At 40.7% G+C, this 144,179-nt stretch overlaps 1 protein-coding gene across 9 annotated transcripts; it reads left to right on the top strand.

Annotated features, from left to right (window-relative positions):
• The first annotated feature begins 27,313 nt into the window (after positions 1-27,313).
• Positions 27,314-133,854, top strand: MBNL2 (muscleblind like splicing regulator 2). Of its 9 annotated transcripts, XM_032201874.1 has the most exons (10): positions 43,594-43,871; positions 65,059-65,870; positions 101,640-101,804; positions 104,848-105,048; positions 106,003-106,266; positions 112,477-112,530; positions 113,185-113,338; positions 116,569-116,604; positions 118,019-118,113; positions 133,114-133,197. In XM_032201874.1, exons 2-10 carry the CDS (start codon positions 65,697-65,699, stop codon positions 133,126-133,128), a joined length of 1,158 nt encoding a protein of 385 aa, XP_032057765.1. In that variant the 5' UTR covers positions 43,594-43,871; positions 65,059-65,696; the 3' UTR covers positions 133,129-133,197. The 9 variants fall into 9 exon arrangements, with proteins under 9 accessions (XP_032057756.1, XP_032057765.1, XP_032057748.1 ...); XM_032201865.1 differs by lacking the exons at positions 43,594-43,871; positions 118,019-118,113 and adding an exon at positions 27,314-27,416 and having other exon boundaries at positions 133,114-133,854; XM_032201857.1 differs by lacking the exon at positions 118,019-118,113 and having other exon boundaries at positions 133,114-133,854.
• The last annotated feature ends 10,325 nt before the right edge of the window (positions 133,855-144,179 follow it).

Below are 144,179 nucleotides of genomic sequence, written 5' to 3'. Positions count from 1 at the left end.
GCTGTTTTGATGGTGACGTTGGTCTGATACTCTGCAAATTTTCACTGCATTCTGCTGTTCAAAAGCCCAAAGGTAAAATATCATGAAAGAGCATCATTTTCCGGAGCAGATGTGCTGAGTAGCGAGGGCACGTTCACTCACTCCTTTGCCCGTAGGTGAAAAAACATGACTGGCCAAGGAGTGTCAGTGGAAAAGTAAGGGGAAAGGGAAAGGACATGAATATTTTGATTGGGAAACAACATTTTGCATAGTATGGGGTTTTGGCAAATTTAGGATTCTGCTTCAAAAGTGCTTTGGATTTCAATGAGCTGGACAGCTGGAATAAGCAGGTGCAGAGAATGCCAGGCTGTGGGTAGCACAAGGTCTCCTTCCCATCCCATTGCTATCTCTGCAGGTCATGGGTAAGAGCTAATCTATCTGTTTTGGTTAGTGAATTTGTAGTTCTGTCTATATCTATCTGTTTGGTTAGTGAATTTTGACAAAGATGTAATATTGTTTCTCTCCCCCTTCTGTCCCTGACACCCTACAAAACACCTACGAAGGAGAAGGCAGAACAAAAAAAACTGAAATGGCAACAGCAGTGCAGTGAAAGCAGGGAAGTTCAGAGCTATAGAAGGGCAATGCAATACTCCCGGAGAAGAGAATACATTAATTATATGGACAGTTTTATTTATTTAGTCTCATGTTCTCATACAGTTTTTATTGATCACAGAACAGTTTAGCATACCAGCAGAAATGCTTTTCTGCATCCCAGTGGGTATTACTAAAACTCCAGCAATATTTTACATTCATTGAGGTCAAGAGAATCTGTTACATGTGCTTCCATTGCAATACCCAATTTTTAGCAGTACTAGTCAGCATTAGTTTCCACTGATGAATGCATGTGAAGGTTTAATAGCTGTAAATGGCAGATTACTAAATATTGATGGATTAGTTTAAATCTCAAATTCAATAAACCAAGGATGCCAAACATATCAAGACAGCTTTAATGTCTCTTCAGAAACAGATATTGATCATTGCATTGCTTATTTTTTACAAAGCCTTCAGTGAGACCAAAATATCTATACATTCACTGATAGTTTAAATATTTATTGCAAATTTTATGCTGAAGAAAATGCCACATAAAAGTAATCTTTCATTCCATAATATTTCTTTCAGAGGGTCAGGGTGACAGTACTGTACTGTCTCTTTCCTCCAAATAAAATCAACAGCCAGCATTTTCTTTTCACAAAAAGCGGTGTCAGGGTTGGAGTCTCAATCATATGCGTGGAACTTGTGCGTGTTATGCCACCAGTCACAGCTGTATTCCTTGGCTTAGATGTAAGCCAAGGTTTGTATAACAAGCTGTTGGATTGCTGATAGCATGGATTATTTTCCATATTCTTGCAGCCCTGCTTGGGACTAAAGCAGCAGACTAAGAGGTTTCTAGATCCTCTAGACACTGGCTGGCCCCAGCCCTAGCAGATGTTTCCTCCTTCCCCCATTAACTGCCAGTGCTGGTCTTTTCCTTCCTTGGCCCTACTTGCAGTTTTCTAGACTTCTTGTCTTCTTCTCCCTCTTCCTATTTTTCTCTGTCCAAGGGAAGTTCGTTCCTACATTTTTATTTTTTTTTTCTTGCTTAATATAGACATGCTCCTAAATAAGCTTTTGGACCTAACTTCTGGTGCCCATTCTTGTCTCAAAACCTTGGGAATTACATTTGTTGGCTAAGATACTCATTACCTGAGAACAGCATCTTTATTTCCAATCAATGCTCTAGTGTTAGTGCTTCTAAACACAGCCTTGTTGTCTCCAGTCTTAACTGCATTCTTCCAGTGCTGTTACTAACTTGAGAACCACTAAACCTGAAATATGGCTATCACCTACCTCATTAGGTCAGTCTCATACTCGGTTATTGAATGCAAGTTGGTTTTGACATTAAAAAGCTAGGCAGTTTAACGTTTGTCTCTGCTTTGGTTCTCCTGGTCAATTCCAAACCTTGTCTTTCTGCTGACATAAGAAGCAGCATTTTTTTTATTTTTTTTTTCCAACTAGAGAACAGTGTTGGTCTATTTTAGCTATGTGGAGAAACACTGGATTTCTTTATATCTTTCTCACTTATACCCGGTATTTTCTGCTTGACTTCACTAGCTTATTGTAGCTCTCCTTCAAAACAGTGACAGGACATATATTGAGGTTAGGAGCCAAAAAGGTCTTCAACTTTCCTCAGAGACAAATATGTCCAGAAAAACGTCAATTTTGAGCACTTCTATATACCTAATATTACTTAACAAAAGCTGTTACTAAATGAATGAGATGACCTCTACATTTAAAAATAGGTCACTTGGATTTACTACCCTCTTGTTTTCTCTCTTGTCTCTTCACTCAGTAAATATAGAGGCACTGTTCAGTGTTACTGCCAACATTTCTGTGAACTCGAGGCAACTTAACAGTTCTTGGCACAGGTGCCATTAGTACCAAGTGAGCTGTCTCTTCTCCTCTCTCTGTCTCCTCAAGTGTGAGGTCTGATTAACTTTGAAGAGCAAAGTCTGCAATTCTCCTCTCACACTGTGTAACTAACATACTTGCAGTCTGGGTATAACTCTTCCCCTTAGTAGTCTGTAAACATGTGATCTTTTTACCAAAATATTGTTCAGAGATTACAGTAAAATTCAGCACTCAAGGCAAAGATTAAATTAAAAGGATTTGCCATTCCCCAAACACTGTAAAAACTGCACAGATAACTATTTTGGCAAAGCTTTGCCATCATAAAGCCCCCAGAACATATTCTTCCCATCTTCTGCAGCCTTCCAGGCAGATGCTTGTTCTGTGCAAACAGCTCCCCAGATCTCTGTAGCAAAAATGTCCTTGTCAATTTAGATTGTTATCTGGTTCATTTCCTAGAGTTTTTGACCTTGCTAGTCAAAAGTGATTTGGTTAGCTCTTCAATGAATAGGTCCTAACCTTCTATGGAGAGTTGTTGTGCACTGTACCAAATTGCAAAGACTTTGCTAAATGATTGTCTTGTCTTCTGCTTGTTTTCTGGCATCATGTCAACAAACTGTAACCAAACTAAAGTAATATAATCTGCTGTGACTATGCTAATAACCAAGCCCAGATCCTCAAATGTTCTCAGCCTTACTGAAGACCTCCCAAAAATAAAGATACTTAGACAATTAAAAAAGTTGGGGTCCACACTGTATGCCATACACATAAATCACCATAGACCCGCTGTATCCCTCACAAGAATGGGATGAAAAGGAGAAGTTGGAAAATAAATATTCAGAATTGTATCACAGGGAAACAAAAATCTGACCATAACTAAACTGAATAACTCTGCTCTTTCACCAAGCAAAAGAATAACATAATAGAAATAAAAAAGATGATTAGAAAGGAGGAAAAACTGGGTTAAGGGATAGAGGAGATATCAGTATATGTATGTTTAAGCTGAATAAAGATTTAGCAACAGACAACTCCAAAATGAAGCAAAGGAGCTGCTGCCATCATTTGGTTTTGTACAAGACAATGTGGGGGGTGGGAGGGGGAGGAATCTCTGTTGGATGGACTTAAGGAGGGGACTGAAGGAGGAGAACAAGGGCTGGTCTGACAGAACCTGCTGACTGAAGAAGAAAATAACTTCAGGAAAGTGGTGGGCAGAGCTGACAGGACAGAGAAGGATCTTCAAGTGGGAGAAACCAATGTAGTTGTTAGTGCTTCTCTGGGGTCCCCGTTTTCTCTTAAGGAAGTAAATTCATGACTAAAATTATGTCAACTGCTCACTTTTTCTTTCTTTCATAGGATCCAGTAGCTCCAAGAAACTGAAATAAGCCTATCCCTTGTTTTTATGTTGTACCCCAACTATCATATGGCTGCCTCTTCTCATCCTGTACTGTAAATACAGCATGACAATTTTATCCAGAGCTGTTGAGCGCTACACATTTCACACTAGAAAACCACACACCACATCATTATTTTCCTAATACCATCTGCAGGATTTTGTAACATTGCGCCAGAGCCTCAAAGCCCACAGTGCTGAGGAACATCCATGGCTCTGACTACAGTCACCACCCCGCCAGGAGCTCAGTGATGCCAGCCCACTGCGTGCCACTAATGTCCTCTCACATGAAACTGGCCAACACTGTTCTGGGGAAAGAGACAAAAATCCTGGCCCCACAGCCCGCCAGCCACACCGTGCCAAGGGCACCGTGTCACCTCAGGCACCAACCACCCACACTGCATGGCAGGCCCGAGGCAGCACGGCCTTTGGCAGGGAGTGGGCGAAGGCACCCAGTACAGGAATGTTGCTTTTTTCCCCCTCCAGAGAACTGTTTTATGTTTTTATTATATATACATATTTTTTAACTCTGACAAATGCAACCTTAGATCTTGTTTCCATATTAATTTATTTTGATGACTTTGTGTATTGGTCTTCACTGCTTGCCCGATGGTAGGAAAACAGGAGGGGTCACCTGTCTCCATGCATAGGGCCAGATGCATCGAGTTGGCCTATATCTTCAGATGTGATGGTTTCTCTCTTCTGAATCATAACAGACATTTCCTGTGGTAATGCATGTCTTCTTCATGCAGTGAAAGTCCCTTTGTAGACCATTATTTTTTAGGAAATCCCCTTTTACACAATTGTGTGTTTGTATATACTTAATCCCTTAAAGGGAATGCATTTGACTTCCTTTGAATAGACACCTCTCACACTATTCAAAATGTGGGAATCTTACTGTTTTTCTAATTAAGAACCCCTCAGCATGACAAGAGATGGATGGTTACAAGTCCAGACAGATAGCAAGCTAGTGCAGGTTAGCCGCTGGTGGCAATCGGTCGAACTGTAGTAGCTGCCTGAGTTCATGCTTTCTTACCTTATCCTGCATGCTTAGTAGCTTATTCTTTCACTGAGAAGTTAGCAACCTCAAATTACCCCATGCACCCTACATCTCAACCCCCCTGCCTCAGTACCACGTCCTCTAATTACACATTGTGCTAAAAAGTGGTGCTTTTTATCAGTGTTTAATTTGCTACCTTGCAATTTCACTGAATGTCTCGCTAGTCTTGTGTTGAGCCAAGGAACAAAGCTGTCTCAACACAGCTTTTTATCTACCTTTGCCTGTACCATTCCATACTTTAAATACAATTATCATTCTCTCTTTTAAACATCTGCTTTGTAAAGTGAAAAATCCCAATCATTTCAATCTAGTCGTGCTTATTTTTAATTTACTCCTAATCATTCTTGTTGTCTTCCTCTCAACACCATAATCTGTTTGCCATGGAACAATCACTTTTGCAACGAGGGGGCTAAGCTTCTGTCCAGATAATGATTCAATAGTATTTTTTGGTGCTTTTGTCTGCCCCATTCTCAGGCGTTAGAGTGTCTGGTTTTGCTTCTGAATATAGTTGTGTACTGAAGAAAGCCTTTCGTTTGACTCATCTCTGCTGGTGAGCGGGTGTCCTTCCTGAACAAGAATCACAAATAATTCAAAATTTCCTCTCACACATACATTATCTAGCAATGTCGAGTATAGCCTGCCATTCTGATATTTATTTACCTGGCTAGGTTAAGTCCTTTTAATGTTCCTGAGGGTATTTGTCAGGACTTCGCCAGCCTGAGTCGCCATCACCACGTGTGGCTCATAGCCAAGTCTGTAATTTGAGGAACTCTTTAAGCCAGAATAAGCTTCCACTAGTCCCCAGCTGCTCATTCTCTGCTTTATAGAGTCATGCATGTTTGTGTGGCTACGCCGAGAGCAGACTGAGCTGTAGGCTAATACACAGCCCGACCTGATCTCCTGTCTGGCTGAGCATGTAGCTGTGAGAACAGCTGTGTCCACAAAAGGGTGGCAGCAGTGCAGAGGTGGGAATGAGCTGTAGAGCATGTGGGAGACTGGGGAGCCCTTCTTTCTGCAGCAGTTCTACCTTATGCTGTTAAGAACCATTTAAGAAATTTTAAGAATGATAGGTTTGGGTAGAAAAGCTTTGGGCAGAAGTTTCTGTCTCTGTTACAACGAAGAGGTTGACAACACCTGAGCTGAGCACCTCATGGACTGCACCACACCAGTGCCTTTCTGTACATGCCTCTCCATGCCATTGGACTCTTCTTTCTGCAATCCAGCCAGAAAAGGGATTTCAAGAACTGTCATCCAAATTGATTTGGATCCAAGTTGACATTACATATTGTTGAAAAGCAGAGTCGGGGCACTGCATTAAAAGTTAAATTGAATTGGTTTGGTATATATCAAATGTCAGATACATAGCTGAGGCTATTAGAAGCTTCCAACAATAGGCATATGAAGAATCATTAGCCTTGAAAACCTAAGAGGGTGAGATCACAAACACACAATCCAATAAATCACATGGTCTGTTTTTGGAAAAGCTGATGTGGTATAGCAGCAATTTGTTTATACTGCAATGGGTCAATTGGATCAGTGTCAGATTTTTTGCAGGATAAAAGATTTTGCCTTTAATGCATGCTCTTTCTTGAATGGCTTCTATGCAGCTTTTTTATACCAAACACCTTTGGTCTACCTTGGGATTACAAATAGAATATCTAAAATAGATGAAACTGCTAAAACAGAATTATTGCAGGATTATTTCAAGATGCAGATTTGGCATTGAAAGATCTCCAGAGTAAAGTTGTATTACACAATTCAAATTCAGTTCTTTCCCAATTGCTTTTAAAAGTTTCTAGTGTATTCTTATAACCTCAGCTTTAATCACATCTCCTTTTGAGAGAGGATTCCCTAATCCATATCTTTCCGAGGGAGACTTTAGAACTAATACTATCTTCTTATTGCCTCTTCTTAAAGCTTGACTAAAAATGCCTAATCACAGACATAGTAATAAAGTTGGGAAGCATGATACAGATATAGAACATTACGCTTTTAATGACTGTAGCACTACTTCAACTGGTATGAATTTATTTGATACCAAAAATCTCTACCCATATGGAAGCCTTCCCTGCAATAATGTGTGAAATATTTGTAACATAAACATCAGATGTATTAATGCAATAATGAAAATTAGAAAATGCAATTAAGGTAAAGAAGAGTTGATGTCAGTCTACACCAAGCAAAAGATAATATGGCTACTTTCTTCTGGTGTTTTAGAAGAAATGGAAATGATACCTTATGCTTTGTGCCATCTATTCATTTGTCAAGTTTACCTGGGACTTGTCACTATTAATAGACAGTAAGACAACCTGAGTAAGTCCCTTCCTTTTTACTGGTAATCTTACTTGACCATCCCTTTTGTTCTCCACGTATTGTACACCAGAATTTCAAATGTACCCATCTTTCCATCTTTTTTTTTTTTTTTTTTTTTTTTTTTTCAGATTGCCTCTGTACTCCGTAAAAAATAAGTGCAGATAATCTCAACATTATTTCCTTCATTACATCACTTTTGGGTAGAAAATGAAGCTTTGATAGTGAAGAGTTTTTTTTTTTGTTGTTTGTTTTGTTTTGTTTTTGTGTGTGTGTGATTTTTGTTTGTTAGTTGTATTTTGTTGTCATTTTGTTTTTGTTTTTAGTGGTGGTCCCTGCAGTTGTAAACCAAGAGGGTTATAATTACTGTCTCCTGCTGTTTATGCATGCTACTGACTACAATAATAAGCTGCTATTATTCTGTCTGCTAATACCTGGAAAAGCTATCAGTTGGTCGACTAATCCAAAATACAGCAACTAAAGATCATTGTCAAATATGCCTGCTATGGAAATGTTGTTACAGATGCTAGAAGTGAAAGCTTTTCATTATATTGGATCATCCAATCCATCCCAAAAATTACTCTGCTGTGCACACTCTAACATCTTACACAAGTGCGAGGCCACTGTAAGTATTAAATACCTTATATTCCTTGAAATATATTGTGTTCTCTTGGAAAGCTATTCCTTAGTTATGTTGGTCTGATCTTGAAACATGGTCCAGTTTGGCAGGGCTTATCAACAGCTCACTGATCTTCCTGCGAAGACCCAGCTACTGGCCTGAAGTCAGTCGGAGGGAGCTGTTAGATTAGGCAGGCTTCCTGTGGAGAACTAGATGCAAAACAGCACAGAATAAAAAGCCACTCTCCTCTCTGCACCAGTAGGCTGAAAAAAGAGAGGAGAGAAAAGGCTAGGGAATGGGCTGTGAGTTTTGTTTGGTTTTTTTGTTCATTTTCTTCCTCTGTGTGTGTTGTTGTTGTTGCTGTTGTTGTTTCCTCTTTTCTCTCTCATTGTTTGAGGAGTTAAGATGTGTAAAAGAAGTCCCCACCTCTGTAAAAATTCTGTGAAGCCACAATTCTGAATCTCCTGATGGTTTCTTCACAGGGACATGTTTGCCAAACAAACATAATTTCACTATTCACTGTTTTTTCACTATTTTCATGTTTTCTGCTGGAAACTCAGACAACAAGGGTCGCTAGACAGCTCCTGACATCTGAACTTTTCTCTGCTCCTGAGAGCATCAAGGCAGAGATGCTGCCACTGGGATTTGGGAGAAGGGGTCTCCTAGCCACCTGGAGTGCTGCATGTATCACCCTGCTGACTGGCGTGATGCAGCTCTCCTCCTTGCAGATGAACACAAGTGGCATGAGATCCCCTGCATTCCTCTTTTCATCAGTTCTTCTCTCCTATGGTGTGCACGTGTCTCAGAAGCCATGCTGCTCCACACTAATGTTACAGCAGCCACCCCACCTGGCAGTCCTCCTGTTGCAGGTGGCACAGGACCATCTCCCATTCTCCTCACAAAAAGTTCTTTTCCCATTTCTTATTGCTTTCATCCCACCCAGAAAATCTGTCTGTATGCTTCACAACCCATTGCAATCAATGTCTAGTGCTAATTAAGCCCTGGCTACTAACAGAAAGTTGCACCAGTGGTTTTTTTTTTTTTAATTATTTTATTTTATTTTATTTTATTTTATTTTATTTTATTTTATTTTATTTTATTTTATTTTATTTTATTTTATTTTATTTTATTTTATTTTATTTTATTTTATTTTATTTTATTTTATTTTTATTTTTATTTTTATTTTATTATAAACCATAAGTAAAAGACAACAATGTTTGAGTATTTCGAATATAATTTAATTCTGGACTACAAGTCCTTCCACTCTGGTGGTCTGTGGAGTCTCCTGACTTTCTTCCTGGATATAAATGTCACAGAAAAAGAATTAAATTCCCTCCTGACATTCAAGGGAGGAAAAGACAGCAATTCCTTGTGCAAACCCATGAATGACAGCAGCTGAAAGTTAAATCTATTTGATCATTCTATAAACTTTCCGGGCCAACTTAACTAAATTAAAATGTAGCAGTGGGATGTTGAAGTGTTGAATGTATGTGGGAAGGATCTACACTTTACAATACAGGGGACCAGTAAACAATGTTGTTTACACCATACATTTTAAAAAGTAATGAAAGTAAGTGTTTTCTTGCAAACAGTAAGGTATTGATTCCAACCAAACCAAACCAAAACAACAGTAACAACAACAAAATGGAGTTTGAGAACATACCTCGCTGTAAGGATGATTTTCAATCCACGCCTCCTAAATATTTGATATTTACATCAATTTTAGATGCCTGTTGAGTCACCTCTCCCAAAGCAAGGGCTTAAATTCTTTAAGAAGTAAAGGGGTAGAAGTTTTCACAGACACCCATCTCTCTGTACAGATACCTTAGTGAACCACTCTTAAAATAAGTGTTTCAACATTAAAACATGATGCCTATAATTGCAGACTGTGTTGCAACCAGATTCACAACCAGATTGCTATTTTTTTTTCTTTTTTTTCTTTTTTTTTCTCATCACAGTTCCTTAAACTATGATTGTTGTAATTTAAGATAATGTTACAGTATGGTGTTTATTGTATTTTTTATGTAGTTGTTCCTACTTGCAGTCTGTACGTGTTAAATAGAGATGCCCAGAACATAATACAGTGCTAGCGCTGATCAAAGTAGCAAAAGAGCTGTTTTCTCTTTTGGCTTATTCAATGTATGCAAATATCTCTTGCTCTTCCCTTGACTGTCTGTCTCACCATTGTTATCTTGTTTAAGTAATGTTTACTGTCATTATACAGTTTTAATAAGGTTTCCACAGCTGTCATTTTTTGCCTGGTTTACTAAGAAACTATTGGTTCTGTCTATCTGCCTGTTGGTTAGTCCATTTCAGTCTGCTCTCACCTCAGTATCTTTTGACGACATTGCTCAGCTTCAGCTGGCTTTGACAGAGGGATTGCAAGTTGAGTTATTAAGTTTTTATGAGTTTTATGAAACTAGAAGTTTTGCTGGGTAGACAAGACAGGCCCACACCAGCAGGCCACCGTTGGAAAGGCTCCAGTATGACTTTGATCTGTTTGGCTTGCCCACTAGCCGGCTAACACATGTGTACTGACCAGCTGGTCGGAATTTACACAGTTTGGAACAAACCCAGACATATGACATGAATCATATTCCCTCATAGTCACCTTTTTGCTAGACTAAGCAATCCAAAGCCTTTTCGCTTCCTGTTGTGAAACACGTTCTACATTGCCTGGATTATCTGAATATCATTTGCAACTATTGAAACCTAAACTCCTCTCTCGTAACCATAGGTGGTCAGAACTACACAAATGAGTCCAGTTGAAGTCACATTAGGACTTGGTGTTATTAATTTTTGCTTGAATCCAGGCAGGACTATTTTGGCTGATTTAAGACTAGCTCTCAAAAGCAGAAAGGGAGTGCTTACATCTGCACATCAAGTGCGTTTGAAGAATTGTTGAGGGCAGATGTCCCTTTTATATCCACAACTAACTCTCTATCTCTCTCTCTTTTTCTTTTTTTTTCTTTTCTCCACCCATTGAGTTGTGCTGGAGCAAACTACATTGACAGTGACATTTCTGCTTCTGTACATCTTAAAATGCCTTAAGCCATATGATGGCTTTGAGTCTCTGGCTGGTGGCAACAGTTTCAGTGAACCTCTCTAGAACAATGAAGACAACTTTTCTCAGTCTAGGACAGTCAGGATTTACGAACTTCAGCTTTTCCTTTCTTTTCTTGTGTTCACTTGTTATAGCAGTAAGATCAATTCTATGTAGCATGAATACATTCAAGGTTACATTCAGAAAATATATTTAAAGAGAGATTAATAATTTCTTGACTTTTCTTTCATTTACTTTATTTTTATAAATCTTCTTGCAGAAGCAAATCTTGCTGCTTGGCCATCCAGTCGTCCCTACCCTGAGGGATAATACTACTTTTTGAACATGCTGTTACAGAAATTAGTCTTGTGTAGTTTCTAAGCCTGATAAGAGAGGGAAAGATGAGTACAGGCAAGCAACTGAACTAACTGGAAGAAGAAAAAGTGGAGCTCTTTTGCATGCTGTAGAGATGGCAGAACATTGAATGCTGGGCATTACAATTTAGGGCTTAAAAGTATGCTTGAACTGCCATTTCTGTCTACTAAAATGTTCTCTGACCAAGTGAGTGGATCTTCTCATAAGCGTTCTTCAAAGTTGTGTCAAGAGAGAAGAAAACTGTCTTTCTGCCTGTTTGAAGCCTGGCTTTTTCAAATACACTGGTGGATATTTAGCTGAAATGCTGAACATATGTTTGAAATTTGCTCATCTCCAGTTTGGTTGATAAAGTGAAAAGTTGAGATGCAAACAGAGTTTTTAACATGGAATGGTTTATTTTTCTATCTAGCAGAAAAGTATTGTGTTATACTGTTTCATATAAAAGCTGGTTCTCAGTAATAAAGGTGTTTTTCCTTTTATGTGATAAGATGGGTGGACTATAAAGCACCTATAAAAAGTGGAATAGGAAATATATTGTTATGAAAAGCTATACTGTGTGCTTCTTGTTAGGATTGTTTTGTAAAACTGAGTTGCTGAAAGTCCACAAACAGGCTTAAAAATAAGCTTCAGAAATGTATTCTGAGTATCTCGTCGAGAACAGTAAGGGAAACATTATGTATATTGGCAGAAGTGACTCTGTGTCAAGTATTCATTGTAGCTTCAGAGCTGCTACATTTTTAAATGTGCTTGCAAAACATCCTTGGACCTCCTGGACCCTCTGCAGTCACGATTATTTTAATCTCTTCTCTGAAGATTTCCCATGATTTCTGTTTACGAACGTGAAAAAAGCAATCAGCCGCCTACATTTAGATAACCAGAGCTATGAGGAGCATCTGTTTTCCAGACATCTCTGTGTAGTACGTGACCTATGGTCCTGATTTGGCTGAAATCTGATAGCGTTGTATAATTTTGCATGCCATCATTAGAACATTCCTCCGAGGGGCACCGGAACAGGCCCTGCGCCTGGGAGCAGCGTGTTTGGGTTATCTCCCCGGAGCGTCTTCCTGCTCCTAAGGAAGCTCTGTGCAGAATCACGCTCAGCACATGTGGAGCAGTGCCCCGAGGATGGGCGCGCGGCCTTTGGTGGGCAGGCAGGAGCTGGCCTGCATGCTGAGCCACACAAAAGCCATGCAGCGACGTTAGTGCAATGATCAGCACGTCTCGCAGCAAGGTTTAGTAGCTCTGTGGTTCACTCGGCCACAGCAATAGCTGCCTCAGCTCACAGGTTTGCACAATGGCTTGCAAAAAACGTGCAGACACATCCCTCCCAGCAGCACCAGGCCTACACACACACACAGGCAAAACTGAGGCAGAGAAAACCTGCATGTCAGCCAGTAATTTGATGCATTAGGAGTGGATCAATAGATCTTCTGTTAGATGTCTGGCCTTCTACATCTTCAATAAATGTGGTCAGGAGTTTTGACTCAGGCTAGGTCTAATCTAGTGTTCTGGACCAAACATCTCTGGCACACATGTGGTTAGAAACTGTCTGAAGTTTGTTTTGGGCACTGTGGTTTGGACCCCTCTTGGGGATGGAGCACATTTGGGGAGCAGCTGGTGTGATGCTTAGGATTTAGTTTTTCTGAAAGAAATCTAGTTTGTGTATACAAAACCCATTCCTTTTATGCAACAACATGCAGCAAGTGTGAACAACTGGGGAATTTGATTCAAAACTGCTTTAATAGCCCAAGTCAAAATGTCAATGTAGACACAGTCAAATTCATTTTCTAGTTATATTTGTTGACTTGGTCAGTGTTTCCTTTACATCAACAAGATGTATACAATTCATGTAACTTAAAACCAGTGTTATTAGTAAGCATTCTCTTTAAAGAGTACTTAGAAGTGTCTTGAAATTGATGAACGAGCTATCATGAGGTGGAAAAATCCTAAAGTTTTGTTTCAATGGCTTCTCCTGGAAAGATGCATGCATTCTGTCAATACGAATTTTACTTGCATTGTGTTGCTGCACACGTAATGGATTTAAAAGCCAGAGAACCAAGTTAATCTAACAGAAACCCTGAGATGGTGGTTACCACCGCAACATGATTGTTTACACAAACTTAATGTTATATTTTTGTGACATTTTCACTGCAGTGTATACAGGAGGTTGGACAAAGAAAGTGATTTGAATGCAAAGCCTGCCTAAATCCCCTGAATACTTAACTGCCTCTACCTTTACAAACGTGGGGAAAATGCAGCAGTAGAAAATTATAAAATATGTGTTTTAATTAAAATTATGGCTTCCAATCAACACAGAGTCATGCCAAGGATGAAAATAATATTACTTAAATCCACTGACATTCAGATATAAAAAGAACTAGTATAAATCAAGTTTAAAGCTAATCCTTTGATCTGTGATTCAAATTAAATCCAGGTCAACAGTGAATGAGATCTCTTATCATCAGGATCGCTATTTCCTAAAACAGTTGAGGCAATATCAGTCTGGTTTCCCTGAAAGCTTGTGTGTATCATAAAACTCTCCCATCATACGTCCACCAGACCTGACAAAGAACTTAAATACTTGGACAGTAAGCAAGTGGAAAGGTATAGAGATAGAAGTACCTTCTTAAGCTCATATTGCTTTTGTTTGAGATTTGGACTGAAAAGTGAGATAAAATAAGCAAAACTTCAGTACTGCACTTGTTCAATATTGTACTTTGTGAGTTAAGATCTCTGGCCCCAGGGCTCTCCCAGTCTATCACCTCTCACAGCTGTGTGATTCCTATATATTACTGCATTCAGGTTGCATGAAAATTCACTAATATTGTAATATTTTACAACATTTTATCAAGGTTTAGTACTATTCAGTGAATTTTGGAGATAGTAGTAATAAACACTTCTAATAAGTCTCTTCAGAAAAAGGGCATCTGTAAGGGTACCTTAAATGCTATCTTCAATGTAAAACCTTCAACAAAAACAAGAAAATAATAAAAAAAGTCTGTGTAACCTTATAATAAAATAAATTCCAACTTTTGACCTCATATTTTATTAATCAGGAGTGCATTTATGACCTGATATTGGACAAACCTAAGTTTACATCATTACACATGAAGATAAGTGGTATGAGAATCTTTAACCCATGCTGTCTGCAGAATGGATGCCAGAACTATTATGTTGAAGTTACCACTCCAGATGACAGCAATCTAATGTGTTATCAGCCAAATGAGCATAAAAAGAAAATATTAAAACAAATAAATATATAATTCATAAATAATCTTCTTTAGCAATATTGGAAGAGTTTTGAAGCAACAGTTCATTCCTTACTCAGAAAAGCTGGAGGCTGAAAAGGTCTCCTAGATTGCCATAGTAACTAAAAGAATAATTTAAATCTGCCTTTTAAAGAGTTGTAAATAATGCAAATGTAATATCAATCACAGCTCATTGCCAATTCACTTTCTCCAGGAGACAATTTGAAGAAGACTGAGAAATCATAGCTCCTCTTGTAAGGAATCCCAGCATCAAAAAATGATGTGTCCTAATCTATCCCCTTCTCTGGTGTTTTTCTCTGGATCTATCTGCTGAGAAATAAGAACTTGCACAGAAGGCTTCATTTATGTGTCTCTTTGGGACACTGAAATGCTCACAGCCATCCACTTCTGTTTGTGCAAAAAACATCATTATAAAGGATCAGCAATATTATTAAGGCTCTCTGTATGTGTTTGTTGAAGGATATGCTGGGAGCATTACAGTGTTGATACACAGCTGCAAAACTCATGTCAGGGTCTTCAACATTATCTGCAAGAGTGCAAATGTATGGATTTATGGGAGCTGCTTTCAATACTGTTAATAAGATTATCAGAGAATATCTTTTGGGTGGAGATAGAAATACAAAAACAAAATGGTACTGATGATTTTCCAGAGATTGCTGTAAGTCAAAAAGGGACATAAGATTTTCATCTTGTGTCTTGGAATAAAATAAGTAAATACATCAGATAAAAAAAAAATCCTGAAGAACCATATAAAAGGGGATTTTGTTTGTGGCTTGTTTTTGTTTGGTCATCTAGAAAATAGATAATAGATAAATAAATAAATAGATAAATAAATAGATAGATAAATAAATAAAAAGATAAGTAAATAGATAGATAAATACATAGATAGATAAATAAATAGATAAAAATAATTTGGAAGATATCCAAAATATATGCATGAATTTGAAAGACACAGCTGAGGATTGTATATAAACCTGGAATTCCGAGCCAGTTCCCATATGCTATTTTAATTCCATATGGTGTGCAACGATTTCATAAAATATAGTAAAACAGCAGAGAGTGATTTGGAAGAACAAATGAGTGTAGCCTTTTAAGCAGTAGGCCTTTGTCCCTTTCATGGATAGGTGTGGAATTTCATAGCATTCCTCCTCTTTGACTGGAATCAGATGGTACTGCATCTTCCAGGTCGATCTCTCACTGTCATTACAGTCTTTAAGTTTTTATCGATGCCACAGAGACTGGGACTAACTCTATTGGGAATGAGACAAGAGCCTTCTGAAAACAATTTGAAAACTATTAGCAAATTGAATAATATGTTGCTTTGAAATGATTTTCTTTAGCAAACAACCAAAACGCATTTTCTTTTCATCTAATCTTTGTGTGGCGTCCTTCTCTGGATACAAGAAAAGAACAGATCCAGTTCACATCCTTTAGACAGGAATCTGGGTAAGTCTGCTTTCCTTCCAGAGCCTCTGTCACCCACTTTCGTATTCCCTCTGGAGAAGCTGTGTTTTCTCAAAAACATCATTTCTGCATCTCTGGCTCTGAATTAGCATATTTCTTGTTAGCATTGTTGCAGGGCCTAGAAACAAAATCTTCCTTTTGCTTCAGACTGCTCTTAAGTCCAGGCAGGCTGATCTAAGTATATATACCTGGGATGTCTGCGCCGAGGCTGCTTGGCCTTCATCCAGACAGCCTTTATGTCTTGTCCCAAGGGGAATTGTGTTCCTGCGGCTTTTTCTTCCTGACATATGAGGCACCATCTCAAGAAACCTATGCACAACTTTAATTTCAAAAGCAGTAATATTCACCACTAACCTTTAATGTATTTGTTGTAGGTGCAATAGGAGCGAATAGGAAAATCTTCTAGTATAGAAAGGGTATATCCACAATTAAAAGACAGGAAAATATAAAAAGAATGTTGTGGCGGACAATAAGTTAATATATATTCCATACAAAGTACTAAGTTCAGTGCAAATTATGAAGACATGAGCCTTTGCCTCTCCAAAGGTATGGGGACTTCCTTTATATTGTGGTATTGGTACGAAGTATGCAAAGCAAAGATGACTCAGACAGGGTGAAAGCAAGAGAAATAAGGTGTTTTAGGACCGGTGTTAGTCTTGTGTTAAAGTAGATAGGACCCATGCAAATGGGCATAGCACTAAGCCTTAGAAGAAAACTTAGATAGTTCTAATCAATAACACAAGTAAGAGGACTTTAATGTAATTTCTGACTTGATAGCATTCCCTTAAATGAATATAATCCTTAGCCTATTAAACTTCAGTGTAACATTATATTGAATTCCTGGCACTTATGTTGGACTTTGAAGAGGCAAAGTGCTATAAAGTATTGATCATGCAGCAAAAAGCTGTTACAGAGTATTTAAAAAGACTGTGGTAGCCATGTGGTTTTACTTGGGGGTAGGAAAGACTGTATCCATTTCCCAGCTCTTGTTTCTGGCAATGAGGAATAGAAGCCCAAAGGTGAGATTTCCACTGAGTTAATTATTCTATGTAATTCCCTGTTTTTCCAAATTTATTAGAAAGATCAGTTCTGCAACAACCCCCTCAATTTTTACACAGAGCACTTTTTTATTATCCAGTGATTTCATAGGCACTTTGCCTGACTCGTTTTCTCTATGGTGCCATTCTTCCTTTGTGTTATTGTTCCACTGAGTTGAATTTGCTTTATGCAGGACTCAACTGCCCCAGAAACGATACTTTTAAAGGTAGATAATGGTAGGCAAAATAACAGAATAAGAAGGGCTAAGTCCTACTGACCTTTGTTATTACCTAGGAATTCACATGGTTGCAATTTGTAGCTGCAGATGGTTTTCCCAATGCAGCTTGAAATCCATCCAAAAGGAAAAGAAACGCTCATATAATCTGAACCCTACCCAGCTCCATTGAGATGTGCTGCCATAAAGTAACCGTACTTTCAAGTTCTGAAATGCCAACATGTAAAATCCGCAAACATACAAAGAACCCTATATACTGCAAACGCTCTGGACTCGTGCCTGGAGACATGAGGGTTTAGAATAGCAGAGACCAGCCTGTCCAGATAGCCTGGGTACAATTATGGATACAGAGAGCTGTTTACCTCCCAGTCTACCAACTTGTCACAGGGGCTTTGAACGCTCCTGTGCCCTCCCCATGAGATGTATAGCTTTTCCTACCCACGAAATGTATCGGTCTCATTCTAACTATGTTTCTAAGGTTAATTACTTAGAAATGCATTACAGTATTAAATTTAGCTAATTATTTTGCCACAGTTTTATTGCAAAGCAAACACTGTGCTAGTCCTGGAGAAGGGAGAGCACAGTCAGATAACACATCCCAGAAGGACAAAAAGGGCTGTTTTCAGCTCACCTAATTTCATATATCCATGATGCAGCTGTCTATGCATCAACTGTCTCGACTTCTTTTTCAGACAACAGAGGGGCATTATTCTAAGATGCCATTTGTCTCTTCCTAAAGTAGGAGTCTAAAATCGGTAAATTACCTCAAACAGATTTTTACAGTGTAGATATCAAGGGGGACTCAGCTGTCCAAGATCACAGCCTAGGTGTGTCTATGTGAACTTGCTGGGTGAGCTTGCATTGTAGTCAACGAATCTCTGGCTGACACAGTCAGCAGAGCTTTGAGCTCAGTAAGTAGCTCACATTAGGGTGAACTATGCAGCTGCCCAGGCTCCACTGGCAGTATTTACTCACTTTCTATAGATACCTGTCTTATTTATGGACACCCACATTTACTTATTTATAATCTGGTGTTCAGTCCCACACCCACATTGTAGACATATTAAGGTAAATGTTTTATCCATAAGGTGAATTGAGATAAATATATGTTACATATTTATATACTATCTATCATACCTTCTCCTAGCATCACAAACCACAGCAGAACTTTCACTGATGAAGTACCATGTTTCAGTAGTGCTTCCAGGTAAAATATGATTCACAGCTTCATTTTTAAGTTTTTCCCTTATATAAAGCTTTATTTTAGTTTTTAAAATAAAAAAGACTTTAAGCTGCGTAGGCAGAGGGCTTCCACTGTTAAGTTCTTTTGAGTTGCATTGTTTAAAAAAAGCAGGGCACTCAACAAATTGAAGGAGAGAAAAAACAAAGATAAAATACTGGGGGTTATACCTAACATATATATATAACTATTCAGACTTGTAAAACACAGTGTAGACATTTGTTTAAGTGTAGATATCCATTCAAGTGTAAAAAGCATATGTTTAGCATACTTAAGATACTATTTGTACCCCACATGCTCTAAATTTGGTCCAGAAAAGCAGGATCACAATTAAAAATAGCATGATGCCAAATCAATTTTATTCCATTTGTAACATATCAAGTACAGGATTTCCTCATTCAGTGCCAGATGCCCTATTAGTTAGCCTATAGATACATTGCTTCTTCATAGTGCACCCTTGGGTTTATCCACAACAAAACATTTATATGAATCATACATTAGTGGAAAATAATGTAGATGTGAAAGCATGTATCGTCTTCCCATCTGCAACGTTGCTTCATATTGCTATCTCTATTGATTTTGAAATAATAATAATAAAAAAACTTCTTTTTTTTTTTTTTTTTTTTTTTTTTTTTTTTTTTTTTTTTCCCTAATCAGTTGCTCAGTTCCAGTCCCATGTTCTGCCAGGGTTGCACAACTTTATCATGTCATCTGCAGCTACTAGCTGGCCTCTCCGAGCACTTGCTCCCCGATTGCCCTGTCTGTGCTAATTCACAATCCAGATGGTGCAGTCAGAACTGGGACACTCACTAGATATTGACTGGCTGTGAACCTGCTTCATTGGAGTTGGGAAAATTATATCATGCCCTTTTCCCAGGATTCTTTTTCATTTAAATGGATTAGCTGCCTCTTGTTTTCAGCTTGTGTCAGAATCTGCAGAACTGCACTCTTGGTTATGTTACTTTTGCACCTCTGTGTTTCCAGAAATGTTCAATTCTTTTTTTTTTACATCACAACTGAGGTTCAGCTAGATAGTAGGGCACCTGTGCTTATCAATGCATTGCATGTATAAGGAAATGAATTATTTAAGCTTTATCCATTTGCAGCAGTGCTGCATAAGTATAAAACTCTGACATGACTTCTGTGAAGTTGTGCCAGTAGCTTTAGGTATCTGTTAAGTATTCATTGAGTGTATCCCTATAAGAGTCATTTGCACATTTTAAAATTTTACTGCTGTCTATGAGCCATTGGATATTTCAGTGCTTTGTTCTGTATTTCAAAGGACAAATTCTAAAAAAATATTTGCATATTATTCCTAGGTAATTTTAAAATCAAAGCTCTTAAACAGCTATCATTCTAAGACATTTATTAGGAGAAACACTACCAGTATATATTATATGGGAGAACAAGTTTCTATTTCAGAAAAAAAATCCAAATATGTAAGTGTATACTTAAAATCATCTCTCTTCAGCAGGCCACTTAAACATACCAAGGCTCCACTGGAACCTCAAGACATACTGAAGTGGTCTGACAAATAGTGATAGACTTAAATAAATGCTTACTGTTAAGTGCTTTGTTGAAACTGAATTCGGCAACGTAATTCTCACCCTGTAAATCATTAAATAGACGTAGTTGAAGCTGTAAAGTATGAGCTTTAGAAACCTTAATAATGAATCTGAGGAAACTTCTCTGCTGGTGAGCTAGCAACAGTTAAACCATGTATGCTGACTGTATACAGTTACAGAGTATGATTGTGTTTACATACAAAAATGATATTAAAAAAAAAAAAAAAAAAAACGTGTAGAAATATAGAATCATAGAATCTTTAAGGTTAGAAAAGACCTCCAAGATCATCTGGTCCAACCATCTACCTACCACCAAATATTACCCACTAAACCATGTCCCTAAGGACCAGGTCCATCATTTCCTTAACTCCTCCTTGACTTCACCACCTCCCTGGACAACCAGTTCCAATGCCTAAAACAGATGCATAATGGAGATTTGTATAAAAACAGTAAGGATATAATTTTAAAAATATGTCTTCCCTAGTAGATGAGTATCTGTAGTATCAAATTTTGCACAGATTTAGCCAATGTTCAAGCAAATAGTAAAAATTTGAGCTCTTGATACTATGAGTTTAAGAGGATATGGCCTTGATGTAGATTCTATTTTAATGCAGGTCTGATTGGATTATTTCTATGGTCTTTACTAGCCTTAAAGAGCTATGGAGTAAAAGGTGTGAAAATAGGTTCTTCTGCATGTAAATTATTAAAACATTTGGATCTTACGCTATGACATGTTTTTTCATGGTAAATCTAATGAACTACATATAAAACATCACACAGAAAATACATAACATTAGTTAATCCCACGTAGGAAACATTTTCTGGACAGCACATATGGAAAAAAAAAAGTGACAAGCTTCAAGGAGAAGGGTTATTGTTTTCAAAGTTTCTTAGTGCAATAAGCCCTGCTCCCAAAGGGAATGACTCATTATCAGACCTCTTGACAGACAAAGAATAGTTAATTTTCACTCTGAACGTCGCTCTGTTGTTTATGTATTTCTGATTAGAATCTGATTACACTCCATTTGTGTAAACATGCAATGTTGCCACCAATATCCATCTATGAAACTCAAAAAGAGCTAATTACCCAAAGCTTAGAGTAATTGTCATCATAATGGACAGAAACATGGCTTTGAAGTAGGAAGTGTTAACAGAAGCTGCCAGTTGTTCAAAGATATCCAGTTGGATATGTAAAAGGCCATGATTTAATTAGCATGTAAAGCTGGGCAGAAAGCCATCCTGGTTAAAAAATGAAATGAGGAAATGAGAAAATATAAAATCAGTTTGTAAAGACTCAGGTGAGAAAAAAAATAATAATGACAGGGATTAAAAGTAACAAGATAGAAAAAAATAAGTTATTTGCTGGAACAGTGGTGGGCAACTGGATTAAATGCAGTAAAAGGGCTATTTTAATTAGTATTAGGTGGAAAAGGAAAGAAATATCCTACATTAAGTATTCATGAAGTATGGAGAGTAAAGAGTATGAAAAATGAAAAGAAAAGAAAAAAGTTCCATAGATTTCTGTTTGGCATTTGGAACAAAGAAATTATGTATCCACATGAGAAAGTGACAAATAGAATAAAAATCACCTGCAAGATAGCAAGCAGGGCAGGATCTGTTCAAACTAAATTTCAGCCTTTAATAGAGCTAGATGAGTACCTGTCTTCAGCCACTACCAATGTATTTCTTCAGGTCATGGGAAATTCCAGAGGAGTATTACGAAAACTTCCTCAGTTTTTGCAAGCTTGAAAGGACCTATTGAATAAATAACAGATGTCATTCATAACCATAGCAAATAGATTGCTAATTTGTGATCTTATCCAAAAAAATTAGAGGCTAAAATATAATTAAGTCACCATGGCATCACAGAAGGTACGTCTTACTGAAGTTGTGTTGCTGGGGGCTGTCTGTGCTCCTTAGCTTGCTTTGAGAAGTTTATAATTCTGTGTGCTGAGGACAACTGTGTTCACATAATAGCATTGATTTCTTCAAAGCATTTTAGTCAATACCACAGTAACACTTTGATTTAAGAGAACATCCATTATATGCAATTAACATTGCATGGATTAAAAACTGACTCACTGGTAGATCTCCAGATGTCACTGCTAATGAAAAGACATAAACAAAGACAGTTATTGTGCTGATTTTTTTTTTACCCAGAGATTGATTTTTTCCCAATACTTTTATCAACGGTCTAGACAACATAAAATATTGTGATAAAGTTTGCAGATAATGGCAAATATTGAAGAGCATGTATTACTTTTGCCAATGGGGCTGAATCATCTGATTGAGAGTTACAGTCCAACAAAAGGCAAATTAAAGGGGACAAATACGATTTATTACACATAGGCTCTGACGATACTAGCCATATCTATAGGGTAGGAGACTTGGAAAGGCATTTTACAATGCAAGGCTTGAGAAATGTGGTGCATGCAGCTTATCAGAGACTGAAGAGAATTAAACTGACTGGTAGGTATAGCAAAAAGGAAGTGGGAAATCTCAGTCCTGGCTGGCTTCCCAACATGGATGTCAGATGTATCACATTGTTTGGTGGCTGGAAGTTTGAAGAATAAAAGCAAGCCTAAAACGAGAGACATCCTGCTGCCAACAAGTGTAACTGTTGGAACAGGTTACTGGGGAAGGCAGAGGACCCATGCTTATTAGGTATGTGAAAACCTCACTGGAATTCTTCTCAACACACTCAACTTAGCCTTGTTTCAGAGTGGATGGTCATAGCACTGCCTGTTCCTTTTGGTTGAGGAGTTCATGAAGTTATGTGTATACAAGTAAACTGCACAGGGCAGTGGTTTGGGCTGAGCATTGACTGTTGGTGTTGGACCCCACTGTTCAATGATTACCTAGTACATGGTATAGTTATGCAGCAACTAATGCTCTTTCAGACAACACTGAGCAAGTGAACAGGCAACACCATCCCCTAAGCTCAGGGAATAATGGCACACACAAGGCAGTACAGATGTGGCCAGATTTACTGGGCACTGAAGGTTCGGCAGTGTGCATGCAATGCACACTGTGTCACTTGTCCATAGGATGCGAGTCAAGGCCTGTTGTATTTAGCAGTGTAAGGATGTCCCATTGCAGAAGAATACCAGCACTGTGTTGTCCTGAACATGTTCATTACATTTGTAGCTCTTCATTAAGACAATGAATGTATTAAAATCTTGTATGTCTGGACTTCAGCTGGTTGGCTGCCATAGTAAAGGGAAGGCTCCTCTCTGTTGCACAATAGCCCAGTTGTATTTTGGAAGTTATCTCCTTTGCATTTTCTGTTAGGATCATCTGGAGATATGGCACCACTGCAGATTAAAGAAGAAGCCAGCCTCTGCTAGGCTCTTGGTCAACCCTAGTTTCTCCTTTTTTTTTTCAAGTGTAGCATGCAAAGCTCAATCTGCTGCAGGATAAGACAGTTTCTGCTGAGACTGTTGAAAATGAGTAACAAAGTCATTGGGCTGGCTCTCTGTGGTTGTGTCTAGATAAAATTTAACAGCACATGGCATATGGTGTCCATAATCTATTTGTGCTCTATGGGCTTAAGAGCTGAAATATTGAAGGTCTGTGAAACTTCCTAATAAATATATTGCCAGAGTATTTGAAGTATTATTTCCAAAAGCAATCCAAACAGATGGGGCAGATGGTCCAATTGTCATACGAACAAATTTAACGTCACATGCATGAAAAAAGGCACCGCAAAACTTGTAAAGAAGAAATTTGCAGACATTTTTTCCTTGGATGATTGCTGTACACAAACTTTGGGTAAATTTTTTATGGAAATCTGATGCTCCAACATTAAGTAATAAGCAACTTAATCTGTTAACTTGAATAAGTTCATAGGTAATTTTCATGTGTTTTCTCATGAAGAAAAAGGAGAAAAGGAGAAAAGGAGAGAGAAAAGAAAGAGAAAGAAAGAGAAAGAGAGAAAGAGAGAAAGAAAGAGAGAAAGAGAGAAAGAGAGAAAGAGAGAAAGAGAGAAAGAGAGAGAGAGAGAGAGAGAGAGAGAGAGAGAAAGAAAGAAAGAAAGAAAGAAAGAAAGAAAGAAAGAAAGAAAGAAAGAAAGAAAGAAAGAAAGAAAGAAAGAAAGAAAGAAAGAAAGAAAGAAAGATAAAAAAGTATAGCACTGGCTATGCTTCTGTAAGTATGCTTCTGTATGTATATATAGATGTCCACATACAGTAAAACTTCATACTCGGGTAATTTTTTTGTGTTCTTTACAAAAAAAGTGTGACAGAGCTGAACTCACTAGACTGCCTTTAAAACATCCGTTTAATTTCAATTTGTATAGAGAGGAATAATTTCAGTGAAAGCATGCCAACTTTCCCTAGCTGCAGCATGTGAACATATAGATACTAAGAAGTTGTAATGTTTATTTAAACTGGTGGTCTTGGAAATCAATGAACAAGAGTTCATGCCTGAACTTACAAGTTTGCCAGAACAGGCTGTTGGATATTTATGGTTACCTACTGTATTTCAGCTAAAAGCATGGCTTATGTTAGTATAGGCTCAAGTTATTTCACTTCATACATCCTCCTTTGCATGAAATTCTTTAACTGTTTGGGGGCTCCAGAGAAAGGGGTTGCACAGCGTACAGACTGTGCACACCAGATTTCTAGTGTCACGTAACATTTGAGCAAATTACTGGAATCCCAATGTTTGAAATTCATCCGTGAAGACACATGGGGGCACCACTGGCTGCTGGTGGAAAATTAATGTCTTCTGGCACCTTCTGGGGGCCGGCTGTTTTGCCCTCCTGGGCTCTGGGGGTGAGGCATCCTTGTCACTGCAAGCACCAGAGGTGCCAGTGGTGCAGCAGGGCAGCATACGTAGGAGACCAAAAGAACTGCTCTGTTAAAAGAATTGAGAGATCTGTTTAAAGTGTACTCAAAATGTCTTGTTATGATTTTAGCATTCTGTAAAATATTAATGGCCCTACTCACATGCCTTGTTTGGTATGAGAGTCTTTGTGGTATGCCGTTAATAAAAAGCAATAAGGCAAATGAGATAAAAAAGCTGAAAATAGTAAAGAGTTAATGGTATTTAAATTTGCCTTATTTTCTCATAAATTTTCTAGACTGAGTCTCTCAAAGTAAGATAATATTGACTAAGCCTCATTAAACTGATTCAGAGTTTTTTTTTAAGAAACATGCAAAATTAATGAACCATGTTCCAATATCAATAAGCCACTTTAGAACGTACATTGTTAAACTATTGCTACTAAAAGATACTCTCAATTGGTGGAGGGATGATTCAAAATTAGCAAGATAAGGGCAAGCGCTAGGCAAGTGCTTAGAATGGCATGAAATTTATACAGGGAGTAGCTGGTTGAGAAAGGCTGCTATTGATGCTCACCCTGTGCAGGAAGAGTCAACGTGAAGTTGTCATCACCACAATGAAATGTCATTGAGGGATTATTAGCAAATACACTGTTCGTAACACACAGGTAATTGTTCTACTTTTTTCATTACTGATGAGGCTCAGATGATCCACAACATCTATTGTGGGCATCATATCCAAGTGTCTTGAGGAGACCAAAAAGAATGATAAATATTTGCAAAACATGAACGTTTACTTCATCATACCTTTAGATGTATATGCAAAACAGTGTTGTAAACAGGATAATATCAGTTGTCCTCCACAAGAGGAAGACGAAATTTAATTGGGTTAATTTGCAGAAAGAGAGGCCTAGGCAAAAACAGTTAATGGGCACAACAGGTTGCCTGGAGATAATATGCTCTTCAGTTGAGGTTTTTAAAAGCATGGCAAAATAAAACATGTTAGACCTGACCTGAAATACGTCTAATACTGCTTCACTCTGAGTAGATGCTTAATAGAAGGCCTCTTGAGATCCTGCATTTTATGATGTCAGCTGTGTACTAAAATGTTATTGATGGAACATCCTGTTGAGGCTTTTTGCATATTTAACATTGTCTTTCTCGGTTCTCTCTTCTCTCATGTGAGGAAGATTAAGAAGAAGAAAAAAAAAAAGTGCCATGAAAATGTTTTATAACCTTGGTTATTTTCCTCTGCAGAAGTGCCATTCACCAAGGCCAAAATTGTTCAAATGGAGGTAAAAAATGGGTAGAAGTTTTGCTGGTGCTGCTCCTGGGCACCTGAGGATGGCAATCCTCAGCGGTGGGATGAGCTGGAGCAGCAGCAGCAGATTTTTTTTAATTATTTTATTTTATTTTATTTTATTTTATTTTATTTTATTTTATTTTATTTTATTTTATTTTATTTTATTTTATTTTATTTTATTTTATTTTATTTTATTTTAATTGTTTTCCCCTTTTCAAAGCCATTCTCCCTCCTACCAACTAGGGCAGGGTGCATGTTGTACTGGGTTCTTCCCGGTGGCATCCCCAGCTCTGGCTGACCTTTGTATTTATTCTATGCATTGTATTTCCCTTTCAAAGCAGAGTGATATTAACATACTTTTCCTAATTGGTTTTACTCAAACACCTTTATTCACGGGGTCACCTTGAACAAACTGGTTAGAGCTGATCTCCAATTAGCCTTAAAATATTAATTCATCACTCTGCTCATTACTTTAAAAACAAAATACAATCTTTTTATTCTCTTTTCAGCCTCTGGAAAAAAAGGAGGTGGATGAATCTAAAGGTTTACTGACTTTCTTTCTCAAAATGTTACACATTGTGTATGAACAGAAGCCTGAAAGTTCAATAACCGATCCTTGCAAAAGAGCCCGGGGGTAGATTAAAGGAATTTAGTTGAAATGGAGTGCAGATGCTTTCTGGTTTTTTTTTTTTCGTTGTGATGCTACAACAGTTTAAATTCATCTAGAGAGGGGTTTCTGGCGGTGTATGACTATCCCCTTCTTGTCTGACTTTCCTGAGAGCCTCCTCAGCGACTGTGTAGGAACAGATCATGGGTCTCATGTGAGGCTCCCATCTGGAGCAGGGGGCAGTTGAGACAGCAGGGTAGTGAGAGGATCCCTAAACACCATGCTGCCATGGGAGGCTATGGGGTTTCCTCCTTGGGGATCTCCAGACACCACCTAGAAACGGGCCTAGGCAGCCCTGCCGGAGCAGGGGTTGACCAGGCGGCCGCGGAGCCCACACAGCCCCGGTCACCCTGCCCCGGGCGGCCCGTCCGGAGCAACGGGTTGACCAGGCGGCCGGGGAGCCCGTTCCTTCCCCGCACCGCCCCGCTCGGCCCGGGGGGGAAGCGCTGGGGCCGGGGGGCGGCGCGGGGCGGGCCGGGGCGGGCCGGGGCCGCCCCTCCGCCAGCAGCCGCCGCCGCCGCCGCGGCGGGAGAGGCGAGGAGAGGAGAGGAGAGGAGCGGAGCGGAGCCGCTGCAAGGAGGCGCCGCCGCCCGGCTGGGAGAAGCGGCCGCTCCCCGGCCCCGCTCCGAGGTAAGGCGGCTCCGCACCCCGCGGGTTTTCTCCCCCCATCCCGGAGCCTCCTGCACCGGGGACGTCGCCGGTGTCCCCGGGAGCGCTCGGCTCGGCCGCTGTCCGGCCTCTCTTCCTCCTTTTCCTCCTCCTCCTCTTCCTCTCCTTCCCCTCCCACGCCCGCAGTTTCCCCCCTGGCTCGTGTTCCTCGTGGGACCTGGCGCTCGGCAGCAAGTTTGGGGGACTTTGCAAAAGGGGGAGGGGGGCTCGGAGCCCCCTTCCCCGAGCGGCACCCGCCGCACACACACGCTCCCTTCCCCTCCAGGGTGCTGGGGTACGCACCCCAAACCTCCCACGCACCCACTCGTGTCGGTGAAGGAGACAGGGCGAGAGGCCAGCGTGCACCCCAAGGAGCTTGGCACGCATGCTGGATGTCCTCCCCGCAGCCAGCGACATGCAGAAAGCTCGCACACGCAAGGAACGGGCACGTATAGGCACACATGGCACCTATACGCGCACACGTATGTTTTCCGAGCAGTGACAACGTCGCCTACGGGCTTCTGTTTCCAGACGCTTTCCTTTCTGTTTCCCTCAGGCTGATTTGCATTTCTGCTCAGAGGTGAGCCCGGCAGCAGAAATGCGGGCTTCAAACAGGAGCAAGGAGCAACTCGGTCGCCTTTAATGCCCCCACGGAGGACAGCCACGTGGGGTTTGCGCGCTGTGAAGCGAGTGTGTCGTGCCGGTGTACCTTGTTCAGGCTTGTAGGTTTTTAAAGCAGTGTGGACTTGCAGGCAGGAGCGGAAGTGCGATTAATTTTAAGCATGTGACTTGGCCCAGTGCTTATCATTTTAACGTGGCGTTCGTACCTTGGTAAATACGCATAGATTTAGCCATCTGTCCTGCCTTTTCCCTTCTTGCGTGCACATACCAGTGTGTGCGTGCACACAAGTGAAAAATGTGCCTGTAGTAGGCTTTAGGGCCAAATACGTGTTTCGACTCTTCTGGGAAATACTCTAAAGTTACTGTGGAGGACTGATGGGAAGCTTCTTTGATACAGTCCTTCGACTGTGTGTTTGTTTTTATTTTAAAATTGCTTCAGCAATGCCAGTTTGTAACTTGCAATGCACTGGGTGTTAAGGCTGTTTGCATACACACACTACAGCTGGTACTGCTGCTGGAAAGCATGCCGTTCTTCCCACTGTGGACAAGGCCCTTTTGTGTAGTGTCAGCTTAGTAGGCTTTTATTGGGTACGTGAAGCCAGGGAAGAGCCCTGTAGCCTCTCCCTTCTGTGACGAGGAAGTTTGGGGGTGCCAACCGTTGCTGCTCATCAGATGCTGGCTGGAGCCCCGAGTTGGGATGTGCCAGTCTTTGGGTCTTGCCAGTGTTGCTGGCCTATGCTATGGCTCATCTATGTGCAGGTGAAATTCGGAATATATTTCCCTATGTCACCAGAGGAGTGGTCCCTCTGCAGATACATGGGTGGGCCACATGGCTTGTGTCACCCCAACATGCTTTCCCTCTGAATCTTATCTCTGTTATCATTTATGGCCCTCTCTGAAGGAACGGCCTATTTTTAGACCTCGGTAGACCTGCCAAAATCTCAAATCTTTGGCATTGGTCTGTTTGGGATTGTGATGCTGAAATCTTCATTTGAGCATCATTTTCTTAAATTTGGCTTTTGCAGAATAACAGTTGTCATAAGAAGATTAAAAATAAAGTCTACTTGCTGTTAACACTTGGTGGGTGAAATTTTCATCTTGTCTACTACATCTGGTCTGTAGCTTCTCTGCTAGTTGCATAGTCTCTAGAATTGTAGTATGCAGTACCAAATAGGCTGCCTGTTCTTCTAGCCTAGGGATTCTCAAACCGTAGTACATGTACCGTAGCAAAAGTGGTATGTGAGGTGGACCAGTGATGTGTGACTGCTCTGGGTTTAGGAACCTTCCTGGTCTTGCTTTTTCTTAGCTTGAAAGCTCAATTACAAGGCAGTGGAAAAAATTCTGTTAACAATTTATGGCAGGAAGAAGGAAAAGCATACAAAATTGGTATTCCTTTTGCTGCGTGATGGTGTTGGATGTTTTTGCATCCTCTGGGTAGCTCTTGGAATCTCAGCAATGCTTTATGATTATTTTTACTCCTTACACTGATGAGTAAAATTATAGAGCCTAATTTGTTTAGGTTTGGCATGTTCTTACTGAAACTGATGCTATGCTAGGTGAATGAACAGTCTGCTTGTTTATACTACCTTATATTTTTTTTTCCATTTTTAATAGGCCCCCATAGGTCTTACTGTGGTATTAGTAGAAGGTTTCAGAATTTGATTTAATCTGCCAACAAAAACAGAAACAAAGATCCACGAACCGTATTAAACTTGTTATTGAATAAGGTATTTTAATACTGTCCGTTATCAGGGTAGAAACCTCACTTCAAATTGCTCCATCCAGTGCTACAATCACAGTTACTGCTCTTTTACATATTTTTGTTTTGTTTTGGCCATTTATTCTTAGCTCTGTGGTGTTGGATTGAGTGCTCAAGACAGATGTGAACACGCTACCTTCATCTTTGAAGAGTTGTAAAGTAACCTAACTGGATTCCAGATCTCAGTGTATTTTTCCTCATGCCCCTCTATCATATTTCAAACTCTTTCTGTCTAGTCATGACTCCTTTCCAGATGTCTTTTACTTATCAGATCTTTGCTGGGTCACTTTTCCTCACATGAGTTACTATTCATTTTTTATAGGCATCCGATAAATTGAAATGCCTGATGAAATTTTCTTTCTTTTTTCTTTTTCTTTTCTTTTTCTCTATTACCTTTCATCAGTACTCTCCCACGTTCATTTGTAACTTTATGTAAGTAGAGGTAGCTAGAAAGTGTTCATTAAAATGTCACTGAAGTGAAAGTCAGGAAAAGTGTTGATCAAAATACTTTTCATTTTCTAGTCACTCATTTCTTGTGAATAATCCTTTAAAAACAAAAATAATCTCCCTTTTAGACTATTGATATTTCCCCTGTGCTTTTTGCACAGTCTTGATCATTATGGATGGATTATTTGTGATAACTGGGTTTGACACCTTCAAAGCTTCAGAGAAACGTGATACTGAAACACAACTAAATTTGGAATAGAAACGCAGTCGGGTATGGCTTAAACAAATATAGGTACGAGGGAAGAGCAGTCATCTTCAAAGAGCTGCAGGTAGTGGATAATGCAACAGTTTATCCCTGCCTTGCAGTTGCAGATCAACATTTTTAGCTCATGATTAGTGACTGAGGGAAATTATTGTCAGGGATTGTTTTTCTGTGGAGGCTGAGGTAGCCCTTTTGCTGTCCGGGGCCTAGGCCACAGAGTGCTTGAAGACTACAAGGCTGTTTTTGGTGCAGTTTGGAAGGTGGAAGGATGTGGTGGTCTGCAGCTGTATTCCTGGAGAAAGACACAGCATGTTCTGGAGTAATAAAATTTCCTAGAGTGGAAGGCTTCATGGCCTGCTACAGTGTATTGCAGGCACAGGTCACTCTTTGCCTAGATAGAGCTGAGACAGCAATGCTGTCATTGAGTAATGTTTCAGTATGAAAGTATAATGTCAGTGTAAAGTCCAGAAATACTTCTGACCTATGACCAGTTGGGATCATGTATCTTAAAGCAACAAAACCAGAGCCTGTAGGTGGCTGCAGCCTCTCAAGTGTTTTCCTTTGCTCGCTGGTGAATTCCAGGTTTAGATTTAACTTCAATTCAATTTAACTTCAACCGCTCCTCAGCAGCAGGTCGTTTTGACAGTGCCGCAGCTGTTTGTGCTGAAGGATAAATAGGTCTTGTTGTCTCCATATTGGAAGAATTAGAGACTGTTTCTGACCTGTTCACTTGCTGGTTTGATGCTGATGTTGGAAAGCAGCATGGAGAGAACTGAGCTTTGTAGGTCTCTACCAGGGAAGGCCGAAGGCTGGTGGAGCAGCTTCCCACTGCTACCGAATTATATTGCTGCTTGTTTTCAATTGCTCCTAGCTTAGTTAGGAAGGACCCAAGCTTTATCATATTTTGTGGGCTCTCGTGAGGTGTCTCCCCCCCCCCCCCCCGGTGACAAGTATTTCATGCCTGATGGAATCCAAAGGAGGTCTGGGAGGCTGAGTATATATGAACCTGTATCTCCTGTGATAGGAACTCATTAGATGTGCAGGAAGGTCCGTGCCCTCTCTTTAGTTTGGTGTCCCTTGTCCATAGCTTTAGGCCCAATTAGGTGAGCTGATAGTTGGCTTTGGTACTGACCTTTCTCAGGAAAGGGAGATTTGGCACTAGCTAAGGAGAGTGGCAAGTTTTTTACATTTTCGAGGAGGAAGGCAACTTCTGAGTATTTTGTTAATGGTTTAAGTCTGGAAAGAGTGTGGGTTGAATTCACAGGTCTTGGAAGAAAACATGTTTTGAAGAAGAGGGATGTCAAAATGTACTCAGCTTGGTTTGTGAGTGAGCTGTTAGTGGGTATGGGTGAAGTGTGTTCTTGTTAGCTGAAAGGGATTTCAAAGCATGCACAAGGTTTTTATGAAGTAGGACATTTCTCTGCAGTGCTCTAAGTTTATATGGACATTATAAGCTCTGAGCATCAATGGCCTTAGCATAAGCTTTGAGGAATTGGTTACTTGGCCATTGTTTGCTGTCCTAAAATCTGGAACTTCCGTCCTATGTGTGTAATTGATGAATAGCCTAAAAATATCACGACAATTTTTGATTTCTGGGTGTGTTACTGAAGCAGTGGTTGTTGAGTTTTGACTGTATTTATGATCAGTGCTAGTGGCACCAGTTAGCAGGTCCCTGAGCTCTCAGGCCCTTGCCATGCTTGCCTCCTGTGAACTGTACAAGATTTTGGAGTTTCCCAGCCTTTGCTCTACTATGGCTTTCTGTAGCTCCTGATTAACTGGGAGTTCTCCCACTTGCTTGAACGAGGAGGTGCTTTTTCCAAAACGGCAATAATGTTGTGACATCCTTAATCTCTGACTTCTCTGTCAGGTCCGCAATACAGCCAGCTCTGCTGGTTGGACCAGAGGTGACCTGTGAAGGTGCCAAGGGAACTATGAGGAAACTGGCTTTTCATACAAAACATGAAAAGATGAATATTGGAGTCTTAACATGTTTAGCCTTGTCAATATACTTGCTGAAATTCCCTAGATTTATCATTCTGGTACATTTTGCTACCTTCTATTACAAGGTATTAGCGTTAGCCTTCCTAAATCTGTTCTATTCCTTTAAGTGAATAAATGTTAACTTTAGCTTTCCAGGTTAGCGAAATATAATAAAAATGCCTTACTAGAAACACCTTAGATTTCATATTTGCAGAACAGGTGAGTAAAGTTCTTCCTGCCATCTGCTTGTGCCTGAGTCTTTGACTTAGCATCATGAGGGAGGAAGAAAAAGACGTAGGATTTAGATCTCCTGTAGACAGCTTTGGGTGATGCAATTCCGATCAGGTATTTCACTCCCGAGAATCTGTATTGCCTGTTGGCAGTTAGAGATAGGTCTCATGTTACTCAATTCATTCACTTAATTTCATAATGCTTTATGCTCTTTGCTTCCTGTTTGTGGTGGACTGTATTTCTCGTGCTACTTACAGCTTTTAGAAGATATCTGATTTCTCTGGCTCTTTTCCAAATTTCTTGAACCGTCTATTCCAGTTTATACTTTGGTAGTCCATGGTAGTGGACTCTGTCATATGGATTGCTAGATGCCCCAGGAGAAGCATGGTTACCCTGGTATTCCTTCTGGAGGTACAAGCTGTTGAATCTTGGACATGGTTAGACCTGGCAATGCATCCTGTGCAAGCAGTGGTGAGCATGGACGTGAAGGGTGAGGGCTTAATATCTGTGGTGGTATGATTAGGACACAATCCAGCAGAGCCGAGGTATTGTGAGTGGCTTCAGTCTGACATTTTCTTGACATAACCTGTCCTTACTGCCATGAATTAGAGGAAGAAAAATCAATATGCTTTCTGAGTTGTAAAGCAACCTCTTGACTAATAGCGTGGCAATAACTGGAGGCCAGAGCTGGGTGGAGCTCAGTACTCCTCCCTTGTGAGGCAGCAGGGTGGTTTGGTAGACTGAATTGTGGTGATGGCCCGAGGGCTGACAGGAGGATTAGCATGGCATTGTCCTCGCTTTCTAGAGAGCTTACCTCATGCTTCTTTAAAAATTTCAGAGATGATTGAAGCCCTTTTTCTTGCAGTGTTACCAGCAGTGCCAATCCTGCTAGGGCTGGTCCCTGCTGCTGCTGAGTCCCCAGTGGAGGAAGTCTGGAAACAAACTGGAAACGGGGATGATGTCAGTCTGTGGGATGCTGTGCACAAGGCTTTGGGGATTGAGACAAAGAGTTTTCTGAACTGGAGGAATGATTAAAACTGCTGTAGTTCTGCTTTGTTTACATCAGCAGAATTTTGTCAAGGGGTTGTAATTATTTGTTGCTTTCCACATAAAAGACTGAAAAAAGGAGTAGACTGAAAAAATGGGATATTCTAAAAGGATTTTTTTAGAGCTGTCAATACACTTCAGGTTGTGTTGCCTCAGAAAGAAATGTTTGGACATGGCCATTACTGGCAATGTCTGCATCAAATCTTGGTTTCTGAAGGATGAATAAAGGATTCATCTAGAAAGTAAGCACTAATAACTTCATTTCTTTGTTGTTCAGTTGTCTTTCAATAGCTGGAAGGGTTTTGATGAGGTAGTGTGGCTTCGTGATAGATATTTTGTAAAATCGAAGTGCACTCAATACTTAAAATATCTGAGAGGACAGAAATAGCAGGGCCCAAAATCCTGTGGACCTTTCTGTGCAGGATCCAGGGCTTTTAACCCATCCTTCTGCCAGCAGTTCAAAGAAGAATCAAAGAAGCAGACGCAAAAAACATTTGAGTGGTATTCTCTTGTATATGCTGCCAAGAGTAAAGGACCAGATGATCTTGAAGGTCTTTTCCAACCTTAATGATCTGATGACAGAGATAAAGCTAACATTTCTCTAGTTCACCCACTGGGAACTGAGCATACCTTCACTGCTTTTATCCGAGGTGCTACATCCAGCTCAGATGAAGAGCTGTTGCCATGTCTAGATCCAGTATGAAGCTACCACTGTGAACAGGGGCCTGGGCTGAGGGAGCTGGGGGTTTTGAGTTGGATGACAAAGCTCAAGCACAACTCGGTAGCTGCTTACACCTACTCAAGGATATGATTATAAAGATATTAAAGCCAAACTCTCCTAAGCAGTGCCTGATAGCAGCGATGGGCGATGGCAACGCGTTTTAGCTTTGGAGATTCAGGCTGGACATGGGGAGGGTAGTGCAGCACTGTGGCAGGTCCTCCAGAGAGGCCAGTACCTGTCCCCAGAGCTTCTCAGGACTCATTGAGACAGTGCAACAGCTGAACTGGTCTGCTGTTGGTGATGGTTTTGTTTCCAGTTGGAGGCTGGAGTAGGGAACCTCTGTCAACAGGCTTCTTTTTGTCTCACCCGGCCCAGATAGGAGGGTAGAAATCCTTGTGTGGTTAATACAGCCCTAACAGTCAAACCCCAAGTCGTGGGCCTGCTAAAGCTGGCTTCACAGGATGAGGTGCCATCGTGATCACCGAGAAGGCAGGTGGACTGTGCTGAAACTGGCCTTAAGATCTTAAGTTCGTAAGACTGTATACCGACTGCAGCAAAGGATCTACATAATCTTCATCCTGCGCTCTTCCTCTGCAGTCCCCTTTGCTTAGTACTCCCTCTAAGCCGAAGGTAGCAGACAGGATACCTTCTAATCTTATTTTGCTTCTACTAATATGCATTAGTGCTAATATTTAATCGTTATTCAAGTTGGTACTAGGGGGAATAGCCAAATGAATGGCTCTGTCAATTTTTTTATCTTATTTTATATGAGAGTGGAAGAAGAGAAGAGAGTCAGAGTAAAATGCTGAAGCAGTAAAGTGCACAGTGTTAGAAAGCTGGATGCTATCCACTTACAGAGTTTTCCCTACAAATAAACTCTCCTTTCTGTTTGTGGACCTCTAGTGAATGACACAGTGTGTGAATTTTGATTTTGAGGCATTCTTTCTGCAATTTACTTCATTTTTGAGGTGGTGGGATTAAATCTGCAAGTATGCTGCTGGAGCCGTACTGTCATCAGAGATTAGGCTTTTGGATGCCATTTTATCCCACACCTAGTGCTTCTGCTAGAGGACCTTGTTTCTCGCCCTTCATTACTCCTTGTTTGCTTATTTTTCCTGAGTGAAAGCAATTCTTGTTTCTTCCTCTGTATACAGCTATTTATTTTCTTGGTTTCTGTTAGCCTAATGTGACATCAGAAAAAATGAAGGTCCATGATCATGTATATTTATATAGTGTTATGTGGCAGAATAACCGGGCAAAGAACCACATAGGATGTTTTAAAACATTACACAAATGAAAGCATTCTTGGTGCTTCACAGTAACCATACAGCAAGCTGAAACAAATCAACCTTTTTTTTGAGGTGAAAATTGAAATCTGGTGTAAAACCCATGACTGTTTGAACGCATGTAATTCTGATGTTTAAAGAAAAGCTTGCCTATGTGAACACAAACTCATAGCCTTCACAAAACAGAGCTGCCTGCTAACCAAAAGACTAGTTGCTTGCCAACAGTTCGCTTGGCATAGCTTTCTCCTACCTGTCATCCGTACTTCGCAGAAAGAAATAAAACCCTGTACTTATATACTCCAGGCCTATCCTCCTTGCCAAAGTAATGCTTTGTTAATTACATGGAGTCCTCTACTCTTACTTGTGCGGGTCATTAATTGCTGTAAACGGGTGAGGGATTCAATCCTGCTCTTACTGATTTTATAAAACAAAAATTATTCAATTGCTGCTCATTTTCTCTGAAGTCTCCCGGAGCTTATTTTCTCTGCTTACAGTGGAGATTGCTTGCTGATTTTGCTGCATGCCCCTGAGCATCTACCCTACGGGCTCATGCTGTTAAGTGGCAGCTTGTAGGGAAATGGCAGCTAGCGTCACCTGCTAAATAGCAATGGGATATTTTGCACCTACGTCTCAGCAGGGTGCAAAAACAATAGAATAATTTTAACCAATTAGAGTGAGTTGAATTATTTTTGTGCTAATTGAAGATGGGGATAATCAAAATGCAGCTTAGTTTCGGTGGCATCTTTTTCCCCTTGGGTTTATAATGGAGTAATAAAATAGAGCTCTTGGATTTAAGGGATAATTAAAGACTCCTCATTACATCACCGGTCAGAAAATTTATCATTTGCAGCCATTGCTTGAATTATATGCAGGATCTGGGTTATGTTAGAGGCTGATAACTGAAGCTTCACAGAAGATTAAAAAATATTTGGTTTACCTGCAGAAAATGTAATCATAATAATATTTTTTTTTCAGGCAATTATATGAAATATTATTTGTGTTAATTAGGAACTTTTTAGAGGACAAGTCTTGTTCCTGTTTGAACAGCCTGGTAGGTTGGCTGTTACAGGAAGCCAGCAAATTCTAGCTTCTCAGGGTAAGAGGCAGAAGTTTAGTATGTGTGTCCTCCACCTATGCTCCCTGAAGCACAAGGGGTTTTTCCTATGCCCATGTGACTTTGGGATGAGGTTAGCAGGTTCTCTGACAAGGTGATTTATCAACTGGTTTCCTCCTGTTGTAGGTTTGAACGGGAGCTACTCCAAATCTGAGGCCAGAACAATAGCTGTGGAGGAAATTAGTCATGGAAGGATCTGAGGAGGAAGAGGCATGTTTTTATCAGCAATGGAAGAACTTCCCAATACCCAGTGGTCCCAGTAAAGATAATTTAGGTAGTAGTGAACAGCGGTTTACACCTTTGCATTGTTTCCAGCTGGATACTGAAGACTTACAGGAACAATGTTTTCTTTCTTCTTAACTACACAATTTGCTAAAAGTGTTGGAAGGTTGTGTTCTGATGTGTATTGAGGATACTGCGTACGTTTTTGGATGGGTTTAGATAGCTAAATATATGGCATCTAAAATGACACAGGACAATTTTATATCTGAGATACCTGCATAGGGCTGGCAGATACAACCCAGGCCACACCCATGGCTCGATCTTTCAGCAGTTGCCACTGGAGCCCAACGGGAACTCCCTAGAAAGTCTAAGAAGGCACTTGATATCAGAGTTTGGGTGACTACAATTTTGATGTTGCTGTTTTAATGCTTCTGTGATTTGGTGTTTTGGATAACTGCAAACAGCTTTTTTAGCTGTCATGAATGTTTCTGATGAAACTTTTGTGTAATTCTGCATTCTAAGAGCTAGTTAATGAAGGTCATTAGACAGTTTATTTTACCTGATTTATTATTTGGCCAGTGTGTATTTCCTAGTTTATACAGAGAAAGCCAGCAAAAAATCAGCTGTTTTACCAATCTTCCCTCTCCTAAAATCCTCCCCTGAAAACCAAAGAGAAAATCAGAAAGAAGAACCTAGTCCGACTCCTCTTAGGTTAATTTGGTGTCAGTCCATTGTTCAGAGGAAGAAAGCATGAGGGTGTTCAAGGACTGATGTTCAGTCAGGGGAAAAAAAAAAAAAAACATGCTGGAACATATTCAGCATAGCTTAGAGAACAAGCTTATGTAGCTTATATAGCAACATAACTGGAACATGCTTATAGCAAGCTGAGGATTTACACCAAAGCTGTAACTGTGCATTGTGAAAATATACATGTACGTCGTCTTAAGCTATATGCTTATGTCTTTAGTTACTCTAACTTAAACTGAAAATGAAAAGTACTATCCAGCAATGTAACTAAAGAGACTAAATTTGTAAGTTCCTAATAAAGATTCTTCTATAGTAAGGTCTCATCTTTTATGTGTTTAACAGCGGACTTAATAGAAGGGTGGCCATCTCAGGTAATCAATAGAAAGACATTTTTTAGGATATGGAAGAATCTCTTAGAATATCTACTTTGGGATAAGATGAATCACAGCCTACAAATGCCTATTTCTCTCTAGTGACTATAAGGAGAGAGGGGGAGTAGGGTGACTCATGGAGATGTGGTTGTTTATATTTGGCCACATATATTTCAAGCTAAGCACATAAGGCTACATCCAGAGGCAGCTCGGCTCTGTGGTGCACCCAGGATACATGTCTCAAATGTTCAGCTATAAAACCTGGTTGGAGTGTGCTGCAGCTTCTTCTGGCTGGTGTGTTCGTTACCCATCCCAACTGCAACCATCGTGAGAAGGAAGGGTGCTTGCATACTCAGTTTGCTTCCTGAAGGGGATGTGTTGTCATCCCAAAATAAAGTCAGGATGCAGGCAGGGTGCGAGCTTGAACCCATGCATTTGGATCTCATGATCTAGACATGGCTTAAATTCCCTGTGCAACCAGCGGGTGGAGAGAGGAGATTTAGAAGGCCTCCAGAAGCCACCTCAGGTTTGGTAAGGTGAATCCTAACTTCTGGCTTTGAATAAGTGCTTGCTTCTGTCTTTTTGTTTCATATTTCTCTCAGCATAGATAGTGAAACTAGAACAGTCTGTTTTCTTGTCTGTGTATGATCAATTTCAAGGTTTTCTAGGTTAGGAGGAAGTTGGGATGTCTAGGTACTAGAAAGTTAAAGCATTTGAAATCCTGGACTTACAGTTCTTATAAGCATATTTAAAAAGAAACAAATCGGATCTAGCAGCATCCTTTCAGAGCATCATGCCTAATTCTGGTCAGTAACTTGCATTTTGGCAGTGCTGGAGATCTTATTTTTGTAACTTAATACGATTTCTACCATCGCTTCAGCCCCATTATCTCAGAAATAGTGAGATATTTTGCAAAGACTGGCATCAGTAGCACTGTGCATGAATAGGTCTAGGTGTCTAGATTTAAACTCTTGGCAGCTGCCTTGAATGTTCTTTCTGCTGTCATTCAGACCATAGCTACTAAGGTTGAATTTTGCTGGTAGTAGCAGCTGTGGGAAGTTACTAGGGGAAGAGTCTATCACTGACACGAGGAATAGTTCTGAAGTTCTTTTCCCCATTGCTGAACTTACCGAAATGTCACTGTTGCCATAGGTCATTTATGCAGGGCTGAAAATCATCTTTCTGCTGCACTCAATATCATGTAAGTTGCTTGGCGCTTTAAATGCTAGTGATATCTATAGTCCATACTTGTATAGCTCTGTTTAAATCAAGAAGTTTTGTTGTTTTAGGGATTAGATCTAATAGCTATCATTCAAGAGTAAAGAAGGCAAAAAGAAAAACATACATTTTGCTCATTCCAGTTTACCGCTACTTTATTACTTCCAAAATCATCCAATTTTCTCCAAAAGTTATATCTACAACCTTCAGAAAATTGTGTGCAAGAATCACCTTCAGCAGTGTTTTTACCTTGAATCATTAATTACAGGAAGCTCTCAAACAGAGCAGATGGCATTTCTGTGTTCAGAATGTACCTTTATTTGTTTTTCTTCTCTCAGTTTGACATCTGAGTTTCTCTGTGTCTGTAAGATTTTGTCATACTGCAATTAAATATATAATAGAATGCATAAGTAGGCCTGAAAAATGAAATCCTGTCCTTTTTTTTTTTTTTTTTTTTTTTGTAACTAACATAAAAGATGCATGATTGGATGGGCACATCTCAACTTCAGATCAGTCACTCTGGAACTCCTTGCTCAATGTACAGAACAGGTATTTTTAAATATATTTTTTTCCTTCAGTCTGTGAACTCATGCCTTACTTGCTGCATGCTACTCAAACACCTTTTTTTTTTTTTTTTTTTCCCAGAAAGATTATGTATTTTCTCTTGAGCTTTTTGATGGGACTTAGCTGAGGGGCTGACACATCTGACCATTTATTTTCAGCACACCTTAGTGATTTGAGAGGATTCTGATAATTTGACAGGGGAGGATCTAAAATGTAATCATCCACACGAGGAACCAGGTGAGAACATAGCTGCTAGTTTTGCTTACATAATTTAAGAGGACTGTCATAGATTGGTTTGGGTTGGAAGGGGTCTTAAAGACCATCTAGTCCCAACCCCCCTGCCATGGGCAGGGACACCTCTCACCAGACGAGGCTGCCCAAAGCCCCATCCAGCCTGGCCTTGAACATTTCCAGGGATGGGGCACCCACAGCTTCTCTGGGCAACCTGTTCCAAGGCCTCACCACCCACACAGTGAAGAATCTTCTGAAATCTAATCTAAATCTATCCTCTTTCAGTTCAAAGCCATTCTCCCTTGTCCTGTTACCACGCTCCCTGACAAAGAGTCCCTCCCCAGCTTTCTTGTAGGCCCCCTTTAGGCACTGTAAGACTGCTGTAAGGTCTCCCCGGAGCCTTCTCTTCTCCAGGCTGAACAATCCTACTCCCTCAGCCTGTCTCTTGCTCAGAGCTGTTGCTCAGTGTGGGCTTGGTTTGTTCCTACAATGCACCTGGAAGCTGTGGCACAGTCAACATGTGCGCTGTGAAGCAGTGCCACCAAAATAAAGCTGTGGAGGTATTGGTGAATCCCAGTGCTTCTGGGCTTTGTGCTGGTAACTTGTCTGGATTTAGTTATTTCTTTTAAACTTTGTGAAGTAACTTGGAAGTTTCCTTCTCAGAAGCAAACTAACAAACCACTAAAGCTCTTGATGCGTGTTGCCATGTTGGTTCACTGAGAAAGGGGGACTGTGGCTGTGTGTCCTGCTGGACAGGAGAGGGCAGGGGACAGGGTGCTGGCACCAAGCTGAGGGACACGGCTGGCCTGCCTTTCCACAGCACAGGGCAAGCCCCTCTGTGGGCAAAATGGTGGTGTCTGCGCTGCACATCCTCGTGCTTGGACCCTGTGTGGTGCTGTGGGGCCATCGGGCTTCATCAGTCTTTTGTCCTTCCCTTGGTAACATCTCTCAGCTCCTGGCCATGGTGGACCCAGTGGTTCCCCGTGCTGGCTGCTCTCTCCAGCTCCTCATCCAGCTGAAACACTCTCTGCTTCCTTGCTTTAACCTTTTGCTCAACCAGACCCAGGATTCCCAGATTCTGGCTCTTGCTTCTCTTCCTCCCCTTCCTCTAATTGCGACCTCTCCTCTCCTGCCCAGCTTCGTGCCATGTTTTGGTCCCCTTGACCTTTTCTCACACCCTGCTGTGGTGCTGTATGAAGAGTCTGTCTCCTGCACATCCGTGGGGCATCAGCCGAAGGGTCACGAAAGCAACAGGCGAGGTTGTCTTCCTGCTGTCACTTCCAATGTCTGGTCTTTGGCAGATGGGAGCAGCAGTTACAGGGGAAATCCTGCTAATCTCCTGTAACTTGAGCCCATTACATGCTCAGTCGCACTGTGGGGTTGGTGCCTTTCCAGCCACATTCGGAGGAGGTGGTGGATTCTTGCTGCAGAACATTTTCCGTGATTTACGTTGCAGGGCTCAAAAAGAAAAATAGGAAGGTGTACCAGCTGGATTCCGGTAGGTGCTAGAGCTTTGTCTGACACAAAGATGTTTTCATAAGCATAGCAAAAGGCATAGCCTTTAAAAATTAAAGTAAATAAATAATAAATAATAAACTGAGGGATCAGTGCTGTGCCAAATTTCAAGCCTGCGCTGTCAAGGGTGAGCGGGGGGAGCAGAGTTCCCCAGTTGAGTCGGTTGTGAGAACGGCAGAGTAACATGTTTTTGTCTAGCCTGTCTCAGAAATGGGCAAACTGCGTTTTGGCAGGCAAATAAATAAATCCTGCAGCAGATGTCCAGCATGGAAAATTTTAACACGGGCAGTTTGAGTTTGACAGAATCAGAGGAATGTGGAAAATACCAACGAGATGCGCCGGGCCACCTCGATAATAGATGGAGCAGGCCAGCCGTGTGACCTGTCTCTGGGGTTCTGAGACTCTTCAGTACCAGTTATTTAGTTTTTTGTTGTTGTTGATGTTAAAAGCAGAGAATGGAGGGGGTGATTCAGCAGAGAGGGAGGGCTGCCTTGTAGGAGCCAGCAGAAACTTGAACTTGAAGGAGGGGGAGCTGCGAAGGGATGGAGGAGAGGAGTGCGTCATGGTCAGATGGTGGGGACACCGGTGGCAGCGGGCCAGAGGGCTGGTGGTGCCAAGGAGGGGGGGGAGACCTTAATAAATCAGATGGGAGATGATGAAGCCCAAAGGAGAGTGTTTGCTTGCAGGATGGCAGGGTGATGGGTTTTGGAAAGCGTCATTTCTAATATGCAAAACAGGCGATAGGAAACAATGGGGCCTTGGGACGGAACTGCCGGTTGAATGAGGGCTTTGTTTTCCTCTTGTCTATTCACATTTTTAAAGTTTTAGTGGAATTTAAATAGATTTTACACATTTTTATGTAATGGATTGAATCGCATAAACGGCTGTCTAAAGTAGTATTGCACTGCAATCTTTATCCCCTTCTGGATAAAGATTGACTTTCTGGTTAAGCTCATTTTTGTATTTTTTCTTAATTGCAACTCTTGTTCAATAATCCTTTGCTGCCTTGCTCTCTTATTTAAAACTCCAGCAAAAATTGTGAGCAAATTGACCGACACCAGACCTTGTGTAACGAATGTATCGATCTGCCCACGGTTTGGCTTGAAAATGGCAACTGGTTTCGTAGTCCTTACGCCTGAACCTCGATGCTAACGAAGATCAGTTGTGAGCATGTACCACAGTTTGGGGGCCGCTTACGTGTTTTTTACTGCCAAGGGTATTAAAACGTCATCAGATGGATCATGTCTTTGTCGAGGAGCATCCCGTACCTGTGGTGCATGACAATTGGTTTCAAATGTTATGAAAGTGATGGTGTATGTGTGGCTGTTAAATGCAAACACTGCACAGTAGGGTTGTGCAGTATTAAAATGAGAACATCAAGGTCTGAATCGGAGTGCGCGTTGGCTGCACGTTAAAATAAGGGGCGGATTATTTGCCTTGAGATGCACGGCAAACCTTTACAAACAAAACAGCATCGCTGCAGTTCTACGATTTCACCAGTGCTGTTTGTGCACGCGTTTATGCCCAGCAAAAGCTCTTAAAACCCTTCTGCAAAAACATCGCCGAGCTGTCACGGCGATGGAGGGGAAGGGAGTTGTTTGCGTTTGCTGCATGTGGGATTTCATGGAGGGGGATCGCTTTGCCTCCTCGCCAGCAAAACTCCTTTCCTGGGCGAGGGAAATTCCCGGTTCATCAGTATGGACGCATTGTTTTTACACGTTGGAAGCGCTGTGTTGCTGTGTCAATCACCCCGATACAGTCGGTGCGAGAGCGGCAGGGCTGACGATGCGGGGTGTGATTGGCTGCCATATGCTGGGAGGGCTCTGGGAGAAGGAAGGGCTGCAGTCCTTCAGCAACAGAGTTTAGGCTGTGTCTTTGCTTCATCATCTGAGGGAAAAATCCCCTGATAAGGGATAAGGCACAGGGCTTCCCGAGCACCAAAAAAAAAAAAAAAAAAAAAAAAAAAAAGGAGGGGGACTGCTGATCATTTTGGGTGAAAATTATTCATTGCAATGATGGAACAGGAAAGGTGCGGCTGTTTGTTGATAGCAGAGGTTTCTGTTCCCGCTGGAAATGTGCCGAATAGACAGAGCTGAACAAGGTAGGAGGATCATTGTCTTTTATTGAATGTTTAAAGAGTTTGCTGCAGTGTGCTGCATACCGTATGTGTTGCCTGGGGGAGTCGGGGAAACAAGATTTCTCTGGTGATTACCTGCTGTCGGGGCGCAGTATGCGGATTTTATGCTAACTTGTTTTTCTAGGGGAGTTCAGTCACAACATAAGCAGCTCTTTTCAGAAATAGACCGTGAGTATATGCACATTAAAAATAACGCGAGCAAAAATAAAGAAATAGGTCAGTGTGTTTCAGAAGTACGGCACCCTAATTGGATTTTTAGCTGGGCTGCCGCCTGGCAGTGCTTCCTAGCTCTAATAAAGAGAATGAGTCAACCTGGAAATCTGTGAAGTTTCTAGCAGATATGTCTGAAGATTTACGTGAATTAGGATGGCTCTTATAAATAATTCCTTATCGGAGGCTTTAACTAAAGCCAGGACGGTCTGCCTGGGGCTTGAAGGAGCTGCACGGTGAGATTACAGTATTTTACTCCATTACAAAAGTCTAGGCATTTTAGACTGCGCAGTGATTCCTTGTGTTCCCGAAGGCAAGCTGTTAGAGTTTTTCGTATTGTAGTTCAGTCGAGCATTTCCCCTGCCATTTCCAGGTCTTTGTCTCGGCAACAAAACAGGACCTTTACGTGAAAACAAGGATAACAAGGTTAATAATACGTACTGCAATTATCTGATCCTTCTGCATTTTTAATGAGAGAACACACAGCTAGCAGAATAATTTAATGAGCAGGCTGGCTTTTGCAGCAATGATTTCACTGCTGAGACACATCAACTTTCTTGCCGAGGAGGAGCCTTGGGAAGCAATGGAGAAGATTTATGTTAAGTGCTCTGGAGAGAAGGAAAAGGATTATTTAGACAGAAGACTGTAAAATTTTGGAGGGATAGAATTATTATTCATTATTATTACTTGTTAGGTGTTGGAAGCAAACTTTGCCACTGTATTGCTGGAAGGGTCTGAGGACATTGCCTCATCCCGTGACGTGCTAAAGCCTCTTCAACTTTCTCAGGCTGCCATATGCGCTGATGGTGCTCAGTACCAGTCAGGATCCCACCTAATTAGCTACCCAAATTACCATGCTGTCTTCAGCTGCTTTGATAGTGATATCATCATAATACATAACAAAGTTTAAAAAATAAAATAAAAACTTCTTCATGAAGATTAACAGTTGGTGAAGCCATAATACCCTTGAACACTATGTATAAATATTTGTATTCAGATAAGATGTGGGTGGAAAAAAAATCAAGTGTGTGAGCTAAGGAGGACTGAAGATCAATGTCTCCAAGAAGGAATAAGGTAAACGAACCTTTTACTGACTAGAAGACTTTAAATGGTGTTAAAGAAAAAAGAAACCTTTCAATTTAAGCCAATTTAAAAGGGTTTCATTAAATAGGTCCTGCTAGACCAAGCGTCCCCCTTCTCCCACCCCATTCATCCCTCACCTTTTCAAGGAGAGGTGCAGGACATGGGCTCAAAACTTCTGATGTCATCACCCAGCTCCTCACAGCTGACTTTTTTCTGCGGAGGTTGATTCAAATTCCTCGTTACCTGGCTAAATGCTCGCTGAAGACCTGGAGCTGGGATGTTGACACATCTTCAGTTTATGAATCAGTAATTTACAAACACCGAGCTCTTCGAAGTTATAGCAACCTCGTGTGTCTTCTGAGGATTTCAAGCTGCTAACAAGAGAAACATATGTCAGGATGTAGAACATTATTATTAATGGAGTATGAGTATGTACATTTTGCTGTTGCTGTTGATGTTCAAATGTAGTGTTTGTGTGCAAAGTATGCTAAGCATGTGCAGCAAAGATTGATAATTAGAAGTCAATCTTATTCATGTTATGAAGTGTGAGTTTTTTTTTTTTTTTTACTTTTGCAAATAAAACTATTTTCATGCACAGCTTTTACACAGAAAAAATTTCAGCCTCGTTTTTCAAGACTGCCTTTTTCAGATGATTTAAGTGGCTGGTTGTGTTTTTTTGTTTTTTGTTTTTTATCTTTGAGATGGCACTATAGAGAATTATCATTCTTATGTCTAACTGTCCAAGTGAAAGCTTGCATTCCTCACTCGATCATATAGCTTGTAACAGCAGACCAGGTGGAATACACAATCAGTCAACAAAGGGATTTAAAGAAAAATCTTGCCTGCTCAAGGTACGCTTTTTTATGGTGGGTTTTCATCTTGGAGGGCAGAGATAGTAACAAATACTCTGAATTATCTTTTTATGTAACTAGTTGGTAATAAAATTATTTTGGGCCAGATTCTGGTACCTCTTTTCATTTAATAATATCTTTCCTGCTCAATTTCTCTATGGACTCTATCACAGCTATTTGTACAGTAATACCTTACTGTGTTCAGTCTGTCTTTTTTCAGGGAATAAATTACTCCGTATTGAATTAGTTTCTTCGTTTTCCTAAGGTAGTATTTACTAGTGAGTTACTAGTCCTGAAGTATAGTGTTGCGACTACAGATTGTTTATAAAGGAAGATCAAGTTCTTCATTTGTAAGCATGTATTTTACAAAACTCTAAAATAACCATATGCTAAAAATATATATATTTTTTCTTGAGTAAGAGAAGTAGCTACTAATATTATATAGGATTTCAGGCACTCAGGTCTGGTAAGTCATCTCAACTGTGGATGAATGTTCTTCTCTGTTGCTCGCAAGTATGTCAGGAATAAGCTGCACTGTGTTTATTTGTAAAAAGCTCTGTAAAATGTTCACTTTTTATAGTATTGAGAGATGAAAAAAAGACTTAGTGTTCAAATGAAATTCCTCATTAGTAATTACACATATGGTTTGATTTCTTAAATCGTTAGTGAGACACATTGCTAAGGTTTAAATTTCAAATAACAGCTATTGATGATATCTTGCTCTCCAGAGTTACTGGAAATTTCTTTGACTTTAAGGAGTCTTTTTATCTTTCAGAGAAGAAATGCTTTTTTTTAAAGCTCAATGACTTTCTACTTTCTTTGTGAGTAAAAACACATAGCTCTTTACAAAAGAGAATATAATCTCTTGCAAGAATTTATTGGTATGTTTGCTTTTTAAAACCATTTTCCAGCCTTTGGTTGTGAAGCTAATTTGATATGTTGTGTTTAGCATAATGCGTTATGGTTAACTAGTGTGAACTAGTGCTATGTAACTTGTCTGTAAAGGCTGAAAGTATAGCCTGAGGAAATTAAAACTCATTTTAAGAGGGTGTCAGTGGTGAAAACTAGTTCAAATCATGGTAGTATTATCTGTTTGACTAATTAAACTAATCTTTTTATAGAAAATTCTTATATTCTTATATATTATGCAGTGACAGTTGTTGGTTATTGATGTGTGGAGCCCAAAGTCTCCTTTTAAAAACAAACTTTTCAGCTCTGTTTGGGGCAGAAGATGCTTGAGGAGAAAGGAATGACGCATCATCTTCCTAGAATTTGCCAATGTCTTAATCTCCCCATGTATGTGTGTGTATCTATATCTATAATAAGGTATATAAAATTTTTAGTTCAGTATTTTGGGCACACTAAAAAAGGAAAGTTTGGGACTGTGAAAATTTAAGAGTGTACCCACCAGGAGATTAAATGTGAAATTCATTGTAACCAGTGCAAAGAAATACAAAGTAGGCAGAAGTACGCAGAGGGCTTTTTGTGCTAGTGCTTGTTTCTAACACTGCTGAGAGATGCCAGTGTTCAGCTGGCTGCTGTTACAGAACACCTGTAGGATTCCTGGAGGTGTAAGTCTGGCAAAAGGTCTGGTGGGCTTGTGATATCGTCAACATGACAATTTAGAGCTCAGCTGTACTTCTGGTAAATTAAGGAGAGACACGCGTTTTTTTTCCTTTTCTCCTATTTTTATATGTAGATGTATGCAAACAAACGTGTAATACACATAAAATTATCATCTTCCATTGTTGTGATTTTTGAAACACAAAGAAATACATAATGAGACAGGAGGGTTTTACTGGTGTGGTTCTTGGATGAAGAAATCAATCAAGTAGGAACAGATGGCTTATATCAGAGTCTATTACTCTTTTATCTAGGTTAGATCAATAATTTTTAGACATTTCTGAGTGGATGATGCATGCCATTTGAAGAATGTCTGGGTAGTGCACATTTTTGAACTTGTAAGCAGAGACATGAGCGGTAGCAAGGTTCATATGGTGGTAAAATCTTTCCTCCTGCAGAGAGTACAGCACTTTGAACAATAGGGAGAATTAGAGAATACAGGTAAGGAAAAATACGGACATGTTTTCCCTCTAGAGTTTTATGTAAGGAAGCTTGGACTTTGAAGTGCCTATTTTTTTTTTTCCTCTTTCTGAGGGTTCTGAAGGCAAATTTTCAATGCTTTTTGGGTGTGATCACTTTTAAGAGATAGGCCTAGGAAATGTTCTTTTCACCTCCATCTAAGATTCTTTCCTATCCAGGCTGAATTATTATTATTTTTTTTTCAGAAACTGAGGATTTTTATCCGTTTTCAATCTTCAGGTGTGTATACCAAAAGGCTTGAAATCTCACCCCCCCACACCCACTTCCTGAATCTGTAGTGATTTTTTATTTTACGGCAAGTATTTTATAAGCATTTATTTTTGGGTAGTGTCTGGAACTTAGTCTAAAACGAACCTTAAATTGGAAAGTGACAAGATAAGATTTCCACTTACTTTCAAGAGCTTGGAATATGATTTTCAGTAAATGAATTGAAGTGTGTTGGTTTTCTGCTTTTTAACGCATTCAGCTGGCAGCAATCAGTCGGAGACTCTGCTTGACATTGAGGTGGGGGAAGTGACTGCCCTGTAGAATATCAAAGCCTAGTTTTAGTCCATTTTTTGTTTCCTTATTCATTCTCCCTTTTTAGGTGTGTTTTTTTTTTTTTGGTGCCGTTATCATACATAAATATTTCACTCCTACAACTGTGCTGGTTTGTAAACAGCCACCTATGGCTATCCTTCCTTTCCCACATTGGTAGCTGGCACATGTGTATGTGGGTGCCCAATTAATGATTTAGGACTTCAGCAGAGCCTTGCGTTTTATTTATTTAAAAGGTTGCCATTACAATTATGGGATTTCCCTGGCAGCTGCATTCACTGGTAGCACATTTTCCCTGCCTCTTGTTGCTCTGCAAAGAGTAATATTGATTTTCCTACCTCACCTTCCTCCACCCACAGTCCAAAAGGAGGGTCCAGGGCCCCAAGGCAGGAGGTCCCCAAGCTGGTGAAGGTGGGCTGCTGGCCAGACACCATCGCAAAGCGGGGACGAAGAAATGCTCTCTGCGGCCCGAGGAGCGAGGCGGGGAGCTGCAAGGCGAACAGGAGCTTGGCGGTGACGGTGGTTTTGAGCAGACCTTTCTCTGTCACGAGGTTTCTGTGCCAGAGGACACTTGTGTGTGGGCCGCTTGTGCTACCGCTTGCAGTGCTGCAGTCCTTATTGAGATGCTAAACATGCGCCGGCAGCACGGTGCGCCGCTGTCCTGGAGCGGTAGAACATGCATTTAAAAACTTTTTTTTTTTTTTTTTTTTTTTTTTTTTTTCACGGGCATTTTTTCAGGTCCCTTGTGTATTTCAGTTCCCCTCTGCTAATCCTGGGGCATGCTTCCAGTCTGGATTGCTTTATTTCTTTAATTTTGAAGGATAAGGAAATGCCAAAAAAAAAAAAAAAAAAAAAAATTTCTTTGCCACAGTGAGCAAGGCATGAAAGCCTTTGAAAGTAGCTACACTGAAGTGTTTAGAAAGGCAGCATTTTTTCTTTTTACCTTGTTGTGTTTTTTGTTTTTTTTTTTTTTAAATACCTCATTTAATGCTCAGGACTTTGCGCGGTGAGGCCACTTTCAAAGGTTTTGCAATCCACAGCCGCAGCTCTTTGAAGTGGAAACGCCGGCAGGGGACACGCCAGCAGCTTAATCCTCAGTATAAAACGTCCGAAGTGGTAAAAAGCCCCAGCATCCATCTCATGGGGGGAAGCTTCAGAGTGATACCTGGAATTAAATCCATCTCACAGACCTGGACTTCACCCATGGAGCTGGAAGTGGTTGGACTCTTGTAGACCATGAGGCGTTTGAGGCATCCAGCCCCCATTCTCTCTCTCCCATTGTTTTTCCACTCTCTCTCTGTCCTCCCTTCTCTCCCCAGTCTCTTGAGGAGCAAGGCCCAACAGCTGAAGGGTGAAGGAGCGTGGCCTGAGAACAAATGGCCACTTCTGCCCGTTTTTTACCTTCCCAGCTGCTAGATGCTTCCTATGCAGAGCAGAGCACGTGGCCCACACTGCCATTCTCTGTGGAGATTTTTCTGCAAAGGATGGTCTGTAGCTTTGTGGTACCTCCAGGAGGTAAAGCCGTGCCTTTACGTTCCGAATCATTCTTTGGAGGTACCCACCTCTCCATTGGCACTGAGGGTGATTAAGGATATTGTGTTTTTCAGTGAGCGGTGCCGCATTTATGTGCCTGAAGATAGGTGGCACGAGTCCACGGTCTCTGAAATCTGTGTTTGAAATAAGAGATGAGAGTGTTGACTTTCTCATGGGAGGGCTCAAGGATCAGCGTGTCCCCACGGGTCTGTTGCCAGCCCTAGTTGCAGAACTAGGCTGCTTGTAGGGAGTTGCAGTCCCAAAGCAGAGAAGGCAAAGGGGTGAGCTGAGGACAGGAATGTGTACCTTGACAGGCATGTGACTTCAGCTTTTAGTCACCGGGGCTTAGAGACTTTCTGAGGAGAAGTTTCCATCTGAGCCATTGTATTTAGTAGCCTTTTCATAATGCTGACGGTGCTATTGCTCTTGTCCCTCTCTTTCCCATCTCAGTTGTGGGCTCCCTCATCTCAGAGGGGTGACAATATCTTTCCTCTGTAGTAGTGTTTTGTTTGAACTTGATGTTATATGTATGTTATTTATTACTTTTGTTGTTGTTTTTCCCCTCATCCACATTATTTTGTCTGTTTTTATGTTAAATTCTTATGTCATTTTGTCATCCAGTGTACTCATTATCATGAGATCCTTTCGTAACTCCTCACAGTTAGCTCCAGGAATGATTTCACAGTATATAATGTTAATGGCAAACTCTCTTTCAATGTTTATGGATATATTGCACAGCAGAGGAGGACAACCGTTAGTAAACTCCTTCATTGCAAAAATCGTAGCAGATAAGTAAAAGTGTGCTATTTAGCCATGTGAACTTGCTGAGTTTGGAGGCCTTCCATAGAGTTTATTGACCCAGAACTTCTGCTGACTTCAGTCTTCATGCCGTCTGCAAGTACTTTGCATTTTTAGCTACCTCTTTTAATTAAATTTTGTTTGACATCCATAACATTCATCAAAACATAACATCATCATAACATAATGTCATGAGAATTAGGTCCCACAAAAATCATCAGGTTACAAAGATGACAGATGCATTTGCTTTCATTTTGCTTAATTCCGAGCTTTTTAGGATTTGTGTTTCTTTAAGTCTTACCCACAGCTGTCAGATTTGTACTTTTTATTAAAAACAGTTCTTGTAAACATGTTTGTAGGTGATAAGGCTTTATGAAACGCACTTGATGTTTTTAAGGCTTCCAGTAAAATGGGTGAGAGTTAGCTGTGCTGCAGTAGAATAGCACAGTAGATCCTTGAACTTGAGGATTCCTGTGAGGGGAATCAATATAAGTTATTTTCTTAAAGATAAATGAAATTAAAGCTGCCTAAGTAGCAATGGTCTGCTTTGGTGAAGATAGGTAGCTGTATCTCAGTCCTCTTGGCCTTCGGACACCAAAAAGCTAACATACTTTTCACTAGAGGGAAAGGTAAATCTGATGGTTTTCATCTTTAGAGTAATTCATCTGGAGGTAAAAATTATTGCCTGAAAGTTGAAACTTCAGAAAGAGCAGACAAGTTTCTGCTCTTCTGATTCAAAAATACTAAACATTTATATTTGTGTGCCTTTAATTGTCTTCAGTGCTTCACTTATGAAATTTAGATTCTTCAGATTTTTCATAGAGACCTTTCTCATCAAGTGAGTATGTAGCAATAATAAAGCCAGAGAAGGGAAGAAAAAAAAAAAAAAAAAAGGCCTTAAAATTGTGGATTTCAATCTAACATTACAAAATTATAATTTAAAAAAAAAAATAACTGAAGATATATATTAAGTGGGCTTTGTTTCTAAAAAAAAAAAAAATCCAACTACATGAAACTATAATATCATTATACCTTTAGTCTCTCCCTTTTCTGACTTCTCAGAGTACAATAGTGCTTATTTTTTTGGTAGTGGACGGGCAATTCTGTTCAGTTCCTGTGAAGTGATTCCATGGTTACTGCTATTTCAGATGATGGACAGAGGGATAAACCTGGAGAAGGACATTTCAAATAGTTTTTTCAGGATTTCTAAAGTCTATGTGTTGTAATAGAGTAGCTATCTCTGTAAAATCCAAATATTGGTAATGTATACTTTGCAGCACACAAAGTTGCACAGGATTACTTGAGGGCATACTTTTGACTGAGAGGGAGCTAGTTGACTTGTTGTTTTTTTTTTCCCCCAGTCTGGTTTGATTTTATGTCCTACTTGCTATGTCCTGGAAATGATGTATGAAATGAGAAGAACTCCTATCAAGTGTCACAGGCCTGTGTGTGTACACAGGCTGGAGGTTAGAAGAGATAAAATCTCTTATTTACAAGCTAAGAAAACATTGCATAAAAATAAAGCGCATTCAAGAGAGAAATCTGTTAAGTCATTTTTGCAAAGTTGTTTTCTGAGATAGAAATGTGTAAGCATAATCACAGCAGTCCATTTTTTATGTTTATAAATGGACAGCGTTTTACCTCTGAGTGATGTTTTTGGTGTTGTTTAATTGACCAAATCCTGAATATTTTTTGTGCTATTTGTTGACCTTGTCAAATAGAAAATATTCTTCAGGGAAAGAAATGCTAGGAAAAAAAAATGATACCTTTAAAAACAGTGCTGTCTATCGAAGTGAGATTTACACAAGTTTAAAGGAAAATTTTTGCATTACAGTTTTAACGCAGAAATTATGCCAGGCAGTACAAAACATAGAGTGTAAACCAAAATGTTGATTTAAATAGCCATTTGTGACTAAGCTTGAAGTACAACAAATGAATTAAACCTTTGAAAAGGCCAAAACTGTTTAGACTTATTTTAAACAGTCCAAATCTTCTTCTGCAATTCGAGCAGAAAACATGCTCTTGCCAAAATCCAGTTGCTTGTACTTAGTGTCACAAGCACATCCATTCTTCGGAAATACTCAGGAACACCAAGCTGCGCTTAGCAGTCCCCAGCAGGAGAGAGAAATCTCTGCAGTTACAGGTAAACAGAGATAGTAGGCAAAGGTCTGGAAAAGTGCTCCATCAAAACATTTCTGGGAAATGTATTCAGTGGAAATTTTCACTGAAAACATACTGCAGCTCCTTGTTTTGGTAGGATGAAAGAACTCTTATTCAACTTTCCTATCAAAACAGAATTTATGATGTGTTCCTGAGTAACTGTGTGCTTGTCCATGATAACATTTAAGTTACAATAAAGTGGTTCAGGCATATGAAAATAAAGTGCTCAGATGGAATTGTTTCAATATTGCTAAAAATACTTTTACTTTTCCCCCTGATATTTTCCCCTTTCAGTCTAAGGAAGCATTGAGATACTGAGATTTCCTTCAGGAAAGTTTTCAACAAATCCTAGTAAGAGTAGGAAGGACTTCTTCCTATTGCTCTATTTCCATATAAAATAGCTGAGTTAAAATAGAGATGGATTTTCATTTCAATATTGATAAAAACTTGCAGTCTGATTTGAAGCAGGGTTTAGAAACTAAATAGCCTTGGACTGGCACTGTCTACCCAGTCAGTACTACTACCCGTATCCATGCCCATTTCAATTTGTAAGCCAGCAGAAATATAAAGAAAGACTGTACATTTGAAATTGTTTTTACAATGAGCTTTGTTTCCTTTTGGAAATCTGAATGTTGTTTATCATAGAACAGTGTGGGTTGGACAGCACCTTAAAGCCCACCCAATTCCAACCCCCCTACCATGAGCAGGGACACCTCCCCCCAGACCAGGCTGCCCAAAGCCCCATCCAGCCTGGCCTTGAGCACCTCCAGGGATGGGGCATCCACAGCTTCTCTGGGCAGCCTGTGCCAGGGCCTCACCACCCTCACAGTGAGTGAAGGATTTCTTCTGAAATCTAATCTAAATCTGCCCTCTTTCAGTTTAAAGCCATTCTCCCATGTCCCATCGCCACACTCCCTGACAAAGAGTCCCTTCACGTCTTTTCTGTAGGCCTCCTTTAGGCACTGGAAGGCCAATATAAGGTCATCCCAGAGCCTTCTCTTCTCCAGGCTGAACAACCTCAGCTCCCTCAGCTTGTCTTTATAGGAGAGGTGCTCCAGCCCTTTGACCGTCCTTGTGGCCCTCCTCTGGACTCGTTCTAATATGTCCATGTCCTTCTTGTGCTGGAGGCCCCAGAGCTGGATGCATCACTCGAGGCTGCAGTCTCACAAGAGCAGAGTAGAGGGGGAGAATCACCTCCCTCAACCTGCTGGCCACACTTCTGATGTTCCTCAGAAATCCAACCATATCCTGGGCTGCAAGTGCATGTTGCTGGCTTGTGTTGAGTTTCCCATCAACCAACACCCCCGAGTCCTTCTCAGGGCTGCTTTCAATCCATTCTCTGTCCACCTTGTATCTGTGCTTGGGATTGCCCCAAATCAGGTGCCAGACCTTGCAGTTGGCCTTGTTGAAATTCATGAGGTTCACAGAGGCCCACCTCTCGAGCCTGTCCAGGTATCTCTGGATGGCATCCCTTCCCTCCAGCATGACATACCTCATGTCTTGGTGTCATTGGCAAGCATGCTGAGAGTGCACTTGATCCCACTGTCCATGTTACTGACATAGATCAGAGAGGTTGTTGTTGCCCAGAGTGGTCGTGGAAGCCCCATCTCTGAAGATGTTCAAGACTAGGTTGGATGAGACCCCAGGCAACCTGATCTAGTGGGTGATACCTCTGCCAATTTCACCACAGCTGACTGCCACAGCTTCTCGAGTATGATGGATAGTGGCATGGCAACTGAATCCGCCAGTTCCCTCAGGACCCTCGGATGCATCTCATCAAGTCCCATGGACTTGTGCACCTTTAGGTTCCTTAGGCAGCCTCAAACCTGATCTTTTCACACAGTGTCCCCCTTACCTGTTGTAGACAGTTAAACTATGCACGTGGCAGAAAACTTGAGTGCAAATTTACCTGATGGCGTTGTTATTGGCCAGTGAACTTCCTCAGCTTCCTCCTGTGTATCCTTCTTGTCCGTTGTTTTAAGTGCTTTATCTCCCATTACTTATATAAATATATATATCTATGTTTGTTTATTTATTTTTTTCCTACAATGAAGCTGGGTTAAAAAGTAACTATCTTCAAATGCCAACAGGTGATGAGATTTTTGGACCAAGATCAAAATGACCCATTTTTATTGGGTCAGCACTTCCTAATCAGTGCTCAGGCAAAAACAAAGGTCAGTACTGCGTATCAACCCCCAAATTCATCATCCAAGAGATCAGAGGAAAAAAAAATGACAAATGTTTACTATGCGAGGTGGTACCTGCAGACAGTTGATGCACAGTTCTTCCAGTTGTAACTCCTTCCTTTTGGTTCAGGATTAAATAGAGGTTTTCAATGATTTCCTAGAAAACAGAAATTCACCAGAAACTTGCAAGTACTCTGAGAAAAGCTCTTTGTTTCTTTGCTAGCAGTTGCAAAACCAATTCTTGAGGAAGAGCATTCTCTCTTTAAACTCATGATGCACTGACAACAGAATAGTAATTCATAAATGCAAATTTATTTAAATATACATTTCTACTATGTATTGTCAAATACAACACAGGTAGCCTCTGATTATTTTTTAATGTGGACAAATAAATGACATGAATTTTGAAAAGAAAAAGTCTTTTACTGACATTTTCACATTGAGCATAATTAGATATTTCCTTTATTCATCTTAGAGGACCAAAGATAATCTTTATGCTAAAAACAAACAAACAAACAAAAAAAAACAAAACAAAAAAAAAAAAAAGAAAAGAAAAGGAGGCTACTTTCAGAAGAGACTAATGAACTTATTTAATACTTTCTTACCCCGTACTTTGGGTCCACGTGAAAAAAAAATCTTTTCGACTAGGAGGGGTCTTTGAAAAATGGCTTTTAGTGAAAGGTTTCAGCTTAGTTTATTCAAAACCTTTGCTGTCTGAATGTTGTCAAACATTCATTGTTTTAAGAAGATATAGTAGGATTGCTTTTGAAGGTACTTGATAACAGTCTGATACTCCATAGACATAAAGGTTAGGTCACTGTTCCATGTTTCTAGCTGCCATAAGATGTAAAGTATTTTGACATTCACATTTAATCCATCAATGCAGTTTGTCCCATGAAATATGTAAGAAGTAAAAATCTTGCATCTGTTCAGCCCTGTGATTTTTTTTTTAATTATTTTTTTGGAAGTAAATAAAATTGGCTTTGTTTGTTACATGCATGCCACTAACGAAGAGAGAGAGGAATTGAACACTTGTGTTAAAATGGACGCTGACAAAGGATTGCCTGGGCAACCCTTTGAGAAGCAAAGACACTCTAGATGATACTTATTTTTCCTGCTGTAAGTACTTCCCTGTTGTGATGAGTTGCCTTCAAAATGTGTTTGAGATTGTTGTGAAATGTTTAGGGTTGGGCAGGGCACAATCAGCAAGTCAAACTCTGGGTCTTTTGGGCATGCTCTTGGGTTTTCCTTATTCTCTCCAATTCCCCATTGGATTGCTAACATAGCATTGCTTTTAGGTGTATTCTTAGGTTATGGAGCTTGGGATGCAGAAGAAGGGATCTTGGTGTTTCTTCCTGTGCTGATGGGTTTTAAAGCACTTTTCTCAAAGCTCCACTTTGGGTGGAAGGAAAAAGGATGTCTTCTCTTCTTGTTTAACACATTCAGGGGTAGTAAAAAAAGCCAGTAAAACATACAGATTTAGTAAAAAATTTGTATGTTTTATTTTTTGCTTTTATTAGCCACCTTACTCCACAGCTACATTTGCTGTTTTCAGACATTCTGACATGTTTTCTTCCATATCCAGTCTCCTGTCCAGAGGTGAAAGTCTTCTGTCAACAGTTGCAAACCAGTCAGATTCCCTCCCACTTTTCATGCACGTGATGAAAGACACTGCTAACAGAGCAGCATCCAAAAAGGGAGTGGGCAAATCCATGGAAGAAGAATTGAACAAGACCTATTAAATACAAAGGCATCAGCCTTAGGATGCTGGAGGTGGGAGTATATTCCTGGCAATTGCCACACTCTTGCCTGCCCTGTTTTCATAATCTTCAGTAGATGTCTGGTATTTGGCCATGGTTGGAGACAAGATATTGCGCTAGATGGATATTTCAACTGACCTGTAAAAGTCATCTTCATGTACTTTAGTGTCCTGTTCTCAGTTAAAATGGAAATTGAGAAAATGGCCCAGAGATGAAGGTATCTCAGGACAGCGGTGCTTCGCGGAGGTTGTGCAGGAATCTGTACATCACGATGGATTTACTGCTTAAGAGGCAGTCGTATTTAATAGCATTAGGTAGTGCTCTTGCTACATTCTCCTCCAGAGCTTTGTTTGGATGTGCCATACAGCTTTCCAGAGCAGGGTAATTTGTTGGAATATATTATTAATAATGCTATTGGCAGTTTTATATGTATTTTCAGCTTTCAAGTTCTAAATTTACATGGAGTTATTGGTTTGTTCAGAGCTGTCCCTGTCTCTCACTGGAAAGGGATACTGTTTGTCACATAAATAAATACCTATCTAAGTTTTGTCTTCTGGACTTAGCGTGAAACTGGAGTACAGAAAATAGAGAACTCACAGAAGCCAGAGCTCTTTTAAGTTGTGCTCCTTTGTAACAGCATGTTGTTGGTCCTTTGGCAGGTGAGAACAGTCACTTGATCATGGATTCCCTCCATGCCAGTCCAGGACTATAAAAAAAAAATCAGAGTATATGCACACACTCTTCTATAAGTATTTTTACAGTCCTGAAAAACTATAATGCATGTCTGTAGCCATGTGTGTGCAGGACCTCATAATGTACTGGGGTACCCTTCCCTGGGGAATCAGGTTTGATTAATAGCTGCTACATGGTGCACTCTGCCAAAAGCAAAACACTGGTGTTCACAAGAGGCCAAGTGATAACGTCATTGCTGCCAGGGATGATTAATTCTGCTCACAGAAGCACAGAAACAGAAATTGCTTTAGCCCTCTTGTCAAGGTGGGAGCAGGATTTTATGTATGAAATTCATACGGCTAGAGGATGAAAACTTTTCATTGGACTTGAAAACAAGAAACATTTAAGTTACAGACTGTGAGAGAAGATGCAGACCAAGAAGGGAGGTGAAGGTTCAGTGGAGCAGGATGAAAATAATTGTAAAAACCAAAAAAAAAAAGTTTGCGAGAAGAAAGGAAAACTGTTTTCTGCAATTGCATTTTAACTGAAGCATAATGAGCTTTAGTTTTATCAGCATGACTTCTAAGCACTTTGATGTTAGAAAATACTCTTGTGGGTTCCAGTCACCTACAGGCTTGAACTTCAGCAGAAATATTTCATGGTCCATTACCAAAGTAGTGCAGGGGACCGCTGAAAAGGTCCTGAGCTGTGGCTGTTGTTTCACAGCTGGCAGCACACTTTCCTCACCTGTTTCCCAGAGGACAAAGGACATTAGTGTTATTTTATTGTAAAGCCAGCTTCAAAGCACACCGACAGGTTTTTATAAGAAGCTCGGCGCTCTACTGTAAATAGCGTGGAGCACAGTGAAAACCTGAACCACAGCACAGTAGAAGGATCAACACGGCACATTAGTGATCTTGGCGAGGAGATTGTGGCTCATTTAGCAAAACTGATATTTAGAGGTCATGCTCCGTTCAAATAAAGCAGACTGGCATTTTCTAACCTGTCCCTGGACTTCTGTCAGCTTAAGTGAAAGGGTTATGATCGACTCTTGGCAGGCTTACCATTTGAATTACAGTTGGTGAGTGTTCATCTCTGGTTGTATAACAGACAAGGAGAGGTGTTGCAACAGTTATCTCCAAGTCAAGCAAATAACATAAATAATGGGTCTTTTGTAAGTCAGGGCACATTTGATTCAGTAAAGTTCAGGTCAAATTAATACAGGAACTGGCATTGGAATTTTAGTGGGTTTGGCCCCTGGCCACCTGCTCAAGGTACTGGGCTACCTCCCTGACAGGACAGTTGTGATTTCTTCCTCGTTTGAGCAATAATGGTTTGTTCAAGGAAAAATGAAAACTGCTCAATATCTTAAAAAAAAAAAAAAAAAAAAAAAAAAAAAAAAAAAGTGTAAAAAGTGTGTGGGGGAACACTGCAAATGATTAAAGAAATGTTCAAAATAACATACGAAATTTGTTGAAGAAAATGTCTTAATCGCTTTCTACTATAATTGAATGTTTTTTCTTAAAATGTTGTGGTGGCAGGAAGGTTTTCCATTCATGTTTTCCATCAAAGAACATATGATGTGTCATGGAAGTCTTTCTTTTTTTTTTCCTCTTGTTTCTTGAACACAGTGAATATTATTTTTGTGCCTTCACAGTAGTTCAGAAAAGAGCCAGTAGTCTGCTTCTGTTTCTAATACCTTAATTTTGCTGACCTATGCTAAGACATTACTCTATGATACATTGTCCCGTCCTACTAGATACTCTAATATTAGGTTACGTATCAAAAATATGAATGAGGTGTTAGAAATTGGTTCGCAAGAAGAACACAAAACTGGCATTGTACTCACTGATGAATGATACCTCTGTGTTGAGTATCACTTTCTAGTCCTCTTTCCTAATCTGGTGGGCCGATGGAGTGAGAAAAGCTTATCTACCAAACAAAAATTTCTGGCGTGTTCTTTTCTTTCAGAATGTGATTTATTGAAATGTGCTTAACAGGCATGCCGACTGACATGTTGCTCGGCTGTAGGATAATTATCTTCCATGCACGGTAGCATCGTTTGAAATAAGATCTTCTGTTGGTTAATGGGGGATTTTGCATGGTGAGGCTTAAACCAGTGAGCTGACTTGGACAGCCTTGCTTTCCAGGGGCAGGGAAGCCTGTTCTGTCTGATCTGGTGTTACAAATAAATACAGGACCTTGCAAGTAAGAGCCAGACCTGCCAGAAAGGGCAGGTGGAATGTGGGGAAGGGAGCAGGGATGCAGCCCATGGTGCCAGGCCCATCAGGGCCCATCAGCACCGGCCCTGTCCCAGTTGTCCAACAGGTATGAGGTGTGGGCATGTTTCTATGGAGTTAGTCAGCATGGGTGATGCAAGGCTTCTGGCTGCTTTTTGCTGCTCTTTCAGCTCCATTCTTTGTCTAGGGAGGCAGATTGTAGCTGATCCAGCACGTAATGTGAAGTGGTATGAATGGACAGTTGGTGACTTATCAGAAAATCTGCTGGAACAAAGTCAACTTTTGAAAGGCTATTAACAAACTTGGACTTGCTGAGAGAGTATACCAGACCAGCACGCTGTTGTGTGGAGTTTTATGTCCAGTTTTAGCACAGCCTTGCTTTCTTGGGCCTCTCGGTAGAGAGCCTGAGGGAAAACAAGAGAAAACAGGTCGGGGTGGGTCAAGGAAACAGCAGGCAGGTGGCATTTAAATGATGCTGGAGTGGGCTCATGGGTTTGTGGCGGTCACTTGATATGCAGCTCCTACTCAGCTTGGAGGCCTTGAATGCTATTTAAAGCACAAATTATGGAAAAAATGACATTTAAAAGAATGTAACAGTGAGGAGTAGGTGAAAAGCTGAAGTGCAGTCCCACCATCTTTTGGACTGAAGTGCCTGCCAGTGTCCCCTGGCTGTGTCCTGAGTGCTTTGAAAATGGAGCCTACATTGCAGCTGCAAGCATGAGGTATGGCTTCATGGGGTTTGGATACCTTTTCCCAGCTTTAAGGGTAAGAGGTCATGTTTAGTGGCTGTCAGGCTTTGAATTTCTGTATTTCTATATTTCTATTATGAATATACAAGATATTCAACTCGATCTGGTTCTGCTTTATGCAGAAGATCCCTTACATGTTAGATTTACACATGGGATCTTTCCATATGTTTTGAGTCTTCGTGACTTATAGGCTTTTTGAGGGGGGAAGTGTGTGTGTGTGTGTGCATCCAGATTTCATTTTTTCTTCTCTTCAAATGGAATTTGAAGCTTTTCTGGTAGAAGAGCACTTTGACATTGGCAGGAGCAATTGACCATAGAAGCAGGTGCTGCTGGCCAGCAGCACCAGTGGCTTCATGTAGCAGAGACCTCTTGGCTTGTGTTTGGATTTAATGAGAATGTCTTGGGATGTCAAGGTGTGGTTGTACTTTGTCCAGAGTTTGTACTTTTGCCAGAGGGTGAAACCTCTGGCTTGAAACTAGTAAGTCCAGACTGAAGGTGGAGGCTAAATTGAGGGCGTTATTTCTTATGGATTAGTTTATGTCCTGGACAAATACCTGGAACTGACTGAACATCTTGGGAATCTGAGAGCAATACGTGGCTTAGATGTTGTTGCTAGTTTGCGAACTTGCATTGCGGAGCGTGAAGCTAGTGATGGTTGTGGTTAACATCTAATTTTACGAGACAGCCTGTTCTCAGCTGCCTACAACTGACAATCACCTGCAGAGGTAACTTTTTGAAGATGAGGTCTTAGCTCGTTGCTACACGGTATCAGCTGAAGCATGAAAATATCATGTCCAGGAAGCCTTAGCTTCTCTGTTACACGATACTACATAATCCATCACTACATAATCTGTCAGATAAGTAAAACCAGAGCAGCCCATATTTTGTGTCTAGCAAGAGCTCCTATTTTCCAGCTGAGCAATCCACTGGTTTATAACAGGGCAGGGTTTTGTGCTCACTTGAAACTCCGAAAGCTGCTGGCTGCTTGGTGTGCAAGCTCAGATTTAAAACCTTCTTTGGGGGCTCCTAGAACCTGAGTGCTTTGCCATGTTGATACTTAGAGGGATTTCATTAGTATTATGTTATTATTTTACTGGGAAGGCTTCTTTGCCTACTTGGAAAAGCAGAAAGGATTTTGTGGTTTAAAACAGAAGTCTAAAAGACTCTTTCCTGCTCTCTCAAAACATGAGATTGGCAGAAGCCTCCTACTCTTCTACGCCTTGATAGCTTCCTGCAAAAGGCATCTGAAAGGTGGTATCTAAAGCCAAGTAGCTCTTCCAAATAAATGTCCATGAATTTATTTAATTACTTAAGTAACTATTTAATAATTTATTATTATTTAATTATTTATTAACAACAACAAAACAACTAGATGAAACCCCTGAGCAAACCAGAAAAGCAAACCTTTCTGCCGGGATAAGGGACCCAGTTGCTGCTGAGTCTGTAGGCTGGTGAGGTCCCATTGCTTTTAGCAGGACAGCTGACTTTGCTGGTACTTTGGGATGCAAATCAAAGTTAGAAGGGGTGGAAAGAACAGCAGAGTTCATGCTTGCTGGGGGCCTCCATGTTCTCCATGTGGATGGGCTCTGCAACACACAAGGTCAGAATGGGCTGTGATGTTAGTAATGGCTTGTGGCCTGAGAGGTATTTTACAAGGGCTTTTTTGCTATTATTATTTTATTGCAATTTCTTTTATAAATCCTATGTTTCTTTCCCTCATTTACTTCCATTTGTTTATGAAAACCACTGCATTTTCCCCCATAACTGTATTCTCTTTTGCCTTCCTTCTAAAATTCCTTCTCCCCCTTTCTCCCTCAATCTTTCATTCACACCCATCTCATTTTTTGGTCACTTGCCTTAAAGCTCCTCCCTCTCTCTCCCTTTTCCATAACTAGCCATTTTCATTTCCTTCTTTCTAATCCCATATTTTCCTCCTCTTGAGCTCTTGCCTCACGTCTGGAACTCCTGCATTCCTTGGTTCCTCCTATAGTGTTTTTTTCTGTTTGTATATCCTCCCCTTCTCCTTGTATCGCTTTTCTCTTTCCAAGCAGCACTTCTTCGTTCATCTTCAGTGCTTCTTGAGAAGTCAGATAGTATCATTATTTTGATAAGGTGCGGGTTTATGAGAAAAACTCCCCTTTCTTTAGAAATTCTCCATTAGGATGTTGATATATTAAGAAGACGGGAAGTATGATGAGGTTGTACTTCACTCCTCTTCTCCTCTCTACTCCCCCACCCCATACGCTTTGTGGTGTTAATTCTTGTTGCAGTCTCATGAATCTTGTATGGGATTTTGTTGTGCACATTTTTTTAAAAACCATGGCTACGGCCATTTATATAATGTAGGCTGTTTGCACTGCTACCATGCGTAAAGTCTGTTTTTCTTCAGCCTTCACACCTACTACGTGAGAAATGACTTTGTCATTTTTAGTAGTATGCAGTGCAGCAGAGTATTACTACTTGTGATTGTGAGCAGCGTGCAGTTTAACATTTACCCTTTTCCTAAAATTTCGGTCTGTCTCCTACATATATTACTGAAAACCATTACTGGCATTTCTAAATTAGAATGGGTGGCTCTAGAGAGAATATTTTCTCTTCTGCGTTTAGCCAGCTACATCATCAGCCCAACAAGCCATCAGCTCAACAGGTTTTTTTTTGCAAAGGCTCTCCTTTTCTTTCCCCCTCTCTTTCCTTTTAATCTTTTATAAGCATTTTCTCACCATTTTGTACATTTTCAGCTTAACCTCACTCTTCGTTGATGCTGTGGGACAACATCAATAGAATATTTGATTAAATGAATATTTAATTCGTATCCTACACGGTGCTACAGTTATGTAACTTTTAAAATATACCACCTCTAAACGTACTAATTTAAAATGTACTAATTCTAAGGCTACCTAAGGATCATCCAGACACATCTTATTACATGTTTGATTTGAAACTGAATTTTCAGGCAATTAGCATTGCTTTACCTGTATTAATGACAGTAGTAGCATATTCTGTTGTAGGTATCAGTCACATAGTGAAATCCTTTTTGGTAGTGTTACTAAGTAATAGAAGAGCCTTTTGATATGAAGACTTGGAAGTCAGAACTGGGATCTGTTCCTGAAACCGTGTGTGAGTAATTCTTACTCACATTACTAGCAATCCCAACTCCAATTAAATAGGATGGATCCAAGCACAGAATGGTAATTATTCTGGCATGGGAAAGCTGTCAATGTTTTTAGAGCTATTTTTATTGCTGCATTTTAAAACATCGCTTATTCCAGTCTTCCCTCTTTCTTTATTCTTCTTGCATAAAAATAATCCATCAACTGTTTCTGGCTGGTATCTGCAAAGGGAAGTTTGTGTGTTCCTTTGAAGCTGAACAGGAGGAAACATCATGACCATGGTTTCACCGTCTGTGTATAATATAGCCATTTATTAAAAATTGTTTAGAACACCTAACCCTTTGATTTTCAAATCTGTTTAGCTATAAAATGTCCTTGTTTTTTATAGTCGTAAAATAGTTTAAGTTCCATATTTAAAAGCCTTTTATTTTGATGCTGAACCGTGTATTTGCAAAGGTAAATGAAAGCCAATTTAATCAAAGAAAATTTCAGATAAAGGCTGCTTCATACTAGAAATAACTCATTAAAGGATGATGATTTAGAGTAGTGAGCCCTTTCATGAAGCCTTTGTGAAACAACCTTTAGCATAACAGGGAAACTCATGCTATTTGCTGAAAAAGTAAATTTTTGTTTTTTTTTCCTGTAATTTTGGGATGACGGTTCTTTGGGATTTCTTTTTTTTTGCAGAGAAACAGGGAAAGAAACGAGAAATCTGAACACAATATTACCATCTTCATTTCTAAGGAAGAACACATAAAAAGTAGCAGTTTCTAATATAATAATACAATCTGAAGGGCCAAATGATAAATTAATGGAAACTGGTTCTTGTATATTGTTTTGGAGACTAAGCACATTAGATTGAATTGTTTCACAACCAGCATGCCTAATTATTGTGTCTGCCACATTCATCTATTTAAATCATTCCCAACTTTTGGATTGCTGCCTAGAATATTACTGCAGTACGTGTTTCAACTGGCTATTCAACTGACTATTCCCTTGTCATGCACTACTTCGCGAAGGATGCTGATTTTCTCTGGGAAAAGAAATAGAAGCGAGTATTGGCAGTGTATGTATAATACCTGATCAGAAGTGATGATAGATCTCATAATGTTGATGTGAATGAGCTGAATGTGAACTGATATTGTATTTGTTTTGTCAGGTCAGTGATTTAAAAAGTGCCTTTGTGAAGTCACTTTTATGAGAGAGGACTGCTACGCCTGTGTTTTCAAAATACTGTCTTTGCCACCTAGACGTTGCCTTGACCTTATCCGTGGCAGAAGATACCTCAACTGTCTTGATTTGCCAATTAATTGATGGGAAACTGGACTCACCGTTAAAACGGGAAGAAGAATTATTATTAGTGGGACACGAACAAATGACTACATTGCTTCTCTTGGGTAATCAATACCAGCAAGCGACCTGCAGCGAGCTAGTATTCCATCAAGGAGTGCCATTGCATTGAAGGACCTGTGCTTGAAACTGCTGCATCAGTGATACAATCAGCAGAGCCACACGTTTTACGGACAGAAATGCTACTGAGCATGGTCGTTTTCAGCCAAAAGTCTACAAGTGGGACTTAATGATTGATGAGTGACTGCTTGCTGATAAACTTTCTCTGTTTATTCTGTGTTGTGTGAGTTGGACATCATTAATTGTCCCCCACATTATTTTTTTTTAACTTTCTTTTCAATCGGAATTATTTTTTTTTTCTCCCCCTCCTTTCATCGGTAGTTTTGGAAATTTCTTTGGCATAATTCACTTGACAGCAGTTTACAAGTTCTAATTCAGCTTTTCATCATGGCTTTGAATGTTGCTCCTGTAAGAGATACAAAATGGCTAACGTTAGAAGTGTGCAGGCAGTTTCAGAGGGGAACTTGTTCACGCTCTGATGAAGAATGCAAATTTGCACATCCCCCTAAAAGTTGCCAGGTTGAAAATGGAAGAGTTATTGCCTGCTTTGATTCCTTAAAGGTAAGGAAGAAAATTGCATGTGTAGTGAAAATGCTAATATATTGTGTTGAAAGCAAAAAATGAAATTGAGATACAGCTAATCGGAAAGTAATTTGTTCTTGGTAAGATGTGTATTAATACAAATGTTATTTGTCTTAACTTTTATTTATTGAAGCTTTGAAAAGTTTTCTTTCTAAGGATTTTTCTTTCCCAGTGTCAATACGTTGTTTACAAAAATGTCACACGACTGGGGGATACAGGATTGCTTACAGCTGGTATGACAACTGTAGTCACCCGAGTACATTTTAGGAATTACCATTGTTCCACTGCAAATGAAGATACATGGTGGCAGAGTACTGGGCCATTATCAGTATGCTAATGAGACAAATGACATTAAAAAAAGGACATTTTCATGTAAATCAACAGAAGTAAGAAAAGCCTGTCCATCAGTTTAGACACAATAGATGGTTTACCCGTGGTGTTGTGGACTCTGAGATAAATGAATAGCATTTTTATATATATTGATAGTGCATATAGCCACATAAGTTCAGAACAAAGTAAGGGATTTCTCTCCCTTGGAGAAAAATTAGCAATTATGTTGATAGGCTGTCAACTTCTTCTGACTTGCTAATGACATCAAGCAAGCTTTAGAGAACTATTTTAAAAGTTTTGCAAAAATACTTTGTACTGTAGAAAGGACTTTTAAAAGCCCCATGGGATTTGGGGAGTACACAGTGTTTTCTGTGAAGAAATGTTTGTATTCTCATGTAAACAGAAGGAAAAATACTTTTTTTTTACATGTAAATAATGCACAGGAAAAGTTTACCATTTGAGACTTTATTTTAAAAGTTTTACTAATTGCTTTGTCTTTTGGTCATGGGAGAATGTCTTCACCTGTTTTTCAAATTTGGCTCTGTAATTCAAAATTTAAATTACTCACCAAGAACTCTTACTATGGCTACATCAGTGTGAATGAGAAGAAAATTGTGCTGTTTAAAAACATTACTTTAGTTTCATTTTACATTCTTTTTCTGTGTGTGTGTGTGGAGTGCAAAACACTGTACTAAGCATCTGTTTTTTTTCTGTGTTTTCTCATTTCTTCTCTTCTAAAGATTTAGAAGAAGGTAATTTTGTGGAAATATTTGTGAGGGGTTTACGTTCTGTATATCCTACAAGCCAGAACAGCACCTTTGGAGTCATCACAGTATGTCATCGAGTGCTATTAATGACCTTAATCCATGGATTACTGCACGATAAACTGTAACAGCTTCTTTGTAGATGTTCTAGTATATTGGTTGCTTGCCAATGGGATATTTTTTTTTTCTTAAGCAGGCAGGCTAGCATCTGCAGCAAATGGGCAATAAGTAGCTTTTACAGAAAATAAGCAAGTCCATACAATTTTTTCAGATGCAATTTTTTACCCTTTGTAGAGACTTGAGAAATACTTTATGGGCTGCCAGAGAGATTTAATTTTAAACCAAGGCTTTGTTTGTAAGTTTATAGAACTGTTAGCTTTTGAATTGGTCAGACTGTGGCTTAATCCTTCGTTTCTGACATCAAACCTCAATCACAGTACAAGAATTTGTGGTTCATCCCTATAGCCTTGGAAGCAAGGGATTAATGTAAGAGGAGAATCAGTCTTAGGCACTTCCGATTCCCCTACCAAAAGAGTTTTTAAACAACATAGAACTTGGCAGCTAGGCAAATCACTGCCAAAGCAAGTCTTAATTTCAAAGTCTAGAAGTACCACCAACCTAGTAGCCACGCAGACAAAACAGAGCTGGAGAAAATCCCAGCCAACCTAAAACCCAGTGCTTTGAGTCTATGTCCCCTCCTTTTAGGGAGGAAGCAAGGGAGCCCGTTTTATGAAGCTGCCCTGCTCACATCAGGTTTTGCTGCAAGAAGAAGTCCCGTTGTGCTGCGTTGCTTCCTCTCCAGCTGCCCTTGCTGGGCAGGAGGCTGGACACAGAGTGAAGGGCTCAGTCCACCTTGGTGGTAGGGTTGGCCAAACAGCTGGTTTGCAGGGCAAGAGGCTGCTGCTGCATCTTCCTGGCCAAAGTGGAGGTGGCAAAGCGTGCCAGTGCTGCCTGACTCACCCCAGTGCCCATTGCCTCCCCTGACAGCACAGGATGTTTGTGGCTGAGGTGCCAGTTAGTCAAGCTGGAGGCTTTTGTGCCGGGATGATCACCACCCAAGAATCGAAACTTGTGTTGTAGTCAAAGCTAATAACATGGCGAAGAGAGATCCTGAGGGATCTCTGTGGGTAACTCACTGACAACCAGCATCATGGCTCAACGGGAGGAAGTCCAAAACAATTTTTAAAATGCAGTCAAAGTAAGCGAGGGTGCTTTGTTCTCGTGCAGTAGGTCGCCAGCTCTGATGGCTTGGTGCTCTCAAACCTGGTGTTGGTGGCCGAAGCCGAGCAGCCCTATCCTGCCCTAAGCAGCTGGCAGAAGGGAGCAGGTACCTGTGCTTCCTGTGCTGTGCTTCTCAGGTCCATTTAATGACATTGCAGGTAAAGATGAGATCAGACCAAGAAGCTGAATTGTGGCCTGAAGCCGCAGAGTTGGAGGCTCAGGTTTCCTTCCACTGACTGCTGCGGGCAAGATGGCAAGGTCTACTGAGCATCAGGCAGAGCTCTGCACCAGCATGTGCTGCCTGACCTCCTGTACGTGGAAAGCTTTCAGAAATTGTTCTAAGTGCAGGGCTCTGTCAGCTCGCATCCTCGCATCCATTATCTGTGTTATTCCGAAGGGTGTCTGGAAATTGGTGCATATACAGCAAGATTGGGGCCGGGTAGCTCAATTCATTTATGCTGCCGGTTGAGAGACTTGTGTCGTTAGTCACATAAATCTGTCTGATGTGTGGCTTTCTGCAGTGCTGGTGTTAATCATACAGTTTCAGAATAAGGCTTTGGAATTCAACAGGCAGGATAGCAGTTATGTAAATAAACAAACAGTCTGGAGTTATAGATAAAATCAGAATTTAATTAAAAGAAAACAAGAACTGTTTTCCTTGCTGAACGCTGAACCACACTTTAATGTGGACAATTATTTAGAGTTTATTTACATAATATTTAGAGCTTTGGAGATTTAGCACTTTTACTGTCTTGGCTCAGTGTACCTGCTGTAAAAATGAATTAGTAAGTTGAGGGTCCTTGAATAAACATCTTATTACCCTGAGAAGGAGCAGATTTTTTTTAGTCTAATGTTGAGGTATGTATTACATTTATGTGGTGCCTAGTAGTTACTGCAGCTCCATCAGAAATCAGTCAAACACAAGATAGAGCACTCAGACTGGCTCTCCTTTAACCACATACCATAAGGGTCCCCATTTGGGGCAGGAACGTGAACCCTTTGCTGTGTTCTTCCTTCCTGGGACAGAAGAGGAATTGTGGTGTCCTTATCTGCCAGAAGCACCTTTACTCTGACTTTGCCCTTAGCCTCATGGTCAGTCAAAGGTAGTAAAAGCTGGTGTTAAGAAAGGAAATAAGACGCTCGCCTCGATGCCACACCACATCCTCCTTTGTGCTACCACCACCGTCTTGTGGCTGTGCAGTACACCAGGCTGGGAAATTGATTGTGGTTAAAACTAAGTTGTTGGTGTTGTAGTTGCTGCTGACAGAAGGGAGAAGGGCTGTGTGGCAGCAGCAGCTACAGGAGACCAGCAGAGCACTGGGTTACTTCTGTCACTGATAGTGCTGTGGCCTTAGTCCCTGGCTTCAAGAGTGATGGGATTGCATCAGAATCGAAGCTTTCTTGTATTAAAGGAGTATATTTGTAGGTCTACTGGTTCCAAGTAAAAGGTCAACAAAATTTAATGAAGAGTGTTTGCTTTTAACTCAAAAGGGATTTTTGGCTCTGAATACCTGTCCTTGCAATACTTGACTTTAAACCCAGCAGAAGTTGCAACAACAGCCCCTCAAACCGATTACAGTTTTTGAGGATCCAAAATGCTCACTGTTGAAGACTGTCTAGGCTCTGAATATCCTTCATCTGTACGATGCTCCAGGCTAGACAGAAATAGCTAACAACTAATGAGTCTGGTTCAAATTCAGGCCAGAAACTTGCCAATGCCAGGTCCTGCCACATGGACCTCTGAGATAGGGCTCGGTGTTTGTTCTTCTGCTTGGTGAGAGACAGAGCCTGCCCTGGCTTAAAGAGGGCACTTTGGGGGGTTAGGAGTGTGCAGGGGATCATTCCTGGTAATCCTGTTGGTGCTGATACAGCAGCTGGCAGATAAGCACCCATTAACCCCTCACAGCGTTGCCTCCAGCACCTGGACTCCCACCAACAGGAACCCTGCACAGCTCTGCCAGCTGGTGTGACACCCAAAATTGAACCAGGCGAGTGGCTCCTGCTAACTTAATGTCAGGATGAAAGTGGCTCCCAGCTAATCCATTTGCCTGTGCCTGACACGGATTAAAGCATACTTACATGACGAAGCCCAGAGCATTGCCGGTGGACGGGAAAGCAGGGAGCTGGCGAGGAAGCACTGCTAGAGCCAGAGCCTCATCCGCTGCCTTAAACCTTCCTGAAGCCTTTCTGGGGCTGTTTGCTTCCCCTTACAAGTTCCCATTTGGATGCTGCAGTGGTTTTAGGTCTGCAAAGAGGCCTGTTTAAGGGGAAGTTTCAATTTCAGGAACTCCTCTGTTTATGTTTTCATACTTCTCTCTCAGTTCAAGTAGCATAATTCTTTAAAAGTGAAGAACCTGGATGTGTAACACTTCATATATCACACGCAGAGTCCTCCAAGTTCAACACTGTAAGCAAACCTGTTTTCAGGACTTTCTAGTTCTGCTAGTGGTAAAGAACAAAATCCTTTCAAAGGAATATTAATATATAATGTAATCTCTAGGGCCAAGAACATACAGAACTTTGCTGTATTTAAAAAACATATATATTAAAATGAATAATGATGTCTGTGAGGGGGAGAGGGGAGAAGCTTGGCAGATAAAAAAAAATATGCTCGTGCATTTCAGCAAGAGCTGATTCTCACTTTCTCAGGCTAGTCTAGCTTTTAAATTATGGTCTGATTTCTCTTGACTCAGATTTATACCCTTTCTGCTAGTCAGCTACTAGGAGGATGCATTGTCTAAGCTAGTATAGACAACAGAGGAGGTATCCTAAAGATACTGTCATTGCAAATTTCATGGTGGTGACAAGAGAATGAAAGCATCTCTATGGCTAAAGATGGATTTTTCTGTATTTTTCTAATCTATTTACTAGTGTATAAATACATTGAACTGTTCTATTTATTGAGCCAGCAGACTAGTGTGAACTGTTCATTTGCATTTTCATGAAAGCCTTTTAAGAACATGCCTATCTGGTCTCATTTGGCACTACAGAATAAAAGGTAATTGAAAGCTGTACAGAGAGACCTGTTTACCAAGTTAAAAGGGTTCCAGGAAAAAAAAGAAATTTTAGGAACATACACTTTGTTGAAATATCTGGAACTGAAAAGAATCTGTTTAAGATGGACACCAGTTTTATTTAGAAAAAGGCGGGGAAGAAAGCCTTTGTAAACTGAGCAGGCTGAGTGATCTTAGAAGTTAGGATGCACTAGCCAGTCATTTGCATTTCTGCGGTTCTTTTGGGGATCTCTAAATGTTTTACAAATGTCAGGGAATCAGGATCATATCACACTGGTGGGTCAATGATACCTGCTCTCACTTTGCAGTTAAGGCAATCTGGACAGATTCTAGGTGTGCACCATAGGCAGAGGGGACTAGCTAGTTTTGTCTGTACCAGAAGACATTTAAATGAGTGTTCATAGTGCTTTAGCTGGCTGAATTTCTGCCTATCACACAATTATGTGGTGTGACACTCTTTGAAGACAAGGTGAGTTCAAGGGCTCTGCCTATAGCTGGTGGGAATAGGGGAAGAGTGACTGAAATGGGCAAACACATTTCTCCTGAGCGACAGCATTGCTGCATCGCTTGTTCCTTCTGGGCCCATGACTTTTGCTTGCTTTGCTGCATAGTGACCTAATTCCAGTTGGATGGGGTAGATTTAGGATCTGGGGAAGTGGAGTTTGCAGCCCAAAACCATTCAGGTGGAGGATTCCAAATCCAGGTATCTTCATCCTGCTGATGGATGCATTATCCATATAGAAGACAGCAATGAGTTCAGTCATGTCACTTCTTGTTCACAAATGTTTTCACTCCTAAAAGCCCAAAAAGTTACAGGTAGCTGGGAACACCTGGCAGAAGCTTTCCCATCTCAGAATTGCAGAGAAGTGTGGACATGAAGAGAAAATGTTGATCAAGGCCAGTTTTAGCATCCTGGGAATTAATTCTATGGCTCCCTCTGTGGTTGGAATAGCTGTGACCACCCTGTGTCAGACCAAAGCCCCATTTAGCCCTGTGGCCCAGTAAGGGCCAGTAGTGCGTATAGGAGGAGGTAGGCAAGCATATACAGGCTTTCTGCGGTGCTCTTCTAGTGCCCAGTGGTCTGCTGCTCAGGGACTTTGACAGCCAGACACGATGGGGCTGTACCTGATAGCTTTCAGGGAACATCTTTCCCCTGAGTTTTCCCTCTCATTTCTCCATCTTCTGCCATTTGTTTCAAACCTCCTGGTTTCACTTGATAGCCAACAGTTCTTGTACTGGAACAGCAGAAGAGAACCTGCTGAGAATTATCCTCAGGATTAATCTGATTTATTTTTTTTCCCACTGACTTCCCTCTGAAAGGGGTATGTTTCTCCCCAGTGAGTTCAAAGGAATGAGAGAAGACACGTTGTTTTAAATCTGCTTCCTGGGACGGGTATGCTTCATGAAGGTTCTGCTTTTTGGGGGGAATGGGAATTTCATGGCTTGGAATAAAGTTCAGAGATGAAATATCGTGTGAAATTATGTTGCCATTTTTCCTGATACTGGGCATGGCTTCATCTTATACCCAACCCATGCAACTGTGAGGTGCTACATAGAGAGGTGGCTACATCCAGTCCTGTATCCTGTCACACCTAGCTCCATTTTTTTAATCTCTGTTCAAGTAGTCATGCAGCCATGCAACTTGTTTGAGCTGGTCCAAAGGAAAGGAGAAGAACTGCATTAAATGTAACGTGAAACTATGAATGTAGGCAGCAAAATCCAGTGTAATTGAGGTACAATGGAGATTAAGAAAGGAAAATCTCTTTCTGGAGGTGCCCTTTATCTGTGAGTTCAGGGACTTGCAGTTATTTCCTGCCTTTGTCAATCATCTGTTCTTGTTTGTTTTCTGCAAAACCCTCTGTATTCCCTTTTTCTCCTGCAGTCCTCCCAGCATACACAAGCTCCTTAAACACTTTCTTTTTTTTTTTTTTTCTCTTTGCCTCCCTCCCCTGTGTTCACCTAGCTGTGTTTGTGCTAGCTGTTCTGGCTTAACTAAAGGCACGGATAAAGCCCAGCGAGCTGCAGCACTCTGCAGACACAATTAAAGATCCATGAACTTGGCTGACCATGAATTGGTGAGGAGAGACTCAAAAACAAGCCTTCACCTGAAGTGATATGGTGTTTAGCATTTCTTTTTTTTAAAAAAAAAACACCTTGGACAATCATTCTCTTTGGAAGGGGCCCTCTCCTTAGCTAGACTTTGCCTCTCTCTCCCAGGAGAGAGAGAAAGGGGAAAGTTTCTCATCGGCTTCAGAGCAAAGTCCAGAGGCGTAGCTTGGCCCCGCGGCCTGCAGAAGCCATGGCCTCTTGTGCAGGCCTGGGCTGAGGGGCAGCAGTAGTGCGACAGCTCAGAGCAGCAAGTCCTAGCCTGTCACCACTGCTTCTGCTGTGAAATGGCTGCCCCCAGACTGAGCTGTGGGAAACAGGGAGATGTTGAACCTGTACGCTGTGTAGAGTGTTTCTGTCCTGTAGAAAAATGGGGTGTCTCCCTCAGGCCTTTTGTTTGCTTGTTTGCTCTCCTAGTGGCAATACTGTGAGCGTGAAGCTATCCTGACCATCACTATTACCCTCTGTAGCCATTAAAGCTGTCAAATTTTTAAGTTCAGGCACTTTGCTTCAACTTGAAATCAGTTCTGCTCTCAAAGGAGAGCCAAGTCGGGTATTGTATAACTGAGCTACCCAGACCCTCTTTCCCTCTGAAGGTGCAGGGCCTCCTCTTCCCCATCAAGCCATTAAGTGTAAGGTCCTGCTGTGATCAGAGCAGAAGCCTTTTGCATTTGGGAGACCTGTCACAACACTTCACGCCTCCTTTGGCCCGTTAGGGCTGCCCAATGTGAGTGAGTGGGTGTTTACCAGCAGCTTTTTGCTGCGGTCGGTGTGGTAGAACGTGCTGAGCAGGTCCTCTGGCCCCTGGCCTGTGGAGGAGAGTGAGCAATAAGAGCAGCAATGGTTGAAGATGAAAACATTTAAAGAACAGTAGCTGAAAGATGTAATACAAATATATCTTCATGTTCTCTGGATTGTGTTGTCCTGAGGGACCTGTGTTACTCTTTTAGTAGTTCCTGGGCACTGACCACTCTGGGTGGAGTTAACTCCTGAAGCTTGTTGCTTCCAGAAGCCCCAGCAGAGACCCTCAAAGACCACTCCCAGGTAGTTCTGCTGCACCCCTTTATCTCAGATACAGCTGCCACTCAGTTATCAGTCTCAGTCTGCATGAAGAAGAGCAGCTAGGCAGGCTGGTTAGAGCTGCAGGAAACATTGTGTGGAAGGGCACAGTATTGGCAGATATTCTTCAGATTCTCATGCTCTCGAGGGTCCTTCATATGCCCACCAATTCTCTGTGTAGTTTTTGTTGCTGCACCAACCCATGCTCCCCTAAGCTTTATAATAACCAGTCTGTGGGTGTAGTGAAGGCAAAATTCAATCAGAGTCTCTGACTCATCCCATCACTAGGATTTTGAACACAAGAGCAATTGCTTGCTGCCCACTCCTCCCCCACGCTCCCTATTAACTCAGGTCACTGTTCCTACAGGCTTGCTCTCTCCAGGTCTTCCCACCTACTCCTTTATTTTTCTGGCAGGTGGTCCTGCTTTCTTTCCAGGCTCTTTTTTTATTCTCTTGGCCCTGTGTATGCAGCTTTCTCTCAGCTCAGGCATCAGCTGTTCTTCCCAAGCTGTTATACTTAGACTGCATCATGAATACAAAAGGCAGGGTTGTGTTCAGATGCAGGGACCTTCGTGATGTAAAAGCCTAGCAGAGTCAAGACCCATGTTCCTATTAGTCAAAGTCATCCACAGGGCTGGAAAGACATTTTTAATAGCAAAAGCTCAGACAGGACTCGATCAGTTTATCTGCAAGTCCATTTGACAGCCATCCTGCTCTCCCAACTCACATCTCACACAAAGACTGGCACCTTGTTTCTGAGGAGGTGGATTGCACTGGAAACCCACTGCAAGAAAAGGAAAGCTGTTATGGTTTTGGAGATGTTGAAACACAGCACTGAAAGCCTGGTGTGAGGTACCAGTCCCAAAACTAAAATTCAAGAGGAAATCATTTGTGTCTGTTGTCTTCCACACGGATATGTTGTTTCTGGTGGGTGGCAGCATACTGTGCCGTGCAGGATTAGATTCCTGCAAGGTCTTCACCAAGACAAGGAAAAAATTAATATGGAGAAAAGAAGCAGTCTTCTCATCTGTTTTGTCTGGGAGCCACAGGGCAAGGTGTTGTGAACAATGTCTCAGAAGTCAGATGGCCCCAGTGCTTGGAAAGACAAATCATTGAGCTGTGAATAGAAAAAAGTAGATGATCAGTGGGAAACAGCATCACGCATGACAGAGGTAGCTGCATCTGTGAAGCACTGATGGCTCAACATGCCAACAGGGCTATCCTGCTTCCTGTAGGCAGCTGTGAACCTGCAAGCTCACACATTGCAGCACACTGCTGCCCTGCGTGGTGCCATGCTGCGAACTGAAAGATGGCTGAGTGCAGTCACCACAGTGTAAACATACCCTTTCTCACGAGGAATTACAAGTTCTCAGCCCTTGCTTCCTCACAGATTCCCGTGGCTTAAATGAGAGGGAATCCATGCGTACGCTGTCGTCGCAGCTGGCTGGATGGCTTAGGCTAACAACCCATCAGGTGTGCTGCTTCTACTTCACCTCCATGTGCCATAGACCAGACAGCTTTTGAACTTTGTAAAAAACAGATTTATTTACAGTTTTATTTGGTAAAAAAAACAGATTTATTTATTTTGTTTGAAATTCAGCTGGGGCCTTGAGTTGAACTCTCTGCGGTGAAGATCCATCTCTGAATGGGTTCATGTACCATGTTTTATGTGTTGTCTTACTGAGTGTCTGGTGGCATCTGTGAAGATACCTAATGGACAGAAGAACAGTTCAGCTGTGACTGAGAAGCTAACTGAGCTGCTGCGATGTGCTCTGCTGGTTCACAGCAAGCCAAGAAAGAAAATCCAGCACATCAGGCACTAGAATAAGCCCCAGTGGCTGTTGTCAAACAGTTCTCCTGGCACACACTCCCAGCCAAGTAAACAACTTCACAAAAGCTGACTTTCCTAGCTAGATGTGAAAGTCAAGAGATATTAATGCCTTTTTTTTTTTTTTTTAAGACAATTTTGTAGATTAGGTCATTATGTTAAAATTAACACATATTTGTTTGCAGTGGATAGGACCCGAGTCTTTGGGCTTGATTTAGTTGCCCAAACAGGGGTATCTCATGCCATTTATGATGCCCTAGAGTGTTCTTGGTGGCTTTCCAGTGACATGTCAGAGGAGTGTGTCATATCTGCTGGCACTGCACACAAGTCCAGGATGTCCCAGGGTGCTCCAAATGGTCCTGCTGACTTCTCTATGGCAACTGACTGAAGCCCTTCTCAGGAGGCAGCATTAGCTGCTGTACTAACTGGGGACTGTGTTGCCAACTGCCTTGAGTAAAAAGGTGGACAATGTATTTGTTACAGCAATGACCTGGCTGAGAGGAAAATCAGTGTATAGGCTAAACCCAGAAGAAAACGTCTTTTGTAGCAGAAGAATGCTGGCGTGGAGAGCAAGCAGGGGAGGAACGTTTTCAGCATGTACTTTATAGTTTCCTATTAGTAATGCTATCAGCTAATGTAAAGTCATTAACTTGAAATAAATGTAACCCATGTAACTAGGCTCATTTGCTATCTATGACAAGAAGGAAAATCTTTCTAGGCACAGGGATTTTATGACAGTGAACTCAAGCTTATTTAAAAATAAAAAGATGGGTAATCTTTTGCAAATTTAAATTGACTTCTTCTTAATGAAGATCTTAAAACTAGAAATTAACCAGGACATGGTCTATGCATTTGAAAAACCAAGAAAGTTTTAAAAAAACAAGCCCCGCTCCCTGGAAGCATAATTTTCCATCACTTCATGTTTGTCATAGATGTGGCCATGTGTCAAGTACCATCAGATGTAGCAACACATAGCCGGCTTCTAATCCAAAACAAGAAGAACTGTTTACTTTCCAAAGACCATCTTAATGATGATTTTCCTAAGGTAGGGGTTTTACATAATGTCATGAAAATGCAGACTCTTCCCTACAGGCATCTTGCCCTACCTACCTCTGTGCTTCGTGGTGCTAGTCATACAATGTACGTCAGCGCTACTAAAAGTGAAGACATGGGATTTGCGTGTGCACAGATGGAGGTATGTGGATATGGGTATGGAGTTATGGCATCTTTGCATTTGTAAATTACAGAGCTTGTGTAAAGGTGATTTTGTGCTGTGTGCTAAACGTGTTTATGCTGTTGAAGTTCCTCCCTTCGACAGGCCTCAGTATAAATCAATATGAATATTAATTTGCTGCAAAACTCTCATTACTTCAGTGAGAGCAGCATTGGCTGATTAGTATGCATGAACCAGTCTGTGTTAGAAGTGCGGGGAAAGTCTACGGTTCTCTTTCTTTAATTGAACCTTCTGGCTATAATTGTAGCCTGGATTCTTGAGGAAATGAGGCTTATGCAATCAGACTGCCTCTCTTTCCCTCCTCCCCCACTCACTTTTGAACCCAGTGGCCAAATTCAGCCAAGTTTGACAAAGAGATCGTAGTCTCAAGGATAATTAAGTTCCTACAAGTTCTGTGCAAATAGGGAGTCAAATAGAAGGGGAAGGGGGGACAAAGAAGGAGAGACCAGTAAACCATCCCAAACAAAATAAAAGGGGTTGGTGGGAGCTTCTCTAAAGTTCCCAAAGAATACAGGAGATCCTTGAAACTCAGTTAACTGCAACTGAGTCAGGTTTGGGGATTTACAATCAAAGGTGTAAAACTCCTGCTGTCATTTGTCCCAGCACTCATAGAACTACCTGTTTAATGATGCTAGCAGCCTTTTTACTGAGAAGCAGCTGTTGTAGAGGACTGTTTGCAGTTGTTCCCTCTAAACTTTAGCCTCCGCATACTTTTAAAGTGTGGTTTTCATGGTATTTTCCTTTTTTGACCTTTTCAAATACCAGATTTATCTTATTGAGTCATTGGTACTTACCGTTGCTTCTTTTTCTTCTGCAAGAAGGAAATTTCCATTAGGAAGGCAGGCGTAGGTCTTATTTTAGATGGTTGTACAAGGCAACGAAAGGATCCCATATGGTAGGTGGGGAAGGTCAGCATTAACGCACCTCGCTGAAGCTGGCTATTGTGTAGGAAGCACGAATTTATAAAAGACAGCAAGAGAAAGCAAGAGAAGGTGTAGCTCTATAGATTTAGTGGTTAGAGCTCCTTTGGAAGGAGGGAGTGTTTGTGGTGACCATCTCTACTGCTAGATTTCTTTGTGCAGTTTTACTTTAGGCAGACAATTGATTAAATAATAAAAATTAAAAAAAAATATATAAGAAAGAAAGAAAGAAAGGGAGGAAGAAAGGAAGAAAAGTGTCCTGGGAGCACTGGGAGAAGGGGTGGCAATACTTTTATATAAGAACCATTTGCCATTTTGTCCTGAGCTCTTAGCATCTCACTTTGTTTTAAGAGCAGCAGTCCCAAAGGCTTTTCCTGTGTCCTAGTGCATGCGTAAACTGGTCTTTGACATTACTCAGGACTGGCCTAAGAGATGTTTGTGTAACTTCTTTCTTCCCCCAAACCTGACATTTCTGCAGTGCAGCTAAAGTCCTTCCATGCATAGATGGTCTTTTAAACAAGCACTATTATAAAAAATACATGTAGCCAGCTTTCCCTAAAGCATCAACAATACTGCACGCAAGTTTTCCTCTATTGGATATTTCAGCACGCCAGCTGTTACAATGTATGTAATGTGTTTAATGAGCACAGGAATTTATTATTAGGTATTTGAATATGGCTGTTCTTTCTAGTTTGTTATTCGCCTTTAAATCCTAGATGTTGCGAGAAGATCTCCTGTGATCTCTGTCAATTGTATCATGGTGTGCATTGATTTGCTATAAAGCATCTGTTTACCTCGGCGGTGCACACAGAAATTGGAGGTGTAAAAATAGCCAGGCAGTTTCTTATGTGAAACGAGAAACGGTATTGCTGGCTAATTAGGTAGCAAGTGAAGGTCAGTAAATTCATAAAATATTCCTATACACGGCCAACTTCTATTTAGTGTGTTTGCTTACTGATACAGGCTTGGAAATATCAAATGGAAAGGTGGTGCAAGAAGTTAATAAATATGTTGCTTCTTTAGAGGCCATAGAGAAATGATGGCAAATTGATATTTAGCTCAGTTCAACAGAAGTTAATTAACTGATATACCTAGCAGATTTTGTTGATCCCAGCATGCTTGTGGTTATAGACAGCTTTATGGCTTGAGATGAGATTTGAGGAGAACAACCCAAAGGAGGAGAATGGCATGTCCAAGGTGGCACATGTGCTGAGCAGCTGACCCTAGTGTGCTGCATCGCTGCGGACACCACGAGACCACAGAGAGGACAACACCTTGTGGAAAACACTACTGATTTTTCAGTGGCATTTGTAAAAATGTAAGAATTGTAAACATGTAGAAAGGGGAAAGCCGTGGGTAGAACTGTGTGCTGTTGTTGCACAAAGCATGGAAGAATCTTCCCCCAGACTGATTGTTTTCTGGAACAAGGGTAAAAACTAGTAGGCACAGAGAGTACAGGAATGCCAAAATTGTTAAGAGGATGTTCAGACGCTATCATGTGTTCTCTGGCTTGGGTGCTTAATTCGAAGTGACTGGGAGAACAGCATTATCATGCAGAATAAAAATTTGCCGTACAGCTGTAGACAAAGGAAAATAATAAAAGACTTTAAATGATTTGAAGGCAGGGCTGAAGCTTTCTGATATGGCACCTGTAGGATCACTATAAAAATGGATTAGTTTGATACGTTTTTGACTTTGCATTTTTATGCACATACTGAATGCATTTAAACCCTGGTTTAAATAGATATCCATAACTTATCAATATAAATGCAGTAACTTAAGTATTTTATTTAATTATAATTTCCTAAAGTGATGTGTTTTTTTCTGTGACCTTTACAAGGCAGCATTTGTCTGATGATGCATAGCAGACCTCTGTTAATATCTGTGTACAATTTACAATATTTGAAAACCTTTTCATAGTTACAGATCTACTACGGGTATTACCATCTTTTACACTGACCTTACAATTAGTGAGTGGTGAATCAGAATCTTTTCAAGATATCAATCTTTATATGTATATTTAGGCACACTAGTATGTATCAGATATTTGTGTCTGCCTGTCCTGAACTGAAATAATGACAGTCTTGGGGCTACAAGTCACAGTAACCACTTGCTTCATAGCAGATCTCTGCTGGATAACAAATAGATAACCTTGGATATTAGAAGATGTTTATTTAAATGGCGGCATAGGACTTGATGTGCTATTTAACACAAATTGTTTAACACATTTGTGCCATTGTTTTCCCCTTTGTGAAAGGGATGCAACTCTTGGTTTTATTTATTTATTTATTTATTACTTCTCTCTTTGTTTTTTAGGAGAAATGAATAAGCTGTTCAAGGTTAGAAGAGAGGGATAATAACAACTAACAGCTGGAAAAAAAAAAAAAAAAACAAACACAAATGTGTTCACACAAGAGGTGTTATAAATATTGAGTCATATTTATAAAAAAATATAAAGTGTCTTGGAAATACAGATCATATCTGTCATTCTCACTGGTCAAAAAAAATGTTTAAAAATAACTGGGAGAGGTTGTGTCTGTAGTGCAACTTACTGTTCCCATAGGAATCTGTGAATACATAGATCACCTATATACATATGTGTGTTTAGATATATATATATATACACACACACAGAGAATATTTAGCACTAGTGTTGGTGGATCCAGAATGCACTGGGCATCAAACAGCAATTTACCTGTGGGTTCCTGACACCCAAAAAATGGTTAGACTAGTTTGAAGTGGTAGAATTAAGAGGAATTAAGAGCTCTGTTGATTTCTTCTGCAGCTCAGAGAAGAGATTTATACCCAAAATTACGGAGGAGGGATCTTTGTTTACCTCCAGGAGCTTGGTGGTTGAAGTGTAAATTAAGATACCAACACCCGGGGGAAGATGCATCATTTATTTAGGTCCTCTAGATCTAGTACCTAAGGATAATTCCTTCCCTTTTGGCATGTTGGTTCTGGTGCTCAAATTTGGGCTCTCCAAAATGGAGGTAGGTTGTGCAAGAGACATTGCCCAGAGCCTCCAGCCACACCGACAGCCATGTGCTATGTCCAAGGGCTTTGCAAGGAGTGGGCAAGACACTGCATGAGACTAATGCCTGCTCCCATAAGGAATGGGACTTTGTTTCCAGCTTTTTTAAAAGCACAGCACTCCATAGATTCTCAAAACCTGTAAAGCTCACAGCATTTTTGTTTTCACATTAGGGTATCTGCTGAAGCTTGATGTGATCTTCTCTGAACTTCGGAGTGGAGAAGTGTACTCCTTTGATGAGACTTTCTCTAGCTATAAAGCTGTCATTTGACAGGCATGAAGAATCATAGAATAGTAGAATATCCTGAGTTGGAAGGGATCTGCAAGGGATCTGAAGGCTCCACACAGGGCCACCCAAAAATCAAACTGTATGTCTGAAAGCATTTTCCAAATGCTTCTTGAACTCTTGACAGGCTTGTTGCCGTGACCACTGCCCTGGGGAGCCTGTCCCAGTGCCCGACCACCAGGCAGGTGCAAAACCTTTCCCTAACACCCTCCCTCTCCCCTGACCCTCCCCTGTCCCAGCTCCATGCCGTTCCCTCGGGTCCTGTCGCTGTCCCCAGAGAGCAGAGCTCAGCGCCTGCCCCTCCGCTCCCCTCCTGAGGGAGCTGCAGGCCGCCATGAGGCCTCCCCTCAGCCTGCTCTGCTCTGGGCTGAACAAACCAAGGGACATCAGCTGCTCCTCATACATCTCACCCTCCAGACCCTTCATCATTTTTGTAGTCCTCCTTTGGACACTCTCAAATTGTTTTATATCTGTGTATCGTGGCACCCAAAACTGCACACAGAACTCGAGGTGAGGCTGCAGTGTTTTATGACCAGTGCTTTGAGACAGTCATATCCCTCCTCAGCCTTTGTTTTGCTAAGCCAAAAAAACACCATGCTCTATTTCTCTGCTTGTAAGACAGGCTTTTATTTCCTTGAATCACATTGGCAGCCCTTACCCATGCCTGCTCCAGACCAGATCCATCTTTCTTGAACTCTGGTGACCAGAAGCACGCACAGCATTGCAAGTAGGCATTCACCATGAGAAAAAAAAAAAAAAAAAAAAAAAAAAAAAAAGCTTTTACCACAGAAGCTTGCTGCCTTTCCTAGGCTGTCCTTGTTTAATACTTCCTTGGGGCTGTGTTTGCCTTTTTCACAGTTTTGTCACACTGGTGTCTCCACCGTCAGCCAGTGGTTGATCAAAGCATCCGTGTTGTTCTCCTCAGGCATGGCCAGCTCCATCCCCAGGTAATAGCTGGACAACTGCCTATTTGTGTCTGAACTGATGGGCAGAGTTCATGCTGATGATTGGAAATAATTTGTTCTTTCGTACTGTTTCTTATTATCCAGATTTCAAGGTCATCATCTTCTGCCATACCCTGATTCTTCTATCTTCCTATTGCCAGCAGAGTTTGAGTCATCAGCACATTTCGCTAGCTTATCTGGAGCTTCTGAAAAACACAGATCTGGTATCCCGGAGATATGAAGCTTAACAGTGTAATCAAAGTGGTTGGTTTCTGCATCTGTGACTTCATAGCCCCTCCAGCCTATGCCCTCACAGATGACTTCTCCTGGAACTGATACTGTGTCCTACTAAGCCTATAATAAACCTCTAATTGATTTCATGGGGCATTTCACTGTCCCCAGATTTTCTGCACCTTTCTAATTTTTGCCTGTTTCCAGTATGCTGATTTAATGGTTGTTCCACTGTCTGGGGAATTAAGTGGAACAGGCTTTCCCTCCATCTGATGCATCTACTTTTTGAAGCTTTTTTTTTTTTTTTTCATCCATTGATTTAAATATTCTGGAAACTCTCAGCTGTGATATCGTGACATAAATACCTGGCTGTATGTTTCCGCAAGGACCATTTTGCAAGAGAAAAGACTTTAACACTCATAGTCAAGGGTTCTTAAAAATTATCTGGTCAGCAATGTGCATCAGTATGTGCTTAGACTGTTTTTGTGCACAGCAAGGGAGATTTTGGCTTTGCCTTGCTCCTGTGGGCAATTTTTCTAAAAAAAAAAAAAAAAAAAAAAAAAAAAAAAAAAAAAAAAAGAGAAATCATAAGATTTATCTTCCCCTTAATTCTCTTTTAGGAATGTTTCATGCTTTTGCAAAGGGTATGTGTGTTGGACTCTTTGTTTTCTTTTGCTTTTTTTTCCCCCTTTCTGTCAAAATTCCATCTCTGTTTTCCATCAAGGATATGTGAAAAATATTTTCAATATATATCATTAAATGGTTTCCTTGTTCTTATACTACTCCCTAGGCATCTGCTGCTGACTGCTTTTGGAAACAGGATACTGGGCTGGATGGCCCTTGGTTTAACACAGTACAGCTGTTTTTATTTTCTTAAATGCTGAATCATTTGTCAGAAAAAGTGATTTTTATTTATTTACTTCTATGCAGCTGCAGTGGCTCTCAAGAAGTGGAGTCTGCGGTTTGCTCTTGAGAATATAAAGACAAATTCAGAGGTGTACAACAGCTCATCTAAGTAATTGCAGAAGTGTTCCTAATTGTAACCTTCTGCAGAATGCAGAGTCAGTCGTCATGTGTTGCAATGAAGTTTGCAACTTGCAGAAAGTCTGCATATTTGAGGAGAAGAATAGCCAGAGGACTCCAACAGCAGGCAAAGAAGGAAACTGTCCCAGCTTGCACTGTAGAGGGAAGAAAAGGGTGCCAGATGGGAAAAAAATCTGCCCAAGACTTGGTAGCTGTTGTTGCCACTGCTCTGGAAAGGAAATAGGGAAGAACTGGAGAGTTTTCCAAATTCCATAATATCGTATCAAAACTGTAGATGCTAAATTTAAGAGACTTACTACAACTTTGCATACATTATTTTTGAAATCTCTATATTTTATCAGTAATTCATTTTGATCCAAAGGAATATTTTATTCCTTTGAATACATAGCATAATAAAAAGTTAGGTTTTTGTTTTTAAATCAATCGCCTCACTGTGCTTGTTTCTTTAGTGCTTCATGTGCCACTGAAGTCAGTAACAGTGTTGTGGCATGCTTCAGGGAGCCCAGACTTGGCTGGGAATCATAGAAATACTGTTATTAATGACAGTGGACTAATGATGATAGGCTTACAAGGTTCACCTCATACTGAGGTCTTCAAAGATTCCTGGGCATTAATTAATCCTACCTGCTTACATGGTCATATGTAAAGGTGAAAGCTTTCCTGTTTTCTTCGTTTTGGGATTTGAATTCACAGTATTTTCAACCAAATTCTGCATTTGGACATCAAAGGTAGACTCTTAATTTACTTTTACTGTGCTTTTGCCCACTTAGTAAATTGATCATCAGAACTGATTTTATAATTAAATGTGCTGTAATCTGATTTAATTATTTTCCCTGAGGTTACTGTTTCACTTTTTTTTTTTTTTTAATTTTGCCATTTGATGCATTCACCTTCTAACTGTACACTCTTTTTAAGTTTTTAAAGGGATCTAGAAAGTTTGAGAACCTTGACCCGTATTTTTAAATTTTATATTGGCAGAGCATTTACATCTACTGGGCTTTGTTGACTTGTTGCTCAGGAGTTAGTTAAAGCTGGCTGAATATCTGTCCTAAATATGTCCTAGCAGTATTTAGGAATACTTGGAACACCAGTTTTCCCTTCTCCAGCAATGGTGAACTAGCCAACAAGCAATATATTTTTATCTGACTCCACTCTCCTTGAAGGACTTTGATCTTAAGGAATGCCAGCATGTTTGTTTTAGCTTTAAACAAAGAAAAATTTAAACTTCTGGAACACGCATTTATTTAGGGCAGCTAGAGAGATGTACAAATACTAGTGTTAGCCCCTAAACTATTAGTGAACATGAGCAAAAATAATAATAAATTAAAAAAAAAAATCAGATGCAGTTTATTTTGTGTATATTACTTTTCCAAATGGAAGATGGTATTTATCTGAAGACCATTAAATTGGGTTGGGTTGGGTTCTCTGCTGTCTTTTCTGTTGGGACCTCAGCAATGGGCACTGGCCTTTAGGCAGCACCAGCAATCCCACATCTCATGGTACAGCTACTCACAGCCAACCCAGTCCGATTGGGAAAAGGGAATGGAAACTGGGGGCGCTGAATATTGCTATGGAGCGTGGTGTGGTAGCCATCAGCTCAGGCACTCACACAGCCTCTGTAGGCAGCTCCCTGCTTGGATCGACAAGCCATGGTGTCGGCTTGGGCCATTCCCAGACAGGCAAATGCTCATTTACCCTTACTCCCCTAGCAATGTTAAGGATTTTTAGACTGTTGGAGAGCAGTGACAACCATCACGTTTCCATCACAGCGAGGCTGTAGTTGCCCTCTTAGCTGCAGTCAGAGAGATCAGAAGAACACTTCATTAGAAATCTAGGGTCTTGTTGTGTTTGTGTGAGTTTGTTTTTAATAGCAGTCATAAAAGGTAGATTTAGAGCATTAGAGCCATGTTTTTAGAGGCCTTCATAGTGTTATCAGCTCTTTGTGTGTCTACAAGTGGTACATGATAAATTGGCAGACAGCTGTTTGATGATATATAACATGTTGTCTGGTACTCAAGTAGCTTAACATTTCCCGACTGCAATCCAGCACAGTTTGTTTAGGATTCTGGTCTAATTTCACTCACTTGCTCACAGCAAGTTGAATATATTAAAATCTATCTGAAATTGTTCGGCTTTACTCTGAGACACCTTCAGTTTCTCATTAATTCTAATATTTCATGAGTAGTTAACGACTCTCAAAGGCTTTGTGTTTCTAAAGCGCCATATTTAATTACCTCATGATTGGTCTTTATGCTGGGGTTTTGTTTGGTAAATGCTGAGAAAAATCCTTTGTATAACGTGCCTGAGTTTTTGCATTGTTTCCCTGTAGTCTCCAAACTGGTCATTCCACTTGTTAAACTGGGTTGGCTTTTGCAATCTCTTTTGTTGTGGGATTTTCCTTTGCTTTCCCCAGTACATTCCAGAAATTGTTTGCTTGCAGGCAACTCTATTTATAAGTTTGTTTCATTTCTGTTTGATGCTTGAGAAGGTTTTTCATAGCTCTTACCTTTTCTTCGGTTTTGCTATGATATGCTAAGCAAATGTCCCTTAACTAGTTAAAACTGAACTCTTATTTGTTAAATACAACCAGCCAAGGAAATCCTTCAGGCGTGCATCCCCATTTTTTGCTGTTTCTGGTTCATTGTTCTCAGGATTACAGCATGGGAAAACTAATAAAGTGTGGTCTACAGTATGGTGAGTGGCTGCGCATACGATGAACCTTCTATTGAGGCCTCAATACCTTTAAAATTCACCACATTTCTTCTTCTCAAACCAGAGTTGACATTTATAGCTCATTTGGAATTCTCTATTCACTGAAACTTCGAGTCTGGGACTAACATTGCTGAGAACTCCGATAAATACTTACTGATGAAACACTGGAGTTTCAGTGTGGGATGGTAAAGTGAAATACATAAAAAGCCTCGTGACGTCTACTGGAGGAGACAATTTTCTATAAAAATGTTAACAGCATTGGTGTATTCTTAGTGTCTATTTAAACTTCATTAAAAGACATTTTCCGCATTAGCAGTTTGCTACTTTCTGATGACATTATTTGCCAAGGAAGATGGAGATTATTTACTATATTCCACTTGACCTGCTGTAGGAAAGCAAGATATTTCTAATCAGTCTGCAATAAGGGGTCTAAAAATCTACAAAAACAGATAGAATTAAATAATTATAAAGCTATTGATGGCATTCATAGTCAACTCATCCCCAAAGCAATCTCTTTTTCAAAGCCCATGTCTTTAAAGGTATGGAGGCACCCTTATAAAAATCTTACGTTCTGTATGGAGTTGCTCTGCCTATACACAATCCACATACCCTGCAGTATATGGCCTGCCTACAGATAAGGGAAGATGAGTGCAGTCCTTCCAACCACCCACACCTTTTCCCTGTGTGCTTGTTATCTGTCTGACTTTTGGTTGGGGACAGAGCTTTGCCTTTGGTTGCCTTCTGAGTCTTCCAGAGAATTCCTAATGATTTTTAAGTTTTCATACTGTATGTATGGATATCCTGCCACTTAGCCCTTTAATCAATTTATGTCCCATTACAACTGGCTTGAAGATGTGAAAATATATGTGAAAGTCAACTTTTCTTTTTTCTTTCATTGTTTTATTTATTTGCTGAGTAGTATAATGTATGGATTGAATAGTGAGTGACATTTTGTAGTCTGCCTTGTGAATGACTGGTAGGAGGTAAATGACTGTTTGTATCAGGAGCTATATCTTTTGGGCATAGTTTTCTTTTACATTTGCCAAGGAAAGCCTGACTATAGTCTTTGCCATCCTAACATGGCAAAAATTTCTCAGTGCTACATATGCCAACCATCACAGAGTCACTATTTTTTGAGAGAGTTGTCTCTATGCTGCTCTGGGAAACTACAATAAGATGTTGCTGGGTGGTACAGACTGGTTAAAACCTTTTATTTTTTTAATATGCTAGTGTTAAATTCATTGAATTGTCCAAACTCCCTCACTCCTTCTTTCCATCCAGACATTGAATCCCCAGTGATTAAACAAAGGAGTTGGTTAAACCCTGTCTAGCTGCTGGTTAGTGATCTCATATTTTGGCTATTTCTCCTGATGAATGGTACTCATCCATCACAATTTTTCTTCACCGGAAAGCAGCAGGGTGGGAAAAAACACTGATTTAGCCATCTAAATACTTCTTTTCCAGACTGTTTGCAATTTCAAAGGCTTTGTGAAAAATCTGAATTGTGATTGTTTCAATTATGATTAACATTTCATACCATACTACATTTTAACTGGGGTGCCCTTCAGATCTAATTTGAAGTGCTATAGCAATTTTAATCACTTTATGATGTGCGTATCAGACAAATAAAAATAGAAAACAGAAACAAGTACTTCATGGTTCCTGGCTTTGAAAGAACAACTTTTGTGAAAAACATGAGATCACTATGTATTTTTTCCACCATAAAACTTTGTTTTGGTTTGTGGAGTTTTAGTTTAATGTGTTCTTCAGCCTTTCGACATTTATAAGGAGTATTTAAGCTGCAGTCCTTTCTGACCACAATGTAGCTGTGATGAATGATTCTTCAGCAAATGAGAAAAACATGGGTTGGCCATGCCATGAGGCCAGGTGGTGGGACGGACAACTTGTTAAGCTCTGTGTGCAGTTTTAGGTCCTTGGCTGTTGTCTTCTCCTTGCTGATCCAGAGGGGAAAGTTCTTGGTACTTCTGATCTCTTCACTGCTGCCCAAGAGCAGAAGGGGGAGAAGGCCGGTCAATGACAGGCAGTGTGATCTTCACCTGGAGTTTCTCTTTTGGTCATTATTACCACTTTGGCATAAAGAACAGTGACAGAAGCCTTGGCTGCCCCTCCCGTTTTGGACTGCATCCTGTCTCTTCCTCCTTGGCACCCAAAGGGGAACATTTTGACAAAAAGATATTTGATGGGAGTCTTTGCCTTTGGACTGCTGCTCAGATACAGTGCAGACAGTGGAAACACTTTACTCACAAAGGAAATTCATAAATTATGTGGTCCTCTGATTTCCTCTTTGGAAAACAGTACTTCAGATCCTATGGTAGTTTCTACCGAGAAGCAGATGAGAGTGGAGCAAAACTGTGAGGGCTTCCACGAAGAAGACACTGAAAGCTGTCAGTTTGCCACCTTCACACGGAGAACCTGCTTGTCTCCTGTAGAAACGTTAAGGGGAAGGAAGAGCAAGTCACTAAGGTGGTTCATTTATCCATTTATCCATTCATCTATCCATTTATCCATTTATCCTGGCAGATCTCCTAATACAGCCTGTCGATACTTGTTGAACTGCTTTTATGTGTTGAGAGTTAGGGTGTGAAGGTGCCATCTACAAAATGTTGAAGAAAACTCAGAAAAGTCCTTGTTTAAGTCAAATGGTCATGAAGTTCTTGCTGCATAGATCATTTGCTTTCACACTGGGAAGACTTTATACACCAGTACGCGATAAATTTAGATGGAACTTAAAATATATCAGAAAGTTTGCACTGGAATGGTGCTTACATGCTTAAAGGCATTATATTCTTCAAAACACTGGTTGGCAACTCATTATTCTGTCAATGCAATGCATTAGCTGAGATGTGTAATGGCTACTTGCATTAAAGCATTTCTAGACAAATGGTCCTTTTAAACTTTTTAAATGTTACCAAATGTTTTGTTTACAGTCACGTTTAAATAATTTTATTTCTCAGAAGTGCTTGGAGCGCGTGCAATCATTAGCCTTCAGTTGGGTGTGTTAATGAAGCACGTATGAGTGTTTTATTACCAACGCTGTGCCGTTGTCATCACCTGGATTTAATCTTACCCACCATTTTCCATATAATATCCTCCCGAGGATATAATATCCTCCTTTTCTGAGGATTGTAAGTCAGAATGCAATCACCTGGGCTGAAACATTAGCTGACTCAGTGTTTATTTACAGTTTTGGTGAAACACTTCAACCATTTTTGAGAAACAGCTGAGAGGTAAATACCTTGTTTTTCCTTTTTAAGTGTTTCTTAAAACTAGTTCAATAATAAAATTGATTTCCCATTGCTTACAGCTGAAACATGAGATCTCTCAGCAGAAGGGTTGTTCTGATACCAGTAATATTTGCCTTATGCTATTTTTGTGAAATTTCACCCAAATCTGGTTATTTTGCAAGTGTGAAAACTCGCTTTTTATGTATGCCTAGCAGAGGCTTTGTACGGGTTGGTATCCAGATCAGACAGACTCTGAGCGTGCTTCAAACACAACTGTCTCTGTGTTTGCTCTGTCTCTTCTCGGTGTTCCCCATGTTTGCCCTCCTTGTGTGGAGCAAAGGAAAAGCACGGACATAAAAAACACAAGCACATGAGACAGGAAAGAAGCGAGGCCAGTTCACTGCTCCTCTGGAGGATGGGGAGTGACACCCCAAAAGTGGGATTGGACTCCAAAAATTGGAGTAGGACTCCAAAAAATCAAGAGCCGTAGGAGTCTGCTGAAGCCACCTGTACGTGCCAAGTGGGCGCAACTGCAAAGCAAAGGGAGGACAGAGATCCGCAGCCAAAAACCGCAGACATTTCTCAGCGTTTTAACCATATTTGGTCTCAGTTTGTTCTGTGTAGAGTGGGAGTAATGCTGTCTAATCTCACAAGGAGACCAAGAAACCCATTAATAATTTTAACAGAGCCATTCATAAAGCGATCCTCTAGGGCCAGCCCTATGGGTAGGCCCAAAAGGAAGTGGATATATTGCATTCAGGACAAGGGAGAGATGAATGTGAATCATATATAAACATTATTTGACTCCCTATTCACTGTATGGGAAAGAAGGCTGTGTAAAAAAGATGTGATCATGTAATTGAGGTTGGTATTGCCACATCTGCTCGTGACACTGATGAAGTAACTCGCCGTCGACATCAGTGTACACTGGCAATGTAGTTGCAGTACAATAATTGGTACATAGTGTGTACGTTCCTCTAAGAGCCATGGATATATGCTTTGGAAAACCTACAGGCAATATTTTAATGTGAGATTAACCTAGAATTTTATTTAGTCGAATCTGTCTTAAGGAAAAGAGTAATTATCTGCTCCTTCAACAGAGCATTGAGGAGTTATAAGCACTCTCAAGACCACAATCACATATTCTGGTACTTAGATGAATATAGCATTCAAATAAGGTAATAAGACATCCTAATATGTCTTATCTTTTCTCATAACCATGATTTAGCTCCTAATTCTGTAAGCTACCATTTGAGATAAATGCAACTGCTTTCCACTTCTTGCTAGGCTTTGTTAGGTCTTCTGGAAGTTTCCTAAAGAAGAAACAGAGTGGAGAGGACAAAGAGCCCTATAACAAAAATAAAAGATTTGTTGTTGTTTCAGTTACCGGGATGTCAGGGGTTCATTCTTGCCTCTTGCTTGAGTTTCTAGACCTCCTGCTACCCTCTCCCCCTGATATTTAAGCTGGTCTGGAGTGTTGATTCTCTCGGTAATTCACATTAATAACGCTCGCGCCCTGCTGCTTCAGGGGAAGGGATCTTATTACCCTTCCTGCTAGTAGTGCTGGTTTCTCCATTCCCTAAACAAGGAAATCTGAGGTGTGCCAAACTTCAAGAGAAGCTAGAAATTTATCGCTGATGTTAAGAAAGCCAGCTCCCAGAAGAAAAGGATTATAGACCGGGTATGGCAAAGGCTAGGAAAGGTGCCTGCTTACCTTCTGCTATTCAGGTCAGGCACACTTGGTGGAAGTTGTTCTCTACAAGCAGTCCTACAGAGTACAGTGGCTTTTAATCTCACCTTGATTATTTGTTTGTGGCTTTTCAAGTGGTGATGGATAGTATGAGGGATTTTATGTGTGATTCTTTTTTGGAAATGCAAGTATATTTCCCTTTCAATTTAGGAGTTTTTTTTTTTTTCTTCTCTTTAATCTGTGCTTTTTAATACAAATACATGGTGTTTCTAAAACACCAAGAAATTTCAGTGTGTTTTCAGCAGCTTTCCAATGCACTGGGAACTTGTGTCAGGTTCCAGCCTCGCTGGTGCATCCCAGGAGCGAAGCCTATGATTTATTAATAACACAGCTGTGGTTCCTGCACTGTCATTAAGGGCTGGTAAACACTCTGCCTTCTGCACAGGGACAAGATAGTGTACTTTTCACCTCTGTGATTATGTAATGTGTCCTAGGCTATCTGTATATTTAACTAGGCCGTAGGTTTTTCCTTTTGTTTGTAGAGCGATCAGCCAAGAAAGCATGAAATCCCCAAGGGAAGAGAAGCTTTGTGTGTTGTATCTTCACAGAAGCTTTGTGTGTTGTGGTCACCCACCTAGCAGCTCGCTTTATGGTCCCGTGGAGTCACTTGGTTTGAGAGCTGGGGGCTGTGAAACCTTTGTGGCCGAGGTTGTTGCCTGCTCCATATACAATGGGCCCATCCTTCAGCAGACTCCCCTGGTACGTAGGAGCCAAATCACACTGATGTGCCTTTTCCAAACCTCTGTGATTCACTGCAACTGCCAAATGAAACATCGTCTCAAGGTTCCCTTGGACAGGTGACTCACTGTACGTGACTAAGGTGGTTGGTTTTACAGCGCTCTCCCCCCCATTTTGGTGTGGTCTGGTCTCAGGTCGCTCCTCATTGCTGACGTACGTCTCCTGCTCCTTTCAAATGCCATATAGTTGCCTTTATGGCTTTTTCTGAGGCATGTTAAGATCCTTACTATGTTGTTGAGGCTTGCAGACATCCCGACGGCAAAGCCCTGTTCTCGCTACTGACAGCTCGCTCTTTCTTTTCTAACCTGGTTATGGCAAAAGACATGTATAAATGTTGAAGACATTTTGTCTTTCCTCCACAGGCCACTGAGAGAAAAATAAGGTGTCTCAGGGCGATAGCTGTCAGTACTGCAGTTACCTTTGCCTGCATTTTCACTGCCAAATGGTGTTTCCACACTGAGGTAAAGCACAGCTTGGAGTTTAAACTCACTCCTGTTCATATGAGCAGGGTTGTGTTAAAGTAAGCATACGTCTGTTTGAAAGCTTTTATGCGGATTGTAAAGGAGGTGAGGAAGGAGGTCTGTCAGGGAGTGGCGCCATGCCGTGCTCATTTTCTTGCTTGGTCAGAACATGATATATGCTCGTCTTCTCTACGCCTCTATTGCCTTTTCTCTTGCCTGATGATCTGCAGTCAAACAACTTGTCTTTCTTTACTGGCTTTACTTCTGCAACAGCTATTTGTTTCTGCTCTGGAGATAGTGAGAAAAGTTGAAGAAAATCACCTCTTCCTGAGATTTTCAGCTATCTTCTTTTTCAGTTCAGTCAAGTTGAACTTAATAGTGGAGCACGTCGTTTGCCAGCAAAAAAATCCACGTCACCCTGAATTGCCATGCGGTCCCACCCAGGATTTATACAGTTCTTTTCTGTCTGAAAAACAGTCGATCTTTGTAATGAGTGGGTGCACTGGAACTGCCCAGTCATCAGTTACGTGCGTGTAATGCTCTCTGCTCAGCAGATACCGAGGCTCTGTAAAGGTTTAGGGCCTTCGAAAAGAGCCCCACACAAGGTGGCTTCGTATCCTGTGAAGAGCCTTACCACCGATATACTAAAAGCAATACATCAGGGGAATTTTAACTAAACAAAGTTACGCTTCCATCTGCTTCTTTGATGTTGGTTCAGTAGTTTTCCCTGTACTGCACATTGGCTTGTCTTTATTCCGTGGACATTGCCTACGTGCATTAGAGTGAAGATGAATTTCAAGGCTTGTCCACAGTTGCCTGTGATATATTCATCAGTGCTGGTAGCCAAGCATGAAGCTGAGGTAAAAATAACTGGTTTAGATTTTGAGTGCCAATGAAGGGGGGAAATCAAGGAGGGCAAAAAAAAAAAAAAAAGAGTCTATGTAATTGGGGAAGAAATAATCTTTATTTCCTGATTATTCTCAATTCATGTTTGAGCCAGTAAATACAGAGATAGAATGTTATCAATGTAAACTGTTGTTTCTTTGTCTGAATTTTCTTTGTCTTATTTGTTAATCTCAAGGATGTTTGTCAAGCGACTTACAATTTCATACGCGTCTGAACAATTTAATATTGAGTACAATTCCCTTGATATTGCAAGGCAAATTATTAAACCATTCTCTGTAGCCATCCTTCTCAACATGTGTTTGAAAGAGCATCTTGAGAGACTCAGAGCTCTTTGTGCATTGCAAATGTGCTCTCCAGTAGAACATTTTGTCTTTTTCCATTTAAATAAATATCTCCTATTAAGTCTTCAGTGTTAGGACTCTTACATCATTTAGACATTCCATCTTTTTATAAGACCTCAATTTTTCTTCAATTTTTTTTTTTTTTTTTTTTTTTTATGTCAGTTACAGGCAGTTCTAGCTCTTTATGAATAAAACAATCATTTTTATTCTACCCGCTTTTAGTTTCATACAAATAATTGAAATAATTAGAAGAGTAGCTAATGGGTTTTCTTTGCTTGTTGGAAAATGAATCAAGCTAAAGTCACCTGAGATTTTTTTACATTCATTCCTTTTCTACTTTCAAGTCAGAAGCTGAATTTGCCTTCTATTTTTTCTTAAAGTGGATATGTGTAGGTGCATATAAATATGTATGCACACTCACTAACTTTGGTGGGTGGACTTGCAAGGTAGCTTTAGAAATAAGGAATTAATTTCTCTTCAAAATTTTGATTTTTTTTTTTGGGGGGGGGCAGATCAAACAGCTGTGATATTTTAGGTGTGATATATGAGATGCTTTTCTGTTGTTGTTGTTTAGTTTTGTTTCTTTTGAAATAAATTTTATTCTTGTCCTAAGGTGTATTGGCAACAAGTAAATTTTCAGGTGTTTGAACTCCCTATCAGAAGCTTCATTTGACTGTTACTAGTACAGTTTGGCCTTTTAAATTTTTTTTCTTTCTCTCAGATAGTTCACTTATGTCTCGTTTTCAAAATACAAGATTTTATGCCAATTTCCACCTTCTGTAGAAAATTAGATACAATTCTACTTAGGCTATAGGAATCATGTTTTCATAAGCATGCATATTTGCAAGTCAACATGCTTCCAATATGAAATGCAAAATTCAAAAATCATTTGAAGCTTTTTTATATACATTGATGAATAAATAAAATGCTAAGTTATATCTTTAAAAATCAATGACTAGTCACTCCCAAGGCTTAACTAAATCCCCTAAGTCCTTGCACATAGGCTTAACTCTGCAGGCATGTATAGTCCTATAGATTGCGTGAGGTGGTATGTATTCACAGCAGATAAAAAGGGAATTCTTTAATGAGGTGTCTGCTTTTTTTAATTTCTGTGAGAACTTGGGAAGCAGCTAGAGCTGCACAAGAGAATTGAATCCCAACATTGTAATGCTGGATGGAAAATAGTTTTTAACTCAGCCCAAACTGAAGTCTAGGATTTTGACTTGATCTTGAGTGTTGAATGAGCTGTTGGTATTTGAGCTCTCATGTAGAAATCATATAAGGGGAAATAAGGAAATGCAAGTCCGAGAGAACAAGAGGAATCATCCTTCTCTGCATACCTCAATGAATATACAGTCCTCACTTTTGTTTTGCTTTGTTGTTGTTGTTGTTGTTGTGTTTTTTTTTTTTTTTTTTTTTTTTAATTTGTATTCCTTTTTGGTATTTCTGCATTTGAAAAATAGCATTCGAACTGAATGTTTTCGGATGGTAGAGATAGTGTCACTGTCTGTGGACAGGAGCATAAGCCCCTGTATTTTGGTCATCTAAAAATACCCTGCCCTCATATTTACCGGGTCTGTTTTTTGGCCCTACAGAGCCCAAGATCATTTAAATGACAACTTCCTTATTTATGCAATGGTGAAATTGTTAAATTTATTGGGTGAGGACATACTCATTCCCAACCAGAATTTGCCAAGGGGTTGCTGAAGAAGAATCCCAAAGGAAAAGAAGAGTTGTCACCAGAAACTCTTCCAGAGAAGTATTTATGGCATAGGTACCTCCACAGCTGCTGACATTGCTGTCTCTGTGGCTATTCTTGCCGTGTGCTGCCACCATCCCAGACAGGGGCCAGTGATAGCTCTTACTCAGCCAAGCTCTGAACAGCATGTAATATCTTCAGGTATCTAATATCAATATCAAGAGCAGGTGATGTCTTGTTGACTGGCATGCCCACAGTTGCAAATGCATAGAGTATATTAGAGTTTGATCTGGTCTTTACAAGCATGTGGAAAGTTTGCTGAAGCTGTATGATATGGAATTACAGATTTATTTATTTATTTCTGTTGGAGAGGTGATTGTAGCATCAGGAGGGTTTTTTTGGTTGGTTGATTTTGTTGATTTTTTGTTTGTGTGTGTTGTTTTTCTAACTCCAGGAAATGTTGGGATCGATAAGTGTCTAGCTGGAAACCAGAAATTTTTTTGACCTTTGTAAAACCAGTTGCTCAAATGTCTTCTAAAACTATTCGTCTTGAATGTCATAAACATTTTTTTTTCTTAAAGTTGCATATTTAATCCTCAGAGATCACACAATTTCATCTGCATTTGTTAGTTTGAACTCATTTTCTTAAGGAAGCAGATTTGGCATAACTGCACTCTCTGTATTTTTGTCAGTGTCAGCTTTGCACCCCAATAACTTTTGAACACCCTGGCCAATTTCAGGCCACTTTACTAGAAACAGACGTCTCAAAGACGTATCACTTGATGTGAAAGAGTTCTCACAAAAAATCTGTGTCTGGGTGGAAGACAGAGATCCAAATTACTGCCCCGCTAAGGAAAAGGCTACAGCATAAACTGAGCTGCTGCTCACGAGTGTGGCCTGCCAGCCACATGCACATTTTGGCTGGCTGTTTAGGACATGCGCAGCTGGAGCAAGTTATATTTATTGCGTGACCTGTGTGCCAGTCTGCAGCCAGGAGAGGTGGGAGGGTGCTGTGGGAAGGGAGGAAAAAGGGAGGGATGGACGTGGGGTACAGAAGGAATCTGGGAGCTTACAGAGAGCTGATGTGGGGGTAACTGGACATACCTTGGGGAGAGGGATGGGAACAAGGGATCTGCAAAGAAGTAGGCCTCCCCATTTCTGCTCCTCATCAGGCAGTCTGTCTTCTAAACATATTGAATGTGTAATGATGCTCCTCCTGGTAGAGCAGCCCTGACGACCACCAAGGGGGTGTCCAGAAGGTGCAGCCCAGCTCCTTACAGCCATGCATGGTGGCAGGATGCAGGACACTCAACGTAAGCCAAAACACGTCAGGTTCGGGATGAAAGCAAGGAGAAACTTCCTCATCTTGAGGAAGTTGAGCGGGATGCTCAGAGGGGTTGTGCAGGCTCCATCCATGGAGATTTTCAAGACCTGACTGGTCTGACCTCAGGGCTGACCCTGCTCTGAGCAGCTTTGACTGGGGGCCTCTCAAAATTCATTCCAACCTGAATTAGCCCCTGCTTTAGAAAAACAAACAAACAAAAAAATGATGCAGAAAAGCACCTCACAGGAGTTCTGGACTGACTGTACAGATTGGGGCTGTTCCATTCACTACTGGGCTTTTATGCTAAGCATGCTAAAAATATGCATTGACCCCTGCCTTAAAAGCAGCCTTCAGTAGGTGAGCAAAATGCTTGTGGATGCATTAGTTGACTCTCAGCTTAAAAGATAAGCAACACATTATTTTGTTTATATATATATATAATAAAATTCAAGCATCTTATTTTTACGAGAGATAAAGGTAATTTTAGTAGGTAAAAACTAACTCATTATTATGCATAGGCAATTCCCAGCCCGGGCCTGGATGAATTATTATTATTGTTGTTACCATTAAAGCAATGGTAAAATACTGAAAAACGCTGTGGATTTATAAAATATTAAATAAAGAGATGTGGCTATACAATCTGCAGTCAGGAAATGGGTTCTCAGTATTTTAATATGCACGGTTAAGGTGGTTTACTTCTGCACTCACTTCTTTTTGCTTATTTTGAAATTGTAATTCCTGGCTTTTTAATATACTCCAGTCTCTGGGCTGTTTTGTGCCACTGGTTTTCGGCAAACTACATATTGGTCTTTTTAGGGAAATCTATTGATTTCAGAAGAAGTCGGTGGTGTGCCACAGCTCATTAAGGGACGTGGGTTTGGCACCAAACCAGGCAGGTAGCTGCTCTCCAGACCATTGACCCTATGGAAGCAGAGTCGCCCCTTGCTGCACCTGGGCCCTTTGAGCCCCGTTGTGTTCCCAGCTCCCCATGTGCATCCCTTCTGCCTCCCACTTCCTTACGGGAACAAACCTCTGGCACACACCAGCCACAAGCCACAGCACGTCCTCGGTCTGCATAATTAGCAGTAGAAAAGTAGTGTTTCTGCTGAAACTTTCCATTACCTGCCTGAAGTGTCATGTACAGCTAGGCTAGCTGTAGAGAGCCAAGCAAGAAAAATGAAGAGGTCAGAGGTAGGTGCCATGCTTCCTGGATGAGGGGAGGGAGTAACAGAGCACTGGGAACTTAATCTGAGATCCATTCATCGTTACTATCAATTACAGGTAGGGAGACAGCTCACTGCGAGTGAGCTTCTCAAGAGAATTTGTATGGGAACTGAGCAACTGCTTGTGATGTGCATGTTGATAACCTTCACTTCATGGGCGAAAGCAGTTTCTAGGGCACAAGTTTCAAACCAATCTGTCTGCACACCCTGTTTCAGAACTCTGACTCATATGTGGGAGTGGGTTAAAAGTTGTATGAAGCAATGATTTTCCCTGCTGCCTGCCTGCCTCATCCTTCAAACGCAGTTAGTGCTGCTGTGCACCAGGCAGTCTGTGGAGCAGCTCCTGAGCTACTGAGATGGACCAGGCCTCACTCACGCACCCTAAACTCAAACCACTTGGTTTTGCCTCTGTATTTGTTTTGAGGTGGCCTGCTACCGCAGTAGTTTTTCTACAAGAATCCAAAGTAGGCCTTTATTGTAGACCCAACAAGGTGAATACTCCAGCACTTCGTGCACAGTGCTTTGTTCTGCTGTTGGGTTGGTGTGTTGCTATCATCTCAGTTGGACTTTGGTTTTGATATTTCAATAAACAGAAAATCCAGGGTCACATTTGACTGAGGTGATACCACAAGTTCGAATTTTCATTCTTGCATTGATCAGTTGTTGGGAATCAGCCCAGTTCTGCTCTGAAACTGTTCCCATCAGCAGTTCATAGGGGCACGGAGCATTTCTCGCCAAAGAAATGAAAAGTCGCTTCCAGGCATTTTCCCCCAACCACTGAAAGTCCAAAAAGTGAAACTGGGTCTCAGAATTTATTTTGTTTTGGTAGCTAGGACGGGATTCATCTGCTCACTATTTTCAGTGCTCATTCCATTGCCATTTATTTTGGGTCATTTCATTTTAACAAGGCTTGATCTGTTTACAGTGCGTCTGTAGCAGCGTGACGGGGCTACACAAGTTCATTGCTAACCAAGAGCTCGAAAAAACTAGTCAATGAAGCACAAACATGAATAGCTTCAGAGAATGGAGTAAATTTTTATGTGCTTGAATTATTTTGGAAAAATTTCTGAAATAACCAGTCTTTTGTGCTCTGTGGGTTGCTTTGCAGAGCTTGAAGCGATGGTGTATGCTAGCCATGTGCTTTGGGAGGTGGCAGTGGAGTGCTCACTGTAGGCTTACTTCAAAGTTGAGGTACTTCAAATGCCATGGCAGTTGAAAGTTACTCCCTAATTGAGGATCACTTTCATTTGCATTGGTAGATATTTCCATCAGATAGATTTACGTGATTTTATTTTGCTGTTTTCGTTTTCACATTTGCTGTATGAACCATTTACATACAAATTAGATTAAGGTTACATACAAATTAGATTAAGGTTAAATAGGTCTCAGTTAAAAATGTCTTAATCAGGAAATCCTCATCAGCCAACATAAAAGCACACGCTCGTTGCTGCGCTCAGGGGTAAGCATGTTCCCATTTAACATTGTAAAGGCGACGGCCTTATTACCCCATGAATGGCAGAGCCTGCCTCTTGCTTTGTCCAAGGCGAATCGTGACGACTTCTGGTTCTCCTTATGCCAGCTGACAAAGTGACTTTCCTTTTGGGTGCATAATTAAAACCCTCAGAATTAGTGACTCGTGGAAATAAGGAGGAAGAGCTGAAAATGGCTGCACCTATACCAGCATGTCTAAAGAGCACCAAGTAATGTTCCTGGGCACTGAGGCGTAGCTGTCTATAGACTGAAATTTTTAGCTTTCCTGAACTCCTTTTGGCCTCTGCCATTCAGTACAGTCACAGCATCCAGGGGCTGTTCTGGTGCTAGCAGCAGGTAAGGGCTGTTCTCCGTGGTTTAATGGTGTGGAAATAGCTGTCTGCATTCCCCTTGGCCTCGGTGCTGGAGAGCATTCCTAGACGTGTTTAATGTTCTCCTGCACAGGTAGCTATTAAGTCCTTATCGCAGATTAGAGCTGGAACCAGGAGCGTTTCAGTGTGTGAGTAAAAAGTGTGACATTAATACTGCCATTCTGGGACATCCAAAGCATACAGAGGGTTTTGGAGGAAAAAGTGTGTGTGCGTGAACACATACGCGGCATCCGAGTACGTGTGTGCTGTGTGATGTTCTCTCACAGGGATCTTAATGTTCTCGAGGCTATAGGAGGGTATTCCTGCCTGGCAAAGCATTACAAAGTGCTCATACCAGAGAATGGAAAGTTTAAGAAGCACTTCTAAAAAAGGTCTCAATTTGGAAACTTGTTTCTGCAAGTTGAGTGTGTCACTTCGAGTTTGACTAATGCCCTAGGTCCTCCGGTCACAGCTCTCAAAACTTCGTGACAATTTATGAGCCATGTTGTCAAAGAGCCGATCTCACCAAGTCCAGCCCTGCGGCTGCAGAGGCAGATACACGACCTGCTAGTGCACCCTACAGTTTCCTTTTCTGGGGGAAAATGCATCTACTTCTTACGCTGCTCTGCCAACCTTTTGGCCAACATGTAGTCAGTTGTTGTAGAGGTGTGCTCCACGCCCGTCACCTCCAACACAAATCACCTCAAGGATGGCTGCCCACCACCATCAACTTTCCAAAATAATCCAGCTTCTGTTGTCTGTACTATCTCATAGCTATCTAAAACCCCTGTCTTCAGGCTGTCTCCTTTTGCTGTGCACCTTCAGATTTAGCCCCATGCACTTCTACTGAATTTAGGCTCCAAAAATACCAACTCGACTTCTGTTATTTTATACCTGAATGGAAAGAGTTCAAAGTTTTACCCAATGCAATAAAAACAGGAGGCAAAGTTTTATATGATGTAATAAAAACAGGAGGCCAGAAGGCAGTGGACTGTAATAAGGATGAACGTACAAGAGAACACAAGCAGAGAGTTGCCACACAGTTATTTTTTAATATAATGTACTTACAAGAATTATTTCTCTTAAAGGAGGCTTACATTTATCATTCATAATGTAATGTAATTCATAAAAACATTTATGGTATGGTTACACTGGGTACCCAAGCCAAGATACCATGAGAGGCAATTCAGGCAGCCTGGATAATACTCAGCCTATTAATTGTACAGCAGTGATCTGTACTTAACAATGAAAGTGCCATCAACAATTTTCAAAGCCTTTCTCCTTTTCCGTGGCTAATACCCTTAACAATCAGTCAGAGGTAGTGGGCTGAGGCAGAGCTCAAGGCCATCAGCTCCTCCCAGCCTGCTACACGGTTCCCAGGAAACACCCTGCATTTCATTACTGCTCGCTTAGCTTGTGGTGTAATATTGTGCTGCGGGGCATTAAGCTATCATCAAAAGCAATAGACCAATTAGTGTGACTTCTTTTTCCAGGGTCGTTGTACAAGGGAGAACTGCAAGTACCTTCATCCACCAACACATTTAAAAACTCAACTGGAAATCAATGGCAGGAACAACTTAATCCAACAAAAAACTGCAGCAGCAATGCTTGCCCAGCAAATGCAGTTTATGTTTCCAGGAACACCACTACAGCCAGTGGTAAGTTTATTTCTCTGGTGGTGTTATCGGTAAGTAAGTTAAGGTAGAAGAATATATTGACCCACAAAAGCTCTCTAAAGTGGTACCAATAAAAATAATCACCATCTGTTGATTTAGGGAACTGCTGAGATGCTAGAAATATTTTCATTTATATTTGCATTTGAAGAGATGAAGGAGTGTTGCTGGAGATTTGATACCTTTTTTATCCTAGACTCACTTCCTTTTTATCTCTCTTTTTTTTTTTTTTTTTTCCTTCATTCAGTTCCTGTTAGGTTTTGTCTAGATTTGCAAGGATTTTACCTATAATATCTCTGGAGGTGTAAAGTTGTATAACAATAATTTGTTAGTAAGTTATTTGAGTAGGATTGCAAAGTTCCCCTCTCAGAAGCCTGTGAATTTGAGTGGCTTCAAGCAGTATTTAATCCCAATACCTGGAAAAAAGGGTAATGTCATTCAGGGTAATGATTTTTCTCTCTCTTCTGATCTGAAGTGTCCCAGAATAAGAACTGATGATACGTCCACCTACAAACTCTGTGATTTATTTTAAGGTAATTCACATGGTACCTGGAACACTTCAAATCCAGTAGGTGACATAAAAATAGTGTCCTGCAGCAACTTTGGGCTGTACATGAAAATGATCAGTTGCTGTGGACTGCCTTTGCAGTTCAGCTCTTCATTGCACCAGACTTCCAGAGACACGTAACCTGAACAAGACTTTTCACGTATGATATTTTCTCAATTCGAATGCCCACTGTAAGGCACTGGAGTGAGATTTCTTTCTCTAACTTGAGGCGTATACAGCATTGGCATCAAATTTTACGCTGGGCTTCCTAAATCCTTTGACAGTTTATCAAAAGAAATAGGCACTTCTAATTACCATTCACCTGGCTTGTTTCAGAAATCTGCATTCAGATTATATGGTTTGGTTTCTTTTAAGTGCCTTTGTCTTTCCATGAACTGTCAAAGGAGATAAGTATAAGCATCTCAGGTTAGGACATCTGTATTTGGCTACATTAACTGGCCCCAGATGCCTGGTTTTACACTTGAAACATCTGCCGTGAGGTGGAAGGCATGAGCAAAAAATGGGTGTCAGAAGTCCCTGAGTTTCAGGTACATGTTTATCAGCTTTCAGTATGTATGGAAGATGTATCTTGATACATTGTCACGACGTGTTTTGGTATTTCCTGATTTTCTACTGCTTAAGTTTTCACCAAAAAAAGTTTTCATGGAATAATAAAAAGATTCAACTTCTTGGTATTATGAATAAAAATTGGAAATGGCAAAATCATGCTTTTTACTACTCACTCATTTTATCATTTGAACTTTACAATTTCATTGAAGTAATGCCTTCTGTACTGATGGCTGTGATAAAAGTGGAGAGTTTTATTTCTCTGTCATGCATAAATTGCCTGATTAAGATGACTCAGCCTTGACCAAATGGATAAAATGTAGAAGAAAATTCCATAGAAGTCATTTGACATGTAGATTTATCCTTAAAGTTGTATCTGATACAAAGATGGTATTTATATTTTACATAACACATACTGTCCCTAAAATAGTTGAACCATTGTTTCATATAAATCTTCATTATTATGCTCGAAATAATTTAGCTCACACTTGGCATATAAACCATGCTATTTGATATCGAGCAGTTTTGATCTCTGATAAAAACAGAGCATTATTCACTTCTAACGCTCTAGGGCAAATAGATGCCATTTCCATACAGTTGGCTATCTTGGCTAATGTGCTGCTCTCAGCAACTTCTTGGTACTAACTGAAACTCAGTTATAATTTAGTAAAAAAACAACGAACAAACAAACAAACAAAAACTAGAAGTAAACCTTCTAGCGTGTGTGCTTTCTCTTGCATATTTTCTGTATAATTTGTGTGTTGGCTTCCCTTCTGGAACCAAGGGTATGCAGGCCACCTTGATGAGAAAGACTTTCTTCTTTCATTAAGTGTTTTTAAGTCTTCCTAAGTCCATCTCTAGTGTTCAGCTATTCCATGGTTCATTTCTAGCTGCCAGTTTACTCAGGGACTTAATTTGTGACTAAGTTAATGTCAGATTTGTACTGTTTCTGCAGAGTTTTGCATTTATAATCATAATTATTTACCATTATGGCTTCACTCTCTGGAGTAAACATCTGCTCTGCAGAGCTAAATCACTTTCCAGTCATGACCGTGGTCTGACCATGGTGATGTTCTGCTTCTACCCCCCTTGGAGCTGGTGGTGACAAACCCACTATTCTGCCTTGGTAGAGCTGGGTTTTAGAGTTACACAAGTGCTCTTTCTTCTGGTCGTGACTTCACTGACTTGCTCTAAGGAGGCACGAAACGGATTTTTAGACCCTTATCTTTCCTTCCAATCAACCTTTTTTTTTTTGTAAGATGAACTCAAGCTAAGTCTGAGTAATCGCTTTCTAAATATTGTGTCCAGCTGAGATTATAATATTTATTCTGCTTGCCACTGGTGACAGCTGAGCACACAAACATTTGCAAAGGTGAGACTTTTTGATGTGTGAGCCATAGCAACTCCTCCAATTGCAGGAGCTGGCTGAATACAGCATGCAAAAAGATGGAAGTTACATGCCAAAGAGTTCATTATCTATAGTCTTACTAGAAATATGGATTTAATATAGGTAATAATGCTTCACCTGTGAAATCTGGTACTTTGAAAGAATAGCCTGTTTTCCAAAGGAAAGTAGGTATTGAGGAAAAGCAATAAAGTTCTGTTATTTCAATTTTTTGATGTGTAAATAAGCCTGCAATATAAGCTGGACCTCCATAGAGATTCAGGTTCACAGTGGGACTTCCTTTGCAGTGGCAGCCTCTTTTCCAATAGCAGAGCTACAATGTGCAGTTCCTAGTATGCAGCTGGAATGTATTACGTGATTAAAAGAAGAGAATATGCTGTGTGTTTTGCCAGCTGCTTGAAATTCTTTGATTAAGAAAATGAATCGGCGCCAGGGAGAACATGCAAAAGACAACTAATAAGCTCTTGATTAAGGGTTTTTTCATCTTGGTCTGTGTTTTCATTTTGCAGCCCACATTTCCAGTGGGTCCCACAATAGGAACGAACACGGCTATTAGCTTTGCTCCTTACCTAACGCCAGTAACACCGGGAGTTGGCTTAGTCCCGACCGAGATCCTACCCACGCCGCCTGTCATTGTTCCTGGAAGTCCACCGGTTTCAGTCCCTGGTTCAACTGCTACTCAGAAACTCCTCAGGACTGATAAACTGGAGGTATTGTGGGCACCACCATGACTAGAAATGTGATTCTCTGTCAGGCTGTAGGGAAGCTCCTGGAGGAGAAAAAGCATTATTTTGGAAACTATGCTCAAATATAGTTGCTCAAAGTGTAGACATCATAACTAGACAGAATTCCTACACTTGCAGCCAGTGGTAATTAAATACATTTATAAGGTAGTGCATTTGCTCAAATTTAACACACAGAAATCAACATGAAGATTCATCTTTCTTAAACTTCATCTCTTCAAATAAACCTCAAGTTTGCATGACCGTAAAGGTATGCTTTGGTGAAATACCTAGCAAGCACATTGTCACTGCAGTATTATTATATTATTATATTATTATATTATTATATTATTATATTATTATATTATTATATTATTATATTATTATATTATTATATTATATTATATTATATTATATTATATTATATTATATTATATTATATTATATTCTTATTATTTTATTATATTCTCCTTAGAAAAATCAGCTTGTCCATTCTATTCATTTAATTATTTTTAAGGAGGATGTCCGCTTTATTTGTAGACTCTCTACCTCATGTATCAGCAAGAGGAACTGCATCCATAGCAGTGGAGTTGCAAGAATATAAACTACAGTTAGAAAGGGACTGAACATTTTGTGAGTCTCAGCTAGTTTAGCAGGGGCAGTTTCTTCAGTAAGAATCCTTCCCAGCTGTTTTCTAAGCAGGAAAAGGAGAGACATTTGGGAATGTTTCTGTTCCATGTCCGTTTAGCCACCATACCACAAAGCTACCTGAGGAGCCCAATGTGCAAGGGTAAAATAGACGCGTTTCCCTCTCCCAGAAGAACATAATGGGTTTATTAAATCGGATTCAGTGATCTCACCGGGGAAGGGGATGGTCCTTTCTGGGGGGACATGGGCTCTCCCTGCCGTTTCGGGTTGCAACCAGTGTTGTTTTGCACGTAGGTGTGCAGGGAGTTCCAGCGGGGCAACTGTGCGCGTGGAGAGACTGATTGCCGCTTTGCACATCCGGCAGACAGCACAATGATTGACACAAACGACAACACCGTAACCGTGTGTATGGATTACATAAAAGGTCGTTGCATGAGGGAGAAATGCAAGTATTTTCACCCTCCTGCACATTTGCAGGCCAAAATCAAAGCGGCGCAACACCAAGCCAACCAGGCTGCGGTGGCAGCCCAGGCAGCTGCGGCAGCTGCGACTGTGATGGTAAGTGCTGGCATATATGGCTGCTTTTCTTGACAGAAGCTCTTTGATGCCTATTTTGCTTCAATTTAATGCTGTTTGCTTATACTTTCTTTTTCCCTTTTGCTTTTTTTTTTTTTTTTTGGTAAAAAGATAAGAATTGATAAAATTGCTAGTATTGCTTGATGGGAGGAAGCGCTCTTTTTCTTCATTCCCGTATTTGAATGCTGTATTTCTATTCAAGACAGTGAAGCAAATGACACTCTATACCACTTCTGTTCTCTGCCTTGATTATATGTTAAATTTGCCCCTCGTATTTCCAAACAGAAATAAAATTGTTCAATGTCCATTGGAAAACAGGCGTGGATATGCTGGTTTAGCTCTGAAAACTCTGAAATATATAGATGTGGAAATTTGGAAGAAAAGGAAGAAAAGCAAAGAGACGGTTTTTGCTTCGGAGGTTGGTAGTAGAAGAGAGACCTGTATCAAGATGTCATTCAGTTAGATACCTGAGCCTAACCCAGACACTTTGGTCCCACCTCAGAGGCGGTGGAGAAAAACCTGCATATTCATCCATGCTGTTCATTTGTTCATCACAGAAAGAAGAGGAAGAATTGTCCTCTGTAGATCTTTCCCCACTGCCTAAGAAGTGTTGACTATATCTTTTTGCACTTTGGTTAGGGGAGATGAGTCTCATGCTAAGAGACCTTTCTTGCCTCTCCCACTGACAAGGCAAGTTACTTGAATCTCTCCATGATGCCTTTCTATTTTCTATTAGAATAATGGTGTTAAAAAGCAGGTAACTAAAATGGAAATAGTTCAGAAATAGAAGAATAGTTCAGAAATAGTTCAGAAAAAGCAGAGTGAGTGTAGCCAAAAAAAAAAAAAAAAAAAGAGATTGAGGACTTTCTATTTTCAGAAATTTTAAGCTCTTACTGAAAGCTGTTCAGACAAGTCAGCCCGTCCTTTTACCAGTATTGGTTATCTCTTATGGTTGCTACCAGGAAAGTTGTTAAATTTAAGTAAAGTGGTATTGATAAAGTTAAATAAATCGAGCATGCAGGATTTGTCTTGGGAGACAAAATTGCTGGCAGTAAATCAAAGAATCGTTGTCCTCATTGCTGGCACTGGAGGAATAATTAAGCAGATGTGGTTTGTGGACTTGTGGGCAGTGCATACAATAGTGACAGACAATACAGTTATTCTCTGGGTAAGGAGCCTACCAGAAACACAATACAGTACAGTATATAACTACCCCAAGCTATTGTATTTAGCAAATGAGCAAAGACCAGACTTTTTGAGGAACAAAGGATAAGTTATGCAAGAAAGTAAACCTACAAACAGAAGAAAAATTTTAAAGTTGTAAATTCTTTCTCATATAGTTTCCCAGTGACTGTTTTACACATGATGATTTTTAGTTAAACTTTCCTGTGCTTGCGGAAATTGAATACCATCTGGAAATTAAAGCAGAGGAGATTGTATTTTTATTCTAATTAGCTTCTATTGTGCAATATTTATTGACCATTTAGAGAATGTAATATTTCTAGACAGAATACTAAAGAAGAAAGGAGAGAGATGAGGGGATTCATTTTTTTTGCGCTTCAGTAATCGTTGGATAGATATCCTGTGATTTTAAATAAGCCATAATTGGAGTTGCATTAGCCTCAAAGCAAGATGAAGCATCTTTGGAAAGACAGAACTGAAATGTTAGCATTCTAATGTCATGGAGGAAGAAGACTGGGACCTGTAATTCAGGGTAACTTTTTGCAGAAAAATATATACAGAATATTTTCATGGAATATTTAGACTGTCAAACAGAAAAGATTCTTTTCAATCCAACTGTTTTTTTATTTAATGTAGACTTGAAACAATCAGATAAAGTGAACGAAAAATCACCAGCACGACAACAACAAAAAAGTGGTAGAAAAGACACATGCCTGCAAGGCTTCCCAAGAATGAACAAGAATACTTAATTGGATCTAGAGAGAAAAAATAAGGCAGAAATATGAATGCCTAACTATAGGACTCACTTGGAGGTTGCTCCCAGGATGAACTGTGTCTAAGAGGTTTTCCTTCATGGGGGAATTGTCTGCGTTGCTCTGGTCCAGAGGGCATTCTTGTAGGTGAGCTTTGTGGATGGGGTTACAGCACTGAAGGCAGAACTTGTAAGAACACTGAAGGTCAATGAAGTTTGCAGTCTGGTACTAGAAAATACCCTGCCTGTACTTCTGTACACTAAAGTTAAGGAAATTTTGCTCGGATGTCTTAGGTGACCCTCATAATATGAACTAAAAAGAAAGGAGAAAGACACTGTGACAGAGGCTATAAACCACATGCAGCGTAAATCCAAAGCTCATTAGAAGATAGTCATCCATCATTGTACTCAGGGAGCTGCAGGTATTCATGTGGAGCATCAGAGAGCATGCAAAGTCACAGAATAATGTACAGCCTAAATTAAAATGTGAATTGATAGCTGGGGTTGGAAGGGACCTGTGGAGACTGTCTAGTCCACCCTCCCTGCTCTAATAGGATGAGCTAGAGCAGACTGCCCAGGATCATGCGTAGTTGGCTTTTGAATGTCTCCAAGGTTGGAGACTCTAAAACTTCTTCTAGCATGATTAAATCATGCTTACAGTAATTTGTTTAAGTTATATTTAAATAATTTAAATAATTAAATAATTTAAATATATTTAAATAAAATCTCCTGTGTTTCAGTTGGTTCTCATTGCCCCTTCTCTTGTCGCTGGGCACCACTGAAAAGAGCCTGGCTCCATCTTTACTCCCCTATTTTATTATACACACTGTTGAAATCGCCCTGCATCTTTTTTTCTCCAGACTGAACAATCTAAGGTCTCTCAACCTTTCTTCATATGAGAGATGCTTCATTCCTTCCATCACCTTTGGGGCTCTCTATGGGACTATTTCTAGTATGTCCATTTCTTTCTTGCACTGGGAGCCCAGACCTGGACATAGCAAGACATACGCAGCCTCACCAGAGGTGGATATGGGGGAAGGATAACCTCCTTCAACCTGGTCGTGATGCTCTTCCCAGTGCATCCCAGGACACAGCAGCCCAGGACACTGTTGGCTGCCTTTGCTGCGAAGGCACAGTGCAGACTCATGTTCATCTTGGTGTCCACCAGGATCCCAGAGACCTTTTCTGTTAAGTTGCTTACCAGCTGGGTGGCCCCCAGCACATACTGCTGGCTGTGGATGTTCCTCACCACGTGCTTGATATGTTATTTCCCTTTACTGAACATGAGTTTCCTCCATGCCCATTTCTCCAACCTGTCTAGGTCCCTCTGAATGGCAACACAGCTGTCTGATATATAAATCACTCCTCCCAGTTTTATACCACTGCTGACTGGACTCAAGCTGGACTTTATGTTGCTGATCACAACTCTTTGATCCTGGCAGTTGAGACAATTTTCAATCCACTTCACCCCTTCCACTTATTTAGCCTGTACTAAATGAGTTTGTGAAAGTGAAATGGGAGACAGTGTAGAAAACCTTCCTAAGTCAAGAGAAACAACATTGATTGCTCTCCCCTCATCTACCAAGCCAGTCTTGTAGAAGGCTATCAGGTTGGTTAAGCACAATTTCCACTCCATAAATCTGTGCTGGCTAGTCCCCATCAATTTCTTGGCTCTCCTGTGTCTGGAGATGGTTTTCGGGAGGATTTGCTTCATCACCTTCCCAGACATTGAGGTAAGGCTGACTGACCTGTCGTTCCCTTCTTTCCCTTTTTGAAGATAGGGGTGTCATTTACTTTCTTTCAGTTTTCAGAATTTGCCTCAGTCATAATGACCTTGCAAAGATTGGTAAGAGTGGCCTCTCATTGTATGACATTTTCCAGCTCCTTCAGCACCCACTGATGCATCTTATGAGGTCCTGTAAACATCCAGTTTGTTTAAATGTTCCCTAACCTGATCCTCTTCTACCAAGGATGCTGAGGCCATGCCCCTATAGGTCATCTCTCCACTTCTTGTGTGCTTCTCTTCTTTATGTTTAAGTTTAGTCAGGAGCTCCTTGCTCATCCATGCAGTCATGTGTATCTTGCTCATATTCCAGGATGCATTATAGCATACAGATGTGGCATATGGCAGAAAAATATTATGCCTCAGATTGTTTGACAATTTTTATTATTATCTTTATTTGCTTTCCATAGCATTTTCCTATCTAGTCTGTAACTGTTTATTTTTTGGTTGTTAGTTATGTAGGAGCTTAAATGTTGAGGAGTTTAGCTGATGGAACAGAAAGAATCAAAAGCTTTTACCATCGGGACAAAATGAAACATAAAGGTAGGAGGGAGGAGTGGATAGGCAGTCTAAAAGCTTGAAAAGAGGGGAAGACCACAAGGAATCAAGGTCAAAGGTCTAGAAACAGATCAATTTAAAGCTTTTGGGTTGAACTTGGTATGGAAGATGAGATGAAAGCCAGTAAAAAGCTTCGAAGTAGGGAGATAAGGGGCAGAAGAGCATGGAGAAGAGGTGGAGAAAGGCAATCAGAAATACAGAGATAGTAAGAAAACAAGTGAGATAATACCTGGTTTTGGATAATAAAGGTAATTAACTGAAATGCTCTACTCTTACTGATGTTGGTTTGAATTTATGGGCTTCACCATCACATAATGCTAAATTCAGTTCTGATACTTCACCTCCATGTAGACTTCCATCAGGAGTGGATGCAGAGTGGGTCTGAGGCTGTGTTAGCTTACCGGAGCGATGTCCCCCGTGGTAGGTACCACACATCAGCTGCACAGCACAGCACCATGCTGAGATGCAAGAAGGCTATCCACATCCTCATTGGCATCAGGTGTTTCTTGTTATATCCAGGGCTTGACCCAGACAGATGAGCAAATCCTGTAGATTAGTTATATAAAATCCAGAAATGTGCTGCAGGAGAGTTGAGGAGGGAGCCAAGGAAAGCTTTGTGTAAAGTACCTGCAACAGAGCTGTGAATGAGGAAAGCAAGGTCTATCCTGCAAAATAACCTGTTGGCACTAGCTAATACCATGACCATAAGCTATTTGTAGGTGTTTTGTGCCTTGTCCTCTTTTTTATACTTTTGTTCCACATTTCCACATACTGATGTCAAGATGGACATAATTGGCATATCCTAAAAACAGCTAAATATCAGCATGTGCCTGTAAAAAAAATAAAACATCTGATTTATAAGTAAATTGTCCTTTCTTTCTGAAGGTTTATAAACATTATTTGCACTACAAAACTCAGAAGTAATATTTTATATGAAAAAAATTCAAAGAATGTCATCGTATCAGCCATAGGTTTAATCTTACAATGAAAATATACATAAATTTATATGTCTATGTACTATGCCTACATATTTTCTTTAAAAAAAAATAATAATGTTGAACTAGTATTGTAAATCATACTTTAATGTTCACTTTTAAGCTGGGAGCAGTGTTTTCACTCCCTGCTCCCCAAGCTGGTACTGAAGGTTGTAGTGAAATTTAGAAAATATGCTTTAAATTCTGAAAGGCTGTTTTTTTTCCTCTCAATGTAATGTGGTAAGTCACAAGGAAAAAAAAAATCTACAACAATGACCCACTTGTAGGGAAAAAAATAAGGAATTAATGATAAGTTAGTGTAAGACATACTGTGTAGTCTGTATTGGAAGAGGGGAACCTCTCGTTTTGAATCCCAAACTTATTGAATTTCGTGGTTTCATTACCTAAGACCCTCACCTTGCAAACTCAAGCATCAGTAGCATTTGTAATGCATTACAACTTTCCCTAGTGCTTTGGATTTGAAAATCCAGCGTTCAAAATTGATTTTGTTGGCAAATTTGACTCAACTAACTTATCAGAAATTCTTGTAGGAGTATCCTTAAAACTCTCTGCATCTCTGTGAAGTGTTTATAAAATGCTTAATAGTGTCTGCAAGCTGCTGTTTTACTCAACTTTCCTGAATTTCAAACATCTATATTTTACTCTCTTATATGCTTTTAACTAAGGTATAGTAGATGCGTTTTTGCTTCAGTACTAATTCGAAAGTGTAATATTCATTTCTTTAGAAGACATTTTTGTTGTTGTGCATGCCTAGTGTTTTTTGTATGTTGTATATTGCATTCAGAATATTTTTTTCCTTCTCACCTATCCACAATGCAATGCCGTTCCCATGACGCACCTCTGCTTGCTGTTTACCTGTATGTTAATTCGCTTGACTCCCATTGGCCCACTGCCATCATGTGCTCGCTGCCTGTTATTAAAAGACTCAGTCGACTGCCAAAGCAATGAAGCGACCTCTCGAAGCAACTGTAGACCTGGTACTTTGACCTTTCACCTTTTGCTTTGCATGTAGCTTTTTTTTATTTTATTTTTTTTTTCGGAGAAGCAACTAATGAAATTTGTACCGCTTTCTTTTGAACATCAACCAGAAATGATTTCACATACTCTTAATTTACCGGCAACTCGGTACCGTATTTATCCATCTCATTCTCATACGTAATAAACGCAGACGATTTCGTTTGGTTCCTAACATGGTTTCATTTTTAAATACCTCCTCATAAAAAGTCGAATTGAGATAAAACTGCTTTTGTAATTGAAAACGCTTAACATAATCCATTAATCTATATAATAATAGGAAACAATACTTAAATTAAAAGAACATACTTGGCAATGAAACACAAGTGGTTTTTTCTCCCTATAATATTTGAAAGCCTATTTAAAGGAAATGCCATTTTCGTTGCTTTAAAGGCCTTTCTTTTCAGTAGTTGTGCTGCTACAGTTTTAGGTTAATAGTACCATGCTTTTGCTATCAATAACAAAATTTCACTCATTTTACATTGCTGTGCTTTGAGTTAATATGCATGGCAAGGCATCTTTAGCCGCTTTAAAAATAATAAGTTTTTGTACTTTTGTATATGTTGCAGACAATGCCTTGGAAATTACGCCGTTTTAACTAACTTTCTTATTTACAGGCCTTTCCTCCCGGTGTTCTTCACCCTTTACCAAAGAGACAAGCACTTGAAAAAAGCAATGGTGCCAGTGCCGTTTTCAATCCCAGTGTCTTGCACTACCAACAGGCTCTTGCCAATGCTCAGTTGCAGCAACATGCAGCGTTTATCCCGACAGGTATGTTGCACCCGCACTGACCCCAGGTTGTGTAGGGTAGCCTCTACCTCAGCCAGTTGCGCTTAAGGAAAGGTTTTATTATGCTCCCCATCCTGCTTGAGATGAGGCCTGCATAGTTATTTCCACGCTGGTTTAATTCCTTCTGCAAAGTGTGAGGGTTCAAGCTGAAATCCCGGCACGCCGTTAGGCTGCTTTCCATTTTCATAGCCTCCTTCATCATCGCCTACAGTTCGCCCTTTTTTCCTACATCGATTTGGCTGTATTTTGACTTCACCTGCTAGAGCTTTCCCAGGGAATGAGAGGGCAAAACACTGCTGGGAAAATGCTGGGAAAAGCATAGGGCTTTGAAGATGCCACGGGTGTCCCTCCATGGCCCCTCCATTGCTGCTCTGCAGCAGGGTGAGAACGGGTGCCCCAGCACGAGCCTTCTGCTCATAGCCGTACAGGAGCATCCTCAAAACAAATTGCTCCCCTCCTTGGCACTAAAGGGGCTTGGAGGCATCAGGTTTGTTCTCTTGGCTTTCCTTTTGTCACGCTACCAGTACTTTTCCTAGCATTTGCAGCTAATAGCTGAGGTTGTAGTTCTTCGTCCGGGTGAGCCAAAGGTGAGAGGATGCGCTTTGCATGTCAGTGCGCAGAAGCCTGTGAGGTCCAGAGGCTTGAGCTGCACCACGGTGCTGGTGCTGGTGCTCCTCCTCAACACCACGAAGGAATGAATGCACTTGGTATTTGCATAAACAGTGGCACCAGAATCCTCTAAATTATGTCAGTCGCCCCTACTCCAAACTTTCTGCAGTTGAACATCCTCTCTAAGGACCGATGTGACGTGGTCTGCGGTTGACAAATAGCATGTTCTGGTATCAGAACATGATCATGGAGAGCAGTCAGAACCATTTATAACAACGTGTTTGCAAACGCACTTAACATTTCAGCAATATTATTTTAGTTTATAGGAATAACGCTGGTTTAAACAGGGAATGAAACACAACATGCAAGGATTGCCCAATCTATCAGCATCCCCGTATGTCTCTGAGGATGAAAACAAACACAGATGGCATTGACTTCATGAGATTTTGCTATAAGGCCTGAGTAACAACCTTGGAGCGTGCCCCTGTGTTGATAATAGCAAGTTATAGAATGCTGTATTTTTAGCACACTCATGCACCAGAATATCTGTGGCAGAAAACATGCAGACTTTTATAGGAGTATTTTAAAAAATGTTGAGACTGCCTATTTGGACATGAATGGAAGACTGCCCTGTGCTTAATGATGTAGAAATTTATTGTATATCATAACCCTAACAATTTGTACTGATATGCATTACTCCTGCTCTTAAGCGCTCCCTTTCAGGGCTTATAACTGTTGTAAGGAACTGCCATAGAACTTAAATTAACTATGCAAAATAAAGTAGTTAAAACTTTTTTTTTCAGTGAAATAGCGTTTGGATATTTTCCATATTTTTTGAGTGCTCGTGCTTCTTTAAGTAGCTCATTCTTTGTGCCATTTATTGTCCATCCCTCTTTCTGGCTAATGGCTGTAATTACAGTAGTACCTTATAAATTTCTCATGGTAGAAAGGGTGGATCTTGGAACCAAACCTTAAGGGCCGGATTATTGACAAGCCCAAAACAAGAGCTCAAAAAGGAAGAGGGAGGGATAACAAAGCAGACGGAGCCCAGGCCCAGAGTGAAAAGCCTTTCTTAAGATGTTGAACCTCCTGCTCTTTGTGAACACCATCAGGGCATTAGAGAGAGGAGAGAGATGTGGGAGGAAGCTAGAAAGAGGGAACCCGCTCTATATGAGTGGGTGCAACGTGCTTTTTGTTAAAGACGCTTTATCCAATATTCCCATGTTTCCTGGGAAGTCCAAGAGAAGGTTGGATTTGGTGGGTGCGAGGCCTGTCATGTCACCTGGCCCTAAGGAGCAATGCATGACGTTATCTGTTGGGTTTTAAATGATGATGTGATATTTTCTGAACTGGTATAATTTTCAAATGTGTTCCTTGTGTGTGTGTGTTCGTGTGTGTTAAAAAAAGTTAACTTTTAAGACAAGTTTTGCTGCTGGAATATATATAAAACGTAATTGTTTTATATAACCTCTCTGCTTTCTTAACCACTTGCTCCCCTAATAAAACGTGTGGGGCTTCACTTAGCATGGCTTACCTCCAAATTTTTGCATTTCCCATGTTTTACATCAGTTTGATTGCTTCATCGCCTCTCCTTCTTGCCTGGTGAATGATCTCAAAACCAACAGATCCTCTCTCTCCTCCCATCGCTGTTCGTTAGTGTTTTTATGGCCGCTAGACTAGGAACTGTGTGTGTTCTCTGGGGGTTGTTCTTCCGTAAGGTCATTCATAGTTACGCTGCTGCTGCTGTGATGGGCGGGGAAGAGGCTGCTGTAATAATTAAACAGGAACACAGGAAGCATATTTGATTTTATATCAAATATGTGTGTATGTGGCGGTAGTCTCCTTGCCTCCTCACCTTCACCAGCTTGCTGTATGCCCTGTACTGAAAACACGTTGTTGTTTTTTGTTTGTTTGTTTGATTGATTTTTTATTTTTCTTTTCGTTTGGTCTTTTTAGAAAGGCTAAAGGTGGACTCAGCACCAAAGCCTATGGAACCTTTTGCTGCAAGGGTACATACACACTTACATGTGCTTAGCTTGGGAACTGTCCCAGTAGTGTTTTCACCGGTCAGAAACACCTCTCTGCTACAAGCCTTGCATTAAGAACACGTATGTCAACATGAAACATAAATTAGACAAAGCTTCTGCAGAGTGATATTAGGTACTTCCATTTTAACTTCTTCCTCTGCTGCACAAGAAGTTGATGAATCTGTGCAGCATTAAGCTCACTGAATTATGCAGTGAGTTCTAAAATTGCCAAATAATGTGATATTTAATCATAGATGTTTCTGTAAACAAAAAACCTGTTGCTGCAGTAGTACTAAATGAAAGGGTAAAAGTACTGAAGGAAAGAGCTTATGAAGGATCTTGTGTGCACACAGAAACATGCCAAAAGTCATACAATATACCCAAGTAGGAATTTAATATGATGAACATAATCACATTTTTATGTTAAAGCAAAACTATGAATGACCTTAAACTTTCATTTAACTAACTTACTTATCTGTGGTTATGCTTGAATCTCACTTTGAATGTTAACTCTAAACAGCTAACCTGTTTCTTCCCTTTATCCACTTTTTTCACCTATCATTGCATGACACGCAGGGTCAGTTTTGTGCATGACACCCGCTACCAGTATTGGTAGGTTCCAAATTTCTTTATTGATCTCTTTTATAATGTATATGATGTATATTCACTTGTTTCAAAAATCCTAGGCGAGATTTAGCCAATGACTAGAATTAAAGGTTCACTTGTCCTTCTGGTTGACTTTGTGCAGTATTTAGATTTGTAGAAGAAGCTGCAGTTTAGATGTGATATCACCTGCTATAACAACTACACTGCAAAAGCAAAATATCATGAATTCCAGTCTGCTTTTCAGTTTTCAAAGTTTTATTTCTCTTTATATTTTATATTGTCTAGTACTATAAAATCATAAAATACTGGAAAAGCCAGCAAGTTTCATCAGTGTTTTAAAGTTTCATAGTGGTGTGCCTATTTCTCCTTTTTGCTGTGTGTTAGAAAGTTTTATCAGCGTTTCCCAGAAATGCATGCTTTGATCCACAAAGGGTCTGTTGAAACCCATGATCTGAAGCTTACTCTTCCTTGAAATACGTTTGGAATGAACATTTGGGGCATGCAAAATTGAAGTCCAGTGCAACAGACTTCAAGATGGAAAAGTAATCTTCCTTCTATTCTGTAGCCCCATCCCAGAGATTTTTTTTTGTGGGACTACTCAGATAAGCAGTTAAAGCGTTGAGCCTTTAAAACATGAAGTTAGTATTCTCTCATGAAGATGCTGATGAAAATTCATTCTTAAAATGAGTAAAAGCAGCAACTTTCACAAAATTGACCTTGCTTTTTTAGATCAAAATAGTATTTAAATCAGGAAAATTATTATTATCCTTCTGCTTTTTGCCTCAAAGCAGATGGCAATTTAGCTCTGGTAAAGTCTAGCAGTTTTGCAGTGCTAGTAGAAAAAAAAAATGCATAAATTGGATTATAAAGGAAGACAGCAAGTATCTGGCTTACTTAAAAATGAAGATGCATGAAAATAATTTGGTTTTAATTCTGTTTAAAAATTAAGATAAACAGTTACAATTTTCCTTCCCAGTTCCAAACACTCTCGTTTTTTAGCAGACTTTTATTTTGGAGTGCTTTATGGCAACACTGGGGAGAAAAAAAAATCGTCCCTCTGACAGTTCTCAGGTACCAGGCTATTTTGGCAGAGGCCTTACTTGTTACATAAGTTATCCCATTCTTTGAGATAACATCTGCATTTTCAATGTTCCTTGCTCTTTTTTTTTTTTTTTTTTTTCTGGGAATCGCCGATTGTGTTGACAACCTTCCTTTAATTGTACTTGTAATAAGCTATTTTCCCTTTTTTTTATTTCTCCGCCACGCTTTCTCGCTTTGCACTGTGATTGCATGCCATCTGCCGGTTTAACCCATGACGATGGCTTGCCGCTCTTGATATTCACCATGCCAAAAATACCACTTCTCTTACCATAATGCTGCACCCTCCTGTTCATTGCTTCCATGGTTCCCCTCCTGAAAGTACCCATGATGCACAACGCTACGGCCGCCACTGTCTCTGCAGCAACAACTCCTGCAACAAGTGTTCCCTTCGCCGCAACAGCCACAGCAAATCAGGTTTGCTCCTTTTAAAGCTTTCTTTCACAAGATCCCGAACTCTAAATGAGTGCTGAGATTTTTATTTACTTTTATTTTTTTAACAAAAAAAATTCTCCCGGAGAATTTTTTTTTTCTCTGTGTTTACCCCATCAAATTTTTACTTTTATTTTTAAGTCGTTTATAGCAAGTGTTTGTGGGACAGGTTGCACTTATTTAGAGTTAACATTTGTTGCAAATAATGATGTAGCTGTGTTTTGTGTTGCAATGTTTGTACCTAATTATTGTGTAATTAACCCAGCTGAAGTTAGAATCACCATAGTACTGGACTGCTTACAATAGTCTGTTATTAACTCCTTAAGTTCAAATGAAGATCATCACAGATTCCAAATATTCAGGTGTGTTAATGTAACCTTCTCCATGCAGTGTGTGGAAGTCACTAATTCGTAAGCATGGAAGCTGTCTGAAATAACAAGCAGAACAAGGCAGCTAAAAAAAAAATGAGAGAAACAAAACTGAATGTTTTCTGTAAATGCTAGTGATCGAAACAGTCCTCGAGGTATTTATGACTGTGTCTGCTTTATGTTCGAAAGAATATCTTTGACCTGGAAAGAGTATTTCCCTAAGGAAGGACATTATTTCAGCAATTCCCCAGGATTATTGGCAGAGACAGACTAGGCAAGATGATACTTTCTCCTTTTCTTCTGCGGTTTGTTATGTTAATGGCAGTTTTCATTCTGCTAGGGTCTCCCCCTCCTCCAGTAGGACCTGGTCCATAGGGAGGTGTATCTATTGCAGCTTTTTCCCTTCACTCCACTGAGGCTCAGCCCTGGCTTTTTCCTTGCTTTATGACCACACTTGGGCACTTCCATGAATGAGCTGGGATGCCCCTTTTTCCCTCAGGACTGGAGAGGTCAAGCTGCAAAGAGAGCAAGAAGCCAAAAGAAAGAAAAGGGCTGTGTCCCAGGCATGTCTCCCCTTGTTTGCTCCTGGCCAGACCAACATGCTGCTGCAGACCTAGCAGAAATGCACACCCAGTGAATGATTCCCTCCACCTGCCAAGGAATTACGAGGAAATTCATGAAAATGTTTTGCTTAATAATGTTATACTAGCAGGTTTATTTATTTTTTCTTTTTTTGAAGTCCCAAAATGGGTTAAACATCTTGCAGATATTTAAAACAGATTTTTGCTGTAAGAATTTATAATAAACTAGGAAAAATATACTACCTCTGAAATACACCCAACTTTCTGAAAGAAACACAAACTAGTCCATTTTCTCTTCATTTTTTTGAAAGGCTTGTTTACCAAGACTGTGATGTTTGTGCTTCTAGCGTTTTCATCAAAAGAGGGTTGTCGTTTTGTGCGCTCCTTTCTGAGGGCTGGCGTGTTTTAATGAAGAAAACACTCAAGGAGGATGAGGAGGAAGGTGTAGTGGGCACATGATGCATTTAACCATCCTTCCCTCCTGCTTTTCAGGGTGTGGTAACGTAGCAGGCGGTGTGGTAATGTAGCAGGCTGACACTCTGGCTTCGTAGGCCCAAGAGCCTGTGGGTGCATGGGATCACAGGTTCCTGGTTCACAATATCTGCTTGGTGGTACCCAGGACAGTGATGTGATCCCAAAGTGGCATTTGAGAATAGACAATGAGAAAATTGGGCTGTTTGTGGGGAGGGAGTCACCATGCACTGCTGTGGAGATGTCCAGGAAGGGTGGTGGGAAGGCAGCCATGGACTCCTGCACCCTCTGAGCACCAGAGGTTCTGGATGTGGCCGAGGTCGAACAAAGGTATAGGCACCTACAGCAAGAGCAGTAAGCAGTCAGAGGGCTTTTTACAGGGAATACTTTCACACAAGTAACTTATGCTGCTTGGGAGTCTGAGGTATGCCCCAATGCATTTTCTGACCTAGCAGGATAGCAGACAGAGCCCCTCCTTTCCCAATGCAGATTTTGTTTGCGTTGGTGGATTAGACCGTTTTAAGTACAACAGTAGTTGTAAAAGTGTCTGTATTTATTTAGTTGCATGCATGTCTCTCTCTCTCTCTCTGTATACATATAATTCCATGCTGAAATTAAAGGATGGTTTAACACAGGGATGGTTTTCCACTTGTTGGACTTCAGCCACTTGGAAGCTCAGCATCCAGTTCATCTGCTTTTCCAGAGTCCTTGTTGGAGCAAGATAAGTTGCCCTGGAGGGTCCTGCCTCTTTCTGTTGGCTGTGGAAGGAGGTTAGATGAGCAACTGAAGCTCTGCACCACCAGAGTTAGAGGGGATGAGTCCCACCCCAGCAGGTTTTCTCATTGGCTTCTGCAGTGTGTGCCATCACTGTCTTCTTCTCACTCCTGCCTTTGTTGTAGCCACTGAAAACCTTTAAAAGCTACTTTAAAAAAATGTGAAAGCAGGGAAAGGAGGAGTAGTTACTTCTTTATAAGAGGCAAGGCTCCAACTTTGCTGTTTATTTATACCTTCCTAAGGGTTGAAGACCACACTACACCAAGAGAGGCCATATAGTAACTCTTATGTTCCTAACCCTTGATGTTCTAGCCCAAGAAACATAGCAGCAGCGGGTAGTTAACTTGCGTTCACCTGTTAAGACTGAGCTCATGGTCATCATGTCCTTTGTCCTCTTGTGTGGGTTTAAATTCTGTTGTATATTTCAGAAAAGGACATCTTTATTCCCATCCAGATAAAATTTCCTTTTCTGGTCTGTGCCACACTGCAGCCTCTTTACTTCTCTGTGGGATACAGCTTCCTCCTCCCAGTGTATCTTCTGCACTTTTTTAATCAACCTGCAGCCTTCACACTATTCCTTTTCTGCTCCCATGGCTTCTCCTCACAATGCCAGGCATGAAAGGAGAGTCACAGCAGTGGTTAATCATTTCACTCAATACCTTTCAGCTTAATATTCGAACCTGGAGAAACATTACTGTACTTCCTTGTGTTGAGTCTGATGATTCAGGTGTCCTAGAAGTACCAGTCGGAGGAAACATAAACATCCCAAAAGCCATGGAGTTGCTGAGATGACAGCTGAAAAAAACTAACAACTCTGTAGGGTCCAGAAAATTATATAGCACATGCTGTCAGTTTGTACTTTGAAAGGAGATGAGCTGTGTCTCATGTCTTCTATAGATTGTTCTTCTCTGAAAATAACATTAGTGACAGGGTGCAAAATGGGCCTGCATTGACCCGTTCACAGTCATTCACTCTTGGCCAGCAGCTCTCTGTGTTTTGTGATCAGTATGAGTGTGGATGAGGCACAAGAGAAGACTGTGTAGGGTTAAAAGCTATATAATAATGCATACATGCAGGGAGACCCAGTTAGGAATATACAGAAAAAAATGGAGTCTTTTGTGTTTCCTGATTACAGAAATTATGTTTTAAACCCCAAATAATTTTATTTTAGTGTACTTCAGAGGGGAAGAGAATCTCTTTGGCTCAGTTCTGATCAATAACTGACTCGGTTCATACAAGATTTGTCAGTGTCACCACTCACTGTATGTGGGCATCTTGTGAGGGGAACCCCACCACTTACTGTAGCTGCCAGGACTGATGAGAGGGGAGCAAGCGTAGACTTCTGCCCTGCTTGGGTTTTCCAGAGAAAGGCAGGTGGACTTTGAGAGCAATGTGAGGAGTCTGGAAGCATGAGCAGCAAGAGAGGAGAGCCCTCAGTAACTCACCCCTTCCCCTTTTCCTCTTCCCCTGTTCACAACTGCTCCAGCAATTCCCACCAGAATGGTGCTGGAGGCTGCAGCTGCTTCACCTTACTTCAGGCTTAAGGAATTTAGGTGTTTTGGGATGTTGACAGCATTGTCTTGCAGGATGGAACCAAAAAAGTTCCAAAAACTATGGAGTAACTGAACAAGATAAGGGAACATAAATGAAGGGTTTGGTACTAGCTCCCTCTAGTGCATGTCTGTGGTCAGAGAAATGTAAGCAACTTATTTAAAACACTAATACAGTAATTCTGTATAAATATACACTTCAGATATTTTTAACAAAACTTTTAATTATTACTCATGTAGATAGTGGGATCAGACAGTGGACCAGATAGTATCTGAGCAAGCAGATCGACTGTTCCCCACTTAGCTTCACTCACAGGTGGCCATGAGACTCCAAAGAAGACAATCTGTCCTGATATTACCTGAGAGAAATGTTATACTGAATCCCAATTTTGAATAATTCCAGCATACTTACAGCTGGTTTTGTTGTTGTTTGGTTGTTTTGTTTTCTTTCAGTTTGGTTTGTTGTTTTCTGTTTGTTTTGCTTTAGTTTCTAAGTAGAAAGCCTTGCTACTGCTTCATTTACATTACAAACACACATTGCTGAGTCCTACAAGGATTAAAGGTTAGGATTGAGTCTGAAATAAGGGCACCTAAGAGTTGGTATCTGAATATACATGTCTACATGCAAGCTGGAAGTGCCTGTAGCAGGCAGCGAAGATTAACAGCCCGGTCTGGAGAACAGCCTGGCTCACCCTCCTGAAGGTGCACAGGCCTTGATTTGCTTGCCTAAACATGTGCCTACTGACATTTAAGATTGTCCTAGGATAACCTTGAATGTCTAGGTTATCCAAGACGGGCTTGGCAGATACCGTACAGGACCTACAGGCAAATCTGCCCACTTCTGAATATGCAGCTGGACCACAGGGAGGAGGCCTTAGCCCAAAGTAGACAAAGCCTGGTGAGCAAATGCACTGAGCCTGTAGTAGATGATCACGTGAAGTGATCTCCAGGCGATGAGGTTGTACCACACCATTCACTGCGATGGGAGTTCAGACACCAGCATTACGTTTTCATCTGTGTCCTCCAGCTTACTGAGTGCTTATTTAGTTGTTGGTTACTACAGGACGATTACCAATTTCCAAATTGCTTTAAATAAGATAGTTTCGCTCACATCACTTTGGTACAGAACAGAGCAAGCCTTTATTTTCTACAGCAATGAAAATGGGCCAAAGGCTGACCATATAAAAAGAGAATTACAGAGAATACTGGGTAGAGATACTACTTAATCACAATTCTGCTGGTTACGTGACTTTTAGCCAAAGAAGATAAATTAAAAGGTATATCTAGTAGAAAAAAAAAAATACTTATAAGCCATGTCTGAAAAGAATTATAAGATCAACAGGCTGTCTCATGCTAAGGCTTGTGATTATCTAGCACAGCTGTTTTAAATTATGCATCAGTGTTCACACTAAATTAGGTGGCAATTATGCAAATATTAATTATGAAATCGTTCGGTAGCCTTCAGTTTTGTGAAAATCTGTAAAAATACAAAGAAGCGAAAATAAAAATGGTTACGTTACATTCAAGTACCACAAACAAGAGAACAATTAAAATGTTTGCTCAGATTCAAAACGTCATTAACGCTGTGCTAATATGCCAAATATTTTGTGGGGATTTGAGGAGCCCTGAGCTCAGCTCTCTTGGGCATGAGGGGAGCAGGGAAGTACAGCATGAAAACACCTCTCTTGGCCAGGATCTGTGTGGGGCTGCCTGAAAAGAGAGATTGCCATTAGACCAAAATATCCTGTGGCACCTACTCAGCCCCATGCAAGCAAATTTCTTCGTCTGCATAGAGCAAAGCATGGAGTGACAGCTGCTCTTGCAAATAGAGCCCTGTGTCCCCAAAAAGGGTGTTTTCTCCAGGCTGTGCATTTCACCCCAAGAAGCCACCTGCTGGGGCAGATGGCTGTCGTCAGAGCTGCTGAGGAGTGAAAAGGCTTTTTCTGTCTTTTTCTGTCTCCTGCTCCTTTTGCTCCTTGTGGAAACCTGCTGAACATGTAAACGAGGAGAAGAGCAACAATATGGTGGGGAAGTGAGTTGGAAATCTGGAAACGTCCTTGTTTGGATTTTTAAAAACAAACTTTAAGAAGGAAGATGGGAAGGGGAAACAGATTTTATTTGCATCTTTTAGTGCCAGGATATAACATTACAAATGAGAGTCACTATGAAGTAGTGGTATCTAGAATTTTTTTGGCTTTTTTTTTTGGCTGAAAGTTTTGGCCTAAAAATTCCAGAAAGTCCCAAGTTAAATGTTCCCATAAAAAATTCTGATCTAACAGCATAAAGGGTCGTTTGGGCATGGAAAAGTCAAAAAAAAAAAAAAAAAAAAAAAACACAAAGGCAGAAGAGCAGGTTCTTTTCTCAGCCACATTATCAGAAGGGATGCTTGCAGAGTGAGCCCTGGGCAGAACAGCACTGGGCTTCTGGTGAGCCTACGTGGAGGTACCAGCAAGCTTTGGCATCTGGGATGCAGGATGGACATCTCACCTGGCTGCATGTGAAAGAGCACTGAGTGCCCACACCGGGCTGGCAAAACGAGCCCCCAGAAAGTGTGAAGGTGGTTCCCAAATGCTGCTCCAAGCACTCCAGCTTTGAAATTTAACTGGGCAACACTGAGCGTGTTGCACTCTGAGTATCTGCTGAAATCATGCTCTTCAAGGCTGACCGATTAACTTGGCTGGGTTGGCTGTGTCCAGAGTGGCACAGGAACAAGTCCTGATCCCTAATGCATTTGGGGGGAATGGTTAAAAATTTCCATTTCTTTCCTTTCTGATGTGTAGCAGCAACAGGTGCATTTACTGGTTTGCAGGGAGATTTGTTTTTTCCTAAACTGCCATTGAACATGAAGATATTGAAGAGTAATTTCTCCAGGGAAGGTATTGGAATAGGAATATCTTGTCACAGTATGAAAGGCAAATTGAAACTGCTGCTGCCTATTTCAAGCTAGACACTCAAAAATCACAAGCCTCAATTCGATCAAGTTATAATGTCTGAAGACACCAAGTTACATGTAAGTAGCTGTAACCTTCAGAATGAACAGTTTTCAGTCTCAAGAAGTGAGAGTTTTCAATCTTAAAACCCACAACAAATCTCAAGCAGTGTCAAGAAAAGACCCTTTGAATTGCCTTGAAACAACTGACATTATAAAATACATGGCAAAACTTTGTTTTCTTAAACTGTAAGTCAGCAAAGAAGCAAACGCAAAAATTTACCTTGGAAAATTTAAAGGAACTCTATTTTAAATCTCATGCAAAGTTTAACCAAGTCTTCATTTTACTTCTAATATTTCACTTTTTTTGTCTCTTCAGTTTGGATAGACTGCTGTTCTGTGTAGATAATGAAGACTTCTGGCAGTCTTACTTGCAGAGTTTTATATTACATGCTCATACACAAGAAACAAGTGGGAAGAAATGAAAAATCGATTTGCTTTTTTCAGTAATTCTGTCCCATCCCTGTAGAGACTGAAGCCTGGCTTCCCCTGGTAGCCTGCTAGATGGCAGTATCACATAACCTGAGCATTAAGCTAAGGGGAACATTTCTTTTATATAACAAAAATCTAGACATAGTTCCCTTTCCTGTTATAGACTGTTTTAACTTTTGTAGTATTGAAATTAATACAATGGAGTTATATTCAATATAACTTTCCTTTGTGCTCTTTCTTTCAATTATTCAACAAATGATGCTTTGACAAGTTGAGTAAAAGTCTTTTGGGGCATCTATTTATTATTTAAACATAGGAAATTTTTTTTCTGAGGTCAAGCGATTTTGTAGGCATTTGGGGAAAAAATGAGTTAGTCTCATTGTTCTTAGTATGTATGCACAGCTCTTGTGAGTCTGTTTTTTTCCATCATAAAATTTTAACAAGACAGTGCAGTGCAGAGCTCCAGATGTACTACTTGCTTGGGATTCTGCTCTTTGAAGTAATTGTGTCTGTACATCTACAGCTGCTGCAGCTATTTGCCCTTGATATAAACTAATATCATATTTTTATCTTAGCGTGCGATTTGTTGGGTGAGCATTTTGCACACCAGAAATGTCATTCTTTTGGGTTTGAGTGTGCAGGAGGCTGCCCATGTAACTGCAGCGGAAACATTGCTCGAGTTTATTTATTTATTTACTTACTTAGGTACTTACTTATTTATTGTACTTGCCATGTCTTTTGGCTTCAGGCAGAGGTCTGTTAACTTTGACAGCCTTCACTTTTGGCATAATATTATGTCCAGTGCCACACAAGAATATGCAGGTATGTTTGTGTCGAATCATAGAATGGTTTGTGTTGGAAGGAACCTCTAAAGATCATCTAGTTCCCACCTCCCTGCCATGGACAGGGAAATATGAGAGGATTCAGATAAGAAAAAAAAATAAGGAAGCACTTTAAATTCGCCTCAAAGATAACTATAGTGAGTTTTATAAAACCAACAAAAAGTTCAGTAACTGAAATAAATATATCCTATTATAAGTGTCATGGCTCATCAGGAAGCTTGATGAAGAAAATGTGAATTTGATGCCTTTCTGTGTTCAAGAGAAGTTCTGGATGTAGCAGTGGAACATCTCTTGCTTTGAAGGGAATCTGAATTGAAGAAAACACAGGTTTGAAGAAGGGTGCCCATATTCCTACAAGAGGAATGTGCACATCCCATAGTGCAGATTTTGAATAGCTTTGTTTGGTCTTTCACTCCTTTGTGCTCTCAGTTCCTCTGTGCAAGCCCATTATGACAGTTTCTAAAGATCAAGAAGCTAAGGACAATGACCTAAAAATAGGAAGTGAAAAACACAGATGATTGCAGTAGCTCAGGTCTGCTGAAAGGTAGCATTGAGTGGCCATTCAAAACAGTCACTGTATGGGGGCTCCTAAAATATTACAGCAGTAATTTTCTCATTTTCTGAGTAGTCTGTCTGTTGCCTGCATGATTAGTTAAAATAGATTTTGGTGGAATGTGTTAGGAGTATTTTAGGATCAATTTCAAGTACTGCATTATTAATTATTTTAAAGAAGAATAAATAAAACCAGATTGCTTTCATTTTAAAAGCAACTAGTCCTATTTGACTGAAGTGAGTAAACACCTATTATGTTGTACTTAAATATTATAGAATATTATTTGAGTAAATACCTATCGAAGCTCATAAGCATGCTAAGAAGTTGGCAGCACCAGTGGGTTTGGACTCTCTTTTGGGACTGTGTGAGTATTAAACGAGATGAATAATGTTGAACCCATGAGCCCTTTGGGATCCCATAGGTGCCTTGATCTTTTCTTTAGATCATCATGAAAAGCTAAGTTCAGACAAAGTCTTTGTCAGCTTTGTAACACCCTGATGACCAACAGCTTGTGCCTGTTGGAGTGAAACTACGCTAGCAGTTGTGTTCATCTCAGCATGGACATCTGACCCTCTGCTTTTTTCAAAGACCTATTAGTAACTATGAGTGTAAGAGAGTTCAAGTTTTGCCACCACAGTGCATAAATCAGGCATAAAAGAGCAAAACCCTGCAATCTAGTTTTAATGATAAATTAATCTTTACCATCTATAAGAGGCAACTCCTGTTTTTCCTTATAAAAGGAACTAAATATGCTAAGTATGCAGATTTGAGAAGATCATAAGATGTTCTCCTTACTCCTTCTGCAGCCCTAAGAACAAAGCTTGTGTTTGTTGCTATATCTGACCCTTTGAATTCACACCAAAATAGCATTGCTATATTATCTTACCCAAAGGAACTGGACAGAATTGGCTTGCAGGGGTGTGTGGTCTGCGTGTTTCATTCTGGCAGTGACAACGTGCAGTTTTCTGTGCACTTGTCTGGTGAATATCCCATCAGGTAAAACACATAGACTTGGAAATGGACAGGTCAGTGAGGCAAGGCTGAGGTTAGACGGATGCATCAACGTGTAGATAGATGCATTTGGTCGAGACAAGGAACAGAGGCTCTCGTGACAGTGACAAGAGCTTTGAGATCCAGTCAGCAAGTCGGGAAGAGACTTCCCACGGGGAATTACAGCCCATGGAGAGCATTGGTGGAAGTCCTGGAGGAGTCCTGGAGGGGGGCATTGAATGACTCCATTTGGTGCTCCCTGGAGGTGCTGCTGCTGCAGCCATGGAGAAATAAGAGGTAAAAAAAAAAAAAAATCCATCTACAAGGCTACATAAAAATTATACGTGACCAAGCATATCTGATATGATGGGGATTGCTCTCAGTAAATGTCTGTATCTTTTCAGCCATTCAGGCTGAAAGTCATCCATTTACACTTTTGGTTGAGAAAAAAAGAGCCATTCATTTGGAAGACAAAGAACAAGGCGCATACCACAAAAGAGCATCCTAAGAGAAAATGAAAAATAAAGAGATGGTGGCACCTCCCAAAGGCACGGAGAAATATAAATAGTCTTGGGTTTCATGTCAAAGGGAAGAAATACTAGGTGTTAGTTTTATTTTTAGAAAGTGAGAGAACTTATGAGACAGCCTGATATGAGCAGGCTGTCTGAAAATATCTGTCGTTTTTAATGTATACCCTACTTATATCTGACCATTCTGCTACTGGTGTGAAAAACATGAAAATAGAAAATGTCACTGTGGTGGGAGTCCTCTGCCCTGACGCAGGTGTCTACGAGTTAAATACCTCAGTGTGAACTGCTTGCCGCAGACTCTTAACATTGGGTGGAGGACAAGAAGCATCATGAGTTTATAATTCGTCTCATGCTAAGATAAGTTGCCTGAGGTAGGCTAGCAAGATGTAAAACAGGGTGACCAGCTGAGGCTTGCCGTGTCTGAAATCCTCTGAGATGAGTCTTGTCTACAAAGAACTCCTCATGCTGCATTGCTCTAAAAACTAAAGGCGGAGTAGTCTAAAAATGTTACTACATTGCGAGTTCATTTTTAGAAGGATAAACACTTTGCAATGTGGAGGTCAAGTATGATCTTAAATCCCACCATAGAAAGTATTAACGCTTACAGAGCAAAGCGTAACTTGGAGAAATTGCTTCAAAACTTCTTAGAAATCTTGGAGACAGATGCAAAGTCGTGTTTTCCAGCTGATCCACGGTGACAGGTCTCTAAATTGAACAAGATTCTTGTGCTCTGAAATCGCACAGAAAGGTAAATTTTCTGTATTCGTCATTTTATGAGAAATCCAGAGCTGGAAACAACATGCCGAGGAGTTTCATGAGTTGTATGCATGAAATCAGTAGTACCCAGTGGTAGTTCTAGAGAATTCAGGTGATTATGTGAGCCATGCCAAGTGAGACAGTGCACAAAATAAACTAGGGGTCAGAAAAGAGTTCACAAAGGTGGAATTGCCGCCTTAATTTAAAACAAATTCTCAGTTTTACCCCGTAAATCTTGAAACAATAACCCATCACAGCCTTCTTTGTGGGGTCCTGAGGGAACTGCCGGCTGACATGGAGCTGTAGGCCAGCAGTTTGGTGCAAAACAGAGACCAGTGGCAGTAACTTATCTCCTGGTTGCTATTCCCCTGGACCACACGGCAGGAATGTGTCACCCTTGGGAGTAACCAGGGTTGTCCTGGCTGAATTTGTGGATCCTCTGTATTGCGCAGTGGGCTCAATGAGCGCTGTGGCCATTCAGAGCTCCCGAAGGGCTGTCAACATTTAAAAGAGCCGTGCTCGGATAGAAAAGAGAGAAAGGAAGTCTTGACATTTCAGAGGTGAAAAAGGTGCTTTTTACAGCTGACAAATTTGGAAAAGCAAACCCTTCCTGGCAGTCAGAAAGCAGAAATTTAGCTTCACTCTATGTATATACTCATTTCAGTGATGTCTAGTAGCTAACAGTGGTGCTGTGTTAGTGATTTTATTCTACAGAGAGGCAATCTTTCTGGCACTTCAAGCAGGTACCAAGTGAGAAGGCAATGGAGAGAGTACTCTATGTCTGCAATTGCCTCAGAAAAAAAAATGCCCTTTGCTATTATTAAATCTTCTGTGCATTACTATTCCAGATTGTAAGTGCCAGGCCATTCTGCTTCTGCTAGAAATAGTGTTCCTATTAGCTCTGTTACTGCGGTCACACAAAGTCTGTTTTCTGGCATGTCTGTACCCAACCCTGCAGACATTGATATGTCTTATCCATGAGAATTTGCTTTCCCATGCTTGGCTTGTCGACCTTTGTGCATGGAGCGTGGCACGCACACACACAAACACGCTCATTGTGTAGCCTTATTTTTCAGGGGTTTTATTGTTGTTTACACTTACTATGGCCAGACGCACTATATCACATTGCTGTGAAGTTTAATGAAAATAATAGTATCACAGCCAATGTAATGAGTCATGTGGATGTGCACATGAGAGACGTAATCCTTCAAACAGAGAGCATGAAGGCTCCTGGACCTCTTTGCAAGTAATGAGGGAGTAGAGACTGTAATAAGTGTTTGCAGGGATGTCCTTTGGTTGGTGTGGTCTGTGCAATTCCTTCTTTTTCAGCGTGCAATTAGCATGGAGCAATTAGCAGTGATGCAGACTTAGATAGCTTACATGTTCCATCACAGTTTATTACTTCGTTTGTAGATTAAACGGGAGAGGTTCACAGTGTATTTTCCATGTAAAGTAGCATAGCATTTTATGTTTCTCCGTCAGACACAGTGAAAAAAAAAAAAAAAAAAAAAGGAAGAATAAAAAAACAGTTGCAGAAGCTGCTACACGTGTATGTAGCTGTGGTGGAGTTGTGATATCTTTGGAGAAATAGGGTGTGAAGATATAATTAAAGACTATGGGATGCATTTTACACTTTGTGGCTGAGGTTAAAAAAGAAATGTAGCTCCTCTGTTCTGCCTCCCTGGGCTGGAGAAGCTTCTTCTGAAGGAGAGACTTGAGGTTTTTTCCTAGGAGGACTCCTACGTGCACTAGAAATAGCCAAGGTGCAACATGCCCTAGTTACATCCCCTGCGTGCATGGCGGGGCGACGAGGAAGATGTGGTGGGAACGGGCTGCAGAGGAGCGTGGTGGGGAGGGCTCCAGCTGCCGTCTGCTCCTCCTGCACCCACCACCACATAAGCAGGCCACAAAAGGAAAGTGCCCGCCTCATCTTTGCTGTTTCCTGAGTGTTGAGAGACGGGGAGAAATGGCAGGAGTAGGGAGGCGATGGTGGAAGCCCTCACCTGGTCTTTGCTGCTCGCCTGAGTGGTGCAGGGGAGGGGTCCCTGCTCTTTCATGCTGCTGAGAGCCCCCTGTGAATTGCACCCAGGTCAGTGTCAGGGACAGCCCAGCCCTTCTCCCAAGTTATAGCCTCTTCTGTCCCATATTTTGGAGGAGCTGGGAGCATCAGGCTTGTTTGACCTTTCAGGACATCTCGCTACAAATCGCAATGATCTCTCTCTATCCTTTCTCTGAGTATTTCTGAAACAAGGAGTAAAAAGTTATAGAAAAATGCAAGTCCTATCCCCTCAAAAATTGTCAGGAGAGGTAGGCAGCTGCATTATCTGAAATCTTTTTTTTTTTTTTAACTGAGTAGATTTCAGGTTATGTTCCATTAAAACTGACATTAGGATCCCTTAAACACATTTGTGTGATTATGGCTAACCCAGTATAGATAAAGCTGCTTTATTAATTACATTGACATGTTGGGCTGTAACATGCTAAAAATACCAGTGCTGATAATGTTGGTCACCTCTTATTTCCAGCATGGCTCTGTTCTTTGTACTCCCTGCCAAATCGCAGTGCTGTAGATGGACCAGGATTATCACAGGCAGGGCTTTATTATTTCAGCAAAGGTATTTCTTTGTTATTACAAAAGGAAACAGAAGATAGACGATAAGCCAACAAACCCACAATGAGTGGAAGTCATTAAAAATATATGTCCTTGTTGTATGAATGGTGTATTTAGATGTTCCGCCCCTTGGAGCCGGCAGGTGTTTGTACAGGATCATTACAATGGGGCTTCGAGTGTCACCGGATTATCAGTGGCAATCAAAGATTACTTTTAGGCATGCCAGCAAGTCATACGGGGTCAGGGAGCTGAGTACAGAGAGCACGTAGTGATGGAGGGGGCTACGGCTTTAGGTGCTGTACCTAAAGTGAAGCCCTCATTGCTGGTGCAGGGGTTGTGAGGTGCGTTCGAGGTGGTCTGGGGGGTGCCTACAGCAAGTGCCTTCCAGGCAGCACTGAGCGTGTTTCTTTTCTGTATGTCAGAGGTAGTATGTTGCTGAAGTTATTTTCAAAACATCTCTTTTTTATTTTTTTCTTTCCCTTTTAAAATAAATATTGCATTGAGCAGCGGTCTGTCTGCATAATACACAAGTAGGTCAAAGTGCTGTCATGCCTGCCTTGCATACTACCTACAAATACAGCTCAGAAATGTGTCAAGTGCCAAATTAAACAGGAAGAGCAAGCGATGCACTCCAATCCCTTGACTTGCGCTTAGGCCTGGAGTACAGATTAGCAACGGCACGGTAAAACATCACACCCCTTGTCTCTGACATCCCTTCCACTGATAGCCATTTATATGGCAGGTGATGGAAATCCAGGTCATTTCCCAAAACAGCCAGCTGGCTGAGTCAGCTGCCTTCACATCTTGGAAGAGTGCTGGGCACATCCTGCATTCAGCCACCGCAGCACTGGAAGCAAGAGAGCTTGCAGCTGCAAAATGGTTGCCTCACCCTTAGTTTCAGGCACGGTGGAGGCAAACCAGCGAGGTTAGTGACCAGCTGGGCGCGCAGAGATGCCATGACGACCATCCCCCTGGACCTCCTGCTGTGAGGAAGCATGAAGAAGCTCTCGGCTCACTGACCCGAAGATAACTTGTTAGGAAATTAGCAGTCGCTAAAAACACATTAAAAAGGCACTTTAGCTCGTATAAAACATCCAGCCCAGTACACACATAAATATTTATATTATTTTATTTTTTTTTGGCTTGATAGCGGTGAGTGGCCCTGCCTCCACCTCTGCCCCTTGCTGTTCCTGACTGGGGATGGGGGCTGCCGAAGGGCAGCAGGCCCCGATGCCCTCCCCAGCCTCCTCACGAGGCACCAAGCCGGGGAGGCAGGGGCACCTCGCAGGGTGCCCTCCGGCTGGCGTGGCCCCCCTCTGACATTTTGATACCTAAAACGTCCCCTTTATGTGTCCTCACACACTGGAGGACATGACGAAGAGGTTTGTGATGCGCACAGGCCTCCCGCCCAGCGGTAAGGATACGGGAGGCCGTCTTGTACAAGGTGGATTTAGTCAGACTGGTGCCACCCGTGCCGGTGACCTGCTCTTTGAAGTGCCACCTGGAAGCCCCATCACACTTTTCCTTTCTCTCCACAGATAATCCTGAAGTAATCAGCAGGAATGGGACGGAGTGTCAAGAAGCCTCCCTGCGGATGGCCAAGCACGGCTACTGTACATACTATCCTGTCTCCTCCTCTCTAGAATTGCCACAAACTGCATGCTAAGTAAAGAATTTGTTCTTACGGACAAATCACAAACTCTAAAAAGCTAGTGCTGCTATGTCATATATGAATATTAAATATGGTATGCTTACTATACTCCGACCTAAAATAGTTAACTACCTGATACCAGCTGTGATGTTTCAAGACATAAAGGGTAACATTTAGTTTTGAAGATTTTTAAAAACATAGTTTAATTCTTGCAAATATTGTCTTTTCTCCATAACTATACCTAATGGAAATGGTCCAATTAAGTTAGTCTTGAGAGATTCAGCGGTCATGAATCTTTCAAGCTCAGCAATAATTAATTTGTATTGGCTAAAAACTTATGCCAGTTGCAGGTTTAATTTTAACCCAAATTACGATTGGGGTTTTTCTTCTTGGTTAAAAAATCTTGGTTTTGCTCCCGCAGCAAGTTAACTCCAAGACAAAGGAAGTGAAACAAAGCCCGGTATCCTGCACATCACCCTGCCAGTCTGAAATTTTTAGCCAGAAATCCAAAGTAAAGCACAAATTCTTTAGATGCACATAGTTGGTGTTTGACTTGTATGGAGAAGTTGCATTTGAGTCATAGCAGAATAGCAGGAAAAAAAAAAAAAAAAGTTAAAAATTTTGCACAGTATGAACTTCATACCCCTTTCAATCCCCAAAAGAACAAAGTCTTGAAAATATTATTTTACGAGTATATTTATAATGTTTTTAAAAGAAACTTTGCAGAAGTGCCTAAATTTTGTCACATCAGACTTGATGAAAGTGAGCCTGATGCCAACAGTCAATCTTACCGGAAGCGAATAATCTCTCAAACTCATAGTCACATTACCAAAAAGATCCAAGCTCTTAAGAAGTAACTTCTATAAATGTAAAAAAAAATCAAACGAAAAGACCAAACTAACAAAGGAAAAGGAGAAGAAGAAGGATGTAGGTGAAGAGATTTGTATGATACTCTAATTTAATTAAAATTCAGTTTAGTCACTGAGACTTCATAAGTGACTTTAATCTAGGTTATTAACTGAACACTAAGAATGTAGAATGAGATTCAGTTTAATAAATCATTACTGTATTTGCATTTTTTTAAATTGGATTATAAGATTGTAACCAGATTAGAATGGAGAAAAAATAGTTCTTTTAATTGTTTTTCTTTAAAAACATATTTTATGTCACAAAAGTATGAAGATATCTTTAATACAATTATATACATATTATATATACATACATACATATATATGGATGAAGCAGATTTTAATGTTGTTTACTTTTTTAAATACTTTGTTGATTTACAAGGTAATTATATATGTATAATTAAAATTTCATTTGTTTGATTTGAGATTTGTTTCAAGCACTATTGTACCAAATATTTCATATTTCACATTTTATATGTTGCACATGTATCACAGAAATTACATAGTTTTTAAATTATTGTTTAAAAAACAAGACAGCTGTTATAAGTGGATATTATGTATAATTGTTTGCAGCATAAGTTTTCTATGTGGACATTATTAGTGATTGCAGTATTTTAACTTAACCTCTTCAGATTGATTGTAAACTATTTTAAACTTTGGCAGCACTGCCTGTTCTGAACGACTGAAGGCACTAACCATATAATTATTTGTCTTGGAAATTATTTTCCAGGCTAAATCTTGTTTGTCCAATGTCTAATTACTATCTATTTATATATAAAGCTGGAGATTTGATCATCCGACAGAAAAAAATAATCACAATTCGATTGTAAAATTAACATAGTGCTTGTAACGTTGCGTTAGTTTTAATTTGTGGAAAAATAATGTATCTTAACTTGTTATTTAGCAGTTAAGGTATCACCATTATATACTATTAAAACACTAATATTTGTAGACTTTCTCAGTCATTATAACTAGGTAGTTGACACTGCAACTTGCCTATATCTGTCAAAGTTGTTTTTATTTTTTTATAATAGTTAATTTAGGCATTTGGGTAGCTTATTGTACAATACTAAATGGTAAATTATCCATGTTGTTTAAATATTTTATGTAGATAACTCTTCAAGACATTGTTTTGTGTGAACTTTTTATGTTTCAAAATAACTGTTATTCTATGTTTTTTACAATTAATCCAATACTACTATTTTTTGCCCATGGATGACGAAGCTTCAGATACATCAGGTCTTTCATCCAGATAAACTGACAGACAAAAAGAGAAAATGTATTTTTAATAAGAGATCCACTTTCCGACTTTATGACTTTGTAATATTCCTAAAAACTGTACAAGTACAAACCTATGCTAACAGTAAGGAGGCAATTACAGAGATGTGCAAATACGTGTACAACAGATTCTGCATTTTATTTATTTATAAAGTAATTTTATAGACTATTTCAAAATTTGGGAAGATCTAAAACTATTTTTCTGTATAAATATTATTTGCCAAAACTTTGTTTATATTTTAAAAAAAGTCTAATGAAAATGGTTAAATTTTAAATGCTTTGTTTAATTAAAAAAAAATAAAAAAACACACAAAAAACACACAAATAAACCCCCCCCAAAAGAACCATGAGATGGGCCAACACAGAGACAGTGAATACTGTAGCTGAGGCATAGTTTCAAGTTACTTGAGATGCCTCAGTGTTTATTTTCTTCAAACGATACAGCACCTCACCAAAATACCTTTTTGTTTGCCTCTCTCATACAGTATAATTGACAATGCTTACAATGAATACTTCGGTAACCGTTCGAGAAACCCCTCCATTTGCTCTTTTCCAGCATATAACTACTAGTGGTCTGTTAAATAGCCATTCTATTTCTGTTGTGACGTTAAATTCATTCACCCAATGTACAACCACTGAAATAAAAAGAAGCATTTTAAAGTGAGAGACGAGTCGGGCCTTTCCTTTCGTGGGACGTGACTCTGACAAGATGGGGCAACAAAAATGGCCAAAAGAAAGTGGAGGTAGTCTTTTAAAAGCTTGTAATTTATTATTATTTTTTTTAATTTTATTTTTTTACTTAATTGAATGTTCAATAAACTACCTGTTAAGTACAATTCCCTGGTTAATCACACACACAGACATTTGGTGAGGGAGCCTGTGCTCTTCTCCTGCTGCAGGCCGCGTACCCACTGACCAGTGGGTACCACCGACCGCAGTACCAATATCCATGCCCACTGCATGCACCCTGCTCAGAGCAGAGGTTTGGGCATGGATTTTAGCCCCAGACAGTCATTTCGTGCCCTTTCTGCCTACACAGGCCTGCCAGGGTGGCTCACAGATGGGTAACCACCAGGGAGGACCGTCAGCACATTATTCCCCGTCCTCTTGTCATGCCCACATCTCGGAGGGTTTCGTACTGACAGGTCATCCCTGTTAGGTACTCGTTCTTCCTGGGAAAGCAGCACTGCAGAGGAATTACATGCCCAGGAGATCACACAGCAAGCTTAGAGGCAGAGAAGGGATAAAACCCGCTGGTTTGCAGCTCCATGGTTTCTTGACACGATCTCCTCTGATCCATTTTTCAAATGCTTGAAAGAAAAGAAATAGCGGTTCCCGCTCCCTTAGAAGCATGCCGAATCACGAAGGATTTGTGTCACAAGGTTGCATACATTGCATCAGCACGGGGCTGGCTTGAAAGGAGTCCAAGGTCGCAAGTGATGTGGAAAACCACCAGGTCAACCAGTCAATTTGGATGTATCACGAAGGTACTAAGCCAGAAGCCTGCTGAGAGCAAGCATGTGGGATGGAGAACACACACGGTGATGCCTGGCAGAGCTAGAGGATTGGAGAGTTAGAGGGCATTGTGGAGCAGCAGCAGCAAACAATTCAAATTCACCTCCTAAAGGTTGAAGAGCGGAAACCCTGTCTGTTTACACTGTCTTGTGCTAAACCTCAACCTGCAGTGACTTTCTGGACAGCTGTCAGCAGCCAGGGAGGGTCAGGACGTGCTGATTTTCTTGTCTAAAAATTGCTCTGTTTCTTGGCAACTTGGGCACTTGCAAAGCACTGGAGAAGCTCTTGTGGGAGGCACGAGCTTTGGGCCGCCCCACCAAACCAGTGGATTTGTACTTCTCTGCGTGCAGTGTCCCTCCTTCAGATAATTTTTAGGGCCTCCAAAATGAACCAAGAGACTTTAGAGACCTTTGGTATTCTCCACAAGGCAGCTGGCCGCGGGTTGTGTCTCAGCAGCCTGGCATGCCCACACGCACAGACCAGGGCCACCGCTTTGGTGCCAAACGCTGCCTCCCTGCAGAGAGCAGTCCCCTTGCCCCAGGGGCATCGCGCTGCTTAACATCAGCCTTCTCCAGAGCAGCCTGGCCAGGTCCACGCTCACTGCGTTTGGCTGTGCATCTCCTCCGGCCTCACACGGTGCTGCCATGGCCACAAGGCATAATTATTATTTTCAGTATGGTTTTGTTTGTTTTTCAGTTCAAAGGTCTAAAGCAATCTAAGCCTTTTTTTTTTCTTCTTTTTCTTCTTCTTTTTTTTTTTTTTTTTCTTTTCTTGGCCCACTGGAATTAATAGCATGAAACAAAAGGGTATGTGACATTTGAGGGGTCAGAGCCTGCTGGGATAGTTTTGCATGTTTGTATACAGTGGAGGAAGCCAAAACTGGTTCAGCCTTGTCCATGCTGCATTTTGGGAGCGTCTGTTGAGCAAGTTACCAAAGCAGCAGCTGGGGTTTGTTTCAGAAAGAGCTGTTTCGCTCCAGAAGAAAGCCCAGGAACAACACGACATTTTCTGTATTGTGGATGATGAAGGAAAAGGGATTTGTGGGCATGGTTGTTTGACAGCGTGAACGTAGTCCGTATTGAGTCTTCTGCTAGAGGCATTCATTGCATGAATTCGTGGGACCCAAAAATATGCCTTGAATTGCTGAAAACCTTCCTTGGCATCTGATCACATGCATACCATGCTCTTTATGCCTGCAATCATTTCTCTAGCCAAGCCCTTTTTCGAGTAACCTCCCTTTTTAATGTCATATAATTGACAGTTCTGAGGGCTTTTCAGATGGATCATGATGATTTTTATTGCTCTTGTGCGGGGCGGGGAAGGGAAGGGGGGTGGAATACCATCTCAGCTGCTGCATCAAAGCAGTTACTATTTCTGGAACGGAGTGTATTTGAGCAAATTGTGATAGGTACAGGCTACATAGTCAAATTATCTGTGAATGAATAAATTACAGAAATGCCTTCTAACTTCTTATTCGTCTAGTTCAGTAATTACAGAACCCACAGAAACAGCAGAAAATAAATTACATGTTGTTTTATGAAAATACCTTCTGCTACGGGAGAAAAAAAAAAAAAAAAACAACACTCAGAAATCTGAAAGGGAGATATTGGTGTGAACTGCTTATGCAATGTAAGTACACGTGGCTTTATGATCTAGGAAAGCCACTGCACAAAGGATGCCCTGCCCCTCTCCTCTGCAAGGAGCTGAATTTGGATACTACTTGTAAGGAAAACAAATTCTGGTGAGTGCCCTCCTTATTCCAATTGTCCAAGTCACAAAACCACTCAGGGTGGTGCCTGCCTGGTAGGTCACTCCTTTGAGGGTCACAGGACCAACCAGGCACTGGCCTGTGGTGGTGGCAAGGGTGACTGAGCACTGTGTTTACATTTTCCTTGAACGCCTCTCCTTTTCCTGGGGGTATAGAAGGGGGAAGTCCTTTTAATTCCTTTATTTTTTATGCTGACAGTCACCGCACTGAATGGCAGTGGAGCGTACTCGGAGATGCTGAAGTTGGTAGCTAACAGCACTGCTCGGGACTGTGAGCAAGCAAGTTTTTCTCACTCGGAAAGCTGTTGGGGTGGGATTCTGCTTCTTATCGGAAGCTGTCTAGTATCATTTCAGACATTGCAGGGTACCGACTTGGCCTAAAGCCACTGCTCTGGAGGAGCACAGATCTGGATAGATATCTTAACTCAAGTCTGCCAGCCCCTGCAGATGTCTCATACACTCCACAACACCTCAGATGGGTTTAAGCAATGAATTCCACTTATTTTCACAAGGGACTGTCAATTGTAACAATGGCTTTGATGGATTTCCAAACAGGATCAAGCACAAGCCATCAAAAAATCACAAGATTGGCTTCAATGGTCTGATGGTTACAAATCCTGTTCTTGTTTGTAGGTATTTGGAGTACTTTCAGCTTGCATATTTAAGCTTTTTGTTTTCTTCTTCTTTTTTTCTCCTACCTTGATGCCTAGAAATACTTTTCCTGTTAACTAAGATGCCCACATACTCATGGAAGTAAAGAGCAGCTCATAACATTCTTGAGAAAGTCATGAAAATCGACAACATGAATTTTACAGGTTTGGTGACTTGGAGTTATTCTTATCTCTTACCAAGTTATAGGGAGTAATTGAGAAATATTGTACCCCTTTGGCGTGTAGTATCATCTTTTTAGGCTTAGTTTTCACATGGGCTTTATTTCATTATTATTACGGTGTCAATAGAGATGTGATTTTATCTGTATCACTTAGTATGAATGTGCTTGCAATGCTTGCAAAATATACTATTCTTGTATGAAAATAAACTGTTCTATTCCAAATGTTTCAGGTGGGCCTGTTGTACCCTACTTTGTCTGATCTAGTCATGTTGCTTTAATTTCTCTGTCTGTAAGGCCAGATAATGAGCTGTCTTTTGACAGGTGTTTGGTAGACCCTGCACATTTTTTTCCAGGTTTAAGATAAATGGTGAAAAGCAAGGGTCCAGCTTTGTGTCCTTCCTCAAGCCAAATGTGACTGAAAGAAAAGCTACATGAGCAAACATGGGACTTAATGTGGGGAAAGATTATCAGATTTCAGCAGGCTTTCTAACAACAAGATGTGAAAGGACGCATTTTTCCTTTTTTCTTGATCTTAAAAGTGATTACTTTATACCAGTTCCAGGGGAACAAAAAAGATGTTGAATTCTTCTAAAAAAGAATCAGTTCCCTCCTCTGTGAGGGGGACATTTCTGATCCAGATCAACCACTTGAGAAATCCCTGGGCCGCTGGCAGTGCCCTTTCTTCAGCCTCAATCTTGGAGCCCATGGCATGTGTTCATGGGCAGCAGTGGAAACTCTGCAGCTCTCCCTGCAGTTTATGGGCTTTTCAGTTAATTTCCTTTTAATTGTTTGATGGGAGAGGCTGAACTTCAACTCCCTGTTTTATTTGGAACTGCAGGTACGTACGGGAACTTCTGTTTGGTTGTTGGTTTTCTCCCCAACTTATTTGAATGTTAGACTGATTGCACATCCTTTGTAGCTTTTAGGGGCCAGGCTACTTATATTTCAGATTTGCTTTAGTCCTCTTTCAATGCACATTTCAGATGTGCTCATTTGTCTTCTAGATCAATTCTTCTTATTCTCCACAGAACTGATTCTTCAGCAAGGTATTTCAAATATTCTGCTTTATGAAGCACAATCTGAAAAATAATTTACAACAGCATACAGAGAGCCTATAAGGCAAATGCAACTGAATTAATTATATCAGATTGTCAGCTAACTTTGCACTTGCAACCATTCTATTTGCCAGATGTAGCACAGTATTTATACAGATATATATATATATATACTGGATATATATAAATATATAAATATATATATTTATACTGGAGAACAAGTCCTACGAGGAGCGGCTGAGGGAGCTGGGCTTGTTCAGCCTGGAGAAGAGGAGGCTCAGGGGTGACCTTATCGCTCTTTTTAGGTACCTCAAGGGAGGCTGTAGCGAGGTGGGGGTTGGCCTGTTCTCCCACGTGCCTGGTGACAGGACGAGGGGGAATGGGCTTAAGTTGAGCCAGGGGAGTTTTAGGTTAGATGTTAGGAAGAACTTCTTCACTGAAAGGGTTGTGAGGCACTGGAACAGGCTGCCCAGGGAAGTGGTGGAGTCACCATCCCTGGAAGTCTTCAAAAGACGTTTAGATGTAGAGCTTAGGGATATGGTTTAGTGGAGGGCTGTTAGCGTTAGGTTGGAGGTTGGACTCGATGACCTTGAGGTCTCTTCCAATCTAGGAAATTCTGTGATTCTGTGATTCTGAGATTGCCCAAATTGCAGCAATGGTTTTCTAGTGGGCATCTTTTTGTCTTTACGGGTCCACTGAAGTCAGGTGGGAGATGAATTAGAGTAATAGCAGAAGTTTATTTTTACCCCACAAAATGTAGGTCTCTTGCATTCAGCCCCAGACTTCCTGTGTAGGCAAACGGAGAGAGAAAGGCTTCGCCAGGGGCCCAGTCAGAGCAGCAACATCCAGCTTCTGCACAGCATTGCCTCTTTTGGAGCCTGCAGAGATGCCCAAGGTGACTGCCCTGCTGAGTCTTATTGGGGCACACAGTGACATGCTGTGCATCCCCGCTCCTGCGCCCAGGCAGCCAGATCCTCCTTGCTCTGACTTTCACCCCAGCTTCGCTTCTGAGCATATGTGCACCGTGGGAACCCCGTGCTGCCAGCCAGCTTCTGCTCCTTTATTTTTCTCTGAGTAGTTGTTTTTTTAAAGCATCTTGTTATTCTTTCTTTCTAGAAATGACACAGGTTGTTCTGTTTTTGTGGTGTTTATTTATTTTTTTTAACCACTGTGTGGCAGAGGTGCATATTTTGGTCCTTGCTCTAATCCAGCTCCTTAACAGGTCATTTTTGCCCATTAGTTGCAATGAAATGATTTCTCTTGCCAGCACAAGTTGAGCAGGCTGCCTGAAAGGTGAGGATCTGACTTGTGAGCAAGTGACCTCTCCTGCAATAATCAAAGACCTTTCCCCACCACTACCTATGCATATTAACATAAATCCCTTACTATCTAGAGAAACTTTAAGGGAAACATGCCCTCTTGCTACTTATGGAAAGTATTAGCTGATCCTGGTTTAGTTTGCATGCAGAGGCATTTATTTTCAGCCCCTTGATTCTGCTGGCCTTCTTTAGGAGGCCTTTTGCTCCAAATTAGGAGCCATACTGCACTTTACCACATGCAGAAGCTTCCTATGAAAGTCTTATGAAAACTTATGTGAGAGTCATTTCCAGTAAGACTGACCGGACAGTTTTCATTTTCATAACTAAAGCAGGAAACCACAGTGGCCTGAGTATTCAAAGCATTGTTTAATTACAGATTTGCTTTGCATTGAAGGTAGAGTGGTCAGGACCTTCCCGGAGAGGATCCAACTTCCTCGCAGGCAGTGACGCGCCCGCTCCATGCAATGTTTTGAGATCAGAGACGAGATGGAGAGGGCAGGCTTCATTCCAGGCTGGCTGTAAATAAACCTACTTTTCAGAAGTGGAAGCAGGTCTCCCCATGCAATTATTGGGCGAGAGAAATTTGCCGGTCTTTCACGAGGAATTCTATCCACAGGACAGGTTTTGATGAGAGCTACCACGTATTGTGGAAACCCTCAGAAAGGCAGAAGGTGTAGAGCAGTGAAAGGACATCCTCCAGCAACAATTCAGCAGGGATGCTTGAAAAGGAATCGAAGCACGATATAGTTATTCTCTTATTTACCTCTCACATCTGTCTACATCAGATGTTCATGCTAAAGAGCCATTTTGCCACTCCTTGGTGAAATGAACCTTTTTTTGTGTTTATTTATTTATTTATTCGTGGATCTGGCTTTTGGGAATCTATGTCCTTTCTTACGTGACTCTTTCCTCTCCCTTTGCTTTAATTTTAGCCCAAATGCAGATGACCCTCTGTGACATGAGACCAGCCTTCAAGCTTTGGTGAACGTGGCAGATGTATTCCTCTTCAGGAGTAATTATCAGAGGAACTGTTCTCAAATCCAAGTTTCCTGTACAACGAAATTATTCCTGTTTAAATAAAGGACTCCGGCGGTGCTACTCAGCAGCACCTCTATACAAAGCCGGAGTTGTTTCCTCGTAGCACAGCTTTCTTTCTGCTCTTCTCAGAAAACGACTCAGTTAGAATCAAACATTAGTCAGTCAAAGTGCCTAAAATCAATGATCGTTTCATATTCAATTGAATATTTACTTTTTTAAAAACATCACAGTGAAAGCACTCTATTTAACTTTCCTTTATTATTGCTATTATTACCTCACAAATACTTTCACAGAGACAGCTGTCTCTCCTTTATTTTTCAGTTCCTTTCTAAGATATAGCTGGATGTGGCTCCAAGCTCCAGGAGTCTATACACTTGAGCCAATTTGCAATAAAACTGATGAAGAAAATGGCCTTGATGAGCTCTGGTTTCTGTAGCACTGGGATTTAGCCCTCTCGGAGATGGAAATGTGTCCCAACATGAGTTTTATCCCGGAACACGTGTGTGGCGGTGTTGGGCCGGAGCTAGCGGCTGCCTCCTCAGCAGTGAGATCTGCAGTGGCGGGGCTTAGAAATTTACTTCTGCCTCTGGATGGGCAGTTGAAAGGAGAAATCATGGGGCTGAGTTACTCCAGCAGGGTGTTGTGAGGGATTATAAACTCATCAGTGTCCAAAGATGAAAGCAGCAACACCCAGAAGGGTGGGCTTTTGGTCGACGAGAAGCGCAGAGCTGCTGAAGGCCGCACTCTCCCCTCAGCTGCTTCGCGCCACACTGCTTAAACCAAGGAGCGACACATAAGCATGGAGCCAGGACTGGACCAAACGCATGATTTATTTCCACGCTGGCAGGTTGAAAGCTCTGATATTTATACAGTAGTCCCACAAATCCCTGAGGTCTCCTCCTTGGGTCACATAAACCAAAGCAGCATTAAGATACTGGAGTTTCTGCCAATTTATAGCAGCCGAGACTCTAGCTGAAGGTTTTCAAGGCCATGAAAAATACTGCAACTAAGACTGGTCCTGCTCTTTAATTTCCTTTATGTGTTTTTAAATAGATGTTTCATCCTCAAATCAAATGGTGCTGTATAACAATATATCAGCTTCAGTGACAATCTATTTCATAGGCACTAGCTAAAATACGAAAACAAAAGAAATAAGAAAGGGCAAAGAAAGTTGTAAATAGTCTGGTTTAACCAAAGCATGCTGCTTAATCTTTTCTTTGTATATAGATTGGAGGGGAAGG

Source organism: Aythya fuligula, chromosome 1 (genome assembly GCF_009819795.1).
Source record: "Aythya fuligula isolate bAytFul2 chromosome 1, bAytFul2.pri, whole genome shotgun sequence".
Classification (NCBI taxonomy): Eukaryota; Metazoa; Chordata; class Aves; order Anseriformes; family Anatidae; genus Aythya; species Aythya fuligula.
This window is presented reverse-complemented; position numbering and strand designations above follow the sequence as displayed.

Bases quoted from the DNA above. Each gene is read 5' to 3' on its own strand.
- MBNL2 (XM_032201865.1), top strand. From the start codon at position 65,697: ATGGCTTTGAATGTTGCTCCTGTAAGAGATACAAAATGGCTAACGTTA. The intron at 65,871-101,639 runs GTAAGGAAGAAA...TTCTTTTTCCAG, and splicing joins CCTGCTTTGATTCCTTAAAG to GGTCGTTGTACAAGGGAGAA. The intron at 106,267-112,476 runs GTAAGTGCTGGC...TGTTATTAAAAG, and splicing joins CGGCAGCTGCGACTGTGATG to ACTCAGTCGACTGCCAAAGC.